The following is a 144,179-nucleotide window of genomic DNA, read 5'->3' as shown; positions in this document are numbered from 1 at the left end:
TGAAGGTTACAAATGATCTTCTTATGGCCTCGGACAGTGGACTCATCTCTGTGCTTGTTCTGTTAGACCTCAGTGCTGCTTTTGATACTGTTGACCATAAAATTTTATTACAGAGATTAGAGCATGCCATAGGTATTAAAGGCACTGCGCTGCGGTGGTTTGAATCATATTTGTCTAATAGATTACAATTTGTTCATGTAAATGGGGAATCTTCTTCACAGACTAAAGTTAATTATGGAGTTCCACAAGGTTCTGTGCTAGGACCAATTTTATTCACTTTATATATGCTTCCCTTAGGCAGTATTATTAGACGGTATTGCTTAAATTTTCATTGTTACGCAGATGATACCCAGCTTTATCTATCCATGAAGCCAGAGGACACACACCAATTAGCTAAACTGCAGGATTGTCTTACAGACATAAAGACATGGATGACCTCTAATTTCCTGCTTTTAAACTCAGATAAAACTGAAGTTATTGTACTTGGCCCCACAAATCTTAGAAACATGGTGTCTAACCAGATCCTTACTCTGGATGGCATTACCCTGACCTCTAGTAATACTGTGAGAAATCTTGGAGTCATTTTTGATCAGGATATGTCATTCAAAGCGCATATTAAACAAATATGTAGGACTGCTTTTTTGCATTTACGCAATATCTCTAAAATCAGAAAGGTCTTGTCTCAGAGTGATGCTGAAAAACTAATTCATGCATTTATTTCCTCTAGGCTGGACTATTGTAATTCATTATTATCAGGTTGTCCTAAAAGTTCCCTAAAAAGCCTTCAGTTAATTCAAAATGCTGCAGCTAGAGTGCTGACGGGGACTAGAAGGAGAGAGCATATCTCACCCATATTGGCCTCTCTTCATTGGCTTCCTGTTAATTCTAGAATAGAATTTAAAATTCTTCTTCTTACTTATAAGGTTTTGAATAATCAGGTCCCATCTTATCTTAGGGACCTCGTAGTACCATATCACCCCAATAGAGCGCTTCGCTCTCAGACTGCAGGCTTACTTGTAGTTCCTAGGGTTTGTAAGAGTAGAATGGGAGGCAGAGCCTTCAGCTTTCAGGCTCCTCTCCTGTGGAACCAGCTCCCAATTCAGATCAGGGAGACAGACACCCTCTCTACTTTTAAGATTAGGCTTAAACTTTCCTTTTTGCTAAAGCTTATAGTTAGGGCTGGATCAGGTGACCCTGAACCATCCCTTAGTTATGCTGCTATAGACGTAGACTGCTGGGGGGTTCCCATGATGCACTGTTTCTTTCTCTTTTTGCTCTGTATGCACCACTCTGCATTTAATCATTAGTGATCGATCTCTGCTCCCCTCCACAGCATGTCTTTTTCCTGGTTCTCTCCCTCAGCCCCAACCAGTCCCAGCAGAAGACTGCCCCTCCCTGAGCCTGGTTCTGCTGGAGGTTTCTTCCTGTTAAAAGGGAGTTTTTCCTTCCCACTGTAGCCAAGTGCTTGCTCACAGGGGGTCGTTTTGACCGTTGGGGTTTTACATCATTATTGTATGGCCTTGCCTTACAATATAAAGCGCCTTGGGGCAACTGTTTGTTGTGATTTGGCGCTATATAAAAAAAAAAAATTGATTGATTGAATTGACAATTTATAACACATAAATCCTCTTATAAAGAGCGAATTTAGCCTCTGCCTAGATGTACACCAGGAACTAATGAAATGACGTGGACCACTGTTCTCCCTTTTATGTTTTACATAAATTATCTGATGCGCTTGTCCATGAAGACATCAGCCGGGCTCTCGTCTCATGAAGAGCCAGCTCCCGTGTCATGAACGCATCAGCTGGCATGGCGTGTCCAGTGCACAGTGATCCGCTGATGGCCGCGTTGCAAATGTGACGTGTTTTAATTACTACAATGTGAGGAAATCCTGCAGTGATGCGCGCCTCGCTGTGATTTTCCCGCATGGCACGAATTTCACCAGCATTGTGGTGCGCTGATGTGGCGGTCAGCTGAAGGGATAGGTGCTTTAATTTAATGTATTTCCACGTGAGGACAGCATGCCGGCGTCCGCACCTCACAGTAAAGTTATGGGACTTCATATTTAACAAGCCACTACAGGTGTTTTCCAGCTGTAACTTGCGAACATAGATCTCTGAACAGCTGCAGGTCACAGGGGGACACGCCCACCTTTGTCTGTGCACCTCATCAGCTCACAGAAAAAAAGGCTCACTCTCTGTACCTTCATTCTGTGATTTTTATTTTGTGTACGTATGTATTATTATATGTTTGTACTGCATCTGTCTGATGTCTGGTGTTTGTATTGTAACACCTTGCGTGCACGGTCACATCCAGCTGACAGTTGGCGGTCAGCTGACAGGCGCCGTATGTCCACAGCAAAGCATATGAACAAAGCAATCATACATGTATGAGTTCACCCTTATTTGTTTCTTTTAATCTCCACTCTTTCTGTCTGTCATGTAAACTATAATTTACGTGGTGGAAGTGACATCAGCCTGCCCAGGTGGCTCATTTGTGTTGGGGGGAGACAACGACACATTCCACAAGCCATTTGTGTGTGTGTGTGGGGGGGGGGGGGGGGGGAGGCACAGTCACGTCAATGTGTGTTGCTAGGTTACACCACACTCGTATTGCACTTTGATGATTTTCACAAACAGCACAAATGTGGTCAGCTGCTTTCTTCTCTCATGCTGGGAGCGTGAACAGCCTGCCTTTTGTAAGTGTCCAGCGGGCAGTGTTGGATGTTCATGTGCGACATCTGGAATTTGGCCGACACCTGCCGAGAGAGGAGTTGAATGAGCACTTGCAGGGCAATTGCTCTGTTTCTGCCGCTGGTGTGCACAAATGGTTGTAGCGACCGCTGTACGAGACGTTTCAGGTGGCTCCGATTTTTCACAAGTGGAATTTGACTCCTCCTTCGTGCGCCCATCCATCCATCCATTTTCTTCCGCTTTATCAGGAGTCGGGTCGTGGGGCAGCAGCTCAAGCAAAGCCGCCCAGACCTCCCGATCCACACACACCTCCCCCAGCTCCTCCGGGGGAACCCCGAGGCGTTCCCAAGCCAGCCGAGAGACATAGTCCCTCCAGCGTGTCCTGGGTCTTCCCTGGGGCCTCCTCCCGTTGGGATGGGCCCGGAACACCTCTCTAGCAAAGCATCCAGGGGGCATCCGGAAAAGATGCCCAAGCCACCTCAGCTGGCTCCTTTCGACGTGGAGGAGCAGCGGCTCGACTCCGAGCTCCTCCCGAGTGACCGAGCTCCTCACTCTATCTCTAAGGGAACGCCCAGCCACCCTGCGGAGGAAACTCATTCATCCTTCATGCGCCATTCTGCCTCAATCGTGTTATATGTGAAGGATCCCTAAAGAAGGAGAAAGGGACTTGTACCGATTGAACACACAAACGGACTTACCTACAAAGAATGTGCAGCAGATTTGGTTGACAAAAGATGCAGATGGTAAAGTGCAGACAAGCGAGGCCAGTGTGTTGAGAAGGTGGAGTGAATATTTTGAGGAGCTGATGAGTGAAGAAAATGAGAGACAGAAAGATGGATGATATGGAGAGAGGGAATCAGGAAGGATTCATGAGGATGAAATGAAGACAGCTATGAAGAGGATAATGAGTACGTAGAAAGGCAATTGGTCCAGATGACATTCCAGTGGAGGCATGGAAATGTTTAGGAGGGATGGCAGTGGAGTTTCTAACCAGAAAACGGGTGTGTTCAGGCTTTTGTTGTTACATATGAGCCACCCCTCTATACATTAATAAGTTCATCGTGAATCACTGAAGATGGGACTCTCAACAAGGCAACAGCCAACATGGCAACGCCCAGACAAGGGTGTTTTGGCTGTTTAGATCCTGTATAGAAACCAGTGGATGACGTCATGCAGACTTTGTACATTGTACATATACAGTCTATGGTTCCAGATCTTTAATATTTTGGGCACTGATAGTGACCTAAAGAGCAAAGTGCATGTTGGCCTCAGCTAAAAATTGTGGTTTTGGTCTTTGAGCGTTTGACATTTAAATTCTTCAAATTCTACTTGGATCCACATTGACTCTTGGTGTAATGATTACTAAGTTTCTCAGTGTGTACTGATGAGGATTAAAGGCACGCTGCTTCCAACTGGGGTTTCAGCAATGGAAATATCCATCTCTACCATACACAAATTCTTTACCGGAGTGAATGTTACTATTTTCTTATCACCATTTCCACTGTTATCATTAAAAAAAAACATGAAATATTGTAATCTAAATCCAAGCCTATATCTCTCAGCCTTACTGTGGACCCAACAGAGAGCTCTCAGTCCTCCCTCCCCAGATAGTTGACCTGCTAGCTGTCCCTTGGAGTGAAAAAGTTTTGGAATTCCTCAATTAACTTTGCAGTTGCTTTTGCCAGTTACAACGAGCAGCGTGTGAATGCAGCGCTAAAGTGTCACACATACTCACATCATCATCCTGCACCATGAAAACACAGCGCTCTCCTGCACTCAGACAGACAGGGACAAGTGTAATTGTGGCTTGCGGTTTGGCTGAGCACTCAAACGGAAAAGCAGCTTGTCCACATCTCTGTCTGCGTGTCAGCAAGGACCATTTGTCTTCCATTCTGTGCTTGTATGGGTAAGAGAGAGAGAGAGAGAGAGAGAGAGAGAGAGACTCAGTGCTGTTTGTCAGTGACAAAGCTGGTAGCTGCAGTAAAGATGTGAAGACATGTACACAAACGTCACTCACTCGTTTTCCCAAGACGTGCCCACACAAAAGCCCCGTGTGATTGCTGACATAAAGCTACAAACTCGCATCGCTCATTACACAAACATGCACGTGAGATCAGTCAGCATCTTATGTATGATGCTGTAACAACCCACAGCATTTTTATGGCACTGCAACTAAATAACATGTACATCCTCTTAAATTCCACTGTGGACTTACTTTTAGAGTTGTGCACAGGTGATTAAAAGCACTAAAAGACAAAATCATCTGAGTTTCCGAGGCACTGGCTGTGTGCACGTGTATACACGCGCAGTCTTTTGAGGTTATTCTTGTCCGGGCTGTCTGAATGAACGGTAAGAAAACAGGAATCAGTCTACTAAATGAAAAGCATTGGCGTGTATGTGAGCTCAACAGTGCACACAATGCTACTTGCACTGGGAGAGAACATCAGCTTCGATATGGTTACATGGCGCATTTCTCCATGCAAAATCCAGCACATAATATGCCTGAGTGCTGAGGACCACAGGAGCTAGGGAAGACCAAAGGGATGCCCCAACTTTACCTGACTGCAGCAGACAGATGGTTACTTTGAGATGTGGGGATGGGCTGTTGTCTGCATAAGTGGCTGCCACCCAGGACCGAAGGCAGTTTTGTAGTATTGTTGATGTGGTGAAGTGTGGCACCAGACATTCTCCCAGACTTGACTTGAAAACAATAATTACACAATATATATATTTTTCAGCTTGGGACTGCGACGAGGGCGGTCGCATCTCCTCCACTCTCCCTTATCTCTGTTCTCTGCTGTAACCTCCAAGTCCCTACTTCACCAGACTGTGAATAACAAATTATATTGGCTTCTGGATCTACTGGACTACTATTGGATTAACCATGGAATTGATCAGTTGGTCTCTGAATGCTATTAACACCATTTTTTCTACAAGAAAGTTAGGACCAGGGGATCCTACCTGCTCAGATGGAGCTTATCCTGCGGGCTATGTTCTCGACTCCTGGAGTTCCTGGTGTGTGGCATGCTTGGCGCCTTTCTCCGTTGAGGACATCGAGGATTTATTCATTTTTGGTCTTATGGTAGCAGGGCTGGTACTTTTTGGCTTATGTGCTGCCCTGATCTACCAGAAAATTGGCAAGACGGCGGCATCAAGAACCACAGCCCCTCTCTTGTCTGTCATGATTAATGAGGTTGGCAAGGCAGTGCATTCTCAGACTGCGTTGACTCTTAAACTCAGACGCAAATTGGATGACATCTTGGAGCAGATGCGTGCCTTGCAGTTGAAGTTGAAGATTTCAGAGGCCGGTGAATATTCTTAATTCATAATTGGGAATATTCTTAATTCATAATTGGGATTTGGTTGTTCAAGTGGAACTGTTAAAAAGTGTTTTTCACTGCTCAAACCATAACATTACAAGCTTATCAAGCCTGAAGGTCAAATTGCCCGACTGTTTTCCTCCAGAGGAATTTATTCGGCCTGGGGATCATTTGGCTGTTTCTTATCTCAACTCACAAAGACAATAAACTGCTTTTCACGGGACTGAAGCATGCTCCATTCCCTCCCCCTACCCCCCATCAACACTCCCCACACCGGCGCCTGCTCACGCACTGCTTTCCTCTTCTGTGGGGGCGGTGCAGTTTTTAGCTGCAGCCCCCGTTACTCCCCCCAAGCTGACGGTGGTGCATCTCAGTGTTGCTGCGTGGCCTTCACCCAGTTGCCTCAATTCGGATGACGGACTTCTTCAAACTTAGTGCACATAAACAATGTCAAATGTGTATGTGCTGTCTTTAATTCTGATGTGTGCCATTATTATCGTAAACAAGTAATAATTGTGGACTAATTGCTGTCTGAGGTAACTGGAGTGCAAACATAATTTCTCCACTGTGAGATCAATAAAGTATATCTCATATAGTCCAGGAGCCAAGCATGTTTTTGGTACTACCTTGGTCACCAAGCAAAATTCACTGTAGTCTCAGTATAAAATTGGGGTCCACAAAGATGTATGATAACCATTGCAGAGTGGCAGCTATAATCAAGTAGGGACCAATAAGATACTACAGTCAGGTCAGTTTCAGTCGTTATCGATGATGCCAGAGAAGAAACAGAGTTCATCATCAATCATCATCTCATCCATAGCTGACAGACGATTCTGCCATCCTTTGAGTCTCTCTTTATCCATCCTGATACTGCAACTGAGACTTGCATGCCAAACGGCACAATCAATGCATATACAACCCCTGGCAAAAATTATGGAATCACCGGCCTTGGAGGATGTTCATTCAGTTGTTTAATTTTGTAGAAAAAAAGCAGATCACAGACATGACACAAAACTAAAGTCATTTCAAATGGCAACTTTCTGGCTTTAAGAAAGACTATAAGAAATCAGGAAAAAAAAAATTGTGGCAGTCAGTAACGGTTACTTTTTTAGACCAAGCAGAGGGAAAAAAAAATATGGACTCACTCAATTCTGAGGAATAAATTATGGAATCACCCTGTAAATTTTCATCCCCAAAACTAACACCTGCATCAAATCAGATCTGCTCGTTAGTCTGCATCTAAAAAGGAGTGATCACACCTTGGAGAGCTGTTGCACCAAGTGGACTGACATGAATCATGGCTCCAACATGAGAGATGTCAATTGAAACAAAGGAGTGGATTATCAAACTCTTAAAAGAGGGTAAATCATCACGCAATGTTGCAAAAGATGTTGGTTGTTCACAGTCAGCTGTGTCTAAACTCTGGACCAAATACAAACAACATGGGAAGGTTGTTAAAGGCAAACATACTGGTAGACCAAGGAAGACATCAAAGTGTCAAGACAGAATACTTAAAGCAATATGTCTCAAAAATCGAAAATTCACAACAAAACATATGAGGAACGAATGGGAGGAAACTGGAGTCAACGTCTGTGACTGAACTGTAAGAAACCGCCTAAAGGAAATGGGATTTACATACAGAAAAGCTAAACAAAAGCCATCATTAACACCTAAACAGAAAAAAACAAGGTTACAATGGGCTAAGGAAAAGCAATCGTGGACTGTGGATGACTGGATGAAAGTCATATTCAGTGATGAATCTCGAATCTGCATTGGGCAAGGTGATGATGCTGGAACTTTTGTTTGGTGCCGTTTCAATGAGATTTATAAAGATGACTGCCTGAAGAGAACATGTAAATTTCCACAGTCATTGATGATATGGGGCTGTATGTCAGGTAAAGGCACTGGGGAGATGGCTGTCATTACATCATCAATAAATGCACAAGTTTACGTTGATATTTTGGACACTTTTCTTATCCCATCAATTGAAAGGATGTTTGGGGATGATGAAATCATTTTTCAAGATGATAATGCATCTTGCCATAGAACAAAAACTGTGAAAACATTCCATGCAAAAAGACACATAGGGTCAATGTCATGGCCTGCAAATAGTCTGGATCTTAATCCAATTGAAAATCTTTGGTGGAAGTTGAAGAAAATGGTCCATGACAAGGCTCCAACCTGCAAAGCTGATCTGGCAACAGCAATCAGAGAAAGTTGGAGGACAGATTGATGAAGAGTACTGTTTGTCACTCATTAAGTCCATGCCTCAGAGACTGCAAGCTGTTATAAAAGCCAGAGGTGGTGCAACAAAATACTAGTGATGTGTTGGAGGGTTCTTTTGTTTTTCATGATTCCATAATTTTTTCCTCAGAATTGAGTGATTTCATATTTTTTTCCCTCTGCTTGGTCTAAAAAAGTAACCGTTACTGATTGCCACAATTTTTTTTCCTGATTTCTTATAGTGTTTCTTAAAGCCAGAAAGCTAGCCATTTGAAAGACTTAGCTTTGTGTCATGTCTGTGATCTGCTTTTTTTCTACAAAATTAAACAATTGAATGAACATCCTCCGAGGCCGGTGATTCCATAATTTTTGTCAGGGGTTGTAGATGTCCAGGTAGTAGGGGTTTTTGGGAAGTTTCTCAGATCTCATTTTAGAACACCCTTGTACCTAAGGCAAGGTCAACTAATTGCCCTTGATCCATCTTTGAGAACACTATGGGAGAATACACTGAGGTTGGTGAGATTTTGGCAGTCTGTGGACATGCCCAGACCACGCAAGTCTAGTGGATTTCAGGATACCTGATAGAGGGCTGTAATCTGTAATGCAAAAAAGGTCCTCATTGGTAATCTTGTCTTTCCATATGACACCAAGTATAGCTGTTAAAGATCTTGTATGAAAAAAAAACTGCCGCTGTTCTTGATGGCGATAAATTGTCCAGCATGAAGAGCCATACAGAAGTAGGCTCAAAACACAAGCTGCATATACTCTTACTTTGGTTTTGATGGGAAGGTTGCTATTTCTAAACATATATTTCTCAGGTTTTCCAAACACAGTGGAAGATTTCCCGAGTCTCGTAGACAATTCTTTATCAAGACAAAGATTAGACGTTATAGTTGTTCCAAGATATGTGAAGGACTCAACATTATCGAGTGTTGTGTTGTTGATCGAGAAGCTTAGATTACCAGTTAGAGATAGGACAACTGTCTTCTTAAGACTAATAGTGAAACCAAATCTCTGGCACGCTCTACTGAACCCATCCAAAAGTTCTTGTAGTTGTAGGGTTGAGGATACACACAAAGTAGCATCATCTGCACAGAGAAACTCACAGACAATATGTCTTTGGGCTCTTGTTTTGGCTTTGACGTTAACTAGAAAGAAGAAGTTTCCATCATCTCCAGTATGCGGAAAGACTCCTGCATGGTTAGTAATGTTCTGGTATGCCATTCTGAAACCGTAGACAAAGTAGATGTCAACGAGAGTAGGGGCTAAGATACAGGCTTGTTTGACACCTTTACTGATGGGAAAGCAATGGGCAATTTTCAAGTTGCGCCGGCATCTTGAAACACAGACTTCCGGTTGGGGAGCATCTCGCTCTCGTGTTTGGCGTCATTAGAAACAACAGCTCAGCTGTCAGATTTCCAGGGAGTAAAATGGCCACTGGAGGCAAATTCTACGCCGTATTGGTAAGTACTTTTGTTGTTATTGTTGTTGTTAACCCATAAGGAACAAGGACTGCTGCAGTGGTGTGAATGTCGATGTAAAGCCTCGGTCACATGGCACTAACGAAGGACACCAAAGCCAAAACGAAACAAGAAATCTGGACTTATGTTGACTTTCGGAGACATGGTTTAGCCGTCGTCCAGCTTTGTTCTTTAGCTAGCGCTTCGTCAGAATTTTCAAACTGTTGAAAAATGTGAATGAATCCCAACAACTTCAATTCATTCGTATTCCATTTTGCTTTCTGTCTTGATGGTTCCTTATCATTTGCGTACTGTCAGTGTTCCGTTTGATTGTCATCCAACTTCGTCCAACCTCCAAAGTCCGACATCTTGCACGAATGTGACGATATCTGAATGGATCAATAACTAAAGAACGTGAACGTGACTCATCCATGTGTGGGACGAAAAGCAACATTGTCATACAGAAACAATAGTGGCAAACTGCATCTCCCTAACCAGAAAGAGTTGTGATGTCATCACGTATGCGCGTATGTGCTGCCTCTAGCGGCAACTTGAAAATCATCCATTAGATGTATCGCCATCAATACTGGATTTTGCCTTTCATTCCAAGGTGGAAGGACTTTACTAGGGAGATGACCACTGGAGGGACAGCCAGACGTCTTTCGAACAGTAAGGGTTGTATCTCACTCGGTTTGCAGCAGCATGCGAACAGCAATCACAAGGGAAATTGCTTGATTTTTCAGTGGGTGGCACTTTTCCCTCTCTTGACTTGCAGGGCATCACGGATTTTGAATATTTTCAAACTTGGTGAGGTGACAAGGATCCTCAGCACACAGTCCCACACACTCCCAGAGCATTGGGAAGCCTTTTGAATGTAGTTCCCATAACTCATAATGTGTTAGAATCCCGAGAGAACTTTGTGAGGTGATGACAACAGATGAAACTACATTGTGAGTGATTGGAGACAAAAATGAGGATCTAGCATTCCTGGTGGGAGACACGCATGAGCTGCCCTGGGAGCACACCAAAATAGCAGAGCTGATCAGAGAGAGACGGTGCTTCTGGAAGTGGCTGAGGGAGTCCAGCAGCTATAGCTCATGGTCAGCGAGTTGGACACACCTGTCTGTGGCAGCTAGGATGATTTTTTTCTTCTAAATCAGTACACAGTGGGAATAAGACTCATGCTGGCAGGCAAGAGCTGTGTGTATGCATGGTCAGTCGGCACACACAGACGTGGGCCTCAGCACAGCTGTGTATGAATAATAGTCATTCTCGAGAACTGAAGAGGATGTCTGTCCACAGGAGGATGTTGTGCATGATCTGTGCATGACAGTGCCATCCAGGAGCTCTTTGATGGCATGAACTGTTGGACATTACATATTTCATTCTGCGGGAAATCATTCTACAAGTGGGTGAGTGCCCAGTTCAGACTTTTCTTCCTGTTGTATTTTTTCCTCCTCTGTGGAGCCACACTAGGTTTTGAGGGAAATTCCACAGCATCTGTTCATGTAATGGCAGGGTAATAGCAGCTGAACACTTTGTGTGCAAATGTGTCATCATTTCAGCTGTGAGTGGCATTTGACATCCATAAGAGTGCCGTGTGGAATTTGCGTGCTAATCAGCAGATCCTTGCATCTGCGAAGACTGTATTTGATAATCATGAAAGTGCCACATGGCATTTGAGCAGCACTCACACGACATGTATACGGAAATCTTCACCTCAAGTCCATGCGAAATATAGCTGACATTCAGGCAACATGCTAACTTGTTGTTTGTACCACTTCAGTGAGATACCAACTGCAAATCGTTCATTCACGTGTTTGGTTGCTAATTCACATCTCCAACTACTCTCTGACAGTCGCATCCCAGTGAGATAGGACCCTTATTGTTTAACTTCATGCACGGCTTGCTATATACCTTTTCCTTGCCCTTTGCCACTTTTCACTTTACGTCACATCTCCTTGTACTCTTGTCTACTTTCCTCATCTTTCACAGTAAGTCCCTTCAGCTTCTCCCTTGCTTCACTCAGGGTCGCCACAACAGATCCAAGATGGACTGCATGTTGATTTGGCACAGCTTTTATGCCAGATGCCCTTTCTGATGCAACTTACATGAAGATTGGATTTTTCCCAATATAGTAGTCATCCAAAAAGTGAAAAACCTGTGATTTTATTTTCAATCATATATTCCACCTCTAGTATATACTGATAAGATGAAGATAATTTACTACTTTAGTGAATGATCTTCTGTGAGCATTGGACTCACACACCATGATTTTGGTGTTGTTAGATCTCTGTGCTGCGCTTGATACCGTGGATCATCATATTTTGCTCGATAGGTTGGAGAATTTTTGGGGGATTACTGGAAGTGCCCTTGCCTGGTTGATGTTGTATCTGTTCAGTCGTTCTCAATGTGTCTTGTATAATGGCACTACCTCTGACCTTGGTGACAGGAGATTTGGGGTTCCACAGGGATCTGTTTTAGGCCCCTTGCTTTTCTCTCTGTATGTGGCACCCCTTGGGCTTATACTGCAGAGTTTTGGGATTGCCTTTCATTGTTATGCTGATGATACTCAGTTGTACATGCCGATAACTGCGGGAAATCTCACTCCCGTAAAATCCCTGGAAGACTGTCTTCTATCAGTGAGAAGTTGGATGTCTAGTAACTTCCTACTTTTAAACTTTGATAAGACTGAAATGATGGGTCTTGATCCAGTGAGACATTGACATCAGTTTGACCAGCTGGTGCTCAGCCTGGGTTCGTGTGTCATACATCATACGGACAAAATGAGGGTAATTTTTGATCCCACATTGTCTTTTGACCTCCACATCAGGGATGTTACAAGGACTGCTTTCTTCCATCTGCGAAATATAGCGAGGATCCGCCCCATCCTGTCTATGGCTGATGCTGAGACCCTGATTCATGCTTTTGTTTCCTCTAGACTAGATGATGTAATATTCTATTTTCAGGGTTACTGCAGTCCAGCATCAGGGGTCTTCAGCTGGTTCAGAATGCTGCCGCCAGACTTCTGACACGTAACAGAAGGTCTGAACATATCACACCCATTTTGGCATCTTTGCACTGGCTCCCTGTCTCTGTGAGATCAGATTTTAAGGTTTTGTTATTGACTTATAAGGTTGTTCATGGACTGGAGCCATCTTATCTGGCTGATCTGGTGGAACTTTACGTGCCGGCCCGGGCTTCGCGGTCGCAGGATGGGGGACTTCTCTGTGTTCCCAGGGTGAAGAAGAAGTCAGCAGGTCAAAGAGCCTTTATGTATCGTGCACCCACCCTGTGGAATAGTCTTCCTGTGACCATGAGGCAGTCGGAGTCCGTGGACATTTTTAAGTCAAGACTGAAAACCTATTTTTATTCTCTTTCTTATGAATAGTTTTTATTTTTTTTTTATCTGTTCTATTCTTTACTTCTGTTTTTCATTATTTATTTGAAATTTTGTTAATTCATTTTTAATTATTTATTTTAAATTTTATGTTGAATTGTTTTTTGTAAGGCGCCTTGAGACGGCTTTTGCTGTGATTTGGCGCATTATAAGCTAATTAAATTGAAATTGAAATTACAACAAAGTTCATTCAGGGCACAACAAGGCCCACATCCTGAAATAGAATCTGGTAAATAATTGCTTGTTGATGGAAGTGTGGCTAACACAGCACCAGAGCCGTAAACCACCTGCTTTCCTCTTACACAGAGCAGTGAACCACATTCCCTCAACAGAAATGTTCCCTTTTTCTGGAATATTGTCTCTTTGCAGTCAGCTTCATATATTACCACTGACTGGTAACACATTCATCAAGCGGTTTTGGTGGCTGCCCAACTACATCATTACCACCGCATGGACCCAAGGGTGGAAATCTGAAGAAAGGAGGTTCTTTGGAATGTCATTTTTCACAGACACACTTTATCATGCTGTTTACTCCCAACATAACGTCTTATCTTTATCCACAAATATAAAGCTTTCCTGAAAGGAGTATAGGATGAACTAAGAGTCTGCAGAGATGGCAGCATTTTTTGATAACTCATGTCTCACACAAAATAAAGATAAGTTTGTGAGAAAGGCTTGTGTAATTCAGTTGTGCTCAAAAGTTTACATACCCTGGCAGAATTTTTTTTATATTAATGTTTTTATATGAATGATAACACAAAAACTTTTTTCTCTCATGCTTAGTGGTTGTGTGAAGCCATTTATTGTCAAACAGCTGTGTTTACTCCGTTTAAATCATAATGACAACAGAAACTACCCAAATGACCCTGATCAAAAGTTTACATACCCCTATTCTTAATACCAAGTGTTGCCCCCTTTAACATCACTGACAGCTTGGAGTTTTTGTGGTAGTTTGTGGACAAGGCTCTCTGATGGTAAAGCTGCCACTGAATGTTTTGGACTTTATTTACATTAATTACAAAAAAAATACAAACAGTATGGCACTTTATGGTAAATCTGCATGGAGAAGACAGTTCTCAAAAACTGCATGACTGTGCAAGGAGAAGAGTGAGGAAAGCCACCAAGACACCCAGAAGAAGTCATATGCTTCTGTGGCTGTGATTGGAGAAATTGTGCACAGTGCAAATTTGCATTTTGCATCATCAGTTACACAGCTTCATGATGAAGTGGTACAGAGGAGGATTTTCTTAAAAAGAAGACCTGAAAGTTACTGTAATGATTATTAAATAAACAGGAGAAGGTAACCATTATTGCAGTTAAGCTTCACATGCAGTTTTTCCTTGTAGTAATTATTAGAACAGTATTAGGTTTCCCCTAGAAGACTGCCCCTCCCTGAACCTGGTTCTGCTGGAGGTTTCTTCCTGTTAAAAGGGAGTTTTTCCTTCCCACTGTCGCCAAGTGCTTGCTCACAGGGGGTCGTTTTGACCGTTGGGGTTTTTCTGTAATTATTGTATGGCTTTTGCCTTACAATATGAAGCGCCTTGGGGCAACTGTTTGTTGTGATTTGGCGCTATATAAATAAAATTGATTTGATTTGATTATTGTAATAATTATTAAATACACAGGAAAATGTAACCGTTATTGTAATAATTATTAAATAAACAGGAGAAGGTAACCATTATTGTAATAATGATTAAATAAACAGGAGAATGTAACCGTTATTGTAATGATTATTACAATAACCAGTTAAACATAACCACTATTATAACATTGGTAACAATGGCTAAATTCACCAAGCAATTTTGTTGATCTTGCAATGATTTTTACAATACGGACAGTTATTATAATAGTGGATGCACCAAGGTTCTTTGAAGAACAAATGTTGGGCAGAAAACAACGTTAACCAGCTGAAAAATAGGAAGTGTCACTGTGCTGTACCAACAAAATAAAATTAAAAAAAATTCCCACAGCAAACTGCTGAGCCTTTTGACAATATTTTCCTAATGTTTTCTCACAAGATAAAATCCACTGAGGATGCCAGCGCCTCCAAAGTTACATTTATTCTGTCATATTCCAGGAGGAGTTTTTAAAGCGAGACAGTATACGTATACTGCTTGCTTAACACACCTTACTAAAAAATTTTGACTTTGCACTTTGAAGGCAGCAACAAAACACGCTATTCTTTCCGTGTGGAATTAGTGTGTTCTTTTTCCTTTCTTTCTTTTCTCTTTTCCACCGTTGTTTCACTTTTTTCTCAGGGTCCATGACCCCTGACCTCTGTGAGGTCACTCGTCATCATCTTGATTTCCTGGCTGCAGCGTTTATTACTTTTTCCCTACATACTTCCTTCCAAGGGGGAAAAAGTCAGCAAGCATTCCTCAGCTATGTGCATTTCAGGCTGTAAAAATTTTGAGCTAAAAAAGCTTGTTGAACTAAGTGCGAGTATCCGGGGGGATTTTCCTCCACATATGTAAAAGTCATTCCCGTACGGCTCCTTTGTGTGGCAGCGTTATTCTTTGCTGCTCTGCTTTTCTGTCCCCTTTTGTTCACGACTTCTTGTTCCACACTGCTCATATTTCCGATTCTATCTCCAACCTTTCACTTGTCTCTTTTATTTCATACTCGGGGCCCTCTCCTCTTCTTGCATTCCCTTTTGTTTTTCTCCATCTTTCTTTGCGTCTTTTCTCTTTCGCCCCGCTCCCAGCCTCCCTCCCCCTCTCTGCTCTCTAAGGCCTCGTATAAGTGCGTGTACCTGGCAGCGTGTTTTATGATGCTGTCAGGGGGTTTGAGGAGGACTAATTTCAACCATAAAACTGGTTCTGAACAAGAAAAAAAGCAGAGGCAGATGGGGATTGGGGGCAAATTTATTGGAATAGTTTGTTGTTTTAAACTGTGAACAGCTATTATTTTCCCTCTCCCCCCTTTTTTTTCTTTTCATCCTGGCAGTGGAGTTTGACTCGGAGAGCAACGAGTGAACACACATCGTACACACAGTACATGTAGCTGGATGGTGATTTTCGGGTGCCAAACCTTCCTGAAATATTCCATTTTAAATCTCTTTGTAACAGTACCGATGGGTATAAAGACATCAATTTGACATTTGGCCATAACAACCTTCACCTTCAACCAGATTACTGACCTTACCAGGGTAATTCTAAAATGCACCTCATGCTTTGTCACACTTGGTCCAAATCATGTTGAAAAATCTAATTTTAACCCTTGCCAAAGTGAGTTCTTTAAAACCAGTCTCCCATTGCTGATTTTTGACCCCCAGTTGGTTGTTTTTGGCAGGAAAAAAACAACATACCCCATCAGAGCATGTTATCTGTGGTAACAGTAGGGTTGTAGAATCTTGTGATCAACCAGAAAAGCTTTCAAGATGTTCAAAAAAATTTGTGACGTCAAGACACATTGTGATACACATAACAGGAGTAATCAGATGTAATTTGTGCAGATGGGGGCATTGTGGCAATCCCTCAGTAGTGAGGAACATGGTCTCTTGGTCGATTCTTGGATGGGATGGTGGACCTGGAGGTCACTGAACAGGCCCAGTTGTAATATGCACTGTTTCTAACACATGGTGCACGTGGTTGCTGTGGGAAGCTTTTACAGAAGCCTTTGGTTTTTATTTTGTAAGTGCATCTTGAAATAAGTAAGTTGTGCTTGAAAGCGGATTTGGCTGTGGAGGTATTGTGATGCAAGGCTGCAGTTAAAGCTGAAATTAAAATACAGTGCAGATTGTTTTCAGTTTTGGACAAGAGTGATTTGACTGACCAGAGCGGGTAGCGGAGGGCAGTGGTTGTGTGTGTGTGTGTGTGTGTGTGTGTGTGTGTGTGTGTGTGTGTGTGTGTGTGTGTGTGTGTGTGTGTGTGTGTGTGTGTGTGCATGTGCATGAAGTTCAAAGTCTCACTCTTTGCTGAACTCTTTAAATCTCCTCTGGAAATATAATTTAGATCCATAATCCCATGAAAGGGCAGGTTTGCACTCTTCAGCAGAAGGTAGTTTTCAGATGTAACATTTCACGCTGTGGAAAAATTTGTTATAACCACAGACATTAGTACATATACAGCACACAATACCGTTGTGATCATGCCCATAAGCTGCAGTGTCGCAGTACTGCATTCAATGTTGCTTGTAGTTGGCACTAACATAGTGTAGAACAAATAAAATGACACACAACTTCAGACTGTTATTGAAATGACTTGGGCCCGATTTCCTAATTCTTAAAAACGGGAAGGCAATCTGGCCTACAAATTGGCAATGGGAGATAGGGCAATTATGCGGTCAACCATTATTGACATATGTTTGGTAGTTTTGTTGAGACTTATGACTCAATGATTGACCTTTGGCCTCACCTGGGCAATTCCAGAACCCACCAACACCAAGATTGGTGGACACTGGACTGAAAATTTTTGACCTTTGACCCAAGTGTTCTTGACCTTTGCCAAAACAAACCCTTTAAGGGCAATTCGTTGGTTGACCATCTACATTTAACAGTTAGTCCCTTTGGCTGCTCCCTTGTTTTCACTTGGGGTCACCACAGCACATCCAAGGTGGATCTGCATGTTGATTTGGCACATGTTTGACACCAGATGCCCTTCCTGATGCAACTCCACGTTACATGGAGAAATGTGGCAGGGACCTGGGAGGAACATGAGAATCAACTGTCAAACATCGTTCAAATAATAGTTTTGATGCTTGAAACATTAAATGAACCAATGGATAAAATCATTTTCTGAAGCATTTAATCCATCAGAAAATCATTAGCTGGTTTGAAACACTCAAAGCAATGTCCAAATAGAAAAAACAACAAACAAAATAACAGATTTGGAAAACTGTTTGTGTTTTGTAACTCTCAAAGCACTTCTATGGAAACATTCTGTGGATAGTGGGGACCCCCCCTGCAAATGAGATAATAGCTGCGTGTCTGACACATTTATGGATAAACACCACATGTTGTCTGTGTGATGCATGTGCAAATACTTGGTCGGCACCAACATGTTCACACAAACATGCGCCACACACTCTCTGAGCGCAGTGGTGGTTGCGGGCTGATGTTTGTTTGTGTTGCTGAGTGCTACCGCAACCACAGACCGCAGTGTGTTCAGCAAGGCTGCATCAATTTTGTCTAACTGTAACTTGGCAGGCATCCAGTGGTTCCCAGTACAACACAAACACGTATGTGTGCGTGAGTAATGCTTGCGTGCATGCGTGTGTGAAACATAGCTGATCCACCCGACAAAGCTACCAAATGAACCCCACATCCAAAGCAGGTTAAATAGAACAAGGTGTTGAGAAACTATTGTTGTTTTGTTGAGCTCATCCTTTGACTCGTCTCCATTCAGGAGTCCTTTTGCTGCCTCATTTGTTTTCCATGTCCAAATCCACTGTATAGAGTGGTCCAAATGAAATCATACTATGGTTTGAGAAAGACTTATCTGTCCCTTCCTCCTACTTCAGGTCCTTTGGGGATTCCTGTTGGTCAACCCTGGAATTGCCCTTGAAGAGTTTTTAAATGGTCTGTGTACCCTGTCAGGTCTGAGAACAGGTGGCACCACATGCCACTGCTGCCATATCCCCCACACCATGGAATCACCCAGGGTCCTGGACAGCAACCACCTTGGCAGACTCCCAGTCCATTTCCACTTCTCAAAAAGAGCTGAAACCAGTTGAAAATATGGGCATCCCCTTGGCAGTTTCCAGTTACTGGGATCTTCAACAGTGAGGCACTTACATGCTGGATCATTCCCAGAGAAATGTGCCAAGTGGCCAAAGTGTTGTAGCTGACATTCGTTCATTATGTAAATGATACTCTTCATCTCAGTTTCCCTTAGTAACCGGGCAGTCATAACCACACAGTAAGACAAGAATCTCTAGGACCATAAAGACTTGAACCTTTGTTTTCCTGCATTGGAATCAGTATCACCTAACACCTCTGTCCTGTGACCTCTTGATTCCATAAGCTCTTTCCAGGCATCTCTCAACCTCAAATCCAAAGGACCCAGAGATATGAATGTTACTGCTGAGATACATCAATGCCTCTACTAATGATACTAGTGATATTTTCCAGAGTTGCAGTGACAGAGCTTCATCACTTCAGTGCCTCATGGTACGGTCAGCACCTCTGACACCATCTCTTGGTATCTCATATGCCTCAGCAACCCCGCGTCATGTTGTACGGGATTTTGACATTTTCCCTCTGTCTTATTTTAATCCCTCAACTTTTGAAAGATTTATTGAATCAAAGAGTGCCTTTAACACAGGTTCCACACAGATACTGCAGAACTCCCTTGGAAAATGGAAACTAAAACTTTATTTTATCACTGGATGAATTACTTTGAAAGCTGTGAGGGCTAATCCTGGAGCCAAAACGTGTTCTCTTTCTGTGTGTATGTAAGTGGATACCTTCTGCTGCATAGACGTTTCAGGAAGTGCTGCTATAGGACCCTGACATTGTCGTAGACTTTGACATTGTGTACTCTCTCAGGCTCACTCTTGCTCTCGCTCTCTCTCACATACACACAAACTCACACATACACACACGGCATTTTTTAATCACCAGTTGGCTCATTTTTTTTTTCCTTTACATGCACCACTTGTGAATGTGTGTACACTGGAGAGGTTTGGGGGGGGCGGTGATGGTTTATTTATTCCCTTGCACGGTTTATGTGCCTTTCCCCCTCCCACCGTGGCTCACTTTATGTGTGCGTGCACATGCCTATGAGGTCATTACGAGCAATTAGCTGTGGCACTGCGGGACTCGTTAGGGGCCTGTTGATGGACTGGAAACATCCACAAGGCAAACTCACACTTCTTCAGTTACATCCTTCTTTCCTCTCCTCCCTCCTTTCTTCCTAACAATCCCTCGCTGTGTGCTTACGTAAAAGCGTGCCGCCTTTATGCCTCCCACTGTCGCTCTCTCTTTCTGTGGCTGTAAGTGGATTTGATTTCAAAGGTATTTCTTAGGCCCATTTGAATCATTAAGTGTGATTAGCGGGGAAGGCAGTAGGCTGCCTCTTTGCCAACAGAGAGAACTGTACTAACAGCTGTGTCTGCGCCAAAAATGCGATCCAGTCTTTCTTTTTTTACCTTTCTGTGTTCCACATGTTCTGCTTCTGTTTTTCACTTTTTCCTCATCTTATTCTTTGTGATGTCAAACTAGATTGAAATTTTCTCCCTTTTCCCAATTTGGTCTATTTTACTTCTTGGTGCTTCACATGTAGACGAGATCCCTATCAAATAGTTTTGACTAAGAGGAGATTCCGGGATAGACTCAGGATCAGTTGAATTGTACCTCAGCCCGGAGTGATACTGTAATTCCTGTATACGCAACAAATCACATGACAAGTCGAACAATGTAACGGTATCAACCTCGCATTTCCTTTGACTTAAGGCTACACACTCTACACATCATGTGTTGCAGTGGTTAGAACTCTAGATTTCGACTTGAGTACTGTTCGTTTCGCTCTTGTTGGAACCTCAATTTTTGGTTTTTGAACACAACACGTGCCTCACGTGTTGCCTGTTCATGGTAGGTGTTTTATTTCCTGAAGTGCCCCCAATTTCCAGTACAAATGCAAGAACCAACTTTGGCTAAAGGTCAAGTTCACTTTTTCCAACTTTAGTCAAACACTGTAAGTCATCAATCAGTCGAGTACTCAACTCACCTTTGATAACTGAGCCAAGTGAGAGAAATCCCTTTTCCCTCGAATTGACAATCATGGCACATGGATAAGAGCGGTAAATAAACTCAAACTCTATTTTCCCAACCTTAATATTGCATAGTGAAGTTATTACTGCGTTATTACATAATATGATTGTTGGGTAGTGTACCGAGAGGTTTGATTGCTAACACTGTTTTAATATTACTGGTTTGAATTTCAGGGGTTACTGGGTGAGTGTGACACCCAAATTAACACACCCCTGAAATGGACTATAAGGTTTCTTACTGTCTGCCCGCTTAATTCTCAACGTTGCAATGGTCCATTTAAGTCTACGGTCCAGTAGGTGGTGGAAGCCAAAAAATACTGGAGTAGGTTAATGTAAGTAGCTAACTAGCATGATTAAGAAACATATAGTGGATGTTTATGAGTGCAACAGTAAGAATATTTGCATGAGTTGAAAGATGGAACATTCCATTCAACGAGATGATGCCAAGTTGAATGGAATGTTCCATTTTTTTTTTAAATTTTATTCTATATTGTGCTTTTTATTTTACTGTAAAGCACTTTGGTCACCTTGAGTGTTGTAAAGGGCTCTATAAATAATTGATTGGTTGATTGATTTTCACTGAATGAAAATGTTCTTTCCACTCCATCAATGGAAAACATTCATTATTTGTTTTATATGACACATAAATATACTCAACAAAAATATAAACGCAACACTTTTGGTTTTGCTCCCATTTTGTATGAGATGAACTCAAAGATCTAAAACTTTTTCCACATACACAATATCACCATTTCCCTCAAATATTGTTCACAAACCAGTCTAAATCTGTGATAGTGAGCACTTCTCCTTTGCTGAGATAATCCATCCCACCTCACAGGTGTGCCATATCAAGATGCTGATTAGACACCATGATTAGTGCACAGGTGTGCCTTAGACTGCCCACAATAAAAGGCCACTCTGAAAGGTGCAGTTTTATCACACAGCACAATGCCACAGATGTCGCAAGATTTGAGGGAGCGTGCAATTGTCATGCTGACAGCAGGAATGTCAACCAGAGCTGTTGCTCGTGTATTGAATGTTCATTTCTCTACCATAAGCCGTCTCCAAAGGCGTTTCAGAGAATTTGGCAGTACATCCAACCAGCCTCACAACCGCAGACCACGTGTAACCACACCAGCCCAGGACCTCCACATCCAGAATGTTCATCTCCAAGATCGTCTGAGACCAGCCACTCGGACAGCTGCTGAAACAATCGGTTTGCATAACCAAAGAATTTCTGCACAAACTATCAGAAACCGTCTCAGGGAAGCTCATCTGCATGCACGTCATCCTCATCGGGGTCTCGACCTGACTCCAGTTCGTCGTCGTAACCGACTTGAGTGGGCAAATGCTCACATTCGCTGGCGTTTGGCACGTTGGAGAGGTGTTCTCGTCACGGATGAATCCCGGTTCACACTGTCCAGGGCAGATGGCAGACAGCGTGTGTGGCATCGTGTGGGTGAGCGGTTTTCTGATGTCAATGTTGTGGATCGAGTGGCCCATGGTGGCGGTGGGGTTATGGTATGGGCAGGCGTCTGTTATGGACGAAAAACACAGGTGCATTTTATTGATGGCATTTTGAATGCACAAAGATACCGTGACGAGATCCTGAGGCCCATTGTTGTGCCATACATCCAAGAACATCACCTCATGTTGCTGCAGGATAATGCACGGCCCCATGTTGCAAGGATTTGTACACAATTCTTGGAAGCTGAAAATGTCCCAGTTCTTGCATGGCCGGCATACTCACTGGACATGTCACCCATTGAGCATGTTTGGGATGCTCTGGACCGGCGTATACGACAGCGTGTACCAGTTCCTGCCAATATCCAGCAACTTCGCACAGCCATTGAAGAGGAGTGGACCAACATTCCACAGGCCACCATTGACAACCTGATCAACTCTATGCGAAGGAGATGTGTTGCACTGCATGAGGCAAATGGTGGTCACACCAGATACTGACTGGTATCCCCCCCCAATAAAACAAAACTGCACCTTTCAGAGTGGCCTTTTATTGTGGGCAGTCTAAGGCACACCTGTGCACTAATCATGGTGTCTAATCAGCATCTTGATATGGCACACCTGTGAGGTGGGATGGATTATCTCAGCAAAGGAGAAGTGCTTACTATCACAGATTTAGACTGGTTTGTGAACAATATTTGAGGGAAATGGTGATATTGTGTATGTGGAAAAAGTTTTAGATCTTTGAGTTCATCTCATACAAAATGGGAGCAAAACCAAAAGTGTTGCGTTTATATTTTTGTTGAGTGTAGATCCTTGTCATTTAGATTTTTTTACTGGCAATGAAATGGGTGTTTCTTCTCACAGCAGGAAGCAGACAGCAGTTTGGAACAGAGGTGTTTGTGCCTGTCCATGTTGACTCTGCCCACAGGCTAGCCGCCAACACAACACTGAGTAATGGGTGTGTGGAAGTGGATGCCTGCTTTCTTCAATTCAGCAAAAAGGAACATATAAATAAATTAATCATGACTGGAACATTTCCAGTTCTTCAACTGACAGCCCTTCTACTGCCATGAACACTACTACTATCGGATTAGGCTACCTCGTATCATGGCCACTTTTTTTATGAAAAGCTAATGGAGTCATTCAATAGGGCAACTGTATGGAACAAAAATGTTTGACATATAATCCACAAATCAAATGACAAGGATCTATTTCTGTGTCATATAATACATGTTATTACCTTCATTCATTAATTAATTTTGTATACATGGTTATTCCAGTTAAGGGTCGTGGGTGCGGGTGCAGTCATTGGGCAAGATGCGGGGTACACCCTGCACAGGCTGCCAATCAATTGCAGGGCCACATATAGACAGACAAACACATTCACACTCTCACTCACACCTACAATCAATTTTGCAGTCACTAGTTCACCTAACCTGCACGTCCTTGAAGTGGAAGGAAGCCGGAGCACCCAAAGAGCACTCACACAATGACGGGGAGAATACGCAAATTCCACACAGAAAGGACCAGGTTGGAAACAAACCTAGGACCGTCTTGCTGTGAGGCAACAGTGTGAACCACTAAGCCACCGTTTCACCCTTTTATTATCTTCAGATGTTCTGAATTAGATTCATTCTGTAGTTTTAACTTTTGCTTTAAGCTACATTTTAAGTAATTAATGCTAGCTAGCTATAGTAAACATTTGCTTTACCAAACATTAACTAACTAATATTATTAGGGAATGACTGTTGATAAGTTTAGGGACTGTATAGTGTCTGTCCCCAGTTATTTTATCTGTTGTGCATTCATGATTAGCACTATGGCTAAGCTTCTATAAAACAGACGCGTAGTCATGGCCACAAAAATTATAGCACAGTGTCAAAAGTTATCTTGTATTCAGAGACAGACGAGGACTGATTTGACCACATAATCTCTTCCATCCTCCCCGGGTTGCTCTGGAGGTCATTAGTATGGTTACCATAGCAACGGTGTATGTTGTGTTTAGTCCCTTTTGACCGCGCCTCACATTCACCATAAGAACGTGTATGAATGTTGCTGTGTCAGAACGGCTGTTCTCAGCTTATGCTATCAACCACAAAGTTTTGTTTCGCCTTTAAAGAACCAGCATCATTACTCAACTCAGATCTGCCCGTCCTTTTAAACTCTTTATACCAGGTTTTACTTTGAGGCATTGGCTGATTTATGTGTGTGTGTGTGTGTGTGTGTGTGTGTGTGTGTGTGTGTGTGTGTGTGTGTGTGTGTGTGTGTGTGTGTGTGTGTGTGTGTGTGTGTGTGTGTGTGTGTGTGTGTGTGTGTGTTTTTGAAGACCTTGCTGTTTTATTTGCATTTTTTTCTCTCAGTTATAAAACATTACTTATATTTTATGTCTCTGAGAGGACCGTCTGTGCTTTGACCCCCTGTTGTTTTTGCAGGATTTCTTTCTATTTCCAATAATTCTTAGAACATTTTAATTTGATAAACTCCAGCATACACATCTGTCTAATAAAATGTGATATTGGGGAGTTTGACGTGTATTAAGATACAACGTAATGGCACAAATGAAAGCTATAAAACACAAAAACCAAAAACAAAAAAAAAGATCAGATCATGTGACATACACCTCTTGGGGATGAACTCATCCCATTTCCTTCCTTCTCCTCTTCTGCTTTGCCCTTTTGCTTCCTTTCCCACTTTTTGCTTCCTCTGCGTAATTTTTGTGATGTTTCACAGACGAGTATTTTACTAAGGTAACGGTCATCTCTTCTCAACACTTCTCTCACACACCACAAGTTGTTTTAAGATATTATCTGGTGGCACTCAAACCCGAGTGTTTCTGCAGAAGGAACGTGTGTGTGTGTGTGTGCATGTGTGCATGTGCATATGCACACAGACACACGAGCCTGCCATGTTAATCTGATCCTAAGCTTGTGTAAAACTGTGAATGCTGAGAAATCAGGAGAGCAATGAGGTCATAGTGCGCTCTGGGCTACGTTCTCCTATCACTTACACACATGCACACAGGCATGCACACACGTCACTGTCTGCTTGTGTCCTCTTTTTCTTTAGGTGTTTCTTCTTTCTTTTTAAATATTTTTTTCTTTTAGGTTCTATTAAATTATTTTTTCTGATAATTAGATAGTTTTGTTATAAGCAGCACACGGGTTTATACGGGAACTTCCCACTCGTCCTAGGGTCCACAAGTCCTAGTCCTGGTATTTAGGAGGGTATGTTGAAGTTGTTTTTACAAAAGGCTTACAAAAGTGTAACAATTAAAAAAAACATTTAATTATGGTGAATTACCATTATTTGTTGATTTTCATTTCAATAGATTTATAGACAACAGCACAATTAAAGGTGATTAATGGTGTATGTCAACAGAATCATGTTTTATTTTTGTTACTTGAACAAAACTGGATCTGGTTTGTTAGCTATTTGAAAGTATAACATTTATTTGTGAACTTTAACATCAGTTTGGGGATGTAATATCCACCATCAAATAATAGAAAGAAGTTAGGACTAGTGCACCCTAGGGCCATATTACATGGTTGTTGCTGTTCCTTGCTGCACAACTGCGGTGTTTCCTGCAGTTTTCATGTCTCCAGAATCCAAGTGAAAAAAAAAAAAAAAAACTGGTGCAAAAAATATATGTGCCAGAGGGCCCTATTTTACCAGCTGGGTGCGTAATGTGTGGCACAGTTTTTCATATTTATTGTAGAGCGCAAACATTTTGTTTTCCGAGACGTAGGGCCTGTATTGTCATTGCAAAGACATGAATACATCCTAATTGCAGTTAGACACAGACTCAGTTCAGCATCCAACTCCAAATATGGAGTCACTGCCTTGGTGAAGGGCAAAGAAAGGAGCAGATCCTAATGTGCATGTTTTCGATAGTGGAAGAAACCCCATGCAGAGAACGTGCACACTCCCCACCGAACAGTGCAAACGTCCAGTACAAATTAGAGTACTGGCTGCAAAGTGGTTGGATTAAGTCCCTGACTCAGCCAGGCAGTTTTTTCACATGACTGTTTCTGTAGTTCTTTTCCATCTAATGACACTCAAAGTGTTTTGTACAGATTGACACAACAATGTCACAGGGGCTGTATCCTGCACTTGCACAGAGCTCTGCAGATGTCATTGGTAGTTTCCAGTCAACTGTTTCAGGTGTCATTTTTATCCCCTGTGACTGCATTTTTATACAGCACTTTCCATCTGCATCAGACGCTCAAAGCGCTTTACAATTATGCCTCACATTCACCCTGATGATGGTGCTGCCATACAAGGCGTTCACTACACACCGGGAGCAATAGGGGATTAAAAGCCTTGCCCAAGGGCCCTTAGTGATTTTCCAGTCAGGTGGGGATTTGAACTCTGATCTTCTGGACTCAAGCCCAACACCTTAACCACTAGACCATCAACTCCCCTCCCCTGTGTTGTTCTAAAAAGTTGGAGGTGTTCCACAAAATGTCGTCGAAATGAACAATATATAGTAAATTGCTTTATAAATACCAAGGTATATGTTTTAGTCACCCTTGCTCCTCTAAAATGTGGTAAAATTTACTAGTAATAAAATAATAAAGATAAGTGAAGTTTTAAGAGTGGCCATAATAAGTATTTAGGAAAGCAAAATTTTTGGAGTATGGAGTTAAATTTGTCTCATTAATACTTGCAAATGCACAGAGGGTGATTTACAAATATCCTTTGATTTGTACACGTGCTTTGTGATCCACAAAAACAAATTTCTGATTTGTAACGTGTGTGGGTTTTTACAAATAACTTTTTATTTGCAAAATTGAAAATTCTGTTTGTGAAGGGTGATTCAGCATTGGTGGATCACCGAACACACACAGTCATCACTTTGCTCAGTTACGCAATACTGAGACATTCTCAGCGCAAAACTGCAGTTGAGATCCACAAATATGTCAGTCGCTATTCACATTATTGGCAGAATTATTGGGGGAGCTGAGGGGGGGCTTGGCTCATTATTGGGGGGCTTAAGCCCCCCCAAGCCTCCCCTTGGCGCTGCCACTGAATTACATTAATCAAAGAGCCATCTGTCAAGTCTCTTTAAGGACTGTGTACACTTCAAATAGACTCAGTTGGTGAAATAAGTAGGAGGTTTTCTGGCAAGGAAATGGACTGTGTACAATTACATCACTTACAGGAGAAGCATTAGGCGTCACCCAAACCTGAGATGGATCCAATGACTGCCTCCTCTATTGTAGATGGCGCCTGTCTTGATGCTCCCTACCAGAAAACCTAAGGAGGACGAAAGCCATCATAAAAATGTTATTTTCTCAGTAGTTTTTAACTTTTATTTTGAAAACTACAATATCTGGGATTTAGTGTCAGTGTGTTAGTGAGGCTGTAGATTGCATTATGCCATTGTTGGTCACAATACTGGTCCCTTTCACGTTTGCATTTCTTTGGTGATGGAGATTCATGCTCCCTTCCATACTGTGATAAGCAATATGTGCCTCCAATATGTCACAAACTTGTTAGTCTCCACTCGCAGCCAGCTGCAAAATGATGTAATTTTATTTATTTATTTGCATTCCAATTGAATTTTGTTGTAGTTTGAGTGATTATAAGTACTAAAGTACATCCCTGTGTATATAAGCTTAGTGTACAAGTGTTGTGATCCGTCCTGTGCAAGGTATTTTTTTAATATTGTGCAACATAAATAGTAGTAGTAAAGCTGCGCTTGATTTTAGACCAGGTTTTTGGTCTTCTGTGGGTTGCAGTCACTTTCTAATGCTTGTGCCAGCAACACACAAACACTGTGCCTGTCCATACATCATTTTAAGACCAGCACGCTCACGGGGTGCACAAATGAGTGAGACAGAGCAGTGAGTTGGGGCCCCTAAAGTTTCACAATGTTTTGACTTAAATTTCTCTAGTTCTTGCTACATTTCTGTTTCTGAATCATATTTCTTTGGCATTCAGAGAGATCTCGGGCTGGTCATTATAACGCTGTGTGTGGCATTCATGGAAAAGCGTGCAAGCGATTGCATGTGTCAACATTTGCAACACTATTTGTTTACTCATAAAGAGGGGGCTGCATGCAGAGCAGTGGATGTGGAAATCAGTTTTACTGCATGTTAACCAAGCCCGGACAGATGTGTGTAGTTTACAGAGCTGTAATGACAGAGCAGAGCTGCTGCTCCTGCTGAGGCATGAAAAAAAAAAAGATGGAGAGAAAAAAAGGGATTAAGCTGAGGTTGCAGCTTCAGATGAAGCATGGGAGTGTGTTTATCTCGTCATCATCTGGTCTTCATTTGCTGACTAATGTTTGGCTGCTTCTGTATCTTACTGTGTGTGTATATGTAGGCAAGAGACAGACAGAGAGAGACAGAGAGCACATCCTCACTCAAAAAGCTAATTCAAAACTGCTGCTGATGTGTAAAAACAATGTAAATGCAAACTTGCGTCTGTTCTTCTTTAACATCATCAGGATTCCAGCTTGGATCTGAATTCTACAGTGACATATAGACTAGAAGATGTAGTCAGAGAGTGCTTTGCTCCAAATAGAAGATGTCCCATCTTTGTCTGGATGAAGGTTAGACTTTTTTCTGTTCTTGTTTTGCATGTTTGAAAATTCTTTATTGTACTCTTTTTATTTGATCTGTATTATTGTTAGTATGGTCTAAGCAGTTGTCTGCCCTTCTAAGTCTGGTCTGCTTGAGCTTTCTTCCTAAAAAAAAAATATATATATATATCTGAGGGAGTTTTTTTTATTACCACCACTGTCTACATGCCATCCAGTAGATGGGTGAAAATGCATAGAACATTGCCATCTACTGAATGGAAGTGGGAATGGCACCCAGTTATATCACGTTTGTCGACCTGAATCACACCTTAACAAACAGTCTTTTCGGTTTTGCAAATGCCTTTTTTGTTTGTTTGTTTGGTTTTACAAATGAAAAAAAAAAGACATATTTTACAAAGGCACATTTATTTGTAAACACCAACACACATGTTACAGTAACTTGTGTTGGTTTTTACATAGAGTGAATGAATCTACCAATCATTGTGAGCGGAGCCTAGTTTACCCATAATCCCTTTGGGCATCTGTGTGTGTTAATGTCCAAAACTTCAGAATTAGTGCATTATTTAAAAATTAAAAGATAAGTGTTATATTTTCACTTTGTACAAATGACAGAGTTGACATTAATGTAGTTATTCTATCTGGACTAATTTGACTTATAAATCAAAACCATATGCTGAACCTGCTTTCCTTTTCAAGACATCTGCCTCACGGCTGGACCACTGTATGCTGGGAAGGATAATGACATTTGTTTTTTTGTTTTGTTTTGTTTTTTTGTTTTTTTTTTGTTGTTGTTGTTGTTGCGGCAGCTTGGTAGCCAGGACCCTTCCGCTGGGGTAGAGTTGAGCTCAGCTTCTCTCAGTTGCCTGACTGCTGCAAAATACATAGCAGATCAGAACCAATATGTATGATTTTAGGGTTTACAAATGTATTTCACCCTTGCTAACTATGCAAAAAAATGTTAGCGGACTAAATTAGCAGAACTAAATTTATCGGAAGCTAATTGGCCCACTGATAGTTTGTGAAGTTAGCTGAAAAGCTAATTAGCAGATTAGTGCAACATGGAAACCAGAACTTCAGAGTGTCGAATGGCTGGTATTTGAAGTTTGTGAAATGGCATAACATATCGAGCCGACGATGCACTCATGTTGCTCACTACCCGAAAGAACTGATGGATAACAAGGTCTTGAGAGAGCACAAAATATGCAAATATGTTGTCAATATGAATGGGAATGTGGATGAAACACCAGTTTCACCACAAATTGTGAACTTCATGAATCTTTATGTTTTGTTGTGGCAATTAGGCAGGACTATTTTATGTTCATTTTACTTTGTTCTCTCAGGAATTCTAAATGTCACTGCATACAATGTGCCAAAAAAATCAGGGGGAGGGGCGTTTAATGGGGGGGGGGGTGTAATTTAATGGAGTAAATATGGTATTTACCAAGTTTTTTTTTTTTTATAAAATTTAAGCTCACAGTTGGTATCAGCACAGCAAATTGCTGTAAGATTGTGTTAAAAACTATCTAATTTGTGCTATTTCCTGTGTTAAGATATTTATTATATGTTTGACAATGTTCATTTTTCATTTTATTGCTTCACGGTCTGTATTGTATTTACTTAGAATAATTAATGCCATGATTCCACAAACTTCAATACAGTAAGTGGCAATGTTCACCTCTAAAAATAGTTTGTGATCTGCCAATAAATACAAAGAAGAAGGCATTTGATTGTTTTAATTAAATTACAAGTGTTAAATTTATTTTCACACTGTAAGTGATGATATGACCAAAATGAACATCTTAAAACACTTATTTATGATGGATTTAATCATTCATGTGCCTTGAAAATGATGTCATCACATTGCACAATACTACAGGCTAACGTTAGCATGAGTGAATGGTTCCTTTGTCAGCATTTTATTGCACATATCTGTAATAGTATGGCTTCTTGTGCAGTTGACTGGTGTAATAAATTATGTAGTGTGCTCCAGTTTTTGGAGGCGGTTTATACACACAGAAAGCCACAATGCCAAGAGTGACACCTTCACTGCAGTCACACGCACACACACACACACACTCACACAATTAAGTCCATTTATAGTAAGGACGCGTGCATTTTTATTTTTGTCCAATAAATATCTCAACATACCAACAGAGGAGTGGCTTTCAGTATGGGCCTGTATTGCACCACAGTTGAGTAACATGTGCTCCACTATGATTGTTTTTGCAGACATCACATGATAGAAGCTTGAGACAAACTGAACACTCTGTCACCAAACCACACTAAATCACATTTGTGGACAGCTGTGATCTTCAGAAGCTGGTTGGTCACTTTTAAGCTTCTCACTGAGAATGGTGCCACCGCAGTACATGTGAGGGGCAGGCGAAGATCTTGGGTGCCATCTGACTCCCAACCACAAGCACCAGCCACACCACCCGCAGCAAGATGTGAGTGCAGATATCAGAATTCCAGATGTTACCAAACATAACCGTTAATGATCATAAATCCTGGGCTGTTACAGCAGCTGTGCCACGGCAACATTTAACACGAGTGGACAGAAAGTCTGAGCTCTACCACCTCACAGAGTTGACTAATGGCATCATTTTATAAAAGTTCACTTTTGTCTTTCTCCTTAAATCATATATAATAATGCCAGAGAAAAGCGCTGAGCCAGAGCAGAAAGAAGGTGGAAAAATGTGCTTTACAGATTTATGGATATTGTCAAAGAAACAGGCAAAACACAACATGGCACGCACGTGCACGTACATGCAAATAACACGGTTGTGCGTGAGTGTATATTTTATGGGGTGCTCCAGTAGGTTGAGCCTTGTTACTATAGTGGTAAGTATACCCACCTGTCACACGGAGGAACGGGGTTCGATTCCCTGATCGAGAGAAAAAAATTTTGCAGGAGTGGTGGCCAAGTGATTAGTGTCGAAGGTTTCCGGTTCGAACCCCACCACTGCCACATTTCACCATGCGTCAGGAAGGGCATCCGGTGTAAAACTTGTGCCAATTCAACATGCAGATCCACCCTGAATCTGCTGTGGCGACCCGACTGAAAACAAGGGAGCAGCCAAGAGGTCTTACTTACTTCCAGTAGGTCGAGCCTATGTAGAAATAGGCAAATTTTAACATCACCACACACACACACACACACACACACACACACACTGTGCACGGAGCTGATTCTCAGGCTCTGCAGTAATTTGGGGTCAGAGTTTGGGCCCCTCGTCAATCAGCAGGTAATTAGAGCTCTTTAATGACTCCCCCTCTCCTTCATTTTCTGCTTCCATTTCTCCCTTTCTCCTTTCTGCATGATATCGTTCCACCTCCTCCCACCCTTCTTCTTTTCCTCCCTTCTCCTCTTGCGTCCTCCGTTTGACTCACCTCCTCTGTAGGAGTTCAGGAGTTAACCTCATACATATCTTTTCTGCCATGTTACACTTGATTCCTTTTGTCTCCATTTCTCCCCCCCTTTTTTTTTTCCATATCTCCTACAGGGGGAGTAAACAGACCTGGGGAGCACGTCTGCACTATTTCAATTCTCCACATTCTCTCAGATAACAAAAATCCATGCTGCCCTCTTTTTCTTCCATTCTGTGTTCTCACTTTTCTTCATCTTCCTTCCCTGAACCTTTTTCCACTCTTCCTTTCCATTACAACCTCTCCTTCTCTTCCTGCACGTCTCAGCCTGACACGGACTTCTGATCATTATTATTATTATTATTATTATTATTATGTTAAGATTTTTCAGCGATCGAGTCTCTCCATTATGTGTTTTTGTTGGACTGATTTGTCAAGTGACATCACAGGCGTATTTAAATTGGCCATCATCGACTAAAACATATTTTCAGTAACTTTCAAGTGAATCTGTTTCACATTTGCGTTTTTGCTCTCGTTAACTAATCCAAAGTGATTATGTCTTCACCTATTTGTTGGTTGGTTTGTTTGATTGTCATCAATATTACTAGAAAACCTACAGACTCATTTTCATGAACTTTGGAGGGGTGGGGCAGGAGCCAAGAAAGAACCCATTAGGTTTTGGTGCTGATCCAGGTCCAGTGACAGATCTAACACAGCTTTTCCCTTCAACAACATTGCACAATAGGGTGTCTTTTAGTATTTCAGTCAGTTTCCCATGAAACTAAAATGGCATTCGGAGCGCACAGATACACCACAGTCCATCGGACCTCTGTTTACATGATCTTTGCTGGTGTTTTTCTTTTTTTTTTTCCTTTTTTTATAAGATTCAAAGTTCCAATGTGGACTCCATGCATGTCGATGGAGGTTTCTAACTGTTTAAGTATAAAATAACCATGAGCTCATTCCACACCATCTGTCCATCCACAATAATAATAATAATAATAATAAATCTATTTACATCTGACTTTTATTCAGAAAAGATTTAAAATTTAAAACATAATAAATCAGTTTATATAAATGTCAAATACAAATAAAAATAAAAGCAGCAAATATAGTTCAGACCATCAAGTGTTGCAGTTAGAACCACTCTTAGCAGGAATTGGACCCCAGGATGCAAGCAGCCAGGACACAAAGGGTTAAGTCCAGAACCAAGATCCAAAGTGACAGTGATAATACAGCAGTGACAAAACTCTCCTAAGTGGCAAATTCAAAAAATACAATGACAGGCATAGTGAACAAACCAACAACCAAAAACAACACAGTCTGAGTGCGAGTCAAAATGAGGTGATAACAAAAAACAACTGTCCCAATAAACGACAGCAAGGAGTTCACTCACTAACCACAATAAGCAGGTGCAGACAGATGGAACCAGAAGAATGCAACGTGTAACAGATGACACAGGGAAAAGGTAATCGACCGTCACTGAACAATGACAAACGTGTGGCTTAAAAGCAAACTGAACTACAACAGGTGTGACATGAAAGCAAACAGAAAGGCCAGGACACAATGGGAACATAGCGGAACACCATAGATAAGAAAATAAAATGGACAACTGGAGATGAGTGGAAATATAAATGACAAAAATGACTACAGGCCTGTTGCACTTACGCCTGTGGTCATGAAGTGCTTTGAAAGACTGGTCTCTCAGCACATCAGGGCCTGTCTGCCTCCCACTCTGGACCCCTACCAGTTTGCCCCTACAGCTCTCCACACCGTGCGGAGCCACCTGGAGCACCAGAGGAGCTATGTGAGGATGCTCCTCCTGGACTTCAGCTCAGCCTTCAACCACATCATCCCGGAGATCTTGGTCCAGAAACTGACACATCCGGGCATCTCCACCCCCATCTGCCAGTGGATCGAGGACTTCCTCACAAACCGTCCACAGTCTGTGAAACTTGGCCCCCACCTTTCCTCCACCATCACACTCAGCACCGGTTCCCCTCAAGGCTGTGTACTGAGAACCCTCCTGTTCACCCTTTACACGCACGACTGCTCTCCGACCCATCCCACAAACACCATCATAAAGTTTGCGGATGATACCACCGTGATTGGGCTCATCTCAGGGGGGGATGAGACCGACTACAGAGATGAGGTAAATCGACTGAGAGCGTGGTGTTCAGCTAACAACCTGCCGCTGAACACCACAAAAACAAAAGAAATAATCCTGGACTTCAGGAAGAACAGGGCTGACCCAGCCCCACTCTACATCCAAGGGGACTGTGTGGAAAGGGTCAGCTCCATCAGGTTCCTGGGAGTGCAGCTCTCTGACAGCCTCTCCTGGACTGCCAACACCACAGTGGTGGTGAAGAATGCCCAGCAGCGACTCCACTTCCTGAGGGTACTCAGGAGAAACAATCTGGAGGAGAAGCTGCTGGTGTTGTTCTATAGAGCCACCATCGAGAGCATCCTGACGTACTGCATCACAGTGTGGTAAGAGGGGCGCTCAGCAGCAGACAGGAGAGCGCTGCAGAGGGTGATCAAAATGGCCCAGGGGATCACTGGTTGCTCTCTGCCCAGCCTGGAAGACATTGCCAGCTCTCGCTACCTCAGCAGAGCTGCCAGCATCAGCAAAGACACATCCCACCCCAGCAACCACCTGTTTGACCTACTACCCTCTGGCCGACGGTATAGGTCATAGGTGTCAAACTGATTCCAGAAAGGGCCAAGAGGGTGCAGGTTTTCTTTGTAACCACCAACTCCAGCAGGTGATTTCACTGATGAACTCTTCCCATCTGCTCAAAGTGATGTTCATCAGTGAAATCACCTGCTGGAGTTGGTGGTTACTCAGGGACAGCTTTCTCCCCAGAGTGATCACTGCTCTGAACAATAACAAATCACGCTAATCCGCACCTTCAAGTTTCTTGTGCAATATCTGTAAACCATGTGCAATATTCCTGTGCAATATGATTCCACAGTTGTATATAATTCTCGTTTTACATTTTACTTGGTCCACATTTTATTTTATTTTATTTTACCTTATGTTTATATTAGTTGTACATATACTCTGAATAATTTACCGTTAAATTTCACTATCCTTTATTTGGCTAAAAATTACTCGCACCACAGAAAGCACCTTTTTGGAGTTGCACTCAAATCTCGTTGTAATGCAAATTACAATGACAATAAAGGCGATTCTGATTCTGATTCTGATTCTGAAAATAAAAGCAGATCATGATACGTCAAACCCAAATACAAATACACAAGACTGCACAGACAACATGGTGTAAACAGAAACAGTGAAGCTCATAACAGATCAGAGAGCGGAGAAACATAACCAAAACATGAAGGGCGGGGCCCACTGACACAAATGAACTGTCAACCGCCACGCACAGCTGTCAGGCATACCCATGACCGCTTCACGCGGCCGAAGAACAGAGAATCATGCTGAAGATCGCATACATACATCCACACAGAGGACATGGGGGCAGATACACACGCTTGCACAATCCACACACATGCAGGCACGTGTCTGGTGGCAGAACACACGCTTGTGCACTCACTCACACACTTGCGCAGAACAGACAGGTGACACAAAAGTAACATACAGACAGAAATCACACCTACACATGACACATAACATAACACATATCACACATCACACACCTCCATGCACGTACACCCACTGAACATGGGGAGACATGATAGGACAAGTGAGAAAGACTCACAAGAAGGGCACAGGGCCACTCAAAAATTCGGCCCCAGGCTGAACTCCAACAAACAAAAATATTGAATATAAACTAGAAAAAAAAAGTTTTAAGATTTCCCTTAAGATTTCCCTTCAAAGATTCAACTGAAGTAGATTTTCTAACGTCAACTGGCACACTGTTCCACAGTGTATGAACACAGTAAGCAAAGGTTATAAAACTTGCTGATTTCTTTGAGAACAAGCAAGAACTTGCTCTTTGTGAATGCAAGCAAGCTCGCATCTTGTGATCACACAGCACGATCCATCCTTCCTCTCGATACATCTTTCCATCCTCCCTCCATCTTTCCAGCTGTCCATCTGTGCGTACTTTTGCCAGTCCATCCTTCCATGTGTGTGTATATCGATTAATCCATCCTCTCTTCATCTTTCTTCCTGTTCTGCTGTCTGTCTGTGCATCCTTCTGTCTGTCTATCCATTTAACCACTTATATGCTGTAGGCCTCCGTGGTAACAAGTTAAGTGAAGAAGTCGAAGTCGAGATGACCAACTCTCCATCAAAAGGCTCCAGCCATTTCACAAAGAATCAAAGATGTTTCCACAAAAGATGGGATATGTAGTCCCTCCAGGTCCCGTTGTAGGTCCTCTATGGATCAACATCAATGTTTTATGGGAACAGGGGTACTATACTGTAGCCAAATCTTACTGGAAGTTCATTGACGAGGACCTGGTGATGGGGCCTCAGAGTCAAAGATGGCCATTGGGGTGAGGTGTAAAGACAATGTGTTGGCAGGTTGATATAGGGCCTGTGTAATGTCGATTCCCGGGTTGCAGAAGTGAGTACATGTTTATGAAAGCAGAGAAACAACAGGCTAAGGTATAAATACATGGTATTTGTGCCTGAATAAGCAAACATTGCACTCTAAACCCCCCCTTGTGTCTCCACAGCATGTGGAAGTAATATCAGTTGAAATGTGTTCCTCATTAAAGTAGCAGTAGGAGCACATAGGAACATGGTCAGGATACACAGACAAATTAGCCCATTTCCCCCCCAAAATACACATACACATTTAAGCACAAACACACATGAACCTCAAAATGTATTCTCGCACTTTTTACAAGCACATGCCCCAAAAAGGAAAAAACTTTCACCTTCTTCACAGTATGTCATTTGATGTTCTGCTTCCATTAACGTGGCCACGTGAAAGAGTCACAGCGCAACAAAATGTGCACATGAACGTATTAGAATGTCATGCATATTATGCGGTTCATTGTTTGTGCAACTGTTTGCGAGTATGAGAATCATGCAGAGCACTCAGTCTAAGAAAGGTTTCGAGACACTTGCACATTAGCTACGCTCATTTCCCTGGCGTGTGTGTGTGTGTGTGTGTGTGTGTGTGTGTGTGTGTGTGTGTGTGTGTGTGTGTGTGTGTGTGTGTGTGTGTGTGTGTGTGGGTGTGTGTGTGTATTTTAAAAGACGGATTGGACTTTCTGTATCCTCCTGACTGGACAAAGTCGCTGGACACTGGTCTCAGTGACATTTTGCGTTGTTGTGCTTCTGAAACCAGTTAATAATATTAATAATATCATGTCTTGGTTGTTTGTGTGGACATAAATTATGGGGTGCACAATTGCATATATGTGTGTGTGTGTGTGTGTGTGTGTGTGTGTGTGTGTGTGTGTGTGTGTGTGTGTGTGTGTGTGTGTGTGTGTGTGTGTGTGTGTGTGTGTGTGTGTGTGTGTGTGTGTGTGTGTGCGCGCTCACTTGAAATGCAAAGATTTATAACTTCTATGAGCTGTTTATAAAGCCTGGAATGTGTCTGACACTTGTTAAACATTAGCGATATGGTAACAGTTTATGGCTTCACATAAAACGGAGATATTTTGGCAGATCTGTCAAGACAGTCATGAACATATCATATATATGTCTTCATCTTGTTAAATGTGGCAACAAAGTAACCCCTCACCAAATACACACACACACTGGCCTGTAGCGAGTTGGACACTGAGTGAATAATAACGATACTAGAAACAAGTATGATCTGATACACCATCCGTAACAGATGTGAGATGAAATCTTAGCCAGAAGTATTAAAACACATTAAAAATACAAAGACACTTTGCTAATGTCCATTTAAGGCATTTTCTAAGTTCTTTTTCTACCCTTCAGAAGGGAAAACTGTTGTGGGGTCATTTGCTCATGGGTTTTTTTTTTTGTTTTTGTTGGTCTGTGTCCATCTTGTGTGGCCTAGCACGTGCGTGCGTGCGCGCTCCCAGCCTGTGTCTATGTGTGGCCGTCATCTGTCATGTGTGTTGGTCATGTCCGTCCCTCGTGTGTCTGCTTCCCGGCCTCCTGAGTCCTGTCTGGTGTTTTGTCCTGGTATGTTTGTGTGTGAGTCCTTTGTGCATCCCTTTGGGTGCACCTGTCGTCCTGCTGTTATCTGTGTGCGTGTTCTGTCTCCTCTTTATCTGGATTAGGTGTGTGAATCTTTTGTGTGAACTAGGCATTTGAATCTCATCACTGACAACAATTCGATACTCACCTCGATACACTACCAGCGATACAATACATGTACAACAGTGATACATGACAATACATAACGATACTGACGATATAATACGGTTCACCCCTGTTCCCGATTCGATACGATTTGATATGTATTTGATGGTGATTCAATTCCTCCAGTGCAATACGATGCAGTTTGGTGTGATACAATTACAACAACATTTTATTGAGTCTTGGTCACTGGATCCTTGATCTCTGGACAGAAATATAAATAAACAAAATCTATAGTTTTTGTCAAAAGCATTTCCTGTTATGTGTCGGACGCGGGCGGAGGACCGGCCAGCGTTTGAAGGACCCAGTATAAAATAAGCAGAGCACGGTACAAAGGATAACAGAATTTAATAACATAACAGTGAGTGCTTAATAATAACAAATAAGTGCACGGTCTGGCGAGGTGGAGAGACGGTGCGCTCCCAGCAGCACAAACGGTCCGGAGCCAGAACAGTTCGGACCCAAGGACCCCGCCGACACCCCCCAGGTGGCCGTGACCATCCGAGTCTGTGAAAGAAGAAACCATCATGTGAGTCCACCACTCCACACACAGAGAGACCACTCAAAGGTGTACATAAACAGCAAACACTTCCTGGCTTAATCACCAATCAGCTTCCCACCCTGCAGGCATGGAACACCCAGTTCAATTCTCCACTGCAGTGGAAGCTGATTAAATGACTAACATAACAGCTCAATATAATAAGGTGTGAGGGACACCACATTTACTGACTGTACTCATGTTAGTCACAAAACCTAAAGTACCTCAGGAAGTGTGCTGACGAGCGTGAGACCTCACCCCCTCCTCTTTCACAGACCATGGCATCAAACCTGGTACGGTCTCTGCATCCATGATGATGAGATGGCTCTCTAGACGACGATCTCACCCGTCTGGTCACAAGGTCGAGTCTCTGGCCAATACACACTGTGTACTCCAGACTTAAATGCAACCATGCCCCAATCCATAACGATGCACCACAGCTGTGAGTCCTGACGAGCTGCACATGACCAGCCTCAGTTGATCAGGGTGAGGTCCTAATAACTCAGCCACACAGCCACTTAGTCCTGAACGCATGCCACCTGGAAGGAAAAACAAAAGACAGAACAGAAGACAGAAACAAAAGGCAGCCAGGCACCCCCAGCCATACAACAATTTCCTTTCAGATATCCGTAGGCTCTGAGCTGAGCTCAGCCAGCTATGCTGCACATCAGGATGTAATCCATAAAAACAGACGTCTCATTTTGGGAGGAAAAAAAAAACCCGGTGTCACAGACCGAACGGTCCGCCCCTAAAAATGGGTCTGCCCTGCCTCCACTGCGCATGTGTCATTTTGGAGCTCTGAGACGGAGTCTCTTCACCCAAAGCGATCAAATGGATTAATGGGATTATTAACCAACAGATGACAAGGTAAAACCTTTTAAATCATTCTAGTCAGTTTTAAGCAGAAATGAGGTGATACTTGGTGGCGCTCTGAAATGACTGACACGCAGTGAACACATCAGCTAGTAGCTTGTGTAGCAGCTCTGATTGCTTCCTCTGTCTTTTATGATGAAATAATGCTAATTTATGTGGAAATGATTGTTGTACAAAAGCTTCAGATATCTGTCACTGAGATAGATGATGACTGGAGTGCAGTTTGAAGGAGAAACAAGGTAATAATCCATGAACTGCGGCTAATGGCGCATACGCAGTGAAGGCAGGGCAGACCAATTTTTAAGGAGGACCATTCAGTCGGCGACACCGGTTTTAGTTGGTTGTACTTTATTGTTTGTACTACAACGTTTGGAAAGAGGTGTCATTTGATTTAAAATGGTGATTCAAAATAGAGGATATTATTATTATTATTATTATGTGATCCAGCCATCAACCACACAGGTTTGTTTAAAAAAGGAGCCGTCCCTCCTCTTTTCATGTGGAACAACTACTCCATTCCTGCCCCTCGTTCCGGTGTTTGGCAACAAAGAGAGTGACCAAACCCTCTTGCTGATCACCTGGAGAAACCAGCAATGGAGGTAACTTTGTCCGACCAGGGCTACTGCTCTTCTGTGGAGGCAGCTGCAGTGGATCTGGCACTTGATGAGACCGAAGCGCTCCGGTCAGAGGTCGCTGCTCTACGGAGACAAATGGAGGAGATGGCCGCTGCTAGTTTGGCTTGGAGCAGTTTGCTGCCTCCGATGATGACATCAGGTTATATACAAGGTAAGAAGGCTAGAATGTTTGAATCACTAAATTTAATGATTCAAAAATATGTTAGCACTAGCGATACAATGCAAATAAATAGCGAACATCATTGACAATTGACAACGATTCTACATGTGTGCATGCAGCCCTATTTTTTTGTATTTATATAACGCTATTGATTATTATAGTGACATGTAACTATTAAGGTGATAATCCATAATGGTAGTGACTTTGGGAAGACTATGTCCCACCTCTAGATAGTATATGAGTGAAGGTTCATATACTAAATTTAGTGGAATTACCCAACAGGCCTGGGAAGAGTAAGGAAACAAATACACCAATGCTCAAATGATTTGTACAATAAGTCAGGAGGATCGTTCCGCTGAACAGACAAATTAACAGAATGTGAAGAATCGTGTGGAGAATGTTTCTACGTACGGTGATACACTGATCATGAACAGCTGGGAGGGGACACTTATGTTATGACACTGATATGAATTGTGTAGCTTGTTGAGGACAGACAGGTTGACAGGGAAACAATCAGGCAGACAGACAGAGCCCTATAACTGTCAGCAAGTACACATAAAGAGAGGAGGAACCATGTGGAGTCTAGCTGTGCTGGGCTAAGTGAGTTAATGGTCAACCAGATGGTGAAGCATCCGCCACCCACGGCGCTTTCCCTCCAAATCTCACAAGACCAGAGCATTCAGCCTGGACTAATGCTGCCTTTCTCCCTCTTCTTTTGTCTTACATCCTTCTTTTTATGGGTCTGTTAGCTGTTTAATTAGCGGTTGTGGAGAAAGAGAGATTTAATGAGGTCGAGCAAGAGGGAGACTGAGATCAATGATGATTATCTCAGAGTCCAGTGTGCATAAACTTGTCAGTTGACCCCTTCTTTTCTTCATGCTTTCTTCCAAAAAATCAAACAAAAACAAACGTTTATTAAAGATAGACTCAAGCATCATACATATTATTTATCACAAGAGAAGAAGGCAAAAAAATGAATCCCAGTCACCAAAGAAGAGAAACAATATCGTGATCGGTGACAGTATAATCAATCAATCAATCAATCAATCAATTTTTTTATATAGCGCCAAATCACAACAAACAGTTGCCCCAAGGCGCTTTATATTGTAAGGCAAGGCCATACAATAATTATGTAAAACCCCAATGGTCAAAATGACCCCCTGTGAGCAAGCACTTGGCTACAGTGGGAAGGAAAAACTCCCTTTTAACAGGAAGAAACCTCCAGCAGAACCAGGCTCAGGGAGGGGCAGTCTTCTGCTGGGACTGGTTGGGGCTGAGGGAGAGAACCAGGAAAAAGACATGATGTGGAGGGGAGCAGAGATTGATCACTAATGATTAAATGCAGAGTGGTGCATACAGAGCAAAAAGAGAAAGAAACAGTGCATCATGGGAACCCCCCAGCAGTCTACGTCTATAGCAGCATAACTAAGGGATGGTTCAGGGTCACCTGATCCAGCCCTAACTATAAGCTTTAGCAAAAAGGAAAGTTTTAAGCCTAATCTTAAAAGTAGAGAGGGTGTCTGTCTCCCTGATCTGAATTGGGAGCTGGTTCCACAGGAGAGGAGCCTGAAAGCTGAAGGCTCTGCCTCCCATTCTACTCTTACAAACCCTAGGAACTACAAGTAAGCCTGCAGTCTGAGAGCGAGGCGCTCTATTGGGGTGATATGGTACTACGATGTCCCTAAGATAAGATGGGACCTGATTATTCAAAACCTTATAAGTAAGAAGAAGAATTTTAAATTCTATTCTAGAATTAACAGGAAGCGAATGAAGAGAGGCCAATATGGGTGAGATATGCTCTCTCCTTCTAGTCCCCATCAGTACTCTAACTGCAGCATTTTGAATTAACTGAAGGCTTTTTAGGGAACTTTTAGGACAACCTGATAATAATGAATTACAATAGTCCAGCCTAGAGGAAATAAATGCATGAATTAGTTTTTCAGCATCACTCTGAGACAAGACCTTTCTGATTTTAGAGATATTGCGTAAATGCAAAAAAGCAGTCCTACATATTTGTTTAATATGCGCTTTGAATGACATATCCTGATCAAAAATGACTCCAAGATTTCTCACAGTATTACTAGAGGTCAGGGTAATGCCATCCAGAGTAAGGATCTGGTTAGACACCATGTTTCTAAGATTTGTGGGGCCAAGTACAATAACTTCAGTTTATCTGAGTTTAAAAGCAGGAAATTAGAGGTCATCCATGTCTTTATGTCTGTAAGACAATCCTGCAGTTTAGCTAATTGGTGTGTGTCCTCTGGCTTCATGGATAGATAAAGCTGGGTATCATCTGCGTAACAATGAAAATTTAAGCAATACCGTCTAATAATACTACCTAAGGGAAGCATGTATAAAGTGAATAAAATTGGTCCTAGCACAGAACCTTGTGGAACTCCATAATTAACTTTAGTCTGTGAAGAAGATTCCCCATTTACATGAACAAATTGTAATCTATTAGACAAATATGATTCAAACCACCGCAGCGCAGTGCCTTTAATACCTATGGCATGCTCTAATCTCTGTAATAAAATTTTATGGTCAACAGTATCAAAAGCAGCACTGAGGTCTAACAGAACAAGCACAGAGATGAGTCCACTGTCCGAGGCCATAAGAAGATCATTTGTAACCTTCACTAATGCTGTTTCTGTACTATGATGAATTCTAAAACCTGACTGAAACTCTTCAAATAGACCATTCCTCTGCAGATGATCAGTTAGCTGTTTTACAACTACCCTTTCAAGAATTTTTGAGAGAAAAGGAAGGTTGGAGATTGCCCTATAATTAGCTAAGATAGCTGGGTCAAGTGATGGCTTTTTAAGTAATGGTTTAATTACTGCCACCTTAAAAGCCTGTGGTACATAGCCAACTAACAAAGACAGATTGATCATATTTAAGATCGAAGCATTAAATAATGGTAGGGCTTCCTTGAGCAGCCTGGTAGGAATGGGGTCTAATAAACATGTTGATGGTGTGGATGAAGTAACTAATGAAAATAACTCAGACAGAACAATCTGAGAGAAAGAGTCTAACCAAATACCGGCATCACTGAAAGCAGCCAAAGATAATGATACGTCTTTGGGATGGTTATGAGTAATTTTTTCTCTAATAGTTAAAATTTTGTTAGCAAAGAAAGTCATGAAGTCATTACTAGTTAAAGTTAATGGAATACTCAGCTCAATAGAGCTCTGACTCTTTGTCAGCCTGGCTACAGTGCTGAAAAGAAACCTGGGGTTGTTCTTATTTTCTTCAATTAGTGATGAGTAGAAAGATGTCCTAGCTTTATGGAGGGCTTTTTTATAGAGCAACAGACTCTTTTTCCAGGCTAAGTGAAGATCTTCTAAATTAGTGAGACGCCATTTCCTCTCCAACTTACAGGTTATCTGCTTTAAGCTACGAGTTTGTGAGTTATACCACGGAGTCAGACACTTCTGATTTAAAGCTCTCTTTTTCAGAGGAGCTACAGCATCCAAAGTTGTCTTCAATGAGGATGTAAAACTATTGACGAGATACTCTATCTCACTTACAGAGTTTAGGTAGCTACTCTGCACTGTGTTGGTATATGGCATTAGAGGACATAAAGAAGGAATCATATCCTTAAACCTAGTTACAGCGCTTTCTGAAAGACTTCTAGTGTAATGAAACTTATTCCCCACTGCTGGGTAGTCCATCAGAGTAAATGTAAATGTTATTAAGAAATGATCAGACAGAAGGGAGTTTTCAGGGAATACTGTTAAGTCTTCTATTTCCATACCATAAGTCAGAACAAGATCTAAGATATGATTAAAGTGGTGGGTGGACTCATTTACTTTTTGAGCAAAGCCAATAGAGTCTAATAATAGATTAAATGCAGTGTTGAGGCTGTCATTCTCAGCATCTGTGTGGATGTTAAAATCGCCCACTATAATTATCTTATCTGAGCTAAGCACTAAGTCAGACAAAAGGTCTGAAAATTCACAGAGAAACTCACAGTAACGACCAGGTGGACGATAGATAATATAATATAATGCATTCTGCAACCTCACCACGAGGCCCCTCTGTAGCTTTAAGAATGTTCTGAAATGTTTTAAAGCTCACTTTCATCAGTGTTTGCCAAATTCAGCAATTTTTTTTTACCTTCCCTACCAACTGCAAATTCTATCTAGTGACAAATCTGGTGACTTCATTATCACTATATAATCTATATAACCCTCGTCTAACTCGGGCGAATATCTGTCATTTTGGGCGACTGGGCATGAACGTTGGGCCTCTGAAAATGCATACCGCTCTCCAAAAGCATGTTATTGTATTAGTATTCGTTCGTAATACCGTGGTATCATTATAGTTCATGGTATCGTGAAATTTGGGGTGATGTGGGGGGAGGAGCTGTGGGGGTTAAGGTTTTTCTTCTGTTCGTATCTGAAGGGAATCTGTACATATTGAAGCCCTAGTTGTGTCTATTTATTCAGCGAATAAATAAATAAAATAGCTGGATTTACATGCAGATAGAATAACAGCGAACGCTATTTTGAACCAAGATGGCACCACGAGTCACGTGACTGTTTTTTTTTTTTTGACTCATCGTGTTGTTACTCTCTCAATCAAGGGACTCTAGGGTCAAGCATCAAATTCTGCTGTCTCAAAAGGAGATACTTTGTGTTCCACAAGATTGAAAATGAAGTTCCACCTGCAGGAACAGTTCTGGCAGTGAGCAGCGTACTGGGTGCATCAAGCATTGCCAATTTGTTATGAATCGGGGAACAAAGGCACATAAAGTAGTTCTTAGTTACCTGGATAGCTGGCTGTGCTTCATGGGAATTACATTTGTACATGAGATGGATTTCTTCACAGTGTTTAAGTGTGTTTGCTACGAGTGAACGTGGACCAGGGTCATGTGGTCGGCCATAATAAAGCTGGATGAGGTAATCGTGATTTAAGTGTTAATTATATTGGGGACACTCTTCTATCCTTTTGTTATCCAGTCTTTTTCATTCAGCCCATCCCTCATCCTCACACATCCCTTTCTCCCCTTACTTTTCCGCTCTGCGGGACACCAATTGGCCGGACCACCTGTTGCTGTTGGCGACAGGGCCCCAAGAGGAAAATGTGATTGGACGAGGAGGTTGTTAACCTCTGCTTACAGAAAGTGGTGAACCCCTGCAGGGGGGGGGGGGCACTGCATTAATGAACACGAACACACACACACACACACACACACACACACACACACACACACACACACACACACACACACACACATACATCCCCACTCCACTGGCAGAAACAAATACCTCCTCGAAACAGAATTATACACACTCCACAGACACACAAACACCCCCCCCCCCCCCCCCCCCACACACACACACACACACACACACACCTCCCCAAGTAGCGTTTAGTGAAACAGCGATCGGTTCCATTGAGGGCCGATTTCTTTTCTTATCTTTTGTCCACAGCTGATTGGCAATTTGTCTGGAGATGAATTAGTTAGCTGGTTTCACAAGACACCCTGAATGGAACAAGGACCCCAAATCCAAAGAATTAGGGAGTAGTTAGGAGACAGAAGGAAGGATAAAAAGACGTGGGGGAGTTTGGCACAGAGTGCGTAAGACAAAGAGGGAAAGAGAGTCCTGATTGAAATGTTGGACACTGCACTCTGAAGGCTTGGAGGATACACAAGGTGCTGCTGGCAATTAAAGCTGGAGGCTGGAGGGACTCTGATTACATCACAGCTTTAATGACCTTTTCTGTGGCTCCACGGGGCTGGCTTTCACTGTGAGTCAATACAATTATTTTACTCCAAAAGCCAGGCAGGAGATTATTTAGGGACCTCTTGAACACTATGGCACAGTGAAAATAGTATAATGGCTTTTAAATTTGGTACATATTCAAAATATGGAGCTGGCAATTTGGTTGTTTCACATAAAATCTGTCTTTAATACACTAACATCAGTCCACTGATTGAAAACATGAGTGAACCTCAGTCCACTGACTGTTGACAATACAGCCTTTAAGAAATCAGTCTCTTGTTTCTATCTTTTGTTTAGGAGGGAGCAAGTGCACGAACAGTTTGTGGTCATCATAGTGTGTGTTGTAGAGCGGGTGGCTGAGTGGAACTGGCCTGCCGATCTGTAGAGCTGGGTTTGAATCCCACAACCTGTTTGTGTCCTTGGACATGACATTTCAATGACATTGCCTCAATCCACCCAACTGTACATGAGTATGGCCCTTTGCTGGGAAAGTAACCTGAGTTAAACTGGCATCCGGTCCAGGGGGAGTCATAGGCTTGTTGTGTGGTAGTGTTTGGCTAAAGTGTAATCGCATGTACATATGATTACACTTCTAACTTTTGGCGTCTCTTCACTGGCTTCCTGTCCCAAGGTTCTGCTACTAACCTATAAAAATGTTCACGGACTGGCACCTCCCTACTTAGCTGACCTAGTTAAACCCTACGTAGCGGCCCGGGCTTTGCGTTCTGAGAGTGCAGGACTACTTTGTGTCCCTAGGGTGAATAAAAAGTCTGCAGGTCACGGAGCTTTCTCTTATCGTGCCCCTGTTCTGTGGAATGATCTCCCTGCATCAATAAAACAGTCAGATTCTGTAGATACTTTCAAGTCCAGACTTTCCTTTTCGTATGGCTAGCATACTGGCATAATATACTCAACAAAAATATAAATGCAACACTTTTGGTTTTGCTCCCATTTTGTATGAGATGAACTCAAAGATCTAAAACTTTTTCCACATACACAATATCACCATTTCCCTCAAATATTGTTCACAAACCAGTCTAAATCTGTGATAGTGAGCACTTCTCCTTTGCTGAGATAATCCATCCCACCTCACAGGTGTGCCATATCAAGATGCTGATTAGACACCATGATTAGTGCACAGGTGTGCCTTAGACTGCCCACAATAAAAGGCCACTATGAAAGGTGCAGTTTTATCACACAGCACAATGCCACAGATGTCGCAAGATTTGAGGGAGCGTGCAATTGGCATGCTGACAGCAGGAATGTCAACCAGAGCTGTTGCTCATGTATTGAATGTTCATTTCTCTACCATAAGCCATCTCCAAAGGCGTTTCAGAGAATTTGGCAGTACATCCAACCAGCCTCACAACCGCAGACCACGTGTAACCACACCAGCCCAGGACCTCCACATCCAGCATGTTCACCTCCAAGATCGTCTGAGACCAGCCACTCGGACAGCTGCTGAAACAATCGGTTTGCATAACCAAAGAATTTCTGCACAAACTATCAGAAACCGTCTCAGGGAAGCTCATCTGCATGCACGTCATCCTCATCGGGGTCTCGACCTGACTCCAGTTCGTCGTCGTAACCGACTTGAGTGGGCAAATGCTCACATTCGCTGGCGTTTGGCACGTTGGAGAGGTGTTCTCTTCACGGATGAATCCCGGTTCACACTGTCCAGGGCAGATGGCAGACAGCGTGTGTGGCGTCGTGTGGGTGAGCGGTTTTCTGATGTCAATGTTGTGGATCGAGTGGCCCATGGTGGCGGTGGGGTTATGGTATGGGCAGGCATCTGTTATGGACGAAAAACACAGGTACATTTTATTGATGGCATTTTGAATGCAGAGAGATACCGTGACGAGATCCTGAGGCCCATTGTTGTGCCATACATCCAAGAACATCACCTCATGTTGCAGCAGGATAATGCACGGCCCCATGTTGCAAGGATTTGTACACAATTCTTGGAAGCTGAAAATGTCCCAGTTCTTGCATGGCCGGCATACTCACCGGACATGTCACCCATTGAGCATGTTTGGGATGCTCTGGACCGGCGTATACGACAGCGTGTACCAGTTCCTGCCAATATCCAGCAACTTTGCACAGCCATTGAAGAGGAGTGGACCAACATTCCACAGGCCACAATTGACAACCTGATCAACTCTATGCAAAGGAGATGTGTTGCACTGCATGAGGCAAATGGTGGTCACATATATATATATATATATATATATATATATATATATATATATATATATATATATATATATATATAGGTGATATATAAATTTTTCTGGTCTTGTTTTGTGTTACAAGTTCCACTTCTAGTTCTTCTAGTCATTTTTAAAAAGATATAACGATGTGAAAAAGACATCATAGTACAAAGTGAATAAGAACATAACCAGTAACGTGATGCTGTAATGCATGCACTGTGCTGTACAATAACGAGACTATGTATCACATATCTAATACATTTTTAATGAAAAAAATGGGAAATTTAAATGGTAAATGGACTGCATTTATATAGCGCTTTTCCATCTGCATCAGACGCTCAAAGCGCTTTACAATAATGCCTCACATTCACCCAATGTCAGGATTTAATCACATTTTCACGCAATCCATGTTCATTGCAATGTGTATATTAGGATTAAGCCTCTTAATTCTGTAGTCATACATCATTCACTTTGTGAACCTGTTTATGCCAGTTAAGGGGTCATGGTCGAGCCTATCCCAGTGGGGTACACCCTGGACAGGACACCAGTCTATCACAAGGCCACATATAGATGGACAAACACAATTCCACATGCACGCACACTTAAGATCAGGTTCGAGTCACCAATTCACTGAACCTGTGTGACTTTGGAGGAGAGAGAAAGACACAAAACGACCAGGTCAGATTTGTTTTGTTGTCCTTTTTCACACAAGGCAAATATGGGATAAAACCATTGAGAAAAACAACCTGTTGCTTGAAGCACTACAAGCGGGTGTGTTTCTTGTGGTGATAAACTGTAAATGCATACATGCTTCCGCTGGGACGTCCCCAATCCTGTTATTTTAGCACACTTGACAATATAAACCTTCCTGAGAGACAATGGTTCTTCCTGAAGGGCTGGATATGATATCCTCTGTCTCCATTTCACTCAGAACACACACACACAAATGTGTGTTTCCATCATTTTGTCAGAGTTGAAGCTGCAAGCCTTCTGCAGAGCCATTTGTTAAAGGTCATACATTATGTCATGAAAGACATACAAACCTGCACCCAAAGGCACACAAGTTTAATATATATATATTTAAAAATCCATTACAGTTACATATTATGGGTACTCATTAGTTTATATACCCTAAATGTGCCAAGGCCCAAAACATGTTGCAATGTTTTGAAATAAAAATAGCTCACATTTCGTCCATGTGCACAGTTCATGTTTCTGCACACACAGCTTTCCCACTACACACAATAGATAGACAGACAGACAGACAGACAGACAGACAGATAGATACTTTATTAATCCCCTCTTGGAGAAATTCAATTGTTATTCAGTAGCAAGTACGGACTGAAAGACAAGGGACAATAAATATATAAAAACTCGTCACTTCCTCCGTATCTGGTATATTATGTCAAAGCTAGCAAGAAATAAACACTTCTAAAAGTGAAAGTGCTGTTTATGTAACCTGATAACACTGCTGGAGTCATTTACAAGATGTTTTGTGGATGTTAGCTTGCACGCTAACTGTCACTAACTCAAAGCTAACTTCCTATTCGCCCCATTGACGTATCCCATAATCCCTTGCATGCCAGAGAGTACCTGCAGTCAAACAACATATAGAGAATCCACATGATGACAATTGTAAATGAATATTATACTACAAAAATGTATTTTTTATGCTTTTCGTCACGTTAATAAGAAACTGCATGCATGATACCCTGAAAACTTGCTAAAACAAAACAATTGTAATGCAAATTATAATGACAATAAAGGCGATTCTGATTCTCTGATTCTGATTCTGATAACAAATAATCCGTGTCTGCTACGTTTAATCTGCGGGGAATTTAATAAACGCAAATCGAATTTCAGACACATTATATATATTAGTCTGGAACAAAGAGGACAAACAGTGTTGTAAAGAACAATAATCAAGACGTTAAAGAGCAAACTTCACTTTCCCCAGAACGACATAATCAGGAAGCGAGCGTAGCTCACAGCAGCTCCCATTGAAAATAACGGAGAGACAGCCTGTGATTCTCACATGTTTACATAAAACAAACGCAATAACAACGTCTAAAAACCCAGAGAATATATTCACAAGAGTTTTAGGCACAATATAAAAATAGTTTTATTTTGCAGTGTTAATGGTGTTGTCCGTGTGCAGCGGTTAAAGTGCACCCTGATCAGAGCGTCTCAATGCAATTCTCAATGTTACTGAGATCTCGCAGCGCGGCGAACTCTCCGAGGTTTTGCGGGATTTGAAATGTCAATAGGGTGAATGGAGTTAAAATTCTTTCATTAATAACTACAAATGCACAGAGGGTGATCTACAAATATTCCTTGATTTGCACAACATGAACAAATGATGATTTGATTTGAACATGTACAAATTCAACGTAAGACAATAGGCTCTTAATAATTAACTAAACAACTGCAGATTATAAAGAACACAATGCTCAAACAGGGTATTTTAGCATTGCGTTATATTTTATTATTTTTGGAAATCTAATTGTGCTGCCGTGTGACAGTCGCACCCGCACAAATTGTTGTTCTGGTATCAGACTCTAATGCACCTAAGTGTCAAGTGTTGAAACTCTAAACACACGTTGCTGTATTATGGAATTTGAGGGTTTTTCTTTCCCTGTCAGTGCTCGGTGGCGCCTGCATGAGAGTGTTGATAATTGCACAGGTACATTTTTCAGATGTCTTCCAGTAGACCACCTCATTGGAGCTGTCAGCACATACAAGACCTGAAAATGTGCAACGACAGAGCAACAGCGGGAGGAGGAGAGTCAAACAAGACGAGTACAGACTGAAGGGATTCAGTTTAGCAAGGCATCACAGAAGGAGACTTGATGGATAGATGAGTGATAGCAGAGGAGGATGGAGGGAGGGAGATGAAAACGGAAAGAAAAAGGCTGGCAAAAGGAGACAGAGGACCTGGATTGAGTGTTAACAAGAGGAACAACTAGTCAGGGTGCTTTAATAGAAAAGACGTTTTGTCAGCAAGACTAAACCCAAGTGATATCACTCAGCTCATCATGCATACTCCTCATTACCTATGGATTAAACACACAAGCACACACAGGCCGCACACATGGAAACTGCAGCACACGGTGCAGGAAAAAGTTCCCATGGTCATACAGAGATGGTATGTTCTTATTTTATCCAACCTTTGCTCTCTGTGTCTCTGAGGCTTTTCTTCCCAAAAAACTCCCTGGTTAAATCATCCCCACAAAAAAAAAAAAAAAATCACAATAAAGAAGAATACAATTGGGAATATTATAGTATTATATGTTATATTATAGCACCCCTTCTCCTTTCCAGTATCTAAACTGACACTCAGGGACAAGAGGTTAGAAACTTGAATATCCGAGAGGGACTCTGAGTAGAGTCGCTGCGTCTTCTCATCAGAAAGAGCCTGCTGAGGTGTTTTTTGGCATCTGATGAAAATGCCCCCTGGTCAACTCCCGAGGAAGAATTTCCAAGCATGTCCAACTGTGAGGAGTCCCCGGAGAAGACCCAGGACATGCTGGAATGACTGTATTTCCCATATGCCTTGGGACCTCCTTAGGATCTCCCCCAGAAACAGTTCGTGTCCTTGGCTGAGGATAGGGAAGCGTGGGAAGAGCTGCATGGTCCAATTCCACTGCAACCTGCACCCAGATAATTGGCAGAAAATGAATGAATGAATCAAATTCTCACAACTTTTTGTGAGAAAGATAGACAGAAAAACTAAATAAAAAAAATGTTGCGATACTTTGATGAGTGACTAGAAAAGTTAAAAATGTGTGCATTTCTTCTTTTTCTAATTCTGGGGAACATTCAGGTCACCTTTGCCCTACAGCGCCACTGAATGTTCAGGCATTGAAGTGCACCCTTCCTGCACCAACAATACAGAAAATTTAAAAAAAGGGGGTCTAATCAACACCTCCTGCATTCATGAGAATTAAAGGGACTATTAACAGCAGAGAGAGACACTTTAGGGCCCTTTCATACACACAGTGCAGAGTTGAGTGCATGTGTCATTACTAGGGATGGGTATTGATAAGATTTTATCGATATCAATGCCATTATCGATTCTGCTTATCGATCCGATTCCTTATCGATTCCCTTATCGATACCTCGTGTGAATTTTGTACTAAAAGTAGGCTTTACAGGTTTTCTATGTATTTCATTGAGTCTTAAAGTAAATAAATATGAAATTGGTCACTGTATCCTTGATCTCTGGACATAAATAAAAATAAACAAAACGGTGTTTCGCTTTGAAGTTATTAATTCCGACTGGACTCTATCATTCTAACTTGACTCGGCAGAGAGCCGCGCAGCGTTTGGAGCTGTGTGAACAGAACGGAGGATGATTCTCGTTTTCTTTCTCGCAACAAGACAGGAGTCCCAGTTAGTAACTTCAATCTGCACAAAAGTGACTCACGATTGACATATTCAGGGATTTACCCCCCAACACCACCCGCACGAAAATGTTTCAATTCTAGAAGCTCTGAAATGCAATCTGGGGCTATTCCAGACGATAAACTGCAGTGAGTGCAGCATCCATTTAGGTGAGAAAAAAAAACTTTCCTTATTCAAATTCATTCCAGTAGTATTCTGCTCTTACTAGGATGCAGCAGTTTTCTAGTTTGGCAGATAGTTCTGGAGGAAATCACTGAAGAAATTAACACATTGAAAATATGGTTTGACCGAAACAAACTGTCATTAAACTTAAATCAGACAGGGATGAAATGGAGGTGTAAGAGTCACTAGGTGTTCACAGGAAACACATTTATTTCTGTATGTATGTATGTATTTATGTATGTTCATTGTTAGTTGGTTTTATATTTTCTGTTGTGTTTGTATTCAGGTTCTTTTTGTCTCTTTCTCTAAAATTGTATATAATAAGTATATATTGTATATAATAATCATTAGATTATTGATATATAAACAAAAATAAAGTTAAAAAATATTACAATTTGAAAACAAATGCACCCGAACGTGATGACAGCTGCAACTGCTTAATGCTAACTTTTAACATTGAAAATGCCATAGACATGCTAATGTGTTAGCATCACTCCCGTTTTTAAGGTTTTAGCGCGGTAAAATTAAGCGAAAGAAAGAAAGAATAAACGAAGCAATAGATCGAAGCACTGCTTCAATCTGCGAACCACTGCTTCGATTGGTTCAAGGTTCAAAGCAAAGCCACGCTGCAGAAAAATTGATTACAGACCCGCTACAGGGTCTGTAATCAATGTAGAGAAATTATCATTTTCCTGACAAACATCCCCAAAAACAACGGGCACTCTGAAGGACTGATAACCATACCATAATGAGCCATCCCCTCATTACCCCATCCCCGTAGAGACGGTGCCTGCTCCCAGACTACCAATAACCAGCAAAAATCTATTTAAGCATAAAAATTCAAAAAGAAAAAATAATATAGCACCTTCAACTGCACCACAGACTAAAACAGTTAAATGTGGTCTATTAAACATTAGGTCTCTCTCTTCTAAGTCCCTGTTGGTAAATGATATAATAATTGATCAACATATTGATTTATTCTGCCTAACAGAAACCTGGTTACAGCAGGATGAATATGTTAGTTTAAATGAGTCAACACCCCCGAGTCACACTAACTGTCAGAATGCTCGTAGCACTGGCCGGGGCGGTGGATTAGCAGCAATCTTCCATTCCAGCTTATTAATTAATCAAAAACCCAGACAGAGCTTTAATTCATTTGAAAGCTTGACTCTTAGTCTTGTCCATCCAAATTGGAAGTCCCAAAAACCAGTTTTATTTGTTATTATCTATCGTCCACCTGGTCGTTACTGTGAGTTTCTCTGTGAATTTTCAGACCTTTTGTCTGACTTAGTGCTTAGCTCAGATAAGATAATTATAGTGGGCGATTTTAACATCCACACAGATGCTGAGAATGACAGCCTCAACACTGCATTTAATCTATTATTAGACTCTATTGGCTTTGCTCAAAAAGTAAATGAGTCCACCCACCACTTTAATCATATCTTAGATCTTGTTCTGACTTATGGTATGGAAATAGAAGACTTAACAGTATTCCCTGAAAACTCCCTTCTGTCTGATCATTTTTTAATAACATTTACATTTACTCTGATGGACTACCCAGCAGTAGGGAATAAGTTTCATTACACTAGAAGTCTTTCAGAAAGCGCTGTAACTAGGTTTAAGGATATGATTCCTTCTTTATGTTCTCTAATGCCATATAACAACACAGTGCAGAGTAGCTACCTAAACTCTGTAAGGGAGATAGAGTATCTCGTCAATAGTTTTACATCCTCATTGAAGACAACTTTGGATGCTGTAGCTCCTCTGAAAAAGAGAGCTTTAAATCAGAAGTGTCTGACTCCATGGTATAACTCTCAAACTCGTAGCTTAAAGCAGATAACCCGTAAGTTGGAGAGGAAATGGCGTCTCACTAATTTAGAAGATCTTCACTTAGCCTGGAAAAAGAGTCTGTTGCTCTATAAAAAAGCCCTCCGTAAAGCTAGGACATCTTTCTACTCATCACTAATTGAAGAAAATAAGAACAACCCCAGGTTTCTTTTCAGCACTGTAGCCAGGCTGACAAAGAGTCAGAGCTCTATTGAGCTGAGTATTCCATTATCTTTAACTAGTAATGAGTTCATGACTTTCTTTGCTAACAAAATTTTAACTATTAGAGAAAAAATTACTCATAACCATCCCAAAGACGTATCGTTATCTTTGGCTGCTTTCAGTGATGCCGGTATTTGGTTAGACTCTTTCTCTCCGATTGTTCTGTCTGAGTTATTTTCATTAGTTACTTCATCCAAACCATCAACATGTTTATTAGACCCCATTCCTACCAGGCTGCTCAAGGAAGCCCTACCATTATTTAATGCTTCGATCTTAAATATGATAAATCTATCTTTGTTAGTTGGCTATGTACCACAGGCTTTTAAGGTGGCAGTAATTAAACCATTACTTAAAAAGCCATCACTTGACCCAGCTATCTTAGCTAATTATAGGCCAATCTCCAACCTTCCTTTTCTCTCAAAAATTCTTGAAAGGGTAGTTGTAAAACAGCTAACTGATCATCTGCAGAGGAATGGTCTATTTGAAGAGTTTCAGTCAGGTTTTAGAATTCATCATAGTACAGAAACAGCATTAGTGAAGGTTACAAATGATCTTCTTATGGCCTCGGACAGTGGACTCATCTCTGTGCTTGTTCTGTTAGACCTCAGTGCTGCTTTTGATACTGTTGACCATAAAATTTTATTACAGAGATTAGAGCATGCCATAGGTATTAAAGGCACTGCGCTGCGGTGGTTTGAATCATATTTGTCTAATAGATTACAATTTGTTCATGTAAATGGGGAATCTTCTTCACAGACTAAAGTTAATTATGGAGTTCCACAAGGTTCTGTGCTAGGACCAATTTATTCACTTTATATATGCTTCCCTTAGGCAGTATTATTAGACGGTATTGCTTAAATTTTCATTGTTACGCAGATGATACCCAGCTTTATCTATCCATGAAGCCAGAGGACACACACCAATTAGCTAAACTGCAGGATTGTCTTACAGACATAAAGACATGGATGACCTCTAATTTCCTGCTTTTAAACTCAGATAAAACTGAAGTTATTGTACTTGGCCCCACAAATCTTAGAAACATGGTGTCTAACCAGATCCTTACTCTGGATGGCATTACCCTGACCTCTAGTAATACTGTGAGAAATCTTGGAGTCATTTTTGATCAGGATATGTCATTCAAAGCGCATATTAAACAAATATGTAGGACTGCTTTTTTGCATTTACGCAATATCTCTAAAATCAGAAAGGTCTTGTCTCAGAGTGATGCTGAAAAACTAATTCATGCATTTATTTCCTCTAGGCTGGACTATTGTAATTCATTATTATCAGGTTGTCCTAAAAGTTCCCTAAAAAGCCTTCAGTTAATTCAAAATGCTGCAGCTAGAGTGCTGACGGGGACTAGAAGGAGAGAGCATATCTCACCCATATTGGCCTCTCTTCATTGGCTTCCTGTTAATTCTAGAATAGAATTTAAAATTCTTCTTCTTACTTATAAGGTTTTGAATAATCAGGTCCCATCTTATCTTAGGGACCTCGTAGTACCATATCACCCCAATAGAGCGCTTCGCTCTCAGACTGCAGGCTTACTTGTAGTTCCTAGGGTTTGTAAGAGTAGAATGGGAGGCAGAGCCTTCAGCTTTCAGGCTCCTCTCCTGTGGAACCAGCTCCCAATTCAGATCAGGGAGACAGACACCCTCTCTACTTTTAAGATTAGGCTTAAAACTTTCCTTTTTGCTAAAGCTTATAGTTAGGGCTGGATCAGGTGACCCTGAACCATCCCTTAGTTATGCTGCTATAGACGTAGACTGCTGGGGGGTTCCCATGATGCACTGTTTCTTTCTCTTTTTGCTCTGTATGCACCACTCTGCATTTAATCATTAGTGATCGATCTCTGCTCCCCTCCACAGCATGTCTTTTTCCTGGTTCTCTCCCTCAGCCCCAACCAGTCCCAGCAGAAGACTGCCCCTCCCTGAGCCTGGTTCTGCTGGAGGTTTCTTCCTGTTAAAAGGGAGTTTTTCCTTCCCACTGTAGCCAAGTGCTTGCTCACAGGGGGTCGTTTTGACCGTTGGGGTTTTACATCATTATTGTATGGCCTTGCCTTACAATATAAAGCGCCTTGGGGCAACTGTTTGTTGTGATTTGGCGCTATATAAAAAAAAAAAATTGATTGATTGATTGATTGATTGATAACAGAATCGTTAAGCAAAAAGCTTATTGATGTCGGTGGATCGAATCATTTCTTAACGATACCCGAAAGGAACCAGTTCTTGATACCCATCCCTAGTCATTACTGTGCCTCCATCCTCTAAATCACAATGCCACTTGCGCTCATATGGATGTGTTGGTCTAAAAAACAAGATGTGTCTTATTGATAATGGTCCATCATCAGAAAGCATTAGCACCTTGGACCACCAAAACCTAGGTCTACAGTCCTCTCTAGTGCTGTGTAAGGACATATGTGCCTTGCATAAGCAGATTTATCATGTATCACTCTGGCTCCATGCATATTGTCAACAGTTGCCTGCAATGGTATAAATGAAATAAAAGCAAACTCATGGCAATAATAATAAAAAAAATGCCTTGCTGCTGCACTGCTTCACCTCAGGGAGCTTTGGTAGCTGCTGGCTGTGTGCTTGAACAGATTGGATTTGATCTGTTAACGACCAAGAAATCCTATCTCTGGCATCCATGTCCTCAAAAACTGCAGCACCTTAGGCACTGGCACACTCCCGTTTAAAGTGAAGGACAGGTGCTGCTCTGACTCACTGATATCACATTTGGACTACAAAACCCCCCATGCCTAATCAACATGGTAAATCCAACACATTTGTGGTAGTATTTATAGTATTTATTTCTATTTAAGTAGCAAAGTGCACCCAGACATGATTCAAATGGACTTACACCCTCTGCACAACTCATTTGTGTCCACCATCAAAATAGGGCCCTTATTAGTGCAGCAGATAACAGAATATTTGTAGAGCAATCCTTCAAATCCAGTTACAAGCACCAAAGTTTGACTGTGTATACCTTTTGGTACCTATTTTAGAAAAATAATGTTAGCCATTTGAATTTTCAATAGGGGGCCAAGTAGGGGTCAATTGAAGAACTGCATAGGGGTAAAACAAATGCTCCAATCATATTGAAAGCTATACCACATTACGTATCTGATCACAAAGATTCCAAAAAGGTATAGTTTGGACTATCTGTGCCTGAATGTTCTGGAGTTATGGGGTAAAACAGCAAGAATGGTGACAAAGGCCACTTTCAGTTTGTACAGGGGTCAAAAGTTAAAGTTGCTCCAGTTATGGTAAAACATGATGCAAATTATTGGTTGAGTTAGTAGGATTTTAAAAAGGAATAGTTTGCACCATGTGTCATGCTCAGTTATCATGTTACGGGGTAACATATGTCACATGTCATAGAATTCAATGGACGTCGACATTGTTTGACCTTTACTTTGGAGACCAAACATTCAACATCTTCAGAACTATTCCATTCATTAATCTTATTAGTTCAACCAATAATTTACACCACGTTTTACCAAAACTTTAACTTTTGACCCCTGTACAAACTGAAATTGATCTTTGTCACCATGCTTGCTGTTTTTACCCCATAACTCCAGAACATTCAGGTATAGACAGTCCAAACTATACCTTTTTGGAATCTTTGTGATTAGACACATAATGTGGTATAGCTTTCAATATGATTGGAACATTTTGTTTTACCCCATGCAGTTCTTCAATTGACCCCAACTTGGTCCCCTATTTAAAATTCAAATGGCTGATGTTATTTTTCTAAAATATGCACCAAAAGGTATACACAGTGAAATTTTGGTGCTTGTAACTGGATTTTATGATTCTCACAGTTATCTGCTGTACTATATTGTTTTCTGTGTGGCCAAGTGGTTAGTGCACTTGGTTTTGGTGCGGCAGGTTTCCAGTTCAAATCCCACCTCTGCCACATTTCACCATATAATGTGGAGTTGCGTCAGGAAGGGCATCCGGCGTAAAACCTTTGCCAATTCAACATGCAGATCCACCTTGGATTTGCTGTGGCGACCCCAAGTGCAAACAAAGGAGCAGCCGAAGGGACTTACTGTTGATTTCTGTGTTATCTGCTATTTGGTGTCACTGTGGCTGTGGGTGCCCTCTGCTGCACTTGTATCAGATCATTTTTTTGAATGGTGGCTCTCCTGTGTCTCACATTATCATCCATTATCCCTCCATCTATCCTCTCCCCTTTTGTCCCCCCCCCCCCCCCCCCCCCCCCCCCGAGTCCCCCTTCTGCCTTCCTGTCTGAGTCTTTCTTTGAAAACCTCTCACATTCTGGTGCACCGTATCAACCATGTGCTGTCTCTTTTATGCCACCATGCTTTGTTTCTTTCACTCCGTAGCGCACATGCACTTGGAAACTCCTTTCTCCTTGTCGCTCCTCTCTGGAAAACAATGCACAGGAATGGGTGTGCGCACTGTAGAGAGAGGTAAAGTTGTTTTGCAGAGATGTCACGGATATCCTGTCTCTCTCTCTCTCTCTCTCTCTCACACACACACACACACACACACACACACACACACATGCACCAAAAGGATGTTGGCCAGACAATGGATATGTCTCAGGAGTGTTAGTGTGGAAAGGGGCCCTCCAATACCTTGCCTTCTATTTCCATTTAAAGCGATTAATTGGTCTTTAAATAAACTATTTGAACAACTCGGTCTCACGGTTTGACTCGCCTCGCATGGGGCTGCAGGAACTCAGGCTTCAGCTCTGTGCTAATATGAGGCTGTGATTTGATTGCAGCACAGGTGTGTGAGCACGTCAATGAGTCTTTGTGTGCCCAGAAAAACAGAGGAGTCAGAAGTGCAACCGAGGGGTGAAGAGTTCAGAGATAGAAAAAAAATGCACATAGGGAGCAAGAACAGTGCGCTCACCTGCCACTGGAGGCATCAAAGTGTATCTAATAAAATGTCACAAATTGGAATGCAGTTCTTCAGCATATACAAGTATACACAGAAACATACATACGTACTTGGAGAGATAAGATGCTAAGAGGATGAAGAAACTTCTTCTAACGTCCTCACTCGGAGGGAGGAGGAGTAACAGGAAGACAGAGGACAGAAAGGACAGGGACAGTAGTAGCCAGTAAATCAGGAGTGAGCAGTATTTCTGGTATTTATATTGGTATATTTATATTTGCAATTTATTTTTTGTTACTTTCACTTTTGATACTTGTGTGCTTCTTACCCTGTGTGCTGCTATACCATGCTGCTGGAATCTCAATTTCCCTGAGGGAATCTTTCTAAAGGATTAATAAAGTTCTGTCTAATCTAATCTAATCTAATCTAATCTAATCTAATCTAATCTAATGTAATCTATAAAAACCTTCTTCTATCCTGCACTTCCTGGAACTATATGTAGCACTGCCCCTAGTGGTGAAGTACATCGTGGGAAGTAGGCAGATACCAGAACAGTATCACACTTTTTTTCGTGATAATGTCATGAAATGCATAACATTTTCGTCATGCGGCCATGTTTCAGTTACTATTTTTATCCCTACCCATAATCCACTGCCCCGTGTCACCGCAAATTTTGTGACACTATCACAAAATAATTTTGTGATACCATATCATGAACTAATGTCACGAACATGGCGTCAGACTGGCTTGGCAAATACAGAACCATCTACGCGTCGGTCAAGGTGGTGGAGCTGAAACATGTTTCTTGAGGAAGTAGCAGCTACGAAGACAACTTGCAAGGGAGCAGCTGACAATATAAACAACCAGGAAATACACAAGAATGAAGAGCAACAACATCTAAGCCCTTTTGTCATTAATTTTCAATTTCAATTTATTTCATTTATATAGCACCAAATCACACCAAAACTGCCTCAAGGTGCTTCACACAAGTAAGGTCTAACCTTACCAACCCCCAGAACAAGCACACAGGTGACAGTGGTAAGGAAAAACTTCCTCTGATGATATTGAGGAAGAAACCTCAAGCAGACCAGACTTAAAGGGGTGACCCACTGCTTAGGTCATTCTAACAGTTACATGGTTTTTACAAAGTTTTACAAAGCTGAAGAAACAGAAAATAGAACATTTTTCAATTTATTTCAATTTCAATTTATTTTAATTTATATAGCGCCAAATCACAACAAAGTTGCCTCAAGGCGCATCACACAAGTAAGGTCTAACCTTTACCAACCCCCAGAGCAAGCACACGGTAAGCACGGTGACAGCGGTAAGGAAAAACTCCCTCTGAGGAAGAAACCTCAAGCAGACCAGACTCAAAGGGGTGACCCTCTGCTTGGGCCATGCTACAGACACAATTTACGAACCAATTCACAAAATGTTGCCGGTGCACAGGACGGGAGGGTTTCCAGAACAGATACCACACCCATCTCTGGATGGAGCCGCACCTCAAACAGAGAGAAAAGAAAAAAAAAAGAATCAGGCATCAGAAAGACAACAAATACAGTGTCATTTGTCAGCATTAAGCAACAAGAAAAACAAAAGAAATACTAAGGTGATCACCAGGCACTAGCCCTAAGCTTCACTAACAGACCCATAATTTAGATAAAGTTGAGGCTGGGACCTGTTCCGTTCCTAAACAAATGACTTTAAAAAGATAGGAAGCATAGTACCATTTTGAGAGCTGTGCACTTATTTGAGCCAGTGGTCTGTTGTGTCTGTTGTTCTTTGGATATTTGAGACTGAAACACTCTTTTCCAAGATTTTGGCATAGACCCCAAACATGCTGGAGGGATTAAATAGTCCACCTGGCCTGGAAATGCCAGAAATCCCCTGGGAGGAGTTGAAGTATCATCATTAGAAATCAAGTCTCTGAGTGTTCTGCTCACCTTTGATAATTGCTTTGTTTTTGAGAAATTCTTTTTTGAAAAATTCATTTAATAAGTCAATCATCGATACATTGGTGGTCCAACACCTCCAGTGTCCTAGAATTGGATTACCAACAAAAGATGAATAAATGGATAGATGGATGGATGGAGAGACAGGCGGACAGATAACCTGGAGGTTGGTGGTCAAGTCAGTCAAGTTAGTCAAGTCACTAAGGTGTCCTTGACCTTAATCCCAAAATTACTCCCGGTGTGTAGATGAATGCCTTGCATGGCAGCACGTAGACACTAAGGTGTGAGTTAGGGTGTGAATGGGTGAATGTAAGGCCCCAGTATAAAGGCTTTGAGCATCTGCATCAGCTGGAAAAGGACTAAAGAAATACAGTCCAATTCAGGGTGGATGGATGAATGGACTCATTCTTCAGCCATATCTGCCGTCATTTTTGAACGTGGCTGAAAAGTTAAAAAGGTCTCTTCTCATTACAAATGATGTGTTTTCCTATTTGTAAAATGTGTTTCATTACTTGTTTGCTTTGATAATGTTCCATTCTCTTTCATGATTTGTTTGCAAGAGTGCAAATCATTTCCAATGTTGAAAATGTTTAGTGCACAACCAAGGGTGGAAGCCAAATCTATGTTCAGACACACAAGCTGTAATATTGCTGTTAAAGAGAATCTGTTTGGGTTGACAAATATGCTTCAGTTTTATGAGTTCTTCCCAGGCCTATTAAACATGAAAGGACCTTTACCTAAAGGAGTTATTGCCCAATATTGACCATCTGCTAGATGATAAATACAAAAGATGGGAACTATAAACATCAGCTATCCCAGAGTTCCACTGCCTTGATGTTTAGTTTTCCGACAATTAAAAACAAAAAGAGTGCTGCCATGTCAGTTTAGCTTTGGGTTGTAGCTGTTTATCCTGTTGGCCCGCCATCTTGACATTACAATGAAGGTCAAACATCAAGGTAATCAAGGTCATTTATTCATCTGAAAATCTCATTTTCACATTAACATTAAAACTAATGGAGTTTCAAAAATTATTTCAAGTGCATATGAATTAGCAAATAAAATACTATCTGCTGATTTACACGTGGCGTCATTATGACATCACCAAATGATGTCACTTGACATTAAATGATTGGAATAAAATATCACATATTCTGCAAAAACTTCAAAGGGCCAGAAAGATGATCTCAAGTGCATATGCAGCAGCAGATTTTTCATATGCTGATATGCATGTGACATCATGATGACATCATAGACAAATCAGTAGATATGATTTTTTTATGGTTTGGTGCTTTGGTGGCAACCAGGGATTAGTGACAAAACTTGCACTTTATTTTTCTCATCACACATTCACCTTTGTGATCTGCTTATATAAGCAACAGGTTGGTCGTCATTGTGTCCCACAACAGACTGTATTCACTGTTCTTGAAATGGAGCAACATCTCTGCCTTGTGGACATTTACCATTAATGCAAGTGCAGTATTGCCCTATAGTGAAGAAGGATAAAACTAATGCACCACACACCAATGAAAATCTTGTCTTGTATATGGTTTGTGACCAATAAACTTGTTCTGTATAACCTATGACATTTACAAGTCAGTTAAAAACAAGCATTTACTAACTTCACTTACTTTTAATTGTGATTTGTTGTGATGAACTCAGTAATAATTTTCCATTGCTGTTACTGTGCTCGCAGTATTCGTCAACCATTGCAGTGTCACTAACAATTCCTTACACAATATGTGACGAGCTGGGTAGTACATTTTGCGTCACTATGTGATGTGCAGGGAAACACTAACTCCAACCATGCACTTAACCATGACCATAACCATAAACCAAACATAGATGTGTGTTCTATGATGATGGGGAAATAAAGTCAATAGTTCTGTGTTGTCAGAGAGAAATGGTGCTGCTGTCAAAAAAACACATTTCTAAATGAAGTACAGGGGCGCTGACTAAGTGTGTGTGAAGAGTTGGGAGTGAGAATGTGTTGCGTCAGCACATGTGTGGACAGATGGTGAGAGGCGAGACTATGAATTCTCTGAACGCCTGTTTGTTTGTTTGTTTGCTTCCAGCTGTTCCAAGTTGCTCAGGGTTGCCACGGTGGATCTGGCAGTTTGGATTTGGTACAGGTTTTATTGCAGATGGCCTTCATAATGCAATTCCAGTTCAACACGGAGAGACGTGCTGTTACCAGTGTTCCCAAGTGGTCTCCGAGCCAAGAACTAACCAGGATCTACTCTGCTTAACCTCTGAAGTACGACACGGTCAGTACTGCTGTTGAAAATGTGCAATGATGTTTTGTCAGAACAGTAACTTAACCTTACCAAATCTAACTAGTGGCTCCACTTTTTTCCTATAAAAAAAAAAAAAACTACACCAAGGAGTCACACTGGTGCCTTATTGATGGTTGAAAGAGGCCGTGGTGACACAGTCAAGCCCAGAATAAACTAAACACATGATAATGAGGGTTTGTTGGCTTTTTATTTGTATTTTTTATTTAACTAAGTAATGTGCAACTGGATGAGATGTGGGGATGAATGGAGGCAGGGAGTGACAGATGAGGAGAATGCAAAGAAACAGAGGGGAGGAGTGACAGAGAGAAGGAGCATTACCCGGTGTTATTGTCCGGTCTGTCAGATGCTGGAGGGGAAGAACAAAGAGAACTGCAGGGCTTTGGAGTATCGCATGTCGGCCTCACTCTTTCTGACTCCTTTTTTTTCTCTCTTATTCATTCACACACTCAGAAAGTTCACTCTGTGAGACTGTGTGACTCTCTTGGGTTTACCCTGTCTGCCCCCGCCCCCCATCATTATTCCTCATTTTTATGCCCCTCCGCCTCCTCTCCCCAATCTGCCTCCTTCTATCCCCCACAACTAAACTTCCTCCTGGAGGAGGCAGGTGAGGCCGGAGCAGGTGGAAGGCAGGTACAGGTGGAGGAAGAAAGGAATGAGAACCTGGCATAAACTTCAGACCCTGCTTCAAATACCACACCCCACCCTGAGGTTCACAGGTCACCTAAAGGTCACTGTCTCCTGGTGTTACATGAGGAAGAACAAGGGAGAGGTGCACCTGGAAAACAAGGCGCAAGAGCGCAAGAATTAAAAAGGGAATAGGAAATGGAGAAACACATTTAAAGTTTGATCATTTTGGATGTTAGAGGGGTTTGTATGCGTGCGTGCGTGTGTGTGCATGCCATTATCTCCTCCAACATCCAACAATCAGAGAAGACTACTTTGTGTTCCTAGGGTGAATAAGAAGTCTGCAGGTCATAGAGTTTTCTCTTATCGTGCCCCTGTTCTGTGGAATGATCTCCCTGAATCAATAAAACAGTCAGATTCTGTGGAGACTTTCAAGTCCAGACTTAAGATGCACTTATTTTCCCTTTTGTATGGCTAGCATACTGGTATAATATAGTCCTACGCTTTTTAGTGTTTTAATTCATTTTACTTGGAAACAGAGCGGGCCGCGGCCTCAACTTTATCCAAATGTTGTATGGCTGGGGGGCCTGGCTGCCTTTTTGTTTCTGTCTTTTGTTTTTCCTTCCAGGTGGCTTGCATTTGGGACTGAGTGGCTGTGTTGCTGAGGTTATCAGGACCTCACCCTGATCACCTGCGGCTCGTCAGGACTCATAGCTGAGGTGCATCTATATGGATTGGAACATGGTGGCATTTAAGACTGGAGTATACAGTGTGTATTTGCCAGAGACTCGACCTTGTGACCAGACGGGTGAGATCGTCGTCTCGGGAGCCATCTCATCATCAGTGGATGCAGAGAACGTCCAGGGTTTGATGCACGGTCTGTGAAAGAGGAGGGGGTGAGGTCTCACGCTCGTCAGCACACTTCCTGAGGTACGTTAGATTTTGTGACTAACATTTATACAGTCAGTAAATGTGGTGTCCCTCACACCTTTTTATATTGAGCTGTATGTTAGTCATGTATCGGCTTCCACTGCAGTGGAGTTATGTGAACTGGATGTTCCATGCCTGCAGGTTGGGAAGTTGATTAGTAATCAAGCCAGGAAGTGTTTGCTGTTTGTACACCTTTAAGTGTTCTCTCTGTGTGTAGAGTGTGGACTCACATAATGGTTCCTTCTTTCACAGACTCGGTTTGTTGCGGCCACCTGGTGGGTGTCGGCGGGGTCCTTGGGTCCGAACAGCTTCTGGCTCCGGACCGTTAGCGCTGCTGGGAGCGCACCACGCCAGACCGCACTTTCTGTTATTTTTGTATCACTGTTATGTATTAAATTCAGTTAGCCTTTGTACCGTGCTCTGCTTATTTCATACTGGGTCCTTCAAACGCTGGTCGGTTCTCTGAGCTGCGTCCGACACATAACACTAAATTCTGTGTCTTTTAGTCAAGTTTAGGGCTAGTGGCCGGCGATCATCTTAGTATTTCCTGTTTTCTTGTTGTTTAATGCTGGCAAATTATACAGTATTTCTTGTCTTTCTGATGCCTGATTCTGTTTTTTTTCCTCTCTGATTAAGGTGCAGCTCCATCCAGAGATGGGTGTGGTATTTGTGGTGAAAACCCTCCTGTCCTGTGCACCAACAGCATTTCTTGTATATTCGTTTTGTGAATTGTTCTGTAATTTTTGTCTGTAGCATGGCTACCCTGGTCACCCCTTTGAGTCTGGTCTGCTTGAGGTTTCTTCCTCAGAGGGAGTTTTTCCTTACCACTGCTGCTCTGGGGGTTAGTAAGGTTAGACCTTACTTGTGTGAAGCGCCTTGAGGCAACTCTGTTGTGATTTGGCGCTATATAAATGAAAATGGTATGAGCAATAGCATACCATGTAACCACACTGAGGAGGATAATGGATCAAAACAGAATGCATTTCCGGGCAATTCCTACAGCGCATCCGGAAAGTATTCACAGTGCTGCACTTTTTCCACATTTTGTTATCTTACAGCCTTATTCCAAAATTAATGAAATTCATTTTTTTCCTCAAAATTCTACACACAATACCCCATAATGACAATGTGAAAAAAGTTTTTTTCAACTATGAGGATTTATGATTTATGATGAGCATCTTCGCTCAGAGTTGATGAAGATGCTCATCAGCCAATAAATTCTCTGTGTTGTATGATTACCTGTGGCAAAAATAGACAAGAAGACCATTTGCCACACATTTGCTAAAAGTGATGAATTACTTAGCAAACAGAATGTTCAGAATATTCTTATTGGGACAGACCACTGCCACTGCACCGCTGTCTCTTTATGAGATGGACTTCAAATCAACAGTCTCACTGCCTACAACCATCCTTGACTTTATACAACAGTGTTTTACCAAGTGAGTCCATTGTGATGGTAAGAAATCAGTGCTGTAAAAGTCCTGTACTGAACGACTTCCAGCTTCCATGACATTCAGTTAGTGAAAAAAATCTCATCCTTCGGAAGTCTTCGCACTAAATGGCTTGTGGACATGATTTATTTGAATGGAAATTCTCAAGTTTTAGGCTCCACTCTGCCATCTGGTGCGGTCCTTCGCTTCACTCTTTCCTAAGTTATACTCCATAAAAACGTTTGTGGGAGTACTTTCTCCTGTAAAGTTGAGGGAACATTTGTTGCTTCCAGAAATGGTCCAATAAAATCTGCCCTCTGCTTCACTTTCTGTCATCTCTTGCTTTTCCCGTCTTCTAACTCCTTTCTTTTGCTCTTCTGTTACTTCTGTTTGGAGCTTTTTATAAGATGTTCATTGTGACACCCAGAAAGAATTTAGGCTATGTACAAAAATGTAGATTTGCAACCCCCCCCCCCCCATATTTTTTTTAATTGTCTGTCTAAAGACGATTTCATAAAACTATAATTTGCATGATGCATGAGTTCTCCAGTTTTGTAATGAGACACATTACCACCAATAAGAGGCTTATATACAAAAGCATATCATCAGCATAACAGTGAAAATTAATCCTACATAGAGAGAGAATGACAGCAGAACTGGAACTGAGCCCTGAGGCACCACACAGTTCACTGAGAATTCAGACAAAAATTGTTATGAAATATATGATACTGTGTTATATAAATATCATCTATGCAATGAGTTAGCAGTGTATTTGTTTTGGTCATGAATAAATGCTATTACAGCTAAGTGTATTTTCTATCTCAACCAACTATGTTCAAGCTCATGAAACTACAGTACATGAATTACTATTCTGTGTATAATTACATTCTTTCAGGTGTTGGCAGCATTAACTGATTGCTGTACCACAAGAAGAAGGTACAGCAATCAGTTACAGGTACAGGTACAATGTTTGAGTAAAGGATTCGGTATCAGCAGATACTTTTCAGTGATTTGCATTGGGATTACTTCTGTGCAGGAATTACAATATTTTCAGTATACTGAGCACCATATACAAGATAAGGAATATTAGATAGATCCAGATAATTCAATTCTTTTAGAAATAGTAATTGTCATTATTATCACTTTACCAAGGCGTTGCTAGGCCAGTATCGTAGATTTACGTCGACGCTACCTGGCTATACCCGCCCGCTGTGCGTAAACAAATGACGTCATAGCGCGCAGCCCAAGAACTGTCCGCGGGGGGGGGGGACTGTCCGCAGAGGAAAAGATGAAAAGGCGAGAAGTGTGTTTTGGTCCCAATATGGATATTCCGGATGATTTTCTCATGGATAGTACAACAATGAACAGCAACTAAAGCAACCAGCTTGATGAGGACGCACTGCCGAATTCGGAGAGCAGCGCACGCGTGCCAGCCGACACAACAAAAATTAAGTGAGCCAACTTTTTATGTACATGTTACGTGTTGTGTATCTCAGTAAAAAGTGATAATAATGCAAATAACATGCTGTTGTCGTGCGGAATGCATTTTCTGAGTCCCTCCGTTCATGCCCAGTCACCTGCAATGACAGATATTCGTCCTCATCTAACTCGGGTGAATATCTGTCATTTTGGGCGACTGGGCATGAGCGTCGGGCATCTAAAAATGCATACTGCCCTCCAAAAGCATGTTATTGTATTAGTATTACACAGATGAACAATACAATAACCGCATTTCAAATGATGAGAAATTATCAATAACTCACTTTAACAGTAGGAGTATGTACAAAAATTTTGGGAATATCAAAGACTATTTAAAACAGTTTTGTCATCCCTTTAGTATAATTGCCATATCGGAAACTTGGCTTGCAGAGGTTGATGATAGGAATTATGAATTGTATTCTGGCGACGCTAATAACGCTAAGCAAGATGGCGGCTGCCTGGCAACAGCTCACGGGCTGCATCTGCTATCTAGTGGATTAAATAGAAATCGATGAGATGGATGCATGAACATTTCCAGGGCACTGAACATGTGTTTGACTTCATTTTCATCAATATTTAAGACATACAAACAGTAGGGGACTGAAGGGTAAATCCATCTGGAGGAGGCAGTTCACAAAAGTTGAATGACAACACGACACCCACGACAACTCTGAAGGATTTATCGGCTTCTGTGGCTGTGACCGGAGAAATTGTGCAATGTGTGACTTTTGTCTGTTGCGTCACCATACATAGCTTCATGGCCGAGTGGAGTACAGAAAGATATTCTTCGAAATAATACAGAAAATTTCAGCAAGTCTGTCAGAAGACACGAGTGGCTCAAGCATGGACATGATCTATGGTCTTGCATGAAAATCCAGTTTTGTTGTATGCATTTGTGTATATATAACAATACAGCCCTTCTTCTTCTTCTTCTTCTTCGATGAAAGTAAAGCTTGAATTAAAAATATACTAGATAGAACGTTGGCCTGGGGATGGTGCAAAAACTTACTGCAATGTCTAACTCGAAACACAGTTTCAAATCATTTCAAATTTTTTGTCTTGCAGTTAACTGCAGTGACTTGCATGGCGCCACCCACCTGCACAGAAGTGTGCCAAGGGCCTTAGTAAAGCATAATTATTATCTATAAATAAATTCTTCCTAGCCCAGGTTCTTTAAGGAAGAAAAGCAGTGCCATAATATTATCCTTTTCCATTCCTTATTCTATCAGGGCAGCTTCCATTCTGATTTCTGAGGAAGACATCATTTTCTGCCACATCAGTCAATATTCAGAGTTCATTTTAAATACTTTGAAACAACCATGCTTTTAACGTTATTCAGTCATCTGCATGAAAAGGAAGACGTGCTGTGCTGCTACCTGCTGAACACTGACACCCGCTGGACAGTTCAGGAATGTCAATCCGTATCAAAATATGGATTTCAAATGTAAAGGCCACAGTCAGGGTCTATAGGTGCACTAGTATTGCTTTCATAAATAATAATTCATTCAGTGTAGACATGACGAAGACGATGAGAACATGAATCACCCTCCCCTCAAATACTTGACCCACAGTGTCTTTATCTTAATTATGGCTGGTTTTGTGTGTGTGTGTGTGTGTGTGTGTGTGTGTGTGTGTGTGTGTGTGTGTGTGTGTGTGTGTGTGTGTGTGTGTGTGTGTGTGTGTGTGTGTGCGTGCGTGCGTGTGTGCGCATGTGTGTCAGTCTTGACAGATACTTGGTGGGAGTTTGTGTGTCCTCATGAAAAATTTAGAAACACTGAGCCGAACAAGCTCACCTCAGAGATCCACGTCTGTCTATGTGTGTGTGTGTGTGTGTGTGTGTGCACGTGCAAGAAAGGTATTACTGTCCCAATTATTTCTGCTGGGAATGATTAGGCTGCTGGTGAGACTGAAGGAATCCAGGGTCATAGGTTATCCTGCTCTCCATGCCTGACACCCACACACCTACACATGCAAACATTCCTCCTTCCAATAACGTCTTGGTCCTTAAACTACAAATATTCACTGTGATTGTCAAGAGCCAAGAAAAACAAAGGATGAAGAGCAAGTTGCCATAGCAACTAATCCTCAGTGCTCACTGTGGTAACATACGGCGGAGGGGGAGGTGGTCACCGGAGGGGTCAGCGGACAGGTCATCGGCTCCTGAGAGTGAAGGGTGGACATAGTGGGAGATAAACACACAGCAGCAGCAGGAGAAAGAGGACTCATCTTTTCGCTTTAAACCAAATTTCAAACTGCGCCACAGCAGGTTAGTGACTCCAAAACACCCTCACCAAATGTCTGAAGGGTGTGCACAGTTTAACAAAGCATTGACGTATTCTTACAGGCTGCTCCCGTTCGGAGTCGCCTAGGGATGGGTATCAATAAGATTTTATCGATATCGCCATTATTGATTCCGCTTATCGATCTGATTTGTTATTGATTCCCTTATCAATACCTAATGTGAATTTTCTGTGTGGTAACAGCAGACTTTACAGGTTTTCTACAGTATGTCTGTTGGGAAAGTGTAGTGACATGGACCCACAACAGGGGGCGTAAATGAACGGACAATGAAAGAGTCGAATATGAACACTTTACTGTTGTGAATGAGCACAACCACAATACAGAGGACTACAGAATTTTGCAAACAGTCAATCCACAAAGATGACGTGTGGGCAGGCTCGAGGATAGAAGATGTCTGTCCTGAGAAGAACCGGAACCACACGATTTCCTCCGCCACCGAACCTGGAGAATACTGGAGCCGCCAAGTCCCGAGTCCCCAGGTGGCCACCGTCTCCGAGTGTCGGATCTGGTACTGCTGGCGAGGAGCAGAAACAATAAGATGTGGGTGTGTGTACACCCAGTAACAACAATGGTGGAGATTCCACCTCCACCTCAAACACAGTAACACAGTAACGTGCAGCGCCTGAATGACTACTTATCAAGTTTCATGTGAGGAGTGAAGAGCGTCAACTCCTCCACAATCCGCAAACCCCAGCTCCAGCTGCGAGTAATCACCAGGTAAGTCTGCAAAAGTCTCAAGAACAGATTACGTGCGTTCGGCACAATAACGGCTGAGAGTTATACCTTAACAGGTCGAAGATATCTTGGCAACAAGGTGGAGATGACGTCCGGGTTTTATGGAGTAGTATGATGAAGTGAAGATGGGTAACAGCTGTCATGAGATAATGAGTGACAGCTGTCACCCCCGGCTGTGTCCGTGGCGGCAGCGCCCTCTCGTGCCTGAAGCCCGCACTTCAGGCAGGGCGTCCTCTGGTGATGGGCCAGCAGTACCTCCTCTTCTGGCGACCCACACAACAGGACCCCCCCCCCCCCCCCCCAACGGGTGCCTCCTGGCGCCCGACCGGGTTTATCCGGGTGTCGGCGGTAGAAATCGGCCAGGAGGGCCGGGTCCAGGATGAAGCTTCTCTTCACCCAGGAGCGTTCTTCAGGTCCATACCCCAGTCCACCAAATACTGGAACCCCCGGCCCATTCGACGGACGTCCAGGAGCTGGCGCACTGTCCAAGCCGGCTCCCTGTCAATGATCCGGGCAGGAGGCGGTGCCGGACCGGGAGCACAGAGGGGTGAGGTGTGGTGTGGTTTCAGTCTGGACACATGGAAAACAGGATGGATCCGCAGTGAAGCTGGGAGTTGGAGCTTTACTGCAGCAGGGCTGAGGATCTTGAGGATTTTGAATGGTCCAATGTACCTGTCCTTCAACTTAGGGGAGTCCACTTGGAGGGGGATGTCCTTCGTTGATAACCACACCTCCTGCCCGGCCTGGTATGCAGGGGCCGGGGACCGCCGGCGGTCTGCATGGGTCTTAGCCCTCGTCCGGGCCTTCAACAAGGCAGAACGGACGGTGTGCCACACCCGACGGCACCTCCGCAGGTGGGCCTGGACCGAGGGCACACCGACCTCTCCCTCCACCACAGGAAACAATGGGGGCTGGTACCCCAAACACACCTCAAACGGGGAGAGGCCAGTGGCAGAAGACACCTGGCTGTTATGTGCATACTCGATCCAGGCCAGATGGTTACTCCAGGCCGTCGGGTGCGCGGATGTCACACAGCGGAGAGTCTGTTCCAACTCTTGGTTGGCCCGTTCTGCCTGTCTGTTCGTCTGTGGGTGGTACCCGGACGAGAGACTCACGGTGGCCCCAGTTCCCTGCAGAAACTCCTCCAGACTTGAGAGGAAAACTGGGGACCACGATCCGAGACAACGTCAGTAGGTATCCCATGCAGACGGACGACGTGGTGGACCAGGAGGTCTGCTGTCTCCTGGGCCGTTGGGAGCTTCGGGAGGGCCACGAAGTGGGCCGCCTTGGAAAATCGGTCCACTATCGTGAGGATGGTGGTGTTGCCCTGGGACGGCGGGAGGCCCGTGACGAAATCCAGGCCCATATGGGACCAGGGGCGATGAGGCACAGGAAGCGGCTGGAGAAGTCCTTGGGACCTTTGGTGGTCTGCCTTGCCCCTGGCACAGGTGGTGCAGGCCTGGATATACTCCCAGACGTCGGCCTCCATAGACGCCCACCAGAAGCGCTGCCGGTCAACTGCCACGGTCCTTCGCACCCCTGGATGACAGGAGAGCTTGGAACCGTGACAGAAATCCAAGACTGCAGCTCTGGCCTCTGGTGGGACGTAAAGTCGGTTCTTCGGCCCAGTTCCGGGATCCGGGCTCCGTGCCAGGGCCTCCCGGACGGTCTTCTCCACGTCCCAGGTGAGGGTGGCCACAATAGTGGACTCCGGAATGATGGGCTCTGGTGGATCCGACAGCTCTGTTTTGACTTTGTCTTCGTGTACCCGGGACAAGGCATCCGATCTCTGGTTCTTGGTCCCGGGGCGATAGGTGATCCGGAAGTCAAAACGTCCGAAGAACAGTGACCAGCGGGCTTGCCTGGGGTTCAGCCGCTTGGCGGCCCTGATATACTCCAGGTTCCGATGGTCAGTGAAAACCGTGAACGGCACAGACGCTCCCTCCAACAGGTGTCTCCACTCCTCAAGAGCCTCTTTCACCGCAAGGAGTTCTCGGTTGCCGACGTCATAGTTCTGTTCAACCTGCGAGAAAAGTAGGCTCACGGGTGAAGAACCTTATCGGTCTCTCCGCTCTGGGATAGTGCGGCTCCTATCCCTGAGTCAGAGGTGTCCACTTCAACCACAAACTGGTGGCTAGGGTTGGGCTGCACCAGATCTGGTGCAATCGAGAACCGTCAATTCAACTCCTTGAACGCGGCTTCGCACCGATCCGACCAGGTGAAGGGGACTTTTGGAGAGGTCAGGGCTGTCAGGGGGCTAACTACCTGACTGTAGCCCTTAATGAACCTCCTGTAAAAATTTACAAAGCCGAGGAACTGTTGCAGCTTCCTACGGCTTGTTGGTTGGGGCCAATCTCTCACCGCCGCAACCTTGGCCGGATCAGGGGCGAAAAAAGTCCCAAAGTTTTTGTATTGTTTTCCATGTAATAAACACCGTATGTAACTGATTTTTCACTCACATCCGATTAAATGTCTCGTCCAATCACAATGTATTTCCATTAAAAAACGAGCAGTCTGGATGTGCAAAGTAACAGAGGTACAAATTAAAGTTCAGCTCTGACACTTGCTGATTTCAGGAAAGTGGAACTGGAGTCATTTCTGTGATTAAAAGTCCGACCGTTTATTTTTCAAACCATGTTCAGACTGGGACCCGCACCTGTTAAATCAGACACAAAAAGCTGTTTTTGAAACTTTTCTGCTTTCAGTGCTTCTTCTGCCATCATATTATCATAGTTTTTTACAGTGCGCACACTGATTACAAATGGATCAGAAAAGTCAGCACATTTACAGCACAAAGTCGGAAAAATAGGAAATTGTACAGCTTATCTTTGATTTAAAGGTGATGATTGTAGAAAGAAAAGCTTGTTGAGGGTCAAATTAGTCCAGAATAAAGCATAATCCAGAGACGGAGAACTTTAAAACTGTCACACACGTCATTGCATGAGACGAAGTTACAGGGCTGCAGCTGCATAAATCAGGCTTTAAATTAATTAAATAAGTCATCATAAGTTGTAAATTGATGTAAATTTGATAGCTTAACTATTTTTATATTTTCTTTTACGTGTACCTCGATGTTTTGCTGTATGTGGTTAAATGATTTTAAAAAATGTTGAAAACATTAAAGGTTCATTCAGTAGTTAATCCGATTATCGGAGTTGGAACCAAAATGGCGCCATGTTCCGAGCTGGCACCAGTCTCTCGATTAAGGTGATGGAGTATAAGGACCATGTACCTACACCCCCCTTCTAAGAAACCTAGATCCACCCCCTGGGCATGGAGTGGCAATAAGTAAACTTGGTTATAACATATATATATATATATATATATATATATATATATATATATATATATATATATATATATATATATATATATATGCAATGTGTAGTACAATAAATGTATATTACAGTAAAACTTGTACTTATTTAGGCAGGGGTGGTGACCAAGCGGTTACGTGTGCTTGTTTCCAAAGCAGAAGGCTTCCTGTTCAAGGTCACCCCTGCCCATTCTCCAAGTAATATAGAGTTGCGTTAGGAAGTTCATCTGGCATAAAACTGCCAAATCAACATACAGTTTTATCATGGATCATCCCGAGTAAAACAACGGAGAAGCCAAAGAGACTTAGTTTAACCTTTATCAGGTGGACATCCATCCAACCATCAAATACCCCTTAAAAACACAGCTTTTTTTTCTTTGCACATCTGTAGTTTTTCCCATATCAGTGAGCAGATCTTAGCACAAACCTTCACACGCAATCATTGTTGTCAATTTAACTATTGTGTGATTCAATACGGGCTCAGGAACAGGCAAACCGATGCATAGGTGTGTGTGTGTGTATGTGTGTGTAAGCTAAAAAAAGAAGAGAGGTCATGGTTGTCATGATTGATGTCACGGTTTTGTTGTTTGGCTGCAGATGCTGGCGAGTCCGTAAATCAATAGGTGTTAAAAGAATTTCAGCCCCTGATTTCTCAGCTGTCATTGTTCAAGCCTTCATCGTTTTACACATTTCGAGTCAACAAAGATTAAAAATGACTTCAGTCTGCATGTGGAAAATGACATCAGTGTCATTTCTCACACTATGTTCAAACATCACATGACAAGAAGTGAATCACACGTTTTCCTTTAAACATACACCAAGTTTTACAGTGTTACAATAACACTGCAGTGCATACACACAGTATGATCCCGTTTAAAAGGGTTACATCAATTCTGTTAGTGTATTTAATCAAGATGACCAACACTAATACGGTTCATGCACACTGCGATACAGCTGTTGTAACATGTTTTTGAAATGCACTCAGTTTGAATGTAGTATTAATTTAATTCTGCAAAATTTACTGTGCAAACTTACACGAGCTGATGATCAGGACGAAATGCTCAAATAAAAATGTTCAGAACAATTTCAGCTTTCCAAATATTTATCACATAATTGTCTAGAGCACTGTCTAGAAATAATTTGGGTCTAAACCTCAAAAGATGAAATGGGATTTTAGAAAATTCTTCTAATCTTCATTGAAAATACAACTTTATTCATGTGGATGAACTGTTTTGGTGCTGTAAATGGTTTCAACAAAGTCTTTGGCTCACAAATATACTGTAATATATGAAGAAAATTGTACATCAGTGAAAAATGAATGTCCAAAATGAAAATATAAAATTTTGTTTTTTGAGTACATTGTTGTCTGTGAGTCTGCATTTACCATATGTTAGCAGTATAATGGCCATGTGTTGTATATTAAAGTGGTCAGAAGCATCTCAGCTTTCAAAATATGACATATATTTGTCTAGAACAATAAACAAATTATTTGGTTTTAAACCTGGAAAAAATGAAAAGCATTTCAAAAAATTCTCCAAATCTTTATGGAAAATACAGATTTATTCATGCGGATGAAGGGTTTTGGTGCTAGGAATGGATTTACCAAAGTCTTTGGCTCACAAATATAATGTCATATATTAAGTAAATTGTAGATCAGTGTATAATAATGTCTATAACAAAAATAAATAATTTTGCTTATTAAGTGAAAATGCTAATACCAAAGTTTTGAGTGTTTTAAATAATATGGCACTAAATGATATCATTTCATTCCTTTCTTTCTTCACTCATTCACTCATTCCATTTACACGTATGCTGCTTTACAGTTTTTGTTAGAGCTGCCTATGTTCATTATTCATATCCATCACCCATTACTAATACAGAAGGATTTATGATCATTTTGAAATAGTAAGACTAATGTAGTCACTTTTGTCAGAGAAACAGACTCTCATAAATTAGCTGTTGCTTCATGTCCCTCCATGAAATTTCTCTAAATGCAGTAGTAGTAGTATTAATAATAACAACAAATTAATAATAATAATAATAATAAAGTGTACCTTTATTTTGTGGTTAAAAAAGTATTCCATTGTGTGTGTTTTTGCATGTCTAATGCCATAGCCATATACCGACTTGGTGGAAGGTCCATTTTAAAGCTGACAGTCTGTAGTTTCATGAAGTGGCCAAATGAAATCTGTGATGTTTCACTATTCTGTTAATAGCAACATGACAGAAAATAGAGTTGGACATATAAAATGTCACCACCTGTAAATTTTGTCATGAACTAGGGAACAAATTATAGAGACCAAAACCATTTGTTGGTTATTTCTGAACATTTTAATATGGCGGTCTTCAGGGATTGACTTACTTTTGGAGCCAGCTTCAAGTGGCCATTCAAGGAACTGCAGGTTTTGGCACTTGGCACTGACTTGGCTTCATTTTTTCAGTGGTTGTTGCTTCAGTTGGAGACACCCAACATGCAGCCAAGCAAAGCACATCAGACTGGGTACCATAAATCATCAAGATAGGGCCCCGTGTGCCAACATGGAATATTGCCTGAGGATACACAGTTGTGCACATGGCAGATGGGCTCATGTTTACTGTATGTGTCAGACATTATGTAAGTCCCTTTGGCTTCTCCCTACGCTCTGTAAACTAGGCTAACTAGTTACTAGGCTAGGCTAGGCTGTAAGCTTAATAAGTGAACTGTTTGTCTAAAGAGTCAGGCTGCCAGTGTAAATGAATGTTTAAATTTAAGTCATACCGGTGTCACGGTATGACTTAACGGTCCCCCCTAAAAATCGATCTGAGAATGCGTCATTAGCCGCGGTTCACGAATTAAAACCTCGTTTCTGCACTCCAGTCATCATCTATCTCAGCGACAGATATCTGAAGCTTTTGTACAACAATCATTTCCACATAAATTCAGCATTATTTCATCATAAAAGGCGGCAAAAGCAATCGGAGCGCTGCAGCTAAACGAGCTGCTAGCTGATGCGTTCACTGTGCGTTGGCCATTTCAAGGCGTCATGGAATTTCGCAGAGTTTCTGCTTAAAATGGCCTCCTTTCTGCTTAAAACTGATTTAAGAGGTTTTACCTTTATCATCTGATGGTTAATAATCCCATTAATCCATTTGATGGCTTTGGGTGAAGAGACGCCGTCTTAGACAAGCAGCAGAGATCAGAAATGACGCATGCGCAGATGCAAAAGATGGATCAATTTTTCTCTTCTGATGTGCTGCATCCTGCAGCTTTGTGCAACTTTTGGATGCTTGGAGCATTGAGTCATAATGATGTGGCTGTAGAGTGCGAACACAAAACATCTGAAGTGTGAACACAGTCATACAGCAGTCAGATTCAGAGGAAGTAAAACCTGGCATGTTTGCTATGTGAAGCAACCGTTGCTAGGATAGGTATACAAAAAACCAAACACATGCACACACAAAAGCTCACAAAGGAAACAAATTGTGGACATTTTCTCGCCCCTTTCTACTATACAATCTGAATCCATGTTTGTAGAAAACACAGCATATCTGTTGAAATCACACATCAAACACAGTAAAATGTCAAAGAGATCACCATGTTTTAGTTGTACACCATGTTAATCAATCATCCATGTTATTGTGTGAAATACTGGTACCTTTTATGTTGGGAATGTTTTAAGTGGCACTGCTTCAAATTGCCAAAACAAACCTGTTTACATGTGCAGGATCAAAAGCATCCAGGGGTGCGGGCATGTCCAAATTTGTAGTCTGAAACCAGAACTATGGTATAACTTGGAAAAATATAATTTCTTCAGAAGATTATTCTCATGCTCCGAACTGAGCATGAGAATAATCTGACAGAAATTTAACTCATCTGCACACAATGCATGTCTCCCTCCCTCCATCCCTATTTCCCCCCCCGTGTCTCTCCACTCCCCCCACCCTGGCTTCCTCCTTGCCACCTCGAAGGCAGCACGGTTTTTTACTGCTGCAGCCTTCAACCCCCAGGCTGGGCGGCACGGGCCCCTCCTGCTGCGGCCTTCACCCACTTTGCTTCAATTCGGAAGATGGACTACTTCAAGTTCAGTGCACATAAACAATGTCAAATGTATACATGTTGTCTTTAATTTTGATGTGTGCCATTATTACGGTAAACAAGTAATAATTGTGGATTAATTGCTATATCTTGTCTGAGGTAATTGGAGTGTAAATGTAATTGCCCTTTTTTGGGATCAATAAAGCTGTCTGAAGAAGTCTGAAGTCTGAAGTCTGCTCGTAACAGCATTGGGTTTCTACAGCAAAAATGCCAAAAATGAGCGGGTGAGTGAGTTAGTCCATCCCAGATAGCTTGTGTATACAATAACTCAGAAACATGAAATGCTCTCATCTTGTACGTGGGCATGCAACAGATTACAAAACTCACAGATCACATCATTTTTCAGATCAACAAAAACATAGCGTGAGAGAGAGAGAGAGAGAGAGAGAGAGAGAGAGAGAGAGAGAGAGAGAGAGAGAGAGAGAGAGAGAGAGAGAGAGAGAGAACTACTTTTAGAGTGATGCACCACTCAGGGAAAGTCAGGATTTTTTTTTTTTTTGTGCAGAGGTCAGTGAACTCTCAGCCATCACAGCCCTGCTCATCACATTCTGGACAACATCAGAAAGGTATCATGGACATTCTTTCTTCAATTCCTGATATTGCGGAGCAATTGTTTCTGTGCTCTGGCCATGACATGGGTAGAACCTCTACCAGGCTTCTTCAAGCCAAGCGCAAAGCAGCAGAAGCTGTCAGCTTTTAACCTCCTGAACACACAATCACTTTGATTGCACTGCAGCTATGCATCATGATTTATGCATCATGATTTACACAATTATTATTTTAAAAACAAGTCATAAATCTGAATTTTACACTATTATATAGGCACTGCAATTACTCTGTGGTACCTCCTGTGTAGCGTCCAGTTTGGTTGTTTTTTTGTTTTGTGTCTTTTTTTCTTTCCTGCCCGAATGACTTATCAGTCCAATGTGCAAGTGAAAATCCTGGCATGTATTTCAAGATTCAGATGACATTATTGATGCCTAATTTGCTGCATGTGTACTGTGATGCCTGCTGAGGCTGCTGCTGTCGCTCTTTCCTACTAGCTTGTTGCTCAGCAAGACCTTGGTTCCTCTCCTGGTCAGCTCTCTGTGCACCTGTTATGACAATAAGGCGCCAGCCTCCATGGTCCTCTGCACACTGCTCCCACGTGTTAACATTAATGCTGCACATTTTCATATTCTTCTTGCAGACATCCTTGAAGTACAGGTGTGGTCGTCCAGCCAAACGAGTGTCGTCTGCCAGCTCACCGGACAGTAGAAGTTTAAGAATGCAGCCCGGGAATATTCTCCTGATGTGGCCAAGCCAATGAAGGCACCTTTCGCCAAGAATGGTGAACATTCTGCTCACGCTGGCGCGTTCCAAGACCTCTGTGTTGGGCACCTTTTCCTGCCATCCGATGTGCAGAATTCATCTGAGGCACCTCAGATGGTAGCTGTTGAGCTTTTTCTCATGTCTGGTGTAGGCGGTTCATGCTTCGCTACCTGCTGAGCACGCAGGTCTGGTAGATGCGCAGTTTTGTCTTTTCAGTGAAGCTAGAGTTGTTCCAGACTCTGTGGCTTAGTCTGGCCATAACTGCTGCTGCTAGAGGTGGGCGGATCAATCCTAATATTGATAATATCGATACCAATGCTGGTATATAGATATTGAACGATCCTCGTGTAAAAAGATCAAAACTCAAGCTTTTTTTCTCTCCCACACGCACTGACTGCTGTGCACGCAGATTCATCAAAGTCTACTCTGTCTGTAAGAGCAGTGCTGCACTGTGTCACACAACATGGAGCAGCGCACCCTTGTATTGTGGTTTGTCAGCCCTCTACCTCAGGAGATTTTGTTTTAAGTTGTGTTGAGTGATATTTTTTAAACAAAAATGTTGATTGTGATAATAAAGTATTGTGTTGTCACATACAATGTTTGGCAAAATTCTATCCTAGGTCTTTTGGATCCTTTGGATCTATGAAGCTTAAATATGAAAAAGTATCAGTATTGGTATCGATATCAGTGATACTGGGCCTGTATTTACTTGGTATCGACTCAATAGCAAAATCCCCGGTATCGCCCACCTGTAGCTGCTGCCTTTGCAATCCTGCTGTTCATTTCTGCATCAATGGGGAGTGAATTAGAGATGGTTGACCCAAAGTATGTAAAGTGCTCCACAACGTCCAGGCTGTACCCATCAATAACAATGTTAGAGGGAGCAACTGCACTGCGCCATGACGTTTGTCTTCTTCAGACTGATGGTCAGTCCAAACTCCTTGCGGCGCAAGAGAGGCAATTAACAAGCTGCTGCATACCGTCTTCGGAGTGTGATGTCAAGGCTGCATCTGTGGTACATATGTGTGACAAACCAGATCACATATCAACTACGGTCAGTTCCACCACTGTTTGCAAGTCACCACATTAAAAGAACACATAATGAGGATGAAATCATTAGACAAGTATTAAGACAGATCATATTACAGAACTGCCTTGGCATGTTCAGCTACATGTCAGTCATTCAAATGAAGGACAAGGTCATTACTGTCAAATCACAGACTGTCATAACCCTGACTGATGATCACGTACAGCAGGTGAAATAAGTATTAAACATGTCACCATTTTTCTCAGTAAATATATTTCTAAAGGTGCTATTGACATTTTCACCAGTTGTCAGTAACAACTCAATTAATCCATGAATCCAAAACAAATAATTACCGAAATTAAGTTATGTGTAATAAAATGGAATAACACAGGGAAAAGGTATTGAACACGCTTACAGAAATTGATTTAATACATCGTTCAAAAGCCTTTGTTGGTACTGACAGCTTCAAAACACCTCCTGTATGGAGAAACTAATCACATGTATTGCTCAGGTGTGATTTTGGCTCATTCTTCCACACAGACAGTCTTCAAATCTTGAAGATTCCGTGGACCTCTTCTATGAACTCTGATCTTCAGTTCTTTACATAGTTTTTCTATTAGATTTAAATCACGTGATGGGCGGGGCCATTCTTGCAGCTTTATTTTCATTCTTTGAAACCAATTGAGAGTTTCCTTTGCTGTGTGTTTGTGATCAGCTAATTATTAGCTAATTATAGGCCAATCTCCAACCTTCCTTTTCTCTCAAAAATTCTTGAAAGGGTAGTTGTAAAACAGCTAACTGATCATCTGCAGAGGAATGGTCTATTTGAAGAGTTTCAGTCAGGTTTTAGAATTCATCATAGTACAGAAACAGCATTAGTGAAGGTTACAAATGATCTTCTTATGGCCTCAGACAGTGGACTCATCTCTGTGCTTGTTCTGTTAGACCTCAGTGCTGCTTTTGATACTGTTGACCATAAAATTTTATTACAGAGATTAGAGCATGCCATAGGTATTAAAGGCACTGCGCTGCGGTGGTTGGAATCATATTTATCTAATAGATTACAATTTGTTCATGTAAATGGGGAATCTTCTTCACAGACTAAGGTTAATTATGGAGTTCCACAAGGTTCTGTGCTAGGACCAATTTTATTCACTTTATACATGCTTCCCTTAGGCAGTATTATTAGACGGCATTGCTTAAATTTTCATTGTTACGCAGATGATACCCAGCTTTATCTATCCATGAAGCCAGAAGACACACACCAATTAGCTAAACTGCAGGATTGTCTTACAGACATAAAGACATGGATGACCTCTAATTTCCTGCTTTTAAACTCAGATAAAACTGAAGTTATTGTACCTGGCCCCACAAATCTTAGAAACATGGTGTCTAACAAGATCCTTACTCTGGATGGCATTACCCTGACCTCTAGTAATACTGTGAGAAATCTTGGAGTCATTTTTGATCAGGATATGTCATTCAATGCGCATATTAAACAAATATGTAGGACTGCTTTTTTGCATTTACGCAATATCTCTAAAATCAGAAAGGTCTTGTCTCAGAGTGATGCTGAAAAACTAATTCATGCATTTATTTCCTCTAGGCTGGACTATTGTAATTCATTATTATCAGGTTGTCCTCAAAGTTCCCTGAAAAGCCTTCAGTTAATTCAAAATGCTGCAGCTAGAGTACTAACGGGGACTAGAAGGAGAGAGCATATCTCACCCATATTGGCCTCTCTTCATTGGCTTCCTGTTAATTCTAGAATAGAATTTAAAATTCTTCTTCTTACTTATAAGGTTTTAAATAATCAGGTCCCATCTTATCTTAGGGACCTCATAGTACCATATCGTCGTTTTGACCGTTGGGGTTTTTATGTAATTATTGTATGGCCTTGCCTTACAATATAAAGCGCCTTGGGGCAACTGTTTGTTGTGATTTGGCGCTATATAAATAAAATTGATTGATTGATTGATTGATCATTGTCTTGCTGAAATCTCCAACCTCATTTCATCTTCATCATCCTGGTAGATGGCAGCAGATTTTGATCAAGAATGTTTTGGTACATTTTTCCATTCATCCTTCCTTCAATTATATGAAGCTTGCCAGTGCTGTGTGCTGAAAAACAGCCCCACACCATGATGTTCTCACCTCCAAACTTCACTGTGGGTAAGGTGTTTTGGGCTGATGTGCAATGTCATTTATGGTGAGTATTAAGGCATTCAAAGAATTCAGTTTTGGTCTCATCTGACCAGACTATATTCTCCCAGTATTTCACAGGTTTGCCTAAATGTTGTGCAGCAAACTTTAAATGAGCTTCAACATGCTTTTTCTTCAGCAATGGAGTCTTACTTTTTGAAGGTTTTGAATAATCAGGTCCCATCTTATCTTAGGGACCTCGTAGTACCATATCACCCCAATAGAGCGCTTCGCTCTCAGACTGCAGGCTTACTTGTAGTTCCTAGGGTTTGTAAGAGTAGAATGGGAGGCAGAGCCTTCAGCTTTCAGGCTCCTCTCCTGTGGAACCAGCTCCCAATTCAGATCAGGGAGACAGACACCCTCTCTACTTTTAAGATTAGGCTTAAAACTTTCCTTTTTGCTAAAGCTTATAGTTAGGGCTGGATCAGGTGACCCTGAACCATCCCTTAGTTATGCTGCTATAGACGTAGACTGCTGGGGGGTTCCCATGATGCACTGTTTCTTTCTCTTTTTGCTCTGTATGCACCACTCTGCATTTAATCATTAGTGATCGATCTCTGCTCCCCTCCACAGCATGTCGTTTTCCTGGTTCTCTCCCTCAGCCCCAGCCAGTCCCAGAAGACTGCCCCTCCCTGAGCCTGGTTCTGCTGGAGGTTTCTTCCTGTTAAAAGGGAGTTTTTTGCTTGCTCACAGGGGGTCGTTTTGACCGTTGGGGTTTTACATAATTATTGTATGGCCTTGCCTTACAATATAAAGCGCCTTGGGGCAACTGTTTGTTGTGACTTGGCGCTATATAAAAAAATTGATTGATTGATTGATTACACAGTGAGCATGCATACAGGCCATGGCGGTTGAGTGCATTACTTATTGTTATTCTTATTACTTTGAAACAATTGCAACTGCTAATTCCTTAGGTCTTTCTGAAGCAATCAACAAGTGGTCCTTGCCTCTTGGACAACTCTTCAGTTGTTTTCACTCCTTTGGCAGAAATCATGCGAGAAGCACCTCGTCGTGAAATCATGTAACTTCAATCAAATCAATCAATCAATTGTCCCCGCAGTACCATATGTTAAATATACTTTAATATGTTTAAATATACTTGAAATATACTTCTGGATTATGGCCCAACAGTGCTCACTGGAACACTCAAAAGTTTATGAATCCTTTTGTAACCAATGACATCAGTATATTTTGCAACAATCAGGTTGTGAAGATCTTGAGAGATCTCTTTGCTTTTACCCATCATTAGCTGTTTCTTGTGTGACACCTTGATAAAGAGACATATTTTTATAGGCCATTAGGGGCCTCTACTGGTGGTTGGCTCTCACTGCGGTATTGTATCACTTCCTGTTCCGGAGCACAGCTGTGTTTTTCTGTATCTGTTAGCTGTTTAATCTGTGCAGTTGATAACGATTTGCTTCACAGTGTAATCTTCACGTGCCTTAACTAAAGCACTCCCTCTGCTGAATCACCTCTAAATTATTTACACATTATTCACTTTGTGTGTTTTTAGGAATCCGCTAGCTTAGCGCAGCTACTAGCTCTTAGCCGGTTTAGCATGGCGGCTTCTCCTGTCTCTCCTGCACTTTTCTGCTCTGGGTGTGAAATGTTTAGTTATTCCTCGGCCTCCTTTAGCAGTAATGGTACTTGTAATAAGTGTAGCTTATTTGTAGCTTTGGAGGCCAGGCTGGGTGAATTGGAGAATCGGCTCCGCACCGTGGAAAATTCTACAGCTAGCCAGGCCCCTGTAGTCAGTGCGGACCAAGGTAGCCTAGCCGCCGTTAGTTTCCCTCTGGCAGATCCCGAGCAGCCAGGAAAGCAGGCCGACTGGGTGACTGTGAGGAGGAAGCGTAGTCCTAAACAGAAGCCCCGTGTACACCGCCAACCCGTTCACATCTCTAACCGTTTTTCCCCACTCGATGACACACCCGCCGACGATCAGACTCTGGTTATTGGCGACTCTGTTTTGAGAAATGTGAAGTTAGCGACACCAGCAACCATAGCAACCAATAATTCACGTCGGCAGTAATGACACCCGGTTACGCCAATCGGAGGTCACTAAAATTAACATTGAATCGGTGTGTAACTTTGCAAAAACAATGTCGGACTCTGTAGTTTTCACCTGGGCCCCTCCCCAATCGGACCGGGAGTGACATATTTAGCCGCATGTTCTCCTTGAATTGCTGGCTGTCTGAGTGGTGTCCAAAAAATGAGGTGGGCTTCATAGATAATTGGCAAAGCTTCTGGGGAAAACCTGGTCTTGTTAGGAGAGACGGCATCCATCCCACTTTGGATGGAGCAGCTCTCATTTCTAGAAATCTGGCCAATTTTCTTAAATCCTCCAAACCGTGACTATCCGGGGTTGGGACCAGGAAGCAGAGTTGTAGTCTTACACACCTCTCTGCAGCTTCTCTCCCCCTGCCATCCCCTCATTACCCCATCCCCGTAGAGACGGTGCCTGCTCCCAGACCACCAATAACCAGCAAAAATCTATTTAAGCATAAAAATTCAAAAAGAAAAAATAATATAGCACCTTCAACTGCACCACAGACTAAAACAGTTAATTTTGGTCTATTAAACATTAGGCGTGTCGTCAGAGCGAGCTGCAAAAAGTTTGTACCTGAGTTTTCAGAGGTGGTGTTTGTAGTTGCCATCTGCCACGCCGGTGTTTGCCAACCCGGACAGTGGGAATACCACCTCAACCGGCAACTTAGCCCCGCGACTGGACAGCAACAACGTCCGAGGCCCAACGTGGTGAATTCACTGAGGCCGCGCGCTGCGTCATTAGAGCCGCGCGTCACGAGTGCCGCTTCCCCGAGGCCTCGTGCAGCCACCGCGGATCCATCAGCGCGGAAACACCGAGGCCACGCGGCACCAGCGCACTGCAGATCCATCCCGGTGACAAACAACGCAGGCTGTTAACATCGGCGATCGACAAGCTGCTCATAAGCCGACCATGGGGCCTAAGAAGGTTCTGACAGCGGAGGAAGGTGACGATATTAAAAAATCTCTGGACTTTCTATCAGAGGAGATTTCTGTTGTGAAGCAGCAACAGAAATCAATCATGGATCTGGTGGAGGAGGTGAAGGCATTACGGCTCCAGAACGCCGAGAAAGACCGGCATCTGGTGCAGCTGGAAAATAGAGTGGCTGAATTGGAGCAGTACACCAGAATCAACAACGTCATCATCACAGGTCTTCATATCAAACCACGGTCCTACGCACGGGAGGTAAGAGATGAGAGCGGAGGGGAGCCCAGTGAACAGGAGGTCAGCTCTGTGGAAAAACAGGTTGCTGATTTCCTCCTATCTAAAGGTATAGAAATGGATTTAAATAACATTGAAGCGTGCCACCCTCTGCCCCGGAGAAATGACGGTGACAAACGAACCGTCATCATGAGATTCATCAACAGAAAACACAAAACAGCACTGTTAAAACAAGGAAGAAAACTGAAAGGGACAAACGTATTCATCAATGAACATCTCACCAAACGGAATGCCGACATCGCCAGGAAAGCACGCTTCTTGAAGAAACAGGGAAAAATCCAGCACACATGGACTTCAAACTGTAAAATATTCATCAAACTGAACGGATCACCAGAACAAGCAAAAGTCATGGCAATAAGGAACATCGAGGAGCTGGACAAATATGAACAATAGGAACATCGAGGATCTGGACAAATATGACCAATAAGGTATGAGGACACAAACACATCACAACACCATGACACAGACCAGAGGAACCTATTCATCTACTACCTATTCATCTACATCTGGAGACAAGAAGGATATAACTCAAAGGATTGCTGATCATGGAAAAGTAGAACTGAGAACATTTAAATACACAGACCACAATGTACTGGACTTGGAGCACGATATAGACCCGGACAATAATTTCTTCTCAAATATCAATGACAGTTGTTGCTATTATACAGATTAACAGTTTAATCAGATCATTAAAACGGATAACAAATTATCAAAAATCCATTTCAACAGCAGAAGTCTATATGCAAACTTTAACAACATTAAAGAATATTTAAGTCAGTTTAAAAAAATATTTAACATAATTGCTATATCGGAAACATGGATCAATGAAGATAAAGGAATGGATTTTGAACTGGATGGATATGAATTTAATTGTCTAAACAGAAAGAATAAGAGTGGAGGAGGAGTGGCTGTGTATGTGGATAAGAACATGGATTATAAAATAGTAGACAATATGACAACTGTGATTGATAACTTATTAGAATGTATAACTATTGAAATATGTGAAGAAAAAAGCAAAAATGTATTAGTCAGCTGTATATATAGAGCACCAGGATCTAGTATTGAAACATTCACTGACTGTATGGGAAAAACGTTCTCAAAAACTAATCAAAAAACTGTGTTCATTTGTGGTGACTTAAATATTGATCTGCTCAATCCAAATAAGCATAAAATAACAGATGAATTTATCAGTATAATGTACAGTATGAGTTTATATCCAAAAATCACCAGGCCAAGCAGAATTACATCCCATAGTGCTACCTTAATTGATAATATATTCAGCAATGATATTGAGAATAACACTGTGAGTGGATTATTAATCAATGACATTAGTGACCATCTACCAGTTTTCATCGTTTATAATAGAAACCATCGGCGGAATCAGCCAGAGGAGAAAATAAAATACAGGTGAGTGCGGACAGAGGAAAACATGAACACACTAAAGAAGGATTTACAGGAGCAAAACTGGGAAAAGGTATACAGTGAAAGTGATGTTGATAGTGCATATGAAACTTTTTTACAAATATTTACATCATTATATGATAAAAATTGTCCAATTAAACAAGACTACAGAAAACAAAAAATCCAAGCTCGACCATGGATGACGAAAGGGTTACGAAATGCATGTAATAAGAAAAATACACTGTATAGAGAATTCATAAAACTAAAGACTAAAGAGGCAGAAAATAGATATAAGAAATACAAAAATAGATTAACTAATATTATACGGGTATGTAGGAAGGAATATTATAGTAACATATTATATAATAACAAAAACAATATTAAAGGAATATGGATATATTAAATAGCATTATCAAAAATGGTAATAAAAAACAGAGTTACCCTCAGTATTTCATTGATAATAATGTCAAGAAGGAAAATAAGGATGAGGTAGTCAACGGTTTTAATAATTTTTTTGTAAATATTGGACCAAGCTTGGCAGAAAAAATTCCAGATTCCCAATCTGAGGATTGGGATAATAATCTTATAGAAAGAAATCCCTGTTCAATGTTCCTCACAGCAGTGGATGGAAATGAAATTATAGACATTGTGAATAATTGTAAATATAAAACATCTACCGATTTAAATGAAATTGATATGGTGGTGGTAAAACAGGTCATTGAATGGATTGTAGAACCATTAACATACATCTGTAACTTATCATTTCAAACCGGTAAATTTCCCAATCAAATGAAAATAGCTAAGGTTGTGCCGCTGTATAAGACTGGGGATAGACACCACTTCACAAATTATAGACCTGTTTCTTTGCTTCCACAATTTTCCAAATTATTAGAAAAGTTATTCAATAATAGATTAGACAAATTCATAAATAAACATAAATTACTTACTGATAGTCAATATGGATTCAGAGCACATATCTCAACATCACTTGCATTAATAGAATCAGTTGAGGAGATTACAAACGCCATAGACCACAAATTACATTCAGTTGGAATATTTATAGACCTTAAAAAGGCTTTTGATACAATTAATCATGACATATTAATCAATAAACTTGAACAGTATGGGATTAGGGGGTTGGTGTTGCACTGGGTGAGAAGCTACTTAAGTAACAGAAAACAGTTTGTGAAGTTGGGGGAATATACATCATCATGCTTGGACAATGCTTGTGGCGTCCCACAGGGGTCAGTATTGGGTCCAAAACTGTTTCTAATTTATATAAATGATATTGTCAATGTTTCCAAAATATTAAAATTAGTATTATTTGCAGATGACACAAGCATTTTTTGTTCAGGGGGGGATTTGCAGGAGTTACTGAGGAGGATCAGTATAGAAATGGGAAAATTGAAAATATGGTTTGACAGAAACAAATTATCATTAAACTTAAGTAAAACAAAATACATGTTATTTGGCTATTGTAATACAGACATACAGGTTCAGTTACAAGTCGAGGGGGTAGATATTGAAAGGGTACATGAAAATAAGTTTCTGGGGGTGATAATAGATGATAAGATAAACTGGAAGACTCATATAAAACATATACAAAGTAAACTGTCAAGAAGCATTTCAGTTCTAAACAAAGCGAAACATATTCTGGACCACAACTCACTCCGCATTCTTTACTGCTCACTGGTTTTACCATATTTACAGTACTATGCAGAGGTATGGGGTAATACTTATAAAGGTACAACACAATCACTATCAGTAATGCAGAAAAGAGCTATAAGAATCATTCATAATACTGGCTATAGAGATCATACAAATCCACTATTTTTACAATCCAAATTCTTAAAATTCACAGACTTGGTTCATTTTCAAACAGTACAAATTGTGTATAAAGCAATAAACAATTTACTTCCAGCAAATATTAAAAATATGTTTTTTAACAGATCAGGGGATTACAGTCTGAGGGGGAAATTTAATTAAAGCATCAGTGGGCACGAACAACATTAAAAGGTTTCTGTATTTCTGTCTGTGGGGTGAGGATGTGGAACAGATTGGGAGTGGGGCTCAAACAATGTCCAAGCATGAACCAGTTCAAACAGCGGTACAAAAATATGTTTTTTTCTGGGTATAGGGAGGAGGAAGGGTAATGAGGGTTAGGGTGTTTTTGTTTTTTGCTTCGGCTTGTAAATATATAGTATTTTGTATGTAAGTAGGTATGTGTAGGTGTATATATATGTGTATATATGTATATGTGTATGTATGTTGATGTGTGTATGTATATATATATATATGTGTATGTGTATGTATATGTGTATATATATATATATATATATATATATATATATTGATATCGGTTTAGGTGTGTAGGAATCTATGTGTATATGTGGCAAAGGGTATTACTGGTTGTGGGGAAGAAGGGGTAGGGATAAATAAGCTGATGCTTCACCCTACCCCTTTTCGGACATGTTGGGTACACAGTAGGAACTTTTTTGTTGTTGTCTTTACTGATCTATCTTGTAATTGTTGTTGTATCAAATGTTCGAAATAAACAGTTTTCATTCATTCATTCTAGAATTGTAATTGTAATTCATTATTATCAGGTTGTCCTAAAAGTTCCCTAAAAAGCCTTCAGTTAATTCAAAATGCTGCAGCTAGAGTACTGACGGGGACTAGAAGGAGAGAGCATATCTCACCCATATTGGCCTCTCTTCATTGGCTTCCTGTTAATTCTAGAATAGAATTTAAAATTCTTCTTCTTACTTATAAGGTTTTGAATAATCAGGTCCCATCTTATCTTAGGGACCTCGTAGTACCATATCACCCCAATAGAGCGCTTCGCTCTCAGACTGCAGGCTTACTTGTAGTTCCTAGGGTTTGTAAGAGTAGAATGGGAGGCAGAGCCTTCAGCTTTCAGGCTCCTCTCCTGTGGAACCAGCTCCCAATTCAGATCAGGGAGACAGACACCCTCTCTACTTTTAAGATTAGGCTTAAAACTTTCCTTTTTGCTAAAGCTTATAGTTAGGGCTGGATCAGGTGACCCTGAACCATCCCTTAGTTATGCTGCTATAGACGTAGACTGCTGGGGGGTTCCCATGATGCACTGTTTCTTTCTCTTTTTGCTCTGTATGCACCACTCTGCATTTAATCATTAGTGATCGATCTCTGCTCCCCTCCACAGCATGTCTTTTCTTGGTTCTCTCCCTCAGCCCCAACCAGTCCCAGCAGAAGACTGCCCCTCCCTGAGCCTGGTTCTGCTGGAGGTTTCTTCCTGTTAAAAGGGAGTTTTTCCTTCCCACTGTAGCCAAGTGCTTGCTCACAGGGGGTCGTTTTGACCGTTGGGGTTTTACATAATTATTGTATGGCCTTGCCTTACAATATAAAGCGCCTTGGGGCAACTGTTTGTTGTGATTTGGCGCTATATAAAAAAATTGATTGATTGATTCTAAGTCCCTGTTAGTAAATGATATAATAATTGATCAACATATTGATTTATTCTGCCTTACAGAAACCTGGTTACAGCAGGATGAATATGTTAGTTTAAATGAGTCAACTCCCCCGAGTCACACTAACTGCCAGAATGCTTGTAGCACGGGCCGAGGCGGAGGATTAGCAGCAATCTTCCATTCCAGCTTATTAATTAATCAAAAACCCAGACAGAGCTTTAATTCATTTGAAAGCTTGACTCTTAGTCTTGTCCATCCAAATTGGAAGTCCCAAAAACCAGTTTTATTTGTTGTTATCTATCGTCCTTCTGGTCATTACTGTGAGTTTCTCTGTGAATTTTCAGACCTTTTGTCTGACTTAGTGCTTAGCTCAGATAAGATAATTATAGTGGGCGATTTTAACATCCACACAGATGCTGAGAATGACAGCCTCAACACTGCATTTAATCTATTATTAGACTCTATTGGCTTTGCTCAAAATGTAAATGAGTCCACCCACCACTTTAATCATATCTTAGATCTTGTTCTAACTTATGGTATGGAAATTGAAGACTTAACAGTATTCCCTGAAAACTCCCTTCTGTCTGATCATTTCTTAATAACATTTACATTTACTCTGATGGACTACCCAGCAGTGGGGAATAAGTTTCATTACACTAGAAGTCTTTCAGAAAGCGCTGTAACTAGGTTTAAGGATATGATTCCTTCTTTATGTTCTCTAATGCCATATACCAACACAGTGCAGAGTAGCTACCTAAACTCTGTAAGTGAGATAGAGTATCTCATCAATAGTTTTACATCCTCATTGAAGACAACTTTGGATGCTGTAGCTCCTCTGAAAAAGAGAGCTTTAAATCAGAAGTGCCTGACTCCGTGGTATAACTCACAAACTCGCAGCTTAAAAGCAGATAACCCGTAAGTTGGAGAGGAAATGGCGTCTCACTAATTTAGAAGATCTTCACTTAGCCTGGAAAAAGAGTCTGTTGCTCTATAAAAAAAGCCCTCCGTAAAGCTAGGACATCTTACTACTCATCACTAATTGAAGAAAATAAGAACAACCCCAGGTTTCTTTTCAGCACTGTAGCCAGGCTGACAAAGAGTCAGAGCTCTATTGAGCCGAGTATTCCTTTAACTTTAACTAGTAATGACTTCATGACTTTCTTTGCTAATAAAATTTTAACTATTAGAGAAAAAATTACTCATAACCATCCCAAAGACGTATCGTTATCTTTGGCTGCTTTCAGTGATGCCGGTATTTGGTTAGACTCTTTCTCTCAGATTGTTCTGCCTGAGTTATTTTCATTAGTTACTTCATCCAAACCATCAACATGTCTATTAGACCCCATTCCTACCAGGCTGCTCAAGGAAGCCCTACCATTATTTAATGCTTCGATCTTAAATATGATCAATCTATCTTTATTAGTTGGCTATGTACCACAGGCTTTTAAGGTGGCAGTAATTAAACCATTACTTAAAAAGCCATCACTTGACCCAGCTATCTTAGCTAATTATAGGCCAATCTCCAACCTTCCTTTTCTCTCAAAAATTCTTGAAAGGGTAGTTGTAAAACAGCTAACTGATCATCTGCAGAGGAATGGTCTATTTGAAGAGTTTCAGTCAGGTTTTAGAATTCATCATAGTACAGAAACAGCATTAGTGAAGGTTGCAAATGATCTTCTTATGGCCTCGGACAGTGGACTCATCTCTGTGCTTGTTCTGTTAGACCTCAGTGCTGCTTTTGATACTGTTGACCATAAAATTTTATTACAGAGATTAGAGCATGCCATAGGTATTAAGACACTGCGCTGCGGTGGTTTGAATCATATTTGTCTAATAGATTACAATTTGTTCATGTAAATGGGGAATCTTCTTCACAGACTAAGGTTAATTATGGAGTTCCACAAGGTTCTGTGCTAGAACCAATTTTATTCACTTTATACATGCTTCCCTTAGGCAGTATTATTAGACGGCATTGCTTAAATTTTCATTGTTACGCAGATGATACCCAGCTTTATCTATCCATGAAGCCAGAGGACACACACCAATTAGCAAAACTGCAGGATTGTCTTACAGACATAAAGACACGGATGACCTCTAATTTCCTGCTTTTAAACTCAGATAAAACTGAAGTTATTGTACTTGGCCCCACAAATCTTAGAAACATGGTGTCTAACCAGATCCTTACTCTGGATGGCATTACCCTGACCTCTAGTAATACTGTGAGAAATCTTGGAGTCATTTTTGATCAGGATATGTCATTCAAAGCGCATATTAAACAAATATGTAGGACTGCTTTTTTGCATTTACGCAATATCTCTAAAATTAGAAAGGTCTTGTCTCAGAGTGATGCTGAAAAACTAATTCATGCATTTATTTCCTCTAGGCTGGACTATTGTAATTCATTATTATCAGGTTGTCCTAAAAGTTCCCTGAAAAGCCTTCAGTTAATTCAAAATGCTGCAGCTAGAGTACTAACGGGGACTAGAAGGAGAGAGCATATCTCACCCATATTGGCCTCTCTTCATTGGCTTCCTGTTAATTCTAGAATAGAATTTAAAATTCTTCTTCTTACTTATAAGGTTTTGAATAATCAGGTCCCATCTTATCTTAGGGACCTCATAGTACCATATCACCCCAATAGAGCGCTTCGCTCTCAGACTGCAGGCTTACTGCTGGGGGGTTCCCATGATGCACTGTTTCTTTCTCTTTTTGCTCTGTATGCACCACTCTGCATTTAATCATTAGTGATCGATCTCTGCTCCCCTCCACAGCATGTCTTTTTCCTGGTTCTCTCCCTCAGCCCCAACCAGTCCCAGCAGAAGACTGCCCCTCCCTGAGCCTGGTTCTGCTGGAGGTTTCTTCCTGTTAAAAGGGAGTTTTTCCTTCCCACTGTCGCCAAGTGCTTGCTCACAGGGGGTCGTTTTGACCGTTGGGGTTTTTACGTAATTATTGTATGGCCTTGCCTTACAATATAAAGCGCCTTGGGGCAACTGTTTGTTGTGATTTGGCGCTATATAAATAAAATTGATTGATTGATTGATTTATCATTGTCTTGCTGAAATCTCCAACCTCATTTCATCTTCATCATCCTGGTAGATGGCAGCAGATTTTGATCAAGAATGTTTTGGTACATTTTTCCATTCATCCTTCCTTCAATTATATGAAGCTTGCCAGTGCTGTGTGCTGAAAAACAGCCCCACACCATGATGTTCTCACCTCCAAACTTCACTGTGGGTAAGGTGTTTTGGGCTGATGTGCAATGTCATTTATGGTGAGTATTAAGGCATCCAAAGAATTCAGTTTTGGTCTCATCTGACCAGACTATATTCTCCCAGTATTTCACAGGTTTGCCTAAATGTTGTGCAGCAAACTTTAAATGAGCTTCAACGTGCTTTTTCTTCAGCAATGGAGTCTTACACAGTGAGCATGCATACAGGCCATGGCGGTTGAGTGCATTACGTATTGTTATTCTTATTACTTTGAAACAATTGCACCTGCTAATTCCTTAGGTCTTTCTGAAGCAATCAACAAGTGGTCCTTGCCTCTTGGACAACTCTTCAGTTGTTTTCACTCCTCTGGCAGAAATCATGCGAGAAGCACCTTGTCGTGAAATCATGTAACTTCAATCAAATCAATCAATCAATTGTCCCCGCAGTTCCATATGTTAAATATACTTTAATATATTTAAATATACTTGAAATATACTTCTGGATTATGGCCCAACAGTGCTCACTGGAACACTCAAAAGTTTATGAATCCTTTTGTAACCAATGACATCAGTATATTTTGCAACAATAAGGTTGTGAAGATCTTGAGAGATCTCTTTGCTTTTACCCATCATTAGATGTTTATTGTGTGACACCTTGATAAAGAGACACGTTTTTATAGGCCATTAGTTGGGACTAAAACCAGCTTACAAGGGGCAGGACTGCTTTTTAATTACTGATAGATTTCAGCTGGTGTCTTGGCTTTCCATGTCTTTTTGCACCCCTCTTTCTTCAGGTGTTCATTACATTTTTCCTGTTATTTTGCATTATTACACATAATTTATGGGCATCTGTGGTTTGATTTCGTTCTATGTATGGATTATTTGGGTTGTTACAGACATCTGGTAAAAAAATTCATGTCAGTAGCACTTTTACAAATATATTTTCTGAGAAAACTGGTGGCTTGTTCACTATTTATTTTACCCGTTGTATTTGCACCGTGAGGTCACCTGGCCTGTGATATACTGTGGACCTGTCAAGGACCTTTAATTGGTAAATGAATGAAAGGTCTGTCTGCAACTACCAAAAACTGGAGTGTGAAGATCACGGTTATTCACGAATGTGATCTAGCATGTGGTTTGATGACATAACACACCAGACTTTTACCATAGGACATGTGCAAAAGCAACTGTAGCATACCCATATTATAACTCCAGTACAACTTTGACACTTTTGGAAAGCCTCCAGCATGTACCATGGAAATCCAAGGGATTAAATCAGGAGTTTTCATACGTTTTGAAAATCCCACCATGGTTAAAACAAGCCTCAGGTGTCGATTTTTTTAATAAGGGATGGATTGGGTGTAGGTATTAAAAATTATAACCAGTATATTGCTTCAATAACCATGGTACTACCAATGTACAGTAGCTAACATCACCAAGCTGTAGATACCTGCTAATTATTGCTATAATCGCTAACATTTGTTGCTGTTTTCTTTCGGCTGCAACTGTTTGTTCAGGGATGCCACAGCGGAGCCAGTACAGATCCTTATTAGTTTTACGCCAGGTGCCCTTCTTGATGCAACTCCAGTTTTAGCTGAAGAAACACACACAGTCCCTGGTCATCCTCAGCAGCCTCTCATCCTCAAGTACTAATGCTAATCAGTACTACTGCCTAAATTTCCATAACATGCACAGTCGCACTTCGCTAACACACATTTACCCCCAGAGGCTGATGTAAGAGGAGGGAGTAAACAGAAACAAGGAGACCACAGGAGCCTCCCATATCATATCTGCATCCTTTTCTGCTGGAAAACCCAACCCTGCTCCTGACAATCCCTCTTTATATTCCTGTGACCTGCTCTCTCTGCCATGTGACTTTGAGTGGTTGTCCCTCAGTTTGTCACATGAGAAAGGAAGAGAAAGAGGATAAGTAACGTAATGCAGGGACGCTAATACACCTGAGAGCAATGATAGCTTGCCATGTAGCTGTCAAAACAGGAGACTGTGAAGAAAAGGGGTTCTGCAAGAAAGGCTGGTCACAGCACATTTGGTAAACTAGCAAGTCTACATGTCAACACCTTGAGTGGAAGAACTTTGTTAGTTTTGTGATACAAAAGCAAATATGTCAGTTTAGTTGCATTGAAACACAGTGTAAGTGGTTTGATTAAAGGTGCTATGAATGACATTTTACACATTAATATCGAAGCCAACAACTATTTTCTAGCTAAATATTTAGTGGTTTAATGGCATTCTGTGCAGAGAATGGGGCAACACTCCCTCTGTGCCCTGAGCTTTTTTCTGCCCTGTTTACATTCTCTGTCTGGTGGCATGTGCACAGCTAGTTCATGAGACATCTGTGTGTGCATGTGTAGTGCATGTAAGTAACGGCCTGTGAAACTGTTCTGCTGGCCCACATTTACAAAAAGTGAGTAGTATTCACTGTTCATCAGAGAGCTGTTGAATATTTTCAACACGGTAGATGGCAGGGACATTCAATGACTACATACAAAAATCACAATTAGAAGCTAAAAATACCTCTGACTAACAATGTATTTGGAGTAGAATCCACAAGCTATATCTGGCTTTTCTCACATTGTAAGCTATTATACTTGTGAAAAGGCTCCAACTGCCGTTTATTCTGCTCAATGCTGAGGAGGAGGAAGCGTAGAGGAGAAGTGGCTGAGGAGGGACTGTAGCACAAGAGAGACACTGAGTGGCAACTAAATCATACATGGAACTTTCAACTCTGAGGTCACTGGATGCCCACGCCTGTCCAACTCTGTTGTTTGCCATATTTCTAATAATAAATCAATGACAGAATGCCACAGAGATTTCATTTGACCTCTTCCTGAAACTACAGTGTCACATCTCATTTCAATCTCTGTTCTAGATGATCTTTGCCTCACAGTCAATACTATAGCTATTTTCTTTTTCCAGGATCTACAAAACCATCCCTCTCCAAGTGCCCATTTGTTACTTTTCAACCAATGACAGATATTTCAAATCAAATCAGTTTTATTTATATAGCGCCAAATCACAACAAACAGTTGCCCCAAGGCGCCTTATATTGTAAGGCAAGGCCATACAATAATTACGGAAAAACCCCAACGGTCAAAACGACCCCCTGTGAGCAAGCACTTGGCAACAGTGGGAAGGAAAAACTCCCTTTTAACAGGAAGAAACCTCCAGCAGAACCAGGCTCAGGGAGGGGCAGTCTTCTGCTGGGACTGGTTGGGGCTGAGGGAGAGAACCAGGAAAAAGACATGCTGTGGAGGGGAGCAGAGATCAATCACTAATGATTAAATGCAGAGTGGTGCATACAGAGCAAAAAGAGAAAGAGACACTCAGTGCATTATGGGAACCCCCCAGCAGTCTACGTCTATAGCAGCATAACTAAGGGATGGCTCAGGGTCACCTGATCCAGCCCTAACTATAAGCTTTAGCAAAAAGGAAAGTTTTAAGCCTAATCTTAAAAGTAGAGAGGGTGTCTGTCTCCCTGATCTGAATTGGGAGCTGGTTCCACAGGAGAGGAGCCTGAAAGCTGAAGGCTCTGCCTCCCATTCTACTCTTACAAACCCTAGGAACTACAAGTAAGCCTGCAGTCTGAGAGCGAAGCGCTCTATTGGGGTGATATGGTACTATGACGTCCCTAAGATAAGATGGGACCTGATTATTCAAACCTTATAAGTAAGAAGAAGAATTTTAAATTCTATTCTAGAATTAACAGGAAGCCAATGAAGAGAGGCCAATATGGGTGAGATATGCTCTCTCCTTCTAGTCCCTGTCAGTACTCTAGCTGCAGCATTTTGAATTAACTGAAGGCTTTTCAGGGAACTTTAGGACAACCTGATAATAATGAATTACAATAGTCCAGCCTAGAGGAAATAAATGCTTGAATTAGTTTTTCAGCATCACTCTGAGACAAGACCTTTCTAATTTTAGAGATATTGCACAAATGCAAAAAAGCAGTCCTACATATTTGTTTAATATGCGCATTGAAGGACATATCCTGATCAAAAATGACTCCAAGATTTCTCACAGTATTACTAGAGGTCAGGGTAATGCCATCCAGAGTAAGGATCTGGTTAGACACCATGTTTCTAAGATTTGTGGGGCCAAGTACAATAACTTCAGTTTTATCTGAATTTAAAAACAGGAAATTAGAGGTCATCCATGTCTTTATGTCTGTAAGACAATCCTGCAGTTTAGCTAATTGGTGTGTGTCCTCTGGCTTCATGGATAGATAAAGCTGGGTATCATCTGCGTAACAAAGAAAATTTATTTATGTACATTTCTGCACAGTATAAAGTCAGAAAACATCTAACACAAAATGGTGAGTGATTTTATTTTACATTTATTTACATTGATATTTTATTTCTTTTAAAAAGAAAATGTTCATTAATGTATGTTGAAAATAAAATTGAAATTGAAACTAGGATTGAACCCGTTACTGAACAATGCTTAGCTTTTCAATTGCGTATTTGTGTCTCTTCCCTCATAGAAATTGGGGAGAATTTTTGTATTAATTAATTGTAGGGAAAACCGGGGCACTATGAATCATGGGGCACAGTGAGTCAATATATATAAAATATCTGCAAAATTACATATATATTTGCAGTTGTTATGCCATATTTTTATGCATAAAGACATCTCCCTTATAAATTAGTGTTTTGTTTTTGGATACATTAAGGGTAAAACTAAGTGGCAAGTGAAGTCAGTTTTTTCCTATCAAAAGTAAATTTTGTGGATGTCAGTGTCTTTGTATTTATTTCTCACAACAGAGGAAAGGTGGCCCAAAAAACTATTAGTTAGATGACTACCCCGTCCAACTGATGAGCATGTGTTATGTCTTCTCCAGACTATCAGCTCTTTGATAAGATGACTTATGTGTGTCACATGCACCCGGGGCACAGTGAATCGGGGCACAGTGACTCAGTCTAGAAAGTGGTTTACTAAGCCCCAGACTTATACAAGCTTATACATTTATTTTTCCAAGAATTATGTCTATAATTTGTGTATATAAACAACTGTTTTCGTGTTTGAACAGAAATTATGACAGTTGTATTTATAATAGTTTCTAAAGGACTTATATAAGACACTCACACATTACATAGCTGGTTTCCTGGATTACAGTTTGTATATGCAACAGCATATATTTAATCATTTTGAAGAAATCTTTATAATCATATATTCTAAGTTGATTCACTGTGCCACGTGAATTAGTGTCCGGGGTACAAGGAATCAAAAATTTTTAAATCAATTTTAAACACCTGTAACTTACACTTGGGGAGAAATAAATAACACAGCGTTATGAACAATAACTTGCTGTATTAAATCCACAACAGAATGACCTAAACCTATGCATAATGTGTTTATGCTGCCATAAAACAACATTTCTGATCCACTGTGCCTCAGCTTCCCCCACAGCAAACCTGAACCTGATTATTGAAGACCCATTATTGTCTGCCACAAAATCCTCAATTACTGCTGTTAATCTGCTTTTGGTTCAATAAAAATAGTTTTACCATCTGACACTGTAATTGACTGCATAGGAGTCCTGCAGTGATTCATTACACCTAGAATGTTTTCCATATCTACCTACTCTTCTTGCACCTGGATAATTACTTCTTGTGTTTTCCAGCTCTTGGTTGAATGAAGACCCCTGTGTGAGTTAATTAAATGTAGGTGGAGCATAGGCAGTTAAAATACATGCAAGGCAGGTGCTCTTCAGGAGCAGGGTTGGAGATCCCTGGTCCAACTTTTTGACACAATGAAAGCAGAGGACATGTAGATGCATTCCAAGTTGGCTGGGGTGATTTAATGTGGATCGTTGAGGTTTTTTGCAAATATTATCTAAAAATGGGATTGCAATGTTTTCATAGAAACTGGCTTTTTTTTCCGTGTGATTCCCATTGGTTATGACACTCACATGGGACATGCCTACTACAAGGTCACGTCAAGTGGGTCCAACTCATTGTCCAGTTATAGCTCTTAACGATGCAGTCGGATTTGTCAGAAATAACTCTGCTCTGCTCTTAAAGGTGAGAGCCTTTAGCACTGCACCATTCCCCAACTTGAGTGGTATCTTCTTTTCCAGGGATGATGAGCCAAACAGTATTTTCTCCATCTCATTCATAAACAGTGCTGCAGTCTGATGGACGGCAGCAGCAGAGATCCTCCCGCAGAGTTGAAACAAGAGAACTTCTTTTCCACTGTGGAGCTTTGTGAGGCATTTTACGGATATACAGTCAAGCCCATAATTATGTGGATAGTGGCACTTTTCTGTTTGTAATTTAGCCTCTCTATACCACCACAGTGGATAGTAATGACTAACCCGCTTGTCGTGTAGACTTTCAGCCTTAACTCAAAGGGTTTAATAAAACTATGACATTAATAATGAAGCAATTGTGGCCATTTTTATACACAGACAAACTCTTGTAAAGATTCAAAGGTCAGTGCAAGACTTGTGGGTTCACAATACAAGAATGGGTTTATAATTTTATTGTTTGGTTTAATATGCACTACCAGTCACACCTTTGGACACACTTTCCCATTCAGTTGAATGGGAAAGTGTGTCCAAGTTTTAATTTATTTTAATGTTTTCAGTAGGACGGGACCCTTGAAAAATTTCATGTGTCATTGTTTTTGTTGCCTGAGAGATGCACAACCTTAATAATTTCAAATATAAAGATTGAATAATCACTTTTACATCCAGATTTCTTTACATGAGTGAGGGGATGGCAGCCCAGTCTCACGTGTTTCTTTTTGTGTGTGTGTGTGTGTGTGTGTGTGTGTGTGTGTGTGTGTGTGTGTGTGTGTGTGTGTGTGTGTGTGTGTGTGTGTGTGTGTGTGTGTCTGTTCTCGTCACAAAATGAGTCAAATTTTCGTGACAGGGTTTTTTTTTTTAACTCACTATTACTAACCTTACTCCTACTCCCAACCCTATCCTTAACCATAACCTAACCCTACCCCTTCCCCCAACCCTAATCATAACTAATTTCGTGCAGCCATCACGGAATGAATTAGAATTAATTTGTGCTGCCGTGATGAAAATGAGGCGCTTTTCGTCACAATATCATGAACCAATAGATTAATGTATATTTCGTGCTGTTGAATCACGACTTGCCATGAGACCAGGTTGGATGGATACATGAACATTTCCAAATCACAGAATATATCTAGGACTTAATTTACATCAATCATTAAGAAATACAGACAGCATGGCAAATTAATTTCAATTCAGTTTATTTATATAGAACCAAATCCCAACATAAGTCGCCCCAAGGCACTTCATAAGGGTAAGATCTAACCATACCAATGCCACAGAGCAAGCACATAGACAACAGTGAATCTCTCTGGGGGTAGGCACTCCTCACAAACTGAGGGACTGTGCCAGAAAAGACTAGTGAATGAAACCACCACCCTATGACATCTCTGAAGGCTTTAGTAGTTATGTCCCTTGTTGTCTTAGTGGGTGGTTCAGGGTTGCTGAAGTTGGTGGGTGAGCTGACGTGGTACTACTCTGGGTCCCATTACACTGGAAGGTGTATCTGAAGATTATAAAACCCTGTCTTTGGACTGACTCTGGGGAAAGTTTCAGTAGCTGCAGGGAAAGATCTTCTGACTGCTGAGAGAGACCCAAAGCTGGGATCGTTTTTGTGGAAATGTAAGACCAACGTGCCAATTATGAGCTTGGGCAATGTCTGGGGTCGGATCTCTTAAGTTTACCTGGGTTTGTTTCTTGTTAGCAATATTGTTAACTTACATGTCTACACCCTTGTAACACCTCAGGGCACCCAAGGGTGGTGCAGGACTGTTGAAGTTGGTGGGTGAGCTGAGGTATTCCTCCTTTTTGTCCCACTGCACTGCAAGGCGCATTTCAAGATTTGGAAACTGTACATTTTGCAACTTGGAGTGGCACAGAGAAGGATTTTCCTACAACAAAACAGATCAAATGTAGGCACTTCATGAAAATGAATTAGATTAGTGTACGAGTGGAATAAAAGCATTGTGAAGCAAAGAGAAAGTAAAGAAACTGATAGACGTTGAGAAAAATGAGAGGAGTGGAGAGTCATCTACAGTTCCCATGGTCCAGAGAATGAGATGCTTGTGCTCGAGGGTTGAATATGTGTGTTTGTGTGTATGAGTGTCATTAGAGTCCCCTAGAGCAGTGAGACCAAAGGGGTCTCACTGTGACACCTATTATCCCCCCACGAAACATGACACACCACCAGGGAGAGGGAAAAAGAGACAGGCGGCAGGGTGGGTGGCAGAGGGGGTGCAGTGGGAACAAGCCCACATTTTCACATTTTCCTTGTTGTGTTTCAGTGACATTGTATGCGAGCTTACCTGCATCTGGTAAATGTGTTAGAGTGAGCTGAAGTGTATCCTGGGTATCTGTGAGATTATGAAGTCCCTGAGCACATATTTCTGTGCTAGAAGGTGAAACATAGCAGATGACTGCAGTGTGGCAGATGTTTGCCTTGGCTTCACTTCCAAGACCCTGACACACATTTTACAAGCTCCACAGGGAAAGAGTGTAAAAGATGGAGGGCTCGTGGATTTTGTATGAGAATTGAAAGCAGTTTCAGGGAAGTAAGAATGGATTAACTCATTTCTGGAGTTTTTTTGTTTTGGGTTTTTTTTTTTTTTTGGAAGGGGGGTGGGGGGGGGTGTGCTTTGCTCTCACATGATTGTTCCAAAGTTTCCAAATTGTTGTAAGTATGCCCATAAGATAAGATAAGATCAACTTTATTTATCCTGAAGGAAATTATTTCACCAGAGTACAGAAACAGTAAACAGTGAACATTTTTGTTTTTTGTTTTTTTTGTGTTTTTTTTACAATAAGTACAACAAATTTACTCTGAATAACTGCATAACTCTGAATAACAATGTTCATTATGTATTCATCCTGCAGAAGAAGACCTCCTGTGGTGTTCTGTAGTGCACCTCGGTGGTCTCAGTCTGTGGCTGAAGGTGCTGTGACAGGACATCAGTGTGGCATGCAGGGGGTGGGAGGTGTTGTCCAGGATGTTGCGCAGTTTCCTCAACATCCTCCGCTCTGACGCCTCCACCACAGACTCCAGCTCAACCCCCAAGACAGAGCCAGCTCTCCTGATAAGATTGTTGAGTCTGTTCATGTCAGCTGCCTTCAGTCTGCTGCCCCAGCACACTCCAGCACAGATGATGACGATGGAGACCACTGAGTGGTAAAACATCTGCAACATATTGCTGCAGACATTGAAAGATCTGAGCCTCCTGAGGAAGTACAGTCAGTTCTCTGTCACACCAGAGTATTAGTCGCATCTGCCAAAAAAATGCATCATGAAAAGGAAAATAAGATTTTAACAGTCCCACTAAGGGTAGTGGGACTGTTAAAATCTTAACAATACACATCCATCTTGATACTGAATAGCAATTCCTTTAACATCTCCATTCAAGAACTGCCACCAACACTAACATTAAAGCAGCTTGTCAACACCACTAACAGAAACAACCACCAACAGTGAACTAAACAGTTAACAACTGCTATAATCAACTACCAGTAACAAAACTATTAACATTTATAGCAGGAATTTTTTTCTTCTCCTACTCCTCATTTTTTTTTTTTTACCTTCCTGCTCTCCTACTTAATCTCCTATAAAATTAAACCCACCTGTACCTCGCATGAAGTCCTCCTTGAAGAGGCGTTCACTGCATATTTTGTGGTTTATCATTGGAATGCAATCCTTCTTGGTTCATGTTGGTCCACCATCTATTTAGCAGGTTTACATCTTTGACAGGAAATCTGAAATAAATAAAGAAAGATATATATCTCAGAGGGACCTTTTAATGAAACACTGTCCCTCAACCTGCACATGAGAAGTCACTACAAATGAAGAGTTCAGATGCAAAACCCAGTATCTCCAAAACCATAACTTTTTAGTTGACGCCAACATGTACTTGGCTGTCAAGGGGACCACCAGTGTGCAAAATATGAAAGAAATTGAACAAACTGTTTTAATGTTATTGATGAAAGTCTGTGCATTTCCGCATAGACTTTCCTTTAAATCTCCATTTTCAACTGCATTTTTCTCCATTTGAAAAAAAAGGACTTACTGGGTTTTGCATCTGAGCTCTTCAAATACTTTCTATCACCTCTGTAATATTGCGATGATTTAAGCTGTTCTATGGCTGATGCAGAGGGAGAAGCCGAAGGGCCTTTTTTACTAACAGAAAATTCTCCATGGACGAGCATCTCCCGGCATGGCTGATCTAATTAAACCTTATGTACCGGCCTGTGCTCTGCATCCTCAGAAGGCAGGATTACTGTGTTCCAAAGTTTAAGAAGAAGTCAGCAGACCACATCGCTTTCTATAACCATGCACCTGTTGTGTGGAACAATCTGCCTGCTGAGATAAAACAGTCTGATTCCCTGGAGACATTAAAATCCAGAATAAACACTGTTCTGTTCTTTCTTTTTTCTTGTCCATCCTCTGTTGTTACTAATAATGGAGCAGGGCTCAGTCTCATCTAAATTCTGGGACTGTTAGTGAAGCAAAGGGCTACCTGTCAATGGCCACATTAGTGTCCTGTCTGTGCTTCTGTTATTTTACTGCTGAGAAATAATGTACTGAGAGTTGTTAGTTCAGGCTGACTGATTCTGCTCCCTCTTTCTCTGTTTGAGGTGGCTGTGGTAGACTGAGGCACCCTTTTAAGAGTCCCCTGTCTGGGGGTGCAGCCTGTCAGAAGATTTTCAGATAGCATCTAAAAACTATAACATAACTGTAAGCTGGACATGGGGACATCTGCATGACTCTGTTTTAACAGACTGCCTGGACACGGAGATGGTGGAAAAAGTCAAAATACATTATTTCCAGGAGTTAATGGACGTTATTTTATGTGCCACAATCTTGAGAGAGGCAGAGCTGCATCCAGAGATCTCGCGCATGCGTGTTTATTTGATCGTGGGGAGTTTACATTTGGAAATTAATCCATAACACGATGGTGAGTCTGGCAGGTTCAGGATTTTACCCCTTTTGTGTTTTGTGGCAAGATTTTTTCTTTTTCTTTTTTACTTTGAGAGAGTGTGAATTTGGAGCCGTGTGTGTGCGTGTGTGTGTGTTTTCATACCGTGCAGCTGATGAGATGCTCATTCTTTTTTAGATTTTATTGATGACAACACTCATAATAGTGCACAAAACTGATCCTCCAGCAGAGATTGTTACTGATTCATGGAGGCAGGTGCACATAAACTTTTTTTACTGTGACTGCATCAAAATGAACAGTTTTCACTTAAAAACGAGTCATCATAACACGACATCACATTTATGTAAACTTTGGAATTAATCCGTGCCTCCGTTCTTAACATTAGCAGCTACATTCTACTGAAGCACACGCTGGTACGCTTCTAGTAGCTACATCACCTGTCGGAAACACCCGAGTGTTCGCAAGTACTTTGTTTTCGGACGTTTCCATAGCTGTTTGCTGTGAATGCCACGTACTTTGATATCGGTCAGGGAAGTGCACAACATTGTCCCGGTGGATCAACGGATGGTCACTAACAGCCTAAATCTAAATTGTTGTGATTTCAGTGCGACATGTCCTTTAGTATCATTCCCAGGGGATTCATACAGAGCCGGTTCTGGATGTGGCTGTGAGGAGCCCAAAGCCATCAGCCAGGAATGTCTGTAAATCAAAAATCTATCAAACATACAAAGGTGATGATACTATTAAACTGTTGGTTAGGGTATAATAATGTATATTGCCACTTATTCTTCACATTGATATAGCAAATAAAACATTGAAGTCAGCAGTTTTTCAGAATGACTGTTGACGTCAGAATCAAAAATCAAAACAAGCTGCAAGAGATGTGTGGAAGGTCAGTGAATTTAACATTTATTTATGTTGCTTAATGAATGTCAGGACTGCTCTGACACATTATTGTCTCTTGGTGAAGGACTAAAAAGCCTCAGACTGTAACCACCGATATCCTCGGTGCTGCGTGCCCTGTCTGAGCTCTCCATGGTGGACTGTAGGTTCGGACTTGTGCCGCGAGGTCCACCCCTGTCATACCAGTGTCGGTGCAGAAAGCTATGATAACTACAATCCAGAAAATGTTGATCTCCAGTTCTCAGCTGTACATTTAGGAGTTTTTGTAATGGAAAGAGGAGCGGAGAAATTCGCGCGTTGGGACGGAGGAGCAGGGCACAGAACAAAAAGCAACGCTGTGATGAAGCCTCACAGGACATGTTGTAGCATGTCCAGCTCGTCCACAATTTCTCGGATAGTCACACGACTGAAAAGCCACCGAAAGCCGTCTGAATTTTCTGAATGGTGCAAGATCTGGGCATGTTAGGGCTTGTCCCGTGAGACCAACACAGAGGTGCTTTCGTCCCGCGCCATCAGCAGCTCCGTGGCGAATTTCTCTGCTCCTCTTTCCATTACAAAAACGCCTGTGGAATGTGCTGAAAAAGTGCTATGTCCAGCTGTCTTGCCATTTCTCTGGTAGTCAGACAAAGTCCCGGATCAACAAAGCGTTCACTTTGGAAATGATCTGGTCGTTTGAGCCTGTTGATCGTCGTTCGGTGCGCGGCGCGCCATCCGCTGCTGTGGGCCATCTTTAATCCAGTTGTAATTGTCCTTAATCTGCGTGATCCCCATAAGATCTTCACCGAAAGCCATCTGAATTTTCCAAATGGTTTCTACTTGGCTGTCTCTCACACTTTCTGAAAAAATTTTGATGAAGCAAAGCGGCAGTCGATCAGCCAATTTCCTGAAAATGAAAATCCGCCAAGGGGGCTGGACCACTCCTCCCACAAGGCGTGCTCACAGGCGAATGACGCAACCGACAGGGGTGAAAAAACTCACGCATGCGCACAAAGGTTCAAGCTTGGCTGATGCAATCACACATGATTCAAATCCATATAGTTTTTGCAAAAAATAAAAAGTTCCGTTACTTTTCTAACAGACCTCGTATACACAGATTAGATTAGACTTCATATTTGGTACATCAGCTGGTCATCAGATTTGACTTTGAAAGATGTACATTATAACTTTTAGTCACCCTAAATCCTGCCACTGTTTTGCAAATGCTTTGTTTATCACAATTGCTCAGGCGAGTACTCGGGAGTGTTGAGAGATGATGAACTTCGGGTGATTGAGGAGCGCACAGTGAGCCCACCTGATTAACTGTCTGAGCACAGATGGCTGTCGGATGAGGCGCTCCATCAAAATCCTGCAGCTGGACAGAGTTCACGTCTGCAGCTGAGAGGTTTGCTGATAGCATTCAGTGTGTTAAAGAACAACACCACTGAATACACAAACACAAAAATAATGCTGGAGAGAATCTCCAACTTCACCCTCAGTTATCCTCACTTGTTTTTCACAGGAACATTTAAAATCATATTCGTGAGCAGAATGTTGAAACTCAGACGAGGAAAACTTTTACTTTGCAGATTTATACACTTAATCACAAAATTCATGCGGTCCACAAAGCTGGACAGGATTTAGTGCCGGGGACAGCGACCAAATCTGCTCAGAAAACGGGGTCAGCTCTTTTGTGCTCATTGACATCTGTCACCACTGATGTGACTTAGTGTCATATGTAAGGGTTCAAGCTGTCAAATAAATGTATAGATTCCACAGTGGGTCCGTGATTTATTTTTTTAACCGATAGATGGCACAGTTTTTGTCCACACTGACGGGCCACTGTATTAGGTACACCTGTTCAACCGCTTGTTAACACAAATAGTTCATCAGCCAATCACACGGAAGCAACTCAGTTTATTTTGGCATCTAGTCGTGGTGAAGACGACTTGTTGAAGTTCAACCCAAGCATTAGAATGGGGTAGAAATGGGATTTAAGTGACTTTGAGCGTGGCATGGTTGTTGGTCTGAGTATTTCAGAAACTGCTGATTTACTGGGATTTTCACACACTAACATCTCTAGGGTTTACAGAGAATGGTCAGAAAAAGGAAAGATGTCCACCTCAGAACCATAAGTTTTCTGTTCTTGATTTGCATGTTTGAAAATTCTTTGTTGCACTGTGTTTATTTGATCTTTGTTACTGTTAGTATGGCTGAAGCAGTTGGCCACCCCCCCCCCCCCCCCCCCCCGAGTCTGGTCTGCTTGGTGTTTCTTCCTCAATTTGCACTCAAGGAAGTTTTTCCTTTCCACTGTTGCCTATGTGCTTGCAGAGAGTTGGTAAGGTTAGATCTTAAGCCCTGTTTACACATAGATGGTAAGTGCTCCCGGAAGCGTCCTGGAAGAGTTTTTGGCCGTCTTAAGGATCATACAGCGTTGTTAACACCGGCACTAGGGGGCGTGGCTTAGTTCCGGCTTTACCGGGAATCGTCGAAAAAACTATTCAACATGTCGAATAATTCCGGGAGCACTCCCGGAGAATTCGCGTGACGACGGAGACAGCGCGAACAACGGCATTTGATACTTTTTAATCGCCGTTTCATCCTGCCCCTTCCTGTAGTGCCACAGTTTACACCGCCGTAATTGGCGGCCGGCGTTGTATCCCTAACCAACGGTGTGTAAAACGGCGATACAGCCCACATCGGCATCCTCAAAGGCGTTTTAACCGGCGACAGAGGCAGACAAAACGGCGGCGCTAGCGGACAGTACGCCGTTCTAAACACAACCTCCCGGTTAACGGCGTTCCAAACGGCCTCTCACTCGTGGCCAGCTCCAGATATTTTTGCAGAGAAGCTCCAGTATGCCTCCTAAAAGAAAATTGGCAGCGGCAAGGGCTTACCAAGAGGTCTGGTTCAGAAGCAGAGGGTAGCCCTGTGGTGGAGACGAGCAACACGTTGAGGAGGGGAAAAAGGAAAGAGAAGAAAAGGCTGAGAGATGAGCTCCCTCCCCCTGCAGTGACAGCTGCTTCAGCCTATTACACTCTGGGGGCGGTGCCTATATGCAAAGGTTCCTGGAGTAACGCAGGATTTGCCTGGATAAATCCAGCGGTACACAGGGCATTATCGGCGGCAGCAGAACACCGACGTTCTCACGCGCATCTTAACCTGCGATTGTAAAGGATAGAACTGGGTATTAACCCCCGTTGCCTGATGTGTGCCGGATGCTACAGCGTCAAAACGCCGCTTTATTTGGCGGATTTAGCGGTGTTTTATCCACGTATTTGCGGCTAGTATGGCGCTCAAAACGCTGGCGAAATGATCCGCCCCTTTCCACCACGAAAACAGCCGGAACTACCGCGAACTTCGGTCTACGTACTACCCGCCGACAAAACCGTCTATGTGTAACCTGGGCTTTACCCTTGTTAAGCACCTCACATTGCAGCATCCACATCACCATGGATCCGCCTTGGGTTCCATGGTGGGTCCATGGCAACCAACCAGGCAACCACCCCGTCCACCCGACCTCTCAACTCACCTTATCAACTCAATGCAAAATATTTTGCAAAGGTTGGCATGCCTAGGGTCTATGTCTATATTTTGTTATTACACCGTGAAAGCTGCCTGCTGATTCCTTGAAACAGAAGTAGCCCCGTATCTCCAAAATAATCGTCTATCTACTGAAGCCAGAAGAAGCGTGGGCATCTCCTTGACATTTCTCCAGCCACTGGTGTCCTCAACACTCAAGCACCTGCTGTGCCATGTGATGAGTCCACTCATATTATGAGCAAATCGTCTCCTGTATTAATATTTAGGTTTCAATACCTACTCCTGTATACGTATTATATAGTACCATATTTATTGTATATGTTGTTTATTACCCTTAATATTTAAATATAATTATATGTAAGTCCCTTCGGCTGCTCCCTTGTTTGCATTCGGGGTCGCCACAGCAAATCCAAGGTGGATCTGCATGTTGAATTGGCACAAATTTTATGCCGGATGCCCTTCCTGACGCAACTCCACATTACATGGAGAAATTTGGCAGGGGTGGGATTTGAACCCGGAACCTTCTGCACTGAAACCAAGCGCATTAACCACTTGGCCACCATTTAAATATAATTATATATGATGTCTTATCTTTCTTATGTCTTATTATTTATTATTATATATACTTTTTCTTGAGCCGCATGGGTGGGTAGGGAGAGTTCCCACGGGATAAAAAAAGCTTTTCAACCTACCATCCCTGATTCTCAAGACCAGGCACCTAAGTGGCTCTACTCTACTCTTTTCTACTCTTCTATTTTACTCTTCCTTTTTAGATATTTAATATACCTTAGTATACTAGCATAGATCCACCTTAGAATTGGAATATAATATATAAGATATACCTAACTGAATTTTCATGGAAGCAAAGGAGAAGAGGTGTTGGATGGTGTCACCATTGGTTCTTGGGTAAAGAGCAGACTGATTTAAAGTAAATCTGTAATAATGTGAATACATCTTAGTTATTACCAAACTTTTAGTAAAATAAATGGAAATCATTATAGAATCAATTATAGAAAGCAGGATTCCCGTCTCTGTCATCCCTGCAACTGTACATAGTTACCTTTGGAAGATATCATGTTGAATATCTTGGAGTAGTGATGCTTATTCTTCTTCAGTCTACCAAAACCCGGAGCTGCAGCGTGAGAACAATGTTCGGCTGGAGTCTGAAATATCACGTAGGATTGGCGGATGTGTGTGCATGTGGGACGGATGCATGGTTGGTATAAGTGGTGTTGGTGAGGGTGTGGGTGGGTGACTTGAGGCATTTTAAACTCTGGCTTCTCTCTTTTAATGGGTCTGCTCATGTTTCCTAAAGGCTGAGCCAAAAGGAGATGGAGCGCCAAGGTGGGGAGGGGGAACAAAGGTTGAATGGGTAAGAAAGGGGAATAATGTGAGAGGACGGGGGAGGTGGTGGTGGTGGAGGGAGGGGGGAGTGTCAGACTGGGTTATTTGGAAGGAGGTGAAATGTAAAAAGGGTTATTAATAGTGGAAAAGAGATGATGTAGGAAAATGAGTGAGGATGAAGGGAAGTGGAAAGAAGTCCCAAAAACAATAACAGTCTGTCTGTAAACTCAGTATCACCCCCTGCATTTTCTGTGTTCTTCCTTATTTTTTCTCTGGGACTTGTCAGAATAATTGATTGTCATGCTAAACGGCCGGATACAAGAGGGCAAAGGGGGCGGCTGTGCGGGAGAGCTGGGGAGGAGCGGCGTAACAGAAGGAGGAGGCGAGAGGGAGGTTTGGACAGACTGGGGCCGAGCTGGCTGACGAGTCAGGTCTGGTTCCAAGACAATTTATTCCCTATTAAGGAGCGCTGCCAAATCCAACATAAAAGATTGATTATAGACCAGGTTCTCACCAGACGGGCTTTGCAGCCCTGTTTCTTTTAGTTTTGTGAAATGATTTAGTTTGTCTTGTTATGATGCAAGATGAATACATTTTTTTTAAAAAAGATTATTATTATTGCATTTATGTGTTTTCCTCCTAAATGGTTTTCTTCCACACTGTTTTCCTCCACACGGTTAGCATGCATGCTAACGTCCACAAAATGTCTTTTAAATCATGTCAGAGGTGTTATTAGGTTCCAAAAACAGCATTTTCAGTTTTACAAGTGTTTATTTCTCACTAGCATTTACAAAATAAATGAACATGAACTTTTGGAACGACCGGAAGTTAACTTTGAGTTAGTGGGCGTTAGCACTAACAGCCGCTAAATGTCTTTAAAATCACTTCAGAGGTATTATTAGGTTTCAAAAACAGCATTTTCAGTTTTAGAATGGTTTATTTCTTCCTCGCTTTTACATAATATATGACAAAGACACACAAACGAAAGAGTTTGCAGCTAGCAACCAAACTGTGATGTCACGGTGCAGCTCTTCTCTGACTGGCTGTCAGCCCCGCCACTCAAAAACTAACCTGAACAGATTGAAACAGAATGTAACTTTTTAACTTCTTAAAATACCTCTTAAAATAGGTCAAGGTTAGCTATCTTCAAACTTGTCCAAGGTCTGTGTCCCAAGAATTTTCCCTGTTAATTTGAACACTGTGGCAGTAATAGGACTCGATTTATGCTGAGCACAGACAGATGGACGGACGCAAAGCCTTTGCAATACCCAGTGGCCATATTGATGGCCGCAGGTAATAATAATAATAATGATTATAGTTTTAGTGTATATATGATAATAATCTGAACAATTTATAAATACATTAAGCCAGTAAATTAACATTAAAAATTACATAATTAAGAAGAAATATATCAGGTCTGGATAACTGGTCTGGCTGGACGCAAATGCAGGACCCTGATAACAAGCTCTGTAGGTAAAAGCAGTTTACTGAAACAGTAAAAGGGGTCCGGTACATAGTGAGGCAGTCCAACAAGAGTAACAGTACCAAAAACATCAGGCAAAGGTGTGGTCGAGGATACAGGCAGGTAGTCGGAGCACACAAGAGGCAAGCAGGTCAAGAATACAACAGAGCTGGAGAGAAGGCACTAGGTGCATCAATCTGGCAAATGACAAGGGGAACAGAGGAGCATAAATACACCCAGGTGATGAGGTGCTGATTGGGAACAGGTGTGCGTGGAACGAACCAGAAGGAGGGTGTGACCAGAGAGAGAGGGAAGCACCCACCACCAAGAGTCAGCAGAGACAGACAAGAGAGAAAGGGACAGACAGACCCAACAGAAAACCCCAGCAAGAGACTAAACATAACAGAACCAACAAACCAAGACAAGAAGAACAGCAAACAAAACCCCAATCCTGACAAAATAAAAGGGTTGAGTTCCTCTTCTAAAAATTGTCTAAGGTTATAAGAACATTCTGGACTCACATACCATTCCAACTCATTCGGCGTTTTCACGTATACCATAATCCCTTGCGCACCAGAGAGTTGCTGCAGTCAAACAACATAGAGAATCCACACAATGACAATTGTAAATTAATATTATACTACAAAAATGTAATTTTTTATGCTTTTCGTCATGTTAATAAGAAACTACATGCATGATACCCTGAAAACTTGCTAAAACAATGGTAACAAATAATCCGTATCTGCTACGTTTAATCTGTATGGAATTTAATAAACGCAAACTGAATTTCAGACATATTATATATATTAGTCTGGAACAAAGAGGACAAACAGTGTTGTAAAGAACAATAATCAAGACGTTAAAGAGCAAACTTCACTTTCCCCAGAACGACATGATGAGGAAGCGAGCGTAGCTCACAGCAGCTCCCATTGAAAATAACGGAGAGACAGCCTGTGATTCTCGCATGTTTAAATAAAACAAATGCAATAACAACGTCTAAAAACCCAGAGAATATATTCATGAGCGTTTTAGGCACAATATAAAAATAGTTTTATGTTGCGATGTTAATGGTGTTGTCCGCGTGCAGCGGTTAAAGTGCAGCGTGATCAGAGTGTCTCAATGCAGTTCTCAATGTTACTGAGATCTCGCAGCGCGGCGAACTCTCCAAGGTTTTGCGGGATTTGAAACCTGAAAAGCCTCAATTTCATAATTGATTATCACCCTTGAAAAATGTCAGCTACCTATTTTATAAACACTACCCAATCTAGAGCCTGTGAATCCCCACGGGCAACACACTAGTTATTAATATTTATATGTGATATACATTGAGTGAAAACATCAATATTGCTTTGGTTCCTATCAAACTTTGGACATTTAATTTGGAGGCTTTCTTTAAAGTCTTGAATATGTGAAGTATGTGTTGGCTGCTGCAGTGTTTTGGTTGTTTGAATGGATTTATGAAGCTTGCAGATGAATGTGACTTGGAGTTCAACAGCGTGAGTTGCTCCATGAGAATGTGTTCCATGTGGCTGCAGGGTTTCACATTTGTTACTTCACCTTTAGGCTCTGAGGCTGTTTCTCTTTGCAAACTGAACTTCACAGTCAGAATGAGTAGCAAACTGTACCATTTAAAGACTTTAGTGTTTTATGGAGGATATAAGACAACAGACCCAGAAGGAATGATAATGAATCAGTGACAACTGAGTGTGTGTGTTTGTGTGTGTGAGAGACATTATTTAGTTAATGTTAGGGAATTAGCTTCAGCTAGCCAACATGAATTAAACAGTAGCTTAAAACTGTGCTGCCTTTCAAATTTCATAAAACTGATTACATTTAATTTCTACCAAAATCCAAGCATTATAATGTAGGTTTGGTTTTGTAATATGTTGCAAAATTACAGCTCATTTTAATGAAGAAATCGTATTTACCAGGGGGTATTTCCCGGTTCAACCCCACCCCTGCCTCATTACTGTGCATAATGTGGAGTTGCATCAGGAAAAACGTGGTGTAAAAGTTGTGCCAACAAGTCCACTGTGGATCTGCTGTGGTGAACCTGAGTGAAAACAAGTTTGCAGCTGAAGGGACATACTGTTACAATCATACAGCGTTTTCTGTCATTTTGGGGGTTTTTTTTCACTCCGACTGGCAGTGGTCGTGTCCTTTCCAGCATCCTTGCATAGTTCAGGCAAGCCCCCACGTGACCTATGGCGTTGCCAAATGTGGGCCATGTCATCTGACTGCTTGAATTTCAACCCACGTGGGTTGAAATGCTAAATTATTCCCAGACAGCGCAAATTTTGATCATATTGGCAGTATAATATTATGAATCTGTTTTTTAAATTATAGTGGTACCAAAGAAAATTCATTTTATGATTTAAATGTTAAAAACTAAGGGCGTACAGTTTTAAAACATACCATCCATCCATCCATCCATTTTCTTCCGCTTTATCCGGAGTCGTGTTCTGATCCACACACACCTCCCCCAGCTCCTCCGGGGGAACCTCAAGGCGTTCCCAAGCCAGCCGAGAGATGTAGTTCCTCCAGCGTGTCCTGGGTCTTCCCCGGGGCCTCCTCCCAATGGGACGTGCCCGGAACACCTCTCCAGCGAGGCGTCCAGGGGGCATCCAGAAAAGATGCCCAAGCCAACTCAACTGACTCCTTTCGACGTGGAGGAGCAGCAGCGTATATAAAATAATTTTATAGCGGATTAATCATTTTCGCTGCAAGTTGGCTGCTGAAAACGGATGTAATCGCTTCCTGAATCACAGAGGACCGCTCCAGTCAGAACCGTTTGCACGCATGCGTGCGCTAAACGAGCTGGAGAAAGCCTTTGGGGCTGTCAAAAAATGTAATTAGTCATGTTTACATTGTCATGGCTTAGTAAAGCAGTTGCATGTTCTTTCCTTCTGGTGCGCAGCTGTAAGTGTATGTTTGTGATAGATTTAACATCTCGTTATAAGCATTCAGACGAGCTGCGCTCTGATGTGGTGCATTGACGCAGTCATTCACACTGTTCACTTCTTTACTGGACGAGCTGCATGTAGTGTTGGCGAGTAGACGTTGCACGGCATTTATGCGTGAAAGATTTTTTGAACATTTCAAAATTATCTATGTGCAATTGACCGCGCCAACGCCCCTCTCGCGTTCAGTCTCCACCTGTTAAAGACGAGTTTACTCTCCTGCATGACACAGGGTGTGTAAGTGTCAGGGGGCCTTTACTTTAACCAAGTACAGTATCCTTTGGATTGCACCATGCACCTGACCAAAGACTTAAACCATTACAATGATGGGAGTAATGCAGGCAGACAAGGTGTTCAACAAAATTAAGGTTTGGAGACAATGTTATATGTATTATGTTCCTCAAGCTCTAGCATCCTCTAACCGGTGGCGTGGGAGTTTGAGAGTTTGGCACAGGATCTTAGCTGTTCCTAGGACTGTACTCTTCAGAACACAGTCTCCTGGAGCCACTCATCCAGTTTGAGGGTTATAGCTCAGAATCCTCTTATTACCACTGGGACCACTTTGGACATTACCTTCCAAATCTGCTCCAGTTGTTCCTTCAGCCCTTGGTACTTCTCGATTTTCTCGTGCTCCGTCTTTGTGATGTTGCTGTCAGCTGGGTTTGCCACATCGATCACAACGGTGGTCTTCTTTCCCTTCACAGTAAATTTTGTAGAGCAAAAGTTACTCTGCTGGGATAACATTTGGTCCCAGTCCAAATAAAGTTAAATATACTCTATCACAATGTAAAATCAACTCTTAATGGAAATACAAACACTTGATTTGACAAGACGGTAGAGCTGATTTCACTCCATAGAGTGTATTTTACTCTGTTTAGACTGGGACCAAATGTTATCCCAGCAGAGCAGATTTTACTCAGCAAAATTTACTGTGTTGTCAACCACCAATATGCTTGTCTGTCTGGAAGCTGAAGTCCCACAGGAGCTTAGCCCTGTCATTCTCAGCCCCCTTTGGTGGGGGTATCCCTTTAGGATTTGGGGGCTTCTAATCCGTATGCAGCACAGATGTTCCTGTACATGATTCCCATGCTTGGTTGTGCTTCTTGGTGTACGCTGTCCTAGCTTGCATCTTACATCCTGCTACTATGTGCTGTGCACACAGTGTGTGTGTGCTGTGCACACAGTGTGTGTTAGGATTACATAATATACAATTTGAACCCTTGACAGTTTTCTTTTTATTTCAGCCTCTCTTTCCATCTCCCGCCTTTTAATCAGCATCACACTTTGATGTATATTTCATTATATTTGATGTAGAACATCCAAAGCTCAAGACTCCTCACCTTATTATTCTCTCTGACAACACAGGATCAATACCTGACAACAGTCTGACAGCTTCAATGTCTCTGGTGTGCAACTACAAGAGCATGAACATTTTGAAGAAATAAAGAGGTATTGTGTCAAAAAAAAAATTACAACACTCATTTTATAAAATGCAAACAAATCAGCGCATTAAATACATAAAACAAAAGTTTTCTCACCATTCCAACTTATCACACAATTGATTTTGGCATGCACCTTTCACTTTTCATTTTCTCACTCCTGTTTCACTTATGCAAAGAATGAAAACAAAAGAGAAAAAAAATGGTGTAGACGTGAGAGAAAGGGAGGAAAAACTGTATATGATCTTAAAAAAAAAACTTCAATCCAACAAGGTAAATTTAGCAAAATTACAATCATAAGAAACAATCTGCTTTGGAAACAAAAGAAACTGACATACATAAATTATTTCCTGCAACAAGCCCAGACATGTCCAGCAGGTACATGAAATATTACAAAACAAGTTTCTTTCTATCTATTTTTATGTAACTATTATCTATCTACAGTATCTAATCAAAGCTGAACCACTTGGGAGCAAAGGAAATGTTCTCTGTATTTATTTTTTATCTTTTATTGTTGAAATGTGCCCAATAACATCCCATAACAGGTGGTTGAACAGTACAGAAGGTTCAGGATTTCTGTCATCTTTTTCTTAAAAAAAAAATGCAAAATGAACAACTTCTGATAAAGAGTGTGGCGTATTTTAATTAAAATAACTCACAAGCATGCCCATTAGCATATAGCCTAGAAATGCAGGCTGTGGATGGCAGCTTTCGGACCATAGTTAGGCGGAGGAAATAACATAGGGCTTGGTGGCCGGTTGTGGTGTCACACTCGCCACTGCGAAATGTGAACTAGTTTTCTCCCTTGGATATGCCTGTTAGTTCTTTGAGCCCATGAGTAACTTCCAGTCCTATCTCCAGGCCAAAATGCCAGGCTTTAGTGATAGGGGATTCCATCACTCGCAAAGTTAGGTTACAGACACCAGCTGACGTTAAATGTATTCCTGGGGCCAGAGCTTCTGACATTGCATCCCATCTTAGGGTGCTGATGATGCAGAAGGGAAGACAGACAAAGAAACATGACACTACATACAGCCACATAGTTATTCATGTCAGCACCAATGATGTCAGAATGAAGCACTGAGGTCACAAAAATGGACGTAGAGAGGACTTGTGACCTTGCCAGAAAGATGTTTTGAGTACCAACAACCTTTCAGGTTGCACTTCCCAGCCCCCGTACCAGTGGATTGTTTGCTACTGTGACGCTTTTCCGAACTTTACATAGTTGTATAAATTTCTTTTATTTCTGTTTAGCACTCTTCTGGTTGTTAAGTGTATCTACTCTGAATCTTATTTAACTATAGTCCTGTTGTGACTCGCTAGTGGTTAGCATTCGCTAGCTAGGTCGACCACCGCCATTTTATAGCGTATAGTTTCTTTTTTACCTGTTTAATACTTCTGTTAGTTTTACAGTGTAACAGCTGTGAATTTTAGGTCATTGTTTTACTCCTGTGTAAATCTTAGGAGTGACTAGCATTTTCGCTAGTGGTTAGCTTGCTGTAGCTAGTCCCCCCATTTCTTTAATACTTCTGTTAGGTTTTTAGGGTAACTGTTGTGAATTTTAGCATAGTACTTTACTCGTGTTAATCTTAGGAGTGGTTTACTCATAGGAGGTTTTTTTTTTACTGTTCCTCAAGTCTGATACTTCAGCTACTTTTTCAGTGTAACTGCTGTGAATTTTAATTCATTCATTTATTTACATCTGTGTGACCCTTAGGAGTAGTTAGCTTATTCATTATTGGTTAGCTCGTGCTTGCTTGGCGATACTCTTGAATTTCCTAGTACACAAAGTACACTACTTTACATTCTCTGTAAATCCTGCATGATGTTGGAAGATAGGGTGGCTCTCTTAGCCATGTCCGTAAGTTAGAACAGCTTCTTAGCTCAGTGGAGTTAGATGTTATGGGCACTCCAGATGAAGTTAGTGTTGGGCCAGCTAGCGTGCCCATTACCATCAGCCTACAAACACCGGCTGTGGAGGATGGCTTTTGGACTGTGGCTAGGCGGAGGAAGCACAATAGGGCTTGGTGCCCGGTTGTGGTAAGCCGCTCACACTCACCACTGCGAACTATGAATCGGTTCTCCTCCTTGGAATTGCCTGATGTGAATTCTCTGAGTGACTTCCACTCCTGTCTCCAGGCAGCAAAAACCGGACTTTAGTGATAAGGGATTCCATCACCCGCAAAGGCAGGTTACGGACGCCGGCTGACATTAAATGTGCCAGGGCTCCCGACATTGCATCCTACCTTAGGGTGCTGACGCTGCAGAAGGGAAGATAGACTAAGGAAGATGACATGAGATATAGTCACAAAGTTATTCAAGTCGGCACCAATGATGTCAGGATGAAGCACTCAGAGGTCACAAAAATGGACATAGAGAGGACTTCTGACCTTACCAGAAAGATGTGTCGGCATCGATTAATAGTCTCTGGTCCCCTACCCTCCCAGGGTACTGAGGAGGCATTCAGCAGGCTGACAGCGTTAAATAGGTGGCTGGCGCAATTTTGTAGGCAGCAAAACAGGATGACTTACCGAGACCTCCGCAACACTAGAGCACAACAGGGAATGGCTGAAAAACTGACAGGGGACAGAACACACATCAGTAGGGCAACCGAGCACCCCAACCTAAGTCCAAAGCAGAGGAGGAATGAAAATCATGCGGCAGCCGTGCGGCAAACACAAATCGGTCAAAACCCCAGACAGGGTTCCGCGAGGACGACAGTCCAGTCTGTCAAGGTGCATGGTATGGAATAGGGTTTTTATTTTGGCTAACTCAGGATGAGCTGACAACCTCTGGCTTGGTTTGAATTTGCTGGTCAAGGGTAGAAAACACAAGTTCCCTGCTCTGTCGACCTGGATTGTCCCAGTACTCAAAAAATAGGTCCTGAATCTTAAAAGAATGTTGCCATCTCTTGGAGTGTCGACTCCTCTGCCTCTGAAGAATCATCATCCAACTCGACCCAATCTGAGTTGCAGTCTGAGAGAGAAGAGAGAGATGGCAGGTGCATCTTGGGCTGTCTTACCCTGTCAGGGAGTCTCTCCTCAACAAAGAGGTCATCTAGGTCTGCTAGTTCAGGGAAGAATTTGTATAGCCAGGTGTTGGCTTTAACTAACTCCCACGCCTGATCCAGATAATCAAACTTCTCTTGGGGAGTGTAGGTGTTGTGAAAACAGACAAAAAAGAAGTGGATATCTGAGAAAAATCTCCTTAATTGTGGTCAAGTCCTGGTTTTCGACAGGATTACTGCTCCCAGGCGAGGCAGGACGTGAGTCTGCTGTGTCCCAGTTCTGGCTAGCTTGTTCTGTCATGCTGTAAGGCAACGTGGCTCAGAGATGGTGGGGACACAAAGGCAGACTCACACACAGGAGCATAGGATTGATCAAAAAAAACTTTATCGCTAAAGCAGACATTTGTTCAGTACACAGAGTAGCAGTCAGCGTGGCAGAGGTATCAGGCAAGGGTAAGGCTGAGGCGTGGTCAAAAGCTGGCTGAGGTCAAAAACATAGTAACACAGAGTTCACAGGCTGAGACAAAACCGTGATCCAAAAATACAAAGCAAAGTCAAAAAATCAGCAAGGCAATCAGGACTGTGACAAGAGGCTTGGACAAGGTTTACAGAAACAATGAACTAGCAAGAAGAACCACACACACAAGGCTTAAATAACAGAGATGGCAATCACAGCAAACAAGGCACAGGTGTAGGGAGCAAAGAGACAAAGATGAGATCAAGAGGGTGCAGTCAGACAAAAAGCAAAGCAGACAGAAATGGAGGCTGGAGGGAGGAAACAAAGATGAGGTGAGCAGGTGCAAGAGAGTGCAGTAGAGTGAACACTAAGCAGACAGAAATAAACTGAAAGGTGAACCCTAAATATAAAATGAAACTGATGTGTGACAAAATAAAAAAAACTAACAGAAATTACAAGCAATGACTCTAGTGGTAAAATGCAAAATAATACCAGTGACTAAAGTAATCCTAAACTAAAAAACAAATACAGAAGCTCAAAGTGTAAAGCAGACGCAGACAGAAAGTGACAAAGACCAAAGCAGGGTAGGTCATGAGCCCAGACAGGGACAGACCTGACATCAACTCCTCAACTAAGACCAAACTCGAAGCTAGACTGCCTGATGTATTAGCTTCACATTTGGCAAATACCCAATCAGTAAACAGTCTTGTGGATAGTTTAAACTCAGTGCTCAAAACTACACTCGACATAATTGCACCACCTGTTTTAAAACCGCACTTCGCCAAAAAACAGTCAACTTGGTTCAATGATTACCTGCATGACCTCAAGCATTAGGCTAGAGGTCTAGAACAGAAATGGCTTAGTTCAAAATTAGAAGTATTCAACTTGCGTGGCATGATGCTATCCAAAAGCATGCATTACTGGCTACAAAGCAGACCTATTACTCTGATCAACAAAAACAAGCATAACTCAGAGTTCTTGTTCTGCATGGTGGCAACACTTATTTATGGACAACCACCTGTTGTTTGCTTTCCTTTTACAGCACAAGATTTCCTGGATTACTTTGAGAAGAAAATAGAAGACATTAGGTTAAACATATTTCAGCATGCCTTAACCCAGCCACTACACCCTACTATTGAGGTGGGTGCCATTATTGAGGTATTACCTAGATTTACAGAATTTGGGAGTATCTCTCTAGGCATGCTGACAAAACTCATAATGTCAACAAAAAGCACAACCTGTTTATTTGATCCTATACCAACACAGATGTTTAAGGACGTGGAACATGCCTCAGTCCTGTAAAAAGCAGTTTACTGTCTTTGTGAGATGAGATAAGAAACAGCCAATGTTCCCCGGGCCGAAACAAATCCCTCTGGAGGAAAAACAGTCGGGCAATTTGACCTTCAGGCTTGATAAGCCTGTAATGTTATGGTTACAGCAGTGAAATCACTTTTTAACAGTTCCACTTGCAGAACCAAATCCCAATTATGAATTAAGAATATTCCCAATTATGAATTAAGAATATTCACCGGCCTCTGAAATCTTCAGCTTCAACTGCAAGGCACGCATCTGCTCCAAGATGTCATCCAATTTGCATCTGAGTTCAAGAGACATCACAGTCTGAGAATGCACTGCCTTGCCAACCTCGTTAATCATGACAGACAAGCGAGGGGCTGTGGTTCTTGATGCCGCCGTCTTGCCAATTTTCCGGTAGATCAGGGCAGCACATAATCCAAAAAGTACCAGCCCTGCTACCATGAGACCAAAAATGAATAAATCCTTGATGTCCTCAACACAGAAAGGCGCCAAGCATGCAACACGCCAAGACCCCCAGGAGTCGAGGACATATCCCGCAGGATACATTCCATCTGGGCAGGTAGGATCCCCGGTCCTGACCTTCTTGTAGAAAAAAATGCTGTCAATAGCGTTCAGAGACCAGCTGATCAATTCCATGGTTAATCCAATAGTAGTCCAATAGATCCAGAATGCAATATAATTTGAGGAATTCACAGTCTGGTGAAGTAGGGACTTGAAGGTTAAAGGCAGAGAACAGAGATAAGGGAGAGTGGAGGAGATGCGACCGCCCTCATCGGAGTCCCAAGCTGCTAACACTACCTTGAACCTTGGTGACATGAAATTTGGGGTTCTACAGGGTCCATCTTAGGCCCCCTGCTTTTCTCCCTTTATTATAGCACCACTTGGGCACATATTGTGGCGTTTTGGGATTACATTTCACTGCTATGCTGATGATACTCAGTTATACATGCCGATAACTGCTGGTAATCTCATTTACATAAAATCCTTAGAAGATTGCCTTGCATTAGTGAGAAGTTGGATGTCTAGAAACCTTCTCCTTTTAAACTCTGATAAGACTGAAATAAAATTCTTGGTCCAATGAGACATCTGCATCAATTTGACCAGTTAATGCTTAGCCTAGGCTCGTGTGTCATACATCACACTGACAAAGTGAGGAACCTTGGGGTAATTTTTGATCCTACATTGTCCTTTGACCTCCACATTAGAAATATTATGAGGACTGCTTTCTTCCACCTGCGAAATATAGCGAAGATTCATCCCATCCTGTCTATAGTAGAGCATGACACGGGAGTGGATTTTCACTCCCGTCCCATCCCGCTCCCAGAAAAAAAAATCCCATCCTGTCCCAATCCTGGACTGGGGTAAAAAATAAATCCCATCCCATCCCACTGCTGTAAAGATGACTCCCAATCCCATCCCGCTCCCACTCAAAATCAGTCGCACTCCCATCCCACTCCCGAATGTCTTGCGCCGTGATGATCAATCAGGGACTGAATATGTAGTGACTTGGAGATGTCTGGAGTTTGACTGAAGATGTGAACATGTCCTGTATCTGGTAGCAGCCTGTGAGCAGGACTTATGTCTCTTTTGTCCTTTATTTCACAATTATGAGAGAGTTTTTGGAGCGAGCAGCAGCACCACAGCAAGCAACGGAGTTTCTTTCTTTTTTTATTTTACGTACGCGCGCGAGCGAATCGTCTGTGGAGAATATTTTATTAATTAACTACACAGATGTATAATAAAACAAATGGTGACTGGTTTCTAAACACGATGACAGAGTTTTTTGGTGGAAGAGCGAGCTGCAGCAAGCAGCGGAGTTTCTTGTTTTTTTTTTAATTGTTTACATGTGCGCACGTGAACGGGACAGTTGGTCCTCAAGTTCGGTCCTGCAGAGGCGGAAGAACCGCTGAAAGCAGCCGTCATCCAGACTCAGCTCCTGCAGCAAACAATGACACTCTCTGTATTGGGAGCTTTTCACAACAACTCGCTCCGTGTGAGCAAGGTCCGTCATGTTAACTTGACTGACAACCGGAGCGGGCGAGCGGAATGGAAGCTCCTCCTATTTGATGACACAGAATTTGACACACAATTTTCGCAGCAAAAGCAGAGTGACACACCGGGCGAAGGAGGCGCGTCCGTCGCCACGCGACCCCCGCGAATTTATAGCGTCTGATCGCACCCGGTGTGAACGCGTTTTGGTTGTTTTAAATAGATGAAAATCATCATCTATTTTTGGCATTCCCGCTCCTGCCCGCTCCCGTTAATTTTTATTCCCGTCCCATCCCATTCACGGTATTGATAAAATTTTGACTCCCATCCCTCGGGAATCCCACAGGAATCACGTGACCCACGGGAATTCCCGAAAAATGTCATCCTCTAGTCTATAGCTGATGCTGAGACCCTGATCCATGCATTTATCTCTTCTAGATTGGACTACTGCAATGTTCTATTTTCTGGTTTACCGCAGTCCAGCATTAGGGCTCTCCAATTGGTTCATAATTCTGCAGCCAGATTTTTGACACGAAGCAGAAAGTTCAACCACATTACACCCATTTTGGCATCCCTTCACTGGCTTCCTGTCCCAGTGAGAGCAGATTTTTAAGGTTCTGCTACTAGTCTATGAAACTTTTCATGGACTGGCACTTCCCTACCTAGCTGACCTAATTAAACCTTACGTATCAGCCCAGGCTTTGCGTTCTCAGGGTGCAGGACTACCTTGTGTCCCTAGGGTGAATAAAATGCCTGCAGGTCACAGAGCTTTCTCTTATCCTTCCACTGTTCTGTGGAATGATCTCCCTGCATCAATAAAACAGTCAGATTCTGTGGAGACTTTCAAGTCCAGACTTAAGATGCACTTATTTTTCCTTTCGTATGGCTAGCATACTGGCATAGTATAGTTCTATGCTTTTCACTCTTTTAATTCATTTTATTATGAAATTGAGCGTGCTGCGGCCTCAACTTTACCTAAATTCTGGGTCTTTTAGTGAAGCTTAGGGCTAGTGGCTGCAATCACCATAGCATTTTCTGTTTTTCTTGTTGTTTAATGCTGGCAAATTATACTGCATTTCTTGTCTTTCTGATGCCTGATACTGTTTTTTCTCTGTTTAAGGTGCAGCTCCATCCAGAGATGGGTGTGGTATTTGTGCTGGAGACCCTCCTGTTCTGTGCACCAATAGCATTTCCTGTATATTCATTTTGTGAATTGTTCTGTAATTTGTGTCTGTAGCATGGCCCAAGCAGAGGGTCACCCCTTTGAGTCTAGTCTGTTTGAGGTTTCTTCCTCAGAGGGAGTTTTTCCTTACCACTGTTACTCTGGGGGTTAGTAAGGTTAGACCTTACTTGTGTGAAGCACCTTGAGGCGACTCTGTTGTGATTTGGCGCTACAAAAATGAAAATAAATTGAAAATATATTGAAATTGAAATGTGTCAGCAGGTGTCCCTGGGTAGTGATGAGGCATTTCACAGGCTGACATCATTAAATAGGTGGCTGCCACAATTTTGTAGACAGCAAGGCTTTAGTTTTATTGATAAATGACCTTCGTTTTGGGGCCACCATGGCTTGCTGATGCCGGATGGCCTTCACCCTACTGGTGAAGGCGCCGCCATCTTGTGTGCGAACATAGATATAGCTCTACAGGGAGGGTAACATTTGGACTTTACAGCAGGCCACAGAGCAGGTGATTAGAGACCCCGCAAGGCTTATGACGAATGTGAATGTGGAATCCATTAATACTCACATTAATATCCTCACAAACTATGATGTAAACCTAACCCTATTTTAAGTAGGATCAGGTAAGATAAAATCCAACACCAAATGTAGTTATCAGTTCATCTGCTCCCTTTATTGGTTGGAGTTGCCACAGCGGATACAACCAGATCTGCATTGGTATTTGGCACAAGTTTTATGCCCTTCCTGACACAACTCCAGTTTCACCTGGAGAAACACACACAGCTGCTAGTGTTCCAAAGAGGTCTCCCATCCAAGTACTAACCAGATGCTGCACTGCTTAGCTTCTGAGATCTGACGGGATCAGGCTTACACAGAGCAGACCGGCTTCAAAATCCAACACTAAATAATATTATAAAATAAAATTGAAAAGTAACAAAAAAAAAAGACATGAAGAAGGAAGAAAAACATTCTTAATCAAAGGTAATAATTGTTAATGGGGTGAACCTCAAGAACACAAATCCATTATAAAGGGGAGTGTATTAGTGATAAAAAAAAAAAGGACAAGAAACCCCACTTCAAACGAATAATGGTCATACTGATCTAATGTACATCATCCATCTGTGCCATTTTTTTCAAAATATTTCCCTGTTGATGCTTTAAAGCAGAAGTAATCCTTTCTATCTTGAAGATATATAGTATGTCCATCCACTCCACTACTGTAGGTTTTCCTGGTTTTAACCACCTTCCAGTAATTGCGTTTTTGCTGACCACGGTAAGGATCTGAAATAAATATTTGTCCTCCACAGACACATTTTGTAAAGATAAAGCACCCATATATAAACACTCAAGTTTAAATGGTATGGCCACCTGAAAACTCTTTTGCAAAATTTCATGAACATCCCACCATAATGGACTCAGTACTGAGCAAGACCAGAAAATGTGAAAATGGTTCGCTTCAAGGGACCCACACTGACGCCAGAATGAGGAGGAAGTGGTATAATGTCTCTTTTGAACTTGAGTTGAAAAATCTAATCAGGTTTTTCCAACAGGCGTGATGCTATCTTAGATTATAAGCATGCACTACTGGCAACAAAGCGGGACTATTACTCTGATTTGATCAACAAAAACAAGCATAACTCAGAGTTCTTGTTCGACACGGTGGCAACACTTATTCATGGACAACCACCTGTAGTTCGCTCTCCTTTTACAGCACAAGATTTCTTGGATTACTTCGAGAAGAAAATAGAAGACATTAGGTTATACATATCCCAGCATGCCTTAACCCAGCCACTACACCCTGCTATTGAGGCGGGTGCCATTACTGAGGTATATGCTGATGAATCTCGCAACGTCAACAAAAGCACAACCACTTTATTTGATCCCATACCAACAGGACCTAGTGGCCCACTCTTGGGCTGACTGTGCTGGAAATTATTAATGTCTCATTAACCTCTGGATCTGTTCCTAAATGTTTTACATCTGCAGTGATGAAACCATTACTTAAGAAATCTAATCTTGACCCTAGTATTATGAAAAACTATAGGCCAATATCAAATCTATCATTTTGCTCTAAAATTCTAGAAAAAGTGGTGTCACGGCAGCTCGTAGACTATCTTACTGAGAATAATCTCTTTGAGTCACTGCAGTCTGCTTTTAGAAAATATCATTACACAGAGACGGCTCTCACAGTTGTGAATGATCTTCTGCTTGCAATGGATTCAGACACCACTACGGTTCTGGTGCTGTTAGATCTCAGTGCTGCATTTGATACCGTGGATCATCATATTCTACTTGATGGGCTGGAAAATCATTTTGGGATTACTGGGAGTGCTGTTGCATGGTTGACGTCATACTTGACCAGTCGTTCTCACTGTGTCTTGTACAGTAACCTACTTTTAAACTCTGATAAGACTGAAATAATGGTTCTTGGTCAGTAGACATCGGCATCAATTTGACCAGCTAATGCTTAGCCTAGGCTTGTGTGTCATACACCACACTGACAAAGTGAGGAACCTTGGGTTAATTTTTGATCCTGCATTGTCCTTTGACCTCCACATTAGAGATATTATGAAGACTGCTTTCTTCCACCTGCGAAATATAGTGAACATTCGTCCCATCCTATCTATGGCTGATGGTGAGGCCCTGATTCATGCATTTGTTTGTTCTAGATTGGACAACTGCAATGTTATATTTTATGGTTTACCGCAGTCCAGCATTAGGGGTCTCCAATTGGTTCAAAATGCTGCTGCCAGACTTTTGACACAAAGCAGAAAGTTTGACCACATTACACCCATTTTAAGATCAGATTTTATGGTTCTGTTACTAACCTATAAAATTATTCATGGACTAGCACCTCTCTACTTAGCTGACCTGCTTAAACCCTACGTACCGGCCCAGGGTTTGCATTCTCAGGGTGCAGGACTACTTTGTGTCCCTAGGGTGAATAAAATGTCTGCGGGTCACAGAGCTTTCTTTTATCATGCCCCTGTGATGTGGAATGATCTCCCTGCATCAATAAAATAGTCAGTTTCTGTAGATACTTTCAAGTCCAGACTTAAGACACACTTATTTTCCCTTTCATATGGCTAGCATACTGGCATAGTATGTTACTATGCTTTTTACCCCTTTTAATTCATTTTATCAGGAAATGGAGCGGGCCACGGCCTCAACTTTATCTAAAGTCTGGGTCTTTTAGTGAAGCTTAGGGCTAGTGGCCAGCGATCACCTTAGTATTTCTTGTCAGGTTTCGGCCCTATTCGGGGATATGATTTCATTTTCCCCCTTTCTTGTACCCATGTTATGCCCCAGCCTTGATTTGATAGTTGTTTTATTTTTTGTCACATGTTTATTCTCTGTTCTGTTTTGCTTTGCCACTTTTGTATCTTTATTACGTTTCATTCTGTAGTCTGTGTTTTCATTGTGTTATCATTAGTTTAACTCTTTCTTTATTTTGTTCTTTTCTCTTATGGTATTATCTGTTATTCTGTAGTATGGGGTTTTGTTTTCTGTTAATCAATACTCACACTCTATTTCATGTTTGATCACTCCCTCATCTTGGATTTGCCTGATTACGCCCCTTTTTTAACTTTCTTCCACACGTGCACCTTGTTCCCCTAATTAGCCTGCCAGTATTTAAGCCCTCACAGTCCCTCACTTCCCTGCCAGTTTGTTTATCTTGTATCTCATCCTTATGTCCTGTTTCTGTCTTGTTTGCCTTGTGTTTTCGACCATGCTTGTTTTTTCTGATCTCCGCCACACCGTGAACCTGACCACTGCTTGTGTACTGAACTATGAATCTGCCTCTCGTCTACCTGTACCGCCACCCCGTTGACTGCCTCACTGTGTACCATTCCATTGTCAGTATTTTTTGATAAAGCCTTTTTATTACCTTTACACTTCAGCCTGCAAGTTTGCATCGTGTGTCCTACCTCCATCTGTGCCACACCACACCCAGCCATGACATTTCTTCTGTTTTTCTTGTTGCTTAATGCTGACAAATTATAATGTATTTGTTGTGTTTCTGATGCCTCATTCTGTTTTTCCTCTCTGTTTCAGGTGCAGCTCCATCCAGAGATGGGAGTGATGTCTTCTTCTGCAAGCCTCCCATCTTGTGCACCGGCATGGACTCCCAGAATTTCGTGTATATTCATTTTGTAAATTGTGTCAGTAGCATGGCCCAAGCAGTGGGGTCACCCCTTTCAGTCTGGTCTGCTTGAGGTTTCTTCCTCAAATCATCAGATGGAGATTACCTTACCACTGTCACCTGTGTGCTTGCTCTAGGGGTTGGTAACGTTAGACCTTACTTGTGTGACGTGCCTTGAGGCAACTTTGTTGTGATTTGGCGCTATATAAATGAAAATAAATTGAAATTGAAAGTGAAATGTTGTGAATACTTTGCAGATGCACCGTATGGTTGGGCATGTAAAATAGGGTCAATCAGGTTGATGGAAAGATTTTTTTGTTGTTGTTGTTTTTTTTTTTTTTGAATAGGCCTGAGCAAACTGCAGCAGATGGCATCTAAGACCGATGCAGGGTTGATATAAAGTAGTATGTTACTGACCATTTGGCCTGTCAGCCAAAAGCATCTTTTCACAATTCTTCATGGTCTGGCAAAGCCATCTCCCAATCCTCCAGTCTGTCAGTTCTGCCAATTCTGTATTTTGTGAGTGTTTCCTCAGTTTTACCTCTCCACCTCTTCCTAGGATTTCCTGGTTGATGTTTCCCTTCTGGTTTGAAGCTGGTGGCTATCTTTCAGATGCTGTAGTTCTCCATCAAGTGATGTATTACAACAAAATCCATCGAGAAGGCCACATTTCTTCAGATGTTTTTATAGCATTAACGTGCTGAAGATCACAAAGAACTTTACTAGTGTTATTTTGTTGGTATTTTGAGTGTAGAGTGGATTTCTGCCCTGTTTACATTGCAATCATTCTTTCTTCAACTATTTTTCTCTAATCAGAACAAAAAGTGCTCAGAGTGAGCTGCACCCACATTTCAAAGTATCAGGCATGATGAGGAACGTTATACGGGCTTTTATCCACACGGGTTCATTGGCATTAAAATATCTGAGCTACTTTGTGTTAAAGTAGCCATTTTTTTCTCTGTTTTAGCATAAGCAAATTAGATAATCACCTCTGACTTTCATCATTCATAGTCAAACCCAGTGCTTAATTTGTAAAGTGGGAGGTCCCGGAGTGCAGAGGATGAGTGGCTCCGGTGCGGGGAAAAAAAGGGGGGGGGGGTGTTTGACAATGCTGTGCGCCACACCGAAAATAAACTGGGCATGTATTGTAGGCCTAATAACACTAGTCATACCAAATCCGGATAGAGTACAAATTCCTATGTTTAATGCTGTATTTAGTCAACAAAGCAAAACAATATAACTAAAGCCAGTGAATGACTGGGATGTAACCTGATAAAATAGTAAACACAAATATACACCAAGTCCTTGAAAAATAGGTATCTCCGTGGCATGAATACAAACATTCAAAGACTTACACACTGCAAACATGACTTGGCCACGTTAAATTTAACAACAAAAACACATAGGCTCAGCAAAATACCAGCACAGCAGAGAATAATAAAGTTCATCTTACTTACACATATCTCAGTTGTTCAAAACATCCCATACAATCAATCAATCAATCAATCAATTTTTTTTTATATAGCGCCAAATCACAACAAACAGTTGCCCCAAGGCGCTTTATATTGTAAGGCAAGGCCATACAATAATTATGTAAAACCCCAACGGTCAAAACGACCCCCTGTGAGCAAGCACTTGGCTACAGTGGGAAGGAAAAACTCCCTTTTAACAGGAAGAAACCTCCAGCAGAACCAGGCTCAGGGAGGGGCAGTCTTCTGCTGGGACTGGTTGGGGCTGAGGGAGAGAACCAAGAAAAAGACATGCTGTGGAGGGGAGCAGAGATCGATCACTAATGATTAAATGCAGAGTGGTGCATACAGAGCAAAAAGAGAAAGAAACAGTGCATCATGGGAACCCCCCAGCAGTCTACGTCTATAGCAGCATAACTAAGGGATGGTTCAGGGTCACCTGATCCAGCCCTAACTATAAGCTTTAGCAAAAAGGAAAGTTTTAAGCCTAATCTTAAAAGTAGAGAGGGTGTCAGTCTCCCTGATCTGAATTGGGAGCTGGTTCCACAGGAGAGGAGCCTGAAAGCTGAAGGCTCTGCCTCCCATTCTACTCTTACAAACCCTAGGAACTACAAGCAAGCCTGCAGTCTGAGAGCGAAGCGCTCTATTGGGGTGATATGGTACTACGAGGTCCCTAAGATAAGATGGGACCTGATTATTCAAAACCTTATAAGTAAGAAGAAGAATTTTAAATTCTATTCTAGAATTAACAGGAAGCCAATGAAGAGAGGCCAATATGGGTGAGATATGCTCTCTCCTTCTAGTCCCCGTCAGTACTCTAGCTGCAGCATTTTGAATTAACTGAAGGCTTTTTAGGGAACTTTTAGGACAACCTGATAATAATGAATTACAATAGTCCAGCCTAGAGGAAATAAATGCATGAATTAGTTTTTCAGCATCACTCTGAGACAAGACCTTTCTAATTTTAGAGATATTGCGTAAATGCAAAAAAGCAGTCCTACATATTTGTTTAATATGCGCTTTGAATGACATATCCTGATCAAAAATGACTCCAAGATTTCTCACAGTATTACTAGAGGTCAGGGTAATGCCTTCCAGAGTAAGGATCTGGTTAGACACCATGTTTCTAAGATTTGTGGGGCCAAGTACAATAACTTCAGTTTTATCTGAGTTTAAAAGCAGGAAATTAGAGGTCATCCATGTCTTTATGTCTGTAAGACAATCCTGCAGTTTAGCTAATTGGTGTGTGTCCTCTGGCTTCATGGATAGATAAAGCTGGGTATCATCTGCGTAACAATGAAAATTTAAGCAATACCGTCTAATAATACTGCCTAAGGGAAGCATGTATAAAGTAAATAAAATTGGTCCTAGCACAGAACCTTGTGGAACTCCATAATTAACTTTAGTCTGTGAAGAAGATTCCCCATTTACATGAACAAATTGTAATCTATTAGACAAATATGATTCAAACCACCGCAGCGCAGTGCCTTTAATACCTATGGCATGCTCTAATCTCTGTAATAAAATTTTATGGTCAACAGTATCAAAAGCAGCACTGAGGTCTAACAGAACAAGCACAGAGATGAGTCCACTGTCCGAGGCCATAAGAAGATCATTTGTAACCTTCACTAATGCTGTTTCTGTACTATGATGAATTCTAAAACCTGACTGAAACTCTTCAAATAGACCATTCCTCTGCAGATGATCAGTTAGCTGTTTTACAACTACCCTTTCAAGAATTTTTGAGAGAAAAGGAAGGTTGGAGATTGGCCTATAATTAGCTAAGATAGCTGGGTCAAGTGATGGCTTTTTAAGTAATGGTTTAATTACTGCCACCTTAAAAGCCTGTGGTACATAGCCAACTAACAAAGATAGATTGATCATATTTAAGATCGAAGCATTAAATAATGGTAGGGCTTCCTTGAGCAGCCTGGTAGGAATGGGGTCTAATAAACATGTTGATGGTTTGGATGAAGTAACTAATGAGAATAACTCAGACAGAACAATCGGAGAGAAAGAGTCTAACCAAATACCGGCATCACTGAAAGCAGCCAAAGATAACGATACGTCTTTGGGATGGTTATGAGTAATTTTTTCTCTAATAGTTAAAATTTTGTTAGCAAAGAAAGTCATGAAGTCATTACTAGTTAAAGTTAATGGAATACTCAGCTCAATAGAGCTCTGACTCTTTGTCAGCCTGGCTACAGTGCTGAAAAGAAACCTGGGGTTGTTCTTATTTTCTTCAATTAGTGATGAGTAGAAAGATGTCCTAGCTTTATGGAGGGCTTTTTTATAGAGCAACAGACTCTTTTTCCAGGCTAAGTGAAGATCTTCTAAATTAGTGAGACGCCATTTCCTCTCCAACTTACGGGTTATCTGCTTTAAGCTACGAGTTTGTGAGTTATACCACGGAGTCAGACACTTCTGATTTAAAGCTCTCTTTTTCAGAGGAGCTACAGCATCCAAAGTTGTCTTCAATGAGGATGTAAAACTATTGACGAGATACTCTATCTCCCTTACAGAGTTTAGGTAGCTACTCTGCACTGTGTTGGTATATGGCATTAGAGAACATAAAGAAGGAATCATATCCTTAAACCTAGTTACAGCGCTTTCTGAAAGACTTCTAGTGTAATGAAACTTATTCCCCACTGCTGGGTAGTCCATCAGAGTAAATGTAAATGTTATTAAGAAATGATCAGACAGAAGGGAGTTTTCAGGGAATACTGTTAAGTCTTCTTTTTCCATACCATAAGTCAGAACAAGATCTAAGATATGATTAAAGTGGTGGGTGGACTCATTTACTTTTTGAGCAAAGCCAATAGAGTCTAATAATAGATTAAATGCAGTGTTGAGGCTGTCATTCTCAGCATCTGTGTGGATGTTAAAATCGCCCACTATAATTATCTTATCTGAGCTAAGCACTAAGTCAGACAAAAGGTCTGAAAATTCACAGAGAAACTCACAGTAACGACCAGGTGGACGATAGATAATAACAAATAAAACTGGTTTTTGGGACTTCCAATTTGGATGGACAAGACTAAGAGACAAGCTTTCAAATGAATTAAAGCTCTGTCTGGGTTTTGGATTAATTAATAAGCTGGAATGGAAGATTGCTGCTAATCCTCCACCCCGGCCCGTGCTACGAGCATTCTGACAGTTAGTGTGACTCGGGGGTGTTGACTCATTTAAACTAACATATTCATCCTGCTGTAACCAGGTTTCTGTTAGGCAGAATAAATCAATATGTTGATCAATTATTATATCATTTACCAACAGGGACTTAGAAGAGAGAGACCTAATGTTTAATAGACCACATTTAACTGTTTTAGTCTGTGGTGCAGTTGAAGGTGCTATATTATTTTTTCTTTTTGAATTTTTATGCTTAAATAGATTTTTGCTGGTTATTGGTAGTCTGGGAGCAGGCACCGTCTCTACGGGGATGGGGTAATGAGGGGATGGCAGGGGGAGAGAAGCTGCAGAGAGGTGTGTAAGACTACAACTCTGCTTCCTGGTCCCAACCCTGGATAGTCACGGTTTGGAGGATTTAAGAAAATTGGCCAGATTTCTAGAAATGAGAGCTGCTCCATCCAAAGTGGGATGGATGCCGTCTCTCCTAACAAGACCAGGTTTTCCCCAGAAGCTTTGCCAATTATCTATGAAGCCCACCTCATTTTTTGGACACCACTCAGACAGCCAGCAATTCAAGGAGAACATGCGGCTAAACATGTCACTCCCGGTCCGATTGGGGAGGGGCCCAGAGAAAACTACAGAGTCCGACATTGTTTTTGCAAAGTTACACACCGATTTAATGTTAATTTTAGTGACCTCCGATTGGCGTAACCGGGTGTCATTACTGCCGATGTGAATTACAATCTTACCAAATTTACGCTTAGCCTTAGCCAGCAGTTTCAAATTTCCTTCAATGTCGCCTGCTCTGGCCCCCGGAAGACAATTGACTATGGTTGCTGGTGTCGCTAACTTCACATTTCTCAAAACAGAGTCGCCAATAACCAGAGTTTGATCCTCGGCGGGTGTGTCGTCGAGTGGGAAAAAACGGTTAGAGATGTGAACGGGTTGGCGGTGTACACGGGGCTTCTGTTTAGGGCTACGCTTCCTCCTCACAGTCACCCAGTCGGCCTGCTTTCCCGGCTGCTCGGGATTTGCCAGGGGGTAACTAACGGCGGCTAAGCTACCTTGGTCCGCACCGACTACAGGGGCCTTGCTAGCTGTAGAATTTTCCACGGTGCGGAGCCGAGTCTCCAATTCGCCCAGCCTGGCCTCCAAAGCTACGAATAAGCTACACTTATTACAAGTACCATTACTGCTAAAGGAGGCCGAGGAATAACTAAACATTTCACACCCAGAGCAGAAAAGTGCGGGAGAGACAGGAGAAGCCGCCATGCTAAATCGGCTAAGAGCTAGTAGCTACGCTAAGCTAGCGGATTCCTAAAAACACGCAAAGTGAATAATGTGTAAATAATTTAGAGGTGATTCAGCAGAAGGAGTGCTTTAGTTAAGGCACGTAAAGATTACACTGGGAAACAAATCGTAATCTAGATAACTAGATCAATCTAACTGCGCAGATTAAACAGCTAACAGATACAGAAAAACACCGCTGTGCTCCGGAACAGGAAGTGATACAATACCGCAGTGAGAGCCAACCACCAGTAGAGCATCCATAGACTCAGTGGCCTCTCTTTCGTTTTTTGTTTTTCTTTAAACTGTTCTTTGGTCCAGATTTCCCCACTTGCTGCTTCACCTCCATCAGTAACGAGACCTTCCCGCTCCTCATTCCCTCTGACTGGTGCACTAGCAGGTTTACTAGCTTCACTGTCATCCTTAGCTGTCTCACCGTGATCTCCCTGATCCTCGACAATCCCGCTGACTGAGCTGCTACATTCTCTGTGGTCACCGCCGTCCACTGCAAGCTTAGCTCATTTGGGATCCGGCTGTCCGGATGGTTTCAAAAACTTCAGCAAACTTTCTTGCTTTTTTTGCATTTTCCCCCTGTGCTAGCGAAAAACATACACGTAGGCTACGCACGCTACATGGTCAAATGCCCTCTAGAACGGAAGTGTGCACCCTCCTTTTCCGTAATATAGATATTTTGTGGATCTCGTTTCATGAGAGAAATCACCAACAAGACATATATCAAAATCAGACATTGACACTAAACAAACTTTCATTTATTTATTTAATTGTTTGATTTTTATATATATATATAGTTAGTCAAGAGAGGTGGCGGATCACCGGATCCAGTATAAATAGCTGGTGGAGCCAACGTCCAAGGTTCCGGAGCGTGCTCAGGTTTGCTCCCCCTCAAATTAGGCCCTGGTCAAACCACTCGAATTACTTCTTTCCATCTATAGGCTCAGTGCACCTGTCAGGTTTGATTATAGTCAGATTCAGCATTCTTATAATATTTTCCTAAAATATATACATAGTACGAGAGATTCAACACAAGGCAGTAGCCGATCTGCTCTGTGTCAGCCTGATCCCGTCAAATCTCAGAAGCTAAGCAGTGCAGGACCTGGTTAGTATCTCACTGCGGTATTGTATCACTTCCTGTTCCGGAGCACAGCGGTGTTTTTCTGTATCTGTTAGCTGTTTAATCTGCGCAGTTAGATTGATCTAGTTATCTAGATTACGATTTGTTTCCCAGTGTAATCTTTACGTGCCTTAACTAAAGCACTCCTTCTGCTGAATCACCTCTAAATTATTTACACATTATTCACTTTGCGTGTTTTTAGGAATCTGCTAGCATAGCGTAGCTACTAGCTCTTAGCCGATTTAGCATGGCGGCTTCTCCTGTCTCTCCCGCACTTTTCTGGTCTGGTTGTGAAATGTTTAGTTATTCCTCGGCCTCCTTTAGCAGTAACGGTACTTGTAATAAGTGTAGCTTATTTGTAGCTTTGGAGGCCAGGCTGGGCAAATTGGAGACTCGGCTCCGCACCGTGGAAAATTCTACAGCTAGCCAGGCCCCTGTAGTTGGTGCGGACCAAGGTAGCTTAGCCGCCGTTAGTTACCCCCTGGCAGATCCCGAGCAGCCGGGAAAGCAGGCTGACTGGGTGACTGTGAGGAGGAAGCGTAGCCCTAAACAGAAGCCCCGTGTACACCGCCAACCCGTTCACATCTCTAACCGTTTTTCCCCACTCGACGACACACCCGCCGAGGATCAAACTCTGGTTATTGGCGACTCTGTTTTGCGAAATGTGAAGTTAGCGACATCAGCAACCATAGTCAATTGTCTTCCGGGGGCCAGAGCAGGCGACATTGAAGGAAATTTGAAACTGCTGGCTAAGGCTAAGCGTAAATTTGGTAAGATTGTAATTCACGTCGGCAGTAATGACACCCGGTTACGCCAATCGGAGGTCACTAAAATTAACATTAAATCGGTGTGTAACTTTGCAAAAACAATGTCGGACTCTGTAGTTTTCTCTGGGCCCCTCCCCAATCAGACCGGGAGTGACATGTTTAGCCGCATGTTCTCCTTGAATTGCTCGCTGTCTGAGTGGTGTCCAAAAAATGAGGTGGGCTTCATAGATAATTGGCAAAGCTTCTGGGGAAAACCTGGTCTTGTTAGGAGAGACAGCATCCATCCCACTTTGGATGGAGCAGCTCTCATTTCTAGAAATCTGGCCAATTTTCTTAAATCCTCCAAACCGTGACTATCCAGGGTTGGGACCAGGAAGCAGAGTTGTAGTCTTACACACCTCTCTGCAGCTTCTCTCCCCCTGCCATCCCCTCATTACCCCATCCCCGTAGAGACGGTGCCTGCTCCCAGACTACCAATAACCAGCAAAAATCTATTTAAGCATAAAAATTCAAAAAGAAAAAATAATATAGCACCTTCAACTGCACCACAGACTAAAACAGTTAAATGTGGTCTATTAAACATTAGGTATCTCTCTTCTAAGTCCCTGTTGGTAAATTATATAATAATTGATCAACATATTGATTTATTCTGCCTTACAGAAACCTGGTTACAGCAGGATGAATATTTTAGTTTAAATGAGTCAACACCCCCGAGTCACACTAACTGTCAGAATGCTCGTAGCACGGGCGGGGGCGGAGGATTAGCAGCAATCTTCCATTCCAGCTTATTAATTAATCAAAAACCCAGACAGAGCTTTAATTCATTTGAAAGCTTGACTCTTAGTCTTGTCCATCCAAATTGGAAGTCCCAAAAACCAGTTTTATTTGTTATTATCTATCGTCCACCTAGTCATTACTGTGAGTTTCTCTGTGAATTTTCAGACCTTTTGTCTGACTTAGTGCTTAGCTCAGATAAGATAATTATAGTGGGCGATTTTAACATCCACACAGATGCTGAGAATGACAGCCTCAACACTGCATTTAATCTATTATTAGACTCTATTGGCTTTGCTCAAAAAGTAAATGAGTCCACCCACCACTTTAATCATATCTTAGATCTTGTTCTGACTTATGGTATGGAAATAGAAGACTTAACAGTATTCCCTGAAAACTCCCTTCTGTCTGATCATTTCTTAATAACATTTACATTTACTCTGATGGACTACCCAGCAGTGGGGAATAAGTTTCATTACACTAGAAGTCTTTCAGAAAGCGCTGTAACTAGGTTTAAGGATATGATTCCTTCTTTATGTTCTCTAATGCCATATACCAACACAGTGCAGAGTAGCTACCTAAACTCTGTAAGTGAGATAGAGTATCTCATCAATAGTTTTACATCCTCATTGAAGACAACTTTGGATGCTGTAGCTCCTCTAAAAAAGAGAGCTTTAAATCAGAAGTGCCTGACTCCGTGGTATAACTCACAAACTCGTACCTTAAAGCAGATAACCAGTAAGTTGGAGAGGAAATGGCGTCTCACTAATTTAGAAGATCTTCACTTAGCCTGGAAAAAGAGTCTGTTGCTCTATAAAAAAAAGCCCTCCGTAAAGCTAGGACATCTTTCTACTCATCACTAATTGAAGAAAATAAGAACAACCCCAGGTTTCTTTTCAGCACTGTAGCCAGGCTGACAAAGAGTCAGAGCTCTATTGAGCTGAGTATTCCATTAACTTTAACTAGTAATGACTTCATGACTTTCTTTGCTAACAAAATTTTAACTATTAGAGAAAAAATTACTCATAACCATCCCAAAGACGTGTCGTTATCTTTGGCTGCTTTCAGTGATGCCGGTATTTGGTTAGACTCTTTCTCTCTGATTGTTCTGTCTGAGTTATTTTCATTAGTTAGACAGACAGTGGACTCATCTCTGTGCTTGTTCTGTTAGACCTCAGTGCTGCTTTTGATACTGTTGACCATAAAATTTTATTACAGAGATTAGAGCATGCCATAGGTATTAAAGTCACTACGCTGCGGTGGTTTGAATCATATTTGTCTAATAGATTACAATTTGTTCATGTAAATGGGGAATCTTCTTCACAGACTAAAGTTAATTATGGAGTTCCACAAGGTTCTGTGCTAGGACCAATTTTATTCACTTTATACATGCTTCCCTTAGGCAGTATTATTAGATGGTATTGCTTAAATTTTCATTGTTACGCAGATGATACCCAGCTTTATCTATCCATGAAGCCAGAGGACACACACCAATTAGCTAAACTGCAGGATTGTCTTACAGACATAAAGACATGGATGACCTCTAATTTCCTGCTTTTAAACTCAGATAAAACTGAAGTTATTGTACTTGGCCCCACAAATCTTAGAAACATGGTGTCTAACCAGATCCTTACTCTGGATGGCATTACCCTGACCTCTAGTAATACTGTGAGAAATCTTGGAGTCATTTTTGATCAGGATATGTCATTCAAAGCGCATATTAAACAAATATGTAGGACTGCTTTTTTGCATTTACGCAATATCTCTAAAATCAGAAAGGTCTTGTCTCAGAGTGATGCTGAAAAACTAATTCATGCATTTATTTCCTCTAGGCTGGACTATTGTAATTCATTATTATCAGGTTGTCCTAAAAGTTCCCTAAAAAGCCTTCAGTTAATTCAAAATGCTGCAGCTAGAGTACTGATGGGGACTAGAAGGAGAGAGCATATCTCACCCATATTGGCCTCTCTTCATTGGCTTCCTGTTAATTCTAAAATAGAATTTAAAATTCTTCTTCTTACTTATAAGGTTTTGAATAATCAGGTCCCATCTTATCTTAGGGACCTCGTAGTACCATATCACCCCAATAGAGCGCTTCGCTCTCAGACTGCAGGCTTACTTGTAGTTCCTAGGGTTTGTAAGAGTAGAATGGGAGGCAGAGCCTTCAGCTTTCAGGCTCCTCTCCTGTGGAACCAGCTCCCAATTCAGATCAGGGAGACAGACACCCTCTCTACTTTTAAGATTAGGCTTAAAACTTTCCTTTTTGCTAAAGCTTATAGTTAGGGCTGGATCAGGTGACCCTGAACCATCCCTTAGTTATGCTGCTATAGACGTAGACTGCTGGGGAGTTCCCATGATGCACTGTTTCTTTCTCTTTTTGCTCTGTATGCACCACGCTGCATTTAATCATTAGTGATCGATCTCTGCTCCCCTCCACAGCATGTCTTTTTCCTGGTTCTCTCCCTCAGCCCCAACCAGTCCCAGCAGAAGACTGCCCCTCCCTGAGCCTGGTTCTGCTGGAGGTTTCTTCCTGTTAAAAGGGAGTTTTTCCTTCCCACTGTAGCCACGTGCTTGCTCACAGGGGGTCGTTTTGACCGTTGGGGTTTTACATAATTATTGTATGGCCTTGCCTTACAATATAAAGCGCCTTGGGGCAACTGTTTGTTGTGATTTGGCGCTATATAAAAAAAATTGATTGATTGATTGATTGATTGATACTTGGATGGGAGACCTCTTTGGAACACCAGCGGCTGTGTGTGTTTCTCCAGGTGAAATGGGAGTTGCGTCAGGAAGGGCATCCGGCGTAAAACTTGTGCCAACTACAAATGCGGATCTGACTGTATCCGCTGTGGCGACCTCGACCACAAAACGGGAGCAGCCGAATGGACATCGACAATGAGAGAATCAAGTACAACAATGTACGGCTCTGGGGGCAGCTTGACCAAAGAATGCTTATGATTTAAGCAATCATCAAAGGTGAGTAGAGCACTCAGATTTTTTTTTTATTTGACTCGGACTGTAAAACAAAAGTGAATTTATTATGTCCTCTCCAGTGTCTCCTGTTTGCAGCAAAGTTCTGCCTTTATGCAGCACTTTTACACACTGTGTCAATCCAATATCACAGTACTCAGTGAGAGAGAGATTATTTTTCCATCCCCATGTGGAAAATAAAACCCTGCAATCGCTCACTTTCAATAAATGAACACACCACAACGTAACAGCACATTAGAGTTTCATGGGAAAGACTTGGAGAACCCAAAGATGTAGACAGTTATAGTGTTTTAATCATAAAGTTTGACAGGATACTGAGGCTCAAGATTATTTTAGAAATTCACATTGTTGTGAACAGTTAATTTTCAGTCTTGGATTTGAACCATCTCGCATTTTTTAAAGAACTTCACAGATGTGGCTCAAGGAGACTCATAGGAATAACTCAACTTTTGATTTAGCATCAGCATAAATTCTCAATATTCCCATTTCAGCCATTAAAATACTTCTCTTTCAATCACTGTCCTTTCTCCTGTCCTTAGGGCTTCTGCTTTCCCCTGGTTTGCTTAAACACCACATGCTTCTCATTTACACCCAGTCCCTTGCGCGCGTGTGTATTTGTGTGTGTAACGCCGCTCGTTTATTCCAAAGTAAGTTGACATTTAGCAGCAAAGAACAAATTTCAAACTGCTGTAACTGGTTATTTTTGTTCTTTCTTAAATGTTGGACAGGAGTTTGCATCCAAGGACATAAACAGCGTGACTGAGAATAGAACCCATGTCTCCATATCCCACTGCACTACCTGGTCTGTGTAGCCAAAAATCAATATACATTGTACTATATTATTTTGTGCAGTATATTGTACCAGATTCCACAAGATACATCATACTGGAGTATTAGTCACATCTGACCAAAAATACGAGGTCTATTAGATAAGAAACCGACACTTTTATATATTTTTTTAACTATATGGATTTGAATGACGTGCGATTCCACCAATCATGCTTGAACCCTCGTGCGCATGCGTGAGTTTTTTCACGCGTGTCGGTGACGTCATTTCCCTGTGGGCAGGCCTTGAGTGAGATGTGGTCCAGCCCTCTCGGCTGAATTCCTTTGTTTCACACGCTGCTCGAGACGGCGCGCGTTGCTTTATCAAAAATTTTTCTGGACCTGTGAGGAATATCCGAGTGGACACTATTCGAGAAATTTAGCTGGTTTTCGGTGAAAAGTTTACGGCTGATGAGAGATTATGGGGTGTTTCTGTCGCTGTAAGGACTTCCCACGGAGCGGGACGTCGCGCAGCGCTTCCAGGCGCTGTCGTCGGCCTGTTTCGAGCTGAAAACATCCTAATTTAAGGCTTAATTCACCCAGGACGTCCGTGACGACTCGGCGAATCTGTGTGCGCCGCAGCAGGAAAAACACCTCCGTGTTGAAAACCATTTGTAAAATTCAGGCGGCTTTTGATGGCTTTCAACAAGTGAGTAACTGAGAAATTGTTTAACAGCTTGGGCATGTTCCAACTTGCCCGTTAAGGTTTCCAACGGAGGTGCTTTTCCTGTCGCGATCCCCCGTGGTCGGGTCCGGCCCGACATGTGACTCTGCCCGCACGTTCTTTCATTACAAAATGTCCGTTAACAATGGAAAGTCCGAATAAACTCCTCATGCCGACTTCTTCTGAAAGTTCTCTGTTCTCTGACGACTTACTGGGTCAACAGAGCCTGAAATGTGGAAGTTTTTGGCGAGACGCTGCCGCCTCAAAGCACAGATCGCCGTGAGGCGCCGTGGGCCGTCCTTAAAGCGACACTACCAGACCAAAATCTCTCATCAGCCGTTAAAATTTTTACAGAAAACCAGCTGAATTTATCGAATGGTGTCCACTCAGTTGTGCCTTACAGCTTTTGAAAAATTTTTTATCAAACAAAGCAGCAGTCTCTGAGCCATTCCTAAACAATGAAAAAATCGACGAGAGGGTGGGCTACTCCTCACTCAAAGACTGCCCACAGGCGAATGACGTAACCGACAGGCGTGAAAAAACTCTTGCATGCCCACGAGGGTTCAAGCATGTCTGATGTAATCACATGTGATTCAAATCCATATGGTTTTTGAAAAAAATAATAAGGTCGGATACTTTTCTAACAGACCTCGTATGTCATGAAGAGGGAAAAAGAACATATAAATTGCACCATCTGTAAGTCACTTTTATTTTTGTCATGTGGTGCTTTTGCTGCGCATTATTTATTGACAACGGAGAGCAGAAGTTAACAGGCTAATTAATGTTATTGAACTCAAGAGTAAAATGCTTCTTGTTGCCACTGAGCATACAGAAACACCAAGAAGAATTTAAGCATGTGCACCTTTACCTAATTACATTTAAATAAACTTTTTCAATGAATTTGTATTTTAAAGCATTATACTTGGCTTTACCTTAGCTGTCCTCCTAATTGTGGGTTTGGTTGTCCCACAAAGTGCAAACAAGAGGAGTGCCACTGAGTATGAAGGTTATTCCCTCTCTTTATTCAAGAGTGTGGTCTTTCAGTTTGAGAGCATGATTTATTAATTTCACTCATTCTCTAAGACCCAGAATATCCACACTGAGAAGAAGGGGCCTTTATTGTCACTCTACAATGATGAATACATACATCAAAATTTGTCATCTACATTTGACCCATCGTAGTTACAGTTTGATGCAATCAAACTATAAGGAACAGTCGGGAACCACAGTCTAGCACAAGGAGGAACAACTCCAGATGTAGAGACACTGCCTTGGTCAGGAGCAGAGAAATCAGCTGACCCTAAATAAGCATGTATTTGACAGTGGGAGGAAACTGGAGTGCCAGGAGGAAACCCACACAGACAGAGAATATACAAA

This window comes from Thalassophryne amazonica, chromosome 4 (genome assembly GCF_902500255.1).
Source record: "Thalassophryne amazonica chromosome 4, fThaAma1.1, whole genome shotgun sequence".
In the NCBI taxonomy this organism is placed as follows: domain Eukaryota; kingdom Metazoa; phylum Chordata; class Actinopteri; order Batrachoidiformes; family Batrachoididae; genus Thalassophryne; species Thalassophryne amazonica.
The sequence above is the reverse complement of the archived record's forward strand: the minus strand, read 5'-3'. Positions refer to the sequence as shown.